The 144,179-nt window shown below is 41.7% G+C and overlaps 1 protein-coding gene and 1 long non-coding RNA gene across 6 annotated transcripts; one reads left to right on the forward strand and one right to left on the reverse strand.

Annotated features, from left to right (window-relative positions):
* Nucleotides 1–27,248: 27,248 nt before the first annotated feature.
* Nucleotides 27,249–96,515, reverse strand: elfn1a (extracellular leucine-rich repeat and fibronectin type III domain containing 1a). 4 transcript variants are annotated; one of them, XM_028987109.1, is made up of 4 exons: nt 88,753–88,780; nt 64,965–65,052; nt 60,360–60,434; nt 27,249–31,917 (listed from the first exon to the last, which is right to left on the reverse strand). In XM_028987109.1, the coding sequence occupies exon 4, from the start codon at nt 31,507–31,509 to the stop codon at nt 29,137–29,139; it is 2,373 nt and encodes a 790-aa protein (XP_028842942.1). In that variant the 5' UTR covers nt 31,510–31,917; nt 60,360–60,434; nt 64,965–65,052; nt 88,753–88,780; the 3' UTR covers nt 27,249–29,136. The 4 variants fall into 4 exon arrangements, with proteins under 4 accessions (XP_028842942.1, XP_028842941.1, XP_028842943.1 ...); XM_028987108.1 differs by lacking the exons at nt 64,965–65,052; nt 88,753–88,780 and adding an exon at nt 96,398–96,515; XM_028987110.1 differs by lacking the exons at nt 64,965–65,052; nt 88,753–88,780 and adding an exon at nt 94,366–94,394.
* Nucleotides 33,678–75,842, forward strand: LOC114794510 (uncharacterized). 2 transcript variants are annotated; one of them, XR_003750356.1, is made up of 3 exons: nt 33,678–33,754; nt 50,361–50,480; nt 75,661–75,842. It is a non-coding gene; the product is annotated as an uncharacterized LOC114794510 (long non-coding RNA). The 2 variants fall into 2 exon arrangements; XR_003750355.1 differs by lacking the exon at nt 33,678–33,754 and adding an exon at nt 42,497–42,585.
* Nucleotides 96,516–144,179: the final 47,664 nt, after the last annotated feature.

Consider the following 144,179-nt stretch of genomic DNA (forward strand, 5'->3'; position numbering starts at 1 on the left):
GATGAGATGAAATATTGTGGCATTTGTGCGAACCAGACAGACCCTGTGTGCTGCGACTTTTGTGCCTAACCCGACTGAGCATACGAAAAGACTGTGCTGCTTTGGATGTGAGGGTGACAGATTCATTATAATGCAGCCAACTAACACAGCCAATGCGAATAAGTGAGCTCTTGAAGGAAGGAAGCAGGGAGGGGGGTCATGTGCTTTGAAGCTTAGATTACTGGGTAATGATTGAGAGGGCAGATACTGTCGCTCATCACCCGGAATGGCAAAGCAACCGTAAAATGAAGTGTGCATCATGTGTCATAAGTGGATTTCAGAAAGGTAACCATGCATCATTGTTATCAACATCCCAATCAAATTCTTATTAGAGTGCTTGCTTTAAAAAGGGAATCTTGAAAGACACTCAGGTTCCAGAGCCACTGGCAGTGAAAACGCCACATCCAAGATAAGCAATTTTTTTGAAAAAAAATAAATATATATATCCCTTTATGACGCAGATAGCAGAAATTCTTTTTCTCCTCGATGATTGTCAGAGTGAAAAAGATTGTGACTGATTAGGTTTTTGCTTCTTTTTTAAATGCACATGTTTTTGTAACAGTTTGTTTGACTCAAGCACTTTGTCATTCTGTGAAATATGTCTGCAAACGTTCTAAGGTCATATTTTAAATGCTGAGAAGTATTCCCCTGTCAACTTCTCCCATAATTACAGAACAAAGGGACCTGTCAAAGCAGCAAAAGGCAGTGCCGAAGACGCTTAGTATTATTGTCAGAGTTAGTAGATAACCTCATCCCTCAATGCAGTGTTTACAGCCGAACTCCAGAGATGTATGTCTGATCTGAATGTGGAACACCGTTGGGCTGAGCTAAGGGAGCTGCAAGATTTATTCTGTGCCTCTGTGGCTGGCTCACCCACGCTAACGTGTACACAAGTCTCTGGAAACCTGACACCGAAAGACGTGAGCAACACCGCCTGTTATGAAACCCCGTGCATATCTCTCGTGTGTATTTCCAAATCTTTTAATTGCCGTTGGTGATGTGTAAGTATGTAATGCAGCTTCCATTTTAAAGTACTATTTCAACTATTTCATCTAGACAAATTTGGAAGAACAGCAAGAGAGGAAACCTGTGAAATAGCTCAGGTGAGTACAGATTTTAGTTAACACAGCAGCATAGCTCAATAGTAGCAAGCACAAAGTGGACAGTTAGTGAACATATATTAAAATTGTTTTACTGCTGTTTCTTGATATATAGCAGGTGGTATACTGATCTGTCTGTCTGTCTACCCATCTATCCATCCATCCATTCATCTATCTGTCTATTTGTCTGTTTTTCTTGTATTAGTTTACCACATTTCATTTAAACAATAAGCTGAATGAATCTATGAAGTCCATCAATTTCATTGAAGTAGCAAAAACTCCTGTCACAAATGAAATTTTGTTAATATGTACGTATAATGACTGATCACTGCTGGTTACGTATGAAGTGTATGAGACATTGTCTCAGATCACTGAGTTTAAAATCAACAGCCATCAAGTCCATCCATAGCCATGTCAGAACTGGAGACAGTCTCCTTTATGCAAGTCAGGAACAACAGACACAAGAAAGAGAACTTTCAGCCACACAACTTATGTGCGCATTGGACAGGGAATCTTGATTAACTGCTTGTTTAGTTCACAATGACACCAATTTCTCTTTCATTCTGCTGTGGTGAATAGGAACCGAGGAAATGGAGAACCCGTTGAGGCCACATGGAGCTCTCAGAAATGCAGAGAACAGAAAAAGAGGTCTCAAATTCATTCCTCAACTGTAGACAGTATTTTGGAGATGGTCCTGTCATTAGGCGTTATTGTTTCAGAGAAGTAGGTTGCAATCAACCAAAACCTCCAACTTCAACACTGCATGAATACATTCTGCAGTCAGGAGGGGGATAAAAAAGGGATGCTTACCACATAAATAGCTACTCCATCTTTTTCAGGTCTGACTTGGATTTTAAATGCAGATTCATTCATATCTTCATTCCATACCATACCATACCCATTTCAGCTCAAAGAGATTCATTCAGAGTGAATGGCAGCCATTACTTTCTATTGAGAAATCACACCCATATTATGTAGTGAGGACCCATTTCTTTAAATATTAGATCATATCAGAAATGTTAAGAAAAAACTGTCATTCTTTGGCTTTTGTTTCTGAAAAAATCAATGCTGAATACTGCTGGAGATACAAAAAAATTAACATCAAGCCCCAAATGCAGCTGCACTATTATGTCTGTTTTTCCCTTAGTAAATTAGCATAATAAAAAAGATCTATGATCCAGCAAATTTACTGACACATTTTAATGCAGAGCAAAAGACTGTATTGGATTTTTACAATTTATATATTTTATTGATGGTTAGCTTGTTATTTGCATATTTTCTAGAATGAGATTAGTTTAAGAGTTCAATGGAACACTCAATATCTGCATCCAATATGGCACTGAGTGGCATTTGCCAATATGCCATTACATGTCAATCAACTACATTAGTTAGGAAGCTCAGTTGGTCCTCATGATTTATTATTATTCAGTCCAATTATTTTTGAGTATTTGTATACTTGACATGATGCTAACAGGACCTTGACGCTTTAGAGCATGTTCAGTTATCATGATTAATGGGGTTTTGAACACCTTATGTTTCACAGTAGTTACTCGCTCACTCAATCACTCGTGCCAACAGAGCACAGGGAAAATCTGCACACAAAACCAGAACCTGGATTCAAATTCACAACAAGGCCATGTCGTTAACTGATTGTAAGTTGCTCTGGATAAGGGTGTCTGATAAATGCTGTAAATGTAAAATGTAAATGTGTTAACTGCTGCACCACCGCACGGCCCTCGTAGCAACTTTATGTTTTCGTACTACAAGAATCGTGTGAAAATCTAAATGTTTTCACGTGTTTTCATATGTTTCATGCAATGAATTGAAGTTCAGTTAATATTTCCTACCAAGAAGGTCTGTAGGATTTGTATATGTAGGTATTGTTTTGGTTTAATGTTGAGTATTGTTCTTCATACTGCTCTCACTGTATTTTTTCCCATTGCTCTATATTTTTTTCAGGCTGAGATCTGACCTGTGCTCTGGGTATGGTCATTTGAGTTGATGTGCATTTAAGTGCTTATGATATCTGGATATTTACAGTACATGTCACTAATTGACCAAGACTCATAATTTTGTCAGATATTAGTGATGTCAATCAAGCGTTATGTTTATACTTTTCTGTAGGACTTTTCAGTTGGGTGAACCAGTTTTGATGAATGTGCTCATCACATGTGCTACTGATAAAACTTCCGACCAACAAATTCTCTGAGGCCATTGCGGTATAATTCTTGAGACATCAGTGTCTCTTTTGGTTCAGGGAACAGGCATCAAAACTTGAATAAATGTATAAAGTCCAATCTTATAAGTATTTGTAACATGCCAAGAGACACCTTTATCGGGAAATGCACCCAGATTCAAGGAGACCTTAGAGACTCAGTAGTTCTGTACAAAGCACCTCCAAAACAATCCCAGTTCCTCTCAAGTCTCAGTCTCCTCTGGGCTCTCAGTCAATTTTTCATCTTCTGATGCTGTCTTTTAAACAGTAACAAAAAAACTGGATCAGAACGGGAGCCCAAAACTGGCAGAATGCTTCATTTAAGTTGTAAATATAAATAAGGTGTAACTATGGAGAAAGGTGTGGATGATTCAACTACAACTGCTATTAATCTACTACTTGAACATTGCTTTTACTTTCCATTACCACACCTCAAGAGGAAACATTAACCAAGCTAGCTAGCAAGCCAAAACATCTAAAGAAAAAAATATGCTCAAATAACATTTACTTTTGAAAGTCGTAATAGCAGACAGCATTGCACAGTGTGACAGCATAACAATGTTGGTCATACAGCTATTATTTGGCTACAATAAAATGCCACTGAACATTTCAATGCCCCACGGGTTTTGACGTAGCTACCATTTGGTAAGGCAGTATGAATGAGTATGAATGTGGCTGAGAACAGGAAAACCAAGTTTCATTGTTACTGGTTACTCAATTCCAGTTTGTAAGCATAACAACTCTGTTTCGGTGTCACTTGGCATCTGAAAAATGGAAGGTCTAATGCCTATTTCTACTTTATTACATTATCGCTTATTTTCTTTCAGAATTTCATGGAGATGCAAAGCAATGGCCTGGTTCAGAAATAAAGATCAAATCACCATTTCTCAAAAATCACTCTTTATATGCCCTGAATGACTGCCATAAGTGTACCAGAAATATGTTACATGCTGAGTAATAACACAGAGCCCTTAATATGTATGAGCTATACAAAGAATATTTCCAACAACAGCCTGAAGTAAAACATGTGGTGGTAGAAATGATAAAAATGAGTGCTGATAAAATTTTTGGTTAATATATTCGGGGTTCATTAACATTTTGTCTTGTTGGAAATATGTCTCTTGTCACATCGAGCTGTATCTCTCCGGATGCAGGAAGCAAACTTGTGCGTTCTCTAATCACTGACTGCGGTAATCAGTGGCCGCCTTTGAACACACAGCATAGTGATTGGGCCAGACCATAAGAGCAGCCTCTGGCTTTGAGCATCAGCACGGCAACCAACTGAGGGTGAATTATGCACCACAGCAATCACAAAATGACTCCTCTGGGGGCAAATCAAGATGGTGATTGCTGGGTTTGATGGATTATCACAAGACACCGGAGCGATAGCATAAACGTGCTTGTTAGACTTTGATTACTGTGTTCTCAAATCCAGGTTTTGGCCTGATAAGATAATTGAATCAATAAAGCATGGCTGTTTGCAGCCCTGTTGGTACTTGCTTCATCAATAAAACCAAGTGATTTGTTAACTGTAAGTCTAGTGACCTTTCATTTTGAACGTGCAAGTACTCAAGTTCATTTTTTTCAACTGTCAGAAATATGTGACTGAAGCACGGTGATGCGACCAAACATTCAAGAAACCACGTGGATTATTAATGTGACAATATTTCCATGTACATGAAATGCTGGAACACGCGTTTAACTATGTCACAACCATTTGGCATGGCGAGGCAGGTGATCTGGAACGATGACAAGACATGGCGAGGAAGAAGGACGCATTCGCAAGACGTCACGTAACGAGTTTAATCCATGATGAACAGGACACGGGGAGACATCCAGTAACAGTGAACATGTAACCTGTAACAATGATCCAATGGTGAACAGACACGAACAGGAAATATTACACAAAACGAACATGAATCTCCGGTCCAGATCATGACAAGCTCTAGTCAGAGTACTCTAATCAGATGGTATTCTTTCAACCGAACAATAAAGCATACTCAGAAGAGTGATACATACTAAATCATACTTTAGTGTAAGAACTGTGTAAATGCAAAGATGTTTGATGCCAATCACAATACAACAGAAGTAATCAGTCTTAAAGCTTTTGATGACCTGGGCATGTCTCCCTAAGGCACTTTAAACGTAAGTAGTCTGTTATGTGTTTCTTACAAATCATCTTAGATTTACTCAGCATTTCCCAAAAGCATTGTACTTTAAGAGCTACTTAAAAATGTGTGTAGATTTAGAGGTGCACCAGTGTAGTCGTAACTGGATAAGAGCTAATTAACACCCATTACTCAGTGGAGACACCAGGTGAACATTAAGTCACATTGCACTGTTAACAATGTTGTTGACCGAATACATGTAATGTTTTGCCGTAAATTGTTATTACGCAGATGCATAAATCTGGGTTGCAGTAACTAGTGGTAGTTGAACAAATTAAGGACAAAGTACAGGGATGCAGCGCATAAAGAGGTGGCAGAGCAACAGAAAAAAGTTCACATGAAAAAAAAACCCTGAGCAATTCCTCGTCGTGTGCCCAGTGTCCCGGGGTGGGTTCCAGCCACCGCAGCTCTGAGAAAATGGATTAAGTTGAGTTAAAGATTGAGCCCATGTAACTAACCACTACACCACTCTGCTGCTCATGCTAAGTACTAACACGAATTAACTTGCTATCAAATGCTAAAGAACATCTTTAGAATTATATAGCCCAGTGTTAGCAGCAAAATGTATATTTGCTTCATTTATCAGGCGGTCCTATCTGGAATGACTTACAATCAGGGACACAATAGTAGCCTAGTGGGTTTTGAACCTTCATGGCTCCTTCATGGTTCATGGGTGAGTGTGTTACCCACTAGGCTACTAGCACCCTACAACAGTTGTCGTTGTTGTTTCCTTTTGACTTCTTCCATTAGAGGCCGCCACAGCAGACCAGCCAGTTAGGTTGTCTGCACAAATGCCTGATGCCCTTCCTGAAGCAACCCTTCCCATTTACCGGGCCTGGGACCGGCACCAAGAAATGCACTGTCACGTCTATCCCCAGTAGCCCGGTCAAAAATGAAATAGTCAGGCCAGTATTGGATGAACTATTTCCAGAAGTTTCATGTGTTAATCGGGTCTTCCAGTTTACATCAAGTAAAACCAAACCAATCCCTCAACATAGAAGATGTTAGCCCTAGCTATAAAAGCTTCTGAAAGAACTAAATGAGCGGCAGTTGGATGCTCAGATTAGTCTTATTCAGCAGGAAAGGCAATCAGGAGCTCCCTGTGACAAAATGACAAAGCTTGCCACCTGGTCAAAAGGCTGGATTTATAGGCCATTCATGAAAATCTATTCTCTTCATTACCGAGGCATATCAAGTGCCTGTAGAAACTTGCTGCGCTAACAGGAAATGCTAAAGAGCCTCTATAGCATTTTCGTTAACACTTTGTAATAAATGCGCATTAGATTACAAATGATTAACAAATGCTTAAAAGTGTTTAGTTGTTATTGTATTGTTAATCCAGCAGTCCCCAACCACTGTGTACCAGGCCACAGAGGAGTAATACAAATATTTTATTATATAATTAATCAATAATAATTGATACAATGAAATTTACATTCATTTACATTTTATTGATTATTAAGAAATCTATCCAGATGGGGCAGTGGTAGGCCTAGCAGGTAAGGAAGGGGATACTCTGGGTCTGGAATCTGGACCAGAGTTTCACGTTAGTGCTGTGTGCTCATGATTTCTTCTGTGTATGCATGTCAAAGCTTCGCTGTTTGTGTCTGTTCTTCATCGGGTTGTTGTCTTGCTGTCACGTCATGTGCTGTGGATTAAACCCCCTGTACTGCGTGAGTGCGGGTGCGTCCTGTTTCTTTCCAACATGTCCAACCAGCGTGACACTTTTACTAAATCATCTTCTTGTCACTTCTGGTTATCTTCTGTCACAGATTTGATGCCCAATATATTAAGCCAAGCTGAGCCAGGAAGAAAACAAATATACAAATATATTTGGACAACATCACCTAATTTTTATATATATATATATTTGTTTGTTTGTTTATTATGCACTTGTCTCATCATGTTTGTGGGTGTGGTGAAAAAATACACCTAAATTAACACTGAATGCAGTGATCTTTCACATTTTTTTCCATTAACTAACATTTAAGACCTTGAGGATGAAAAAAAAGTTTTAATGTCATTGAGAAAACAAATTAAGTTTGCCATGTTTTCTAATAAGAAAAAAGGATCCCCATTTCATGTTGCATTTGCAAGGTGCACTTAAACCTCCTGCTCTCTTATAGAGTGCTGAGTGTGTCTTTCTTTAAAGAAAATTAAAAAGGGCATTTAACCATATTCTAAAGTGGTTTGTAAGGTCAAAATTACTCACCTCCTGACCAGACACACAACATAACAATATTGACCAGCCATGTTTCTAGCAAATGATTTGTTTGGATTTCTGTGAGATTGATAAAAAACCTGTTTAGATCCTCAATGATGGCACTGTTGACTTTCTTCAAATGAAAATGTTTCGTACCTTTAAAAAATAAGGGAATTGGAATCCAAAGGATGTATTAAATCTTGGCCCATTATCAGATTTTTCTTCGAGAGTAATTACCCTAGGGGGCATCAAACTTGAGGGAATGTGTCTTATACTAATAGCACTCACCACACACACACACAGTCCTTCTCTGGATATAATAACATCACAGTTGGCTGGAGACTTTGCCGCCAGTATCAGGTAGGTGTTCCAATCGAGGACTGGATAAAAACACTACATTTAAGCTCTGTATTTTCAAAGTGTCACCCTGTATAAGTGTTTAAACGTCACAGGGTTCTAGCAGTACACCCCTGTCACCATATTTCCCGGTGCTGTTGATGAGTGCTTCATTCTTCAGAGGAGAAAAAAGGGGACATTCTCTTTATTTTAAGTATTTTCAAGTAAGGCCCTTACCTCTGTCTTCAGTGGTAAGCAAATTCATAAGGCTACATGGAGGAAATCATTAAGGCCTAAAAGCTTTTTATCTTTAGAAAGAATGGAGCCATTGATTTTTTCCCTTCTCTCTGCCTCGTTTGTACTCTGCTATGATCAGAAGAGGCTTTGTTTGGTAGAAAAATAAAAAGGGGACCATGATGGGGAGAGAAGACAGGCACGCTCATTATCGCCATAAGCCAAAGTTCCTGGAACAAAAAGTCATGTGACCTGTGTGGGCAACACTCCTTATTTTTTACCGACTGCACCGCCAAGCCTCTTTGATACGTTTGCTCTTTCATTTCTTAATGAGCAATATTGTTTAATCCCACTGCAGCATGTGGCATGCTTAGCAATTCCATCTGCCTTTCTACTGCCACTTGTGCTGCGTGCCAATCGCTGTGACCTGTCACTCCTTTTGTGGTCACCGAAGGGAGCTCTGGCCTTTTCATCCTGCTCCTCTTTTGGGGTATCACACAGCAAAATCAAAAAAGGAAGTATTCATCTTTTAAAACCAGGATGGACGTGCCTCGGCTGAGAGAGATCTCTGTACTTCCATACACAGCAGGCCCAAATCTAATACTGCCAGATCATGTGGAGATGGTCCTCTGTGTAAAAATCCATCTAACAAGATATTTACAGTATGGTTTACACTGAAATTTCAGGGCTAGGAATGCAGTGCATTTCAAACTGTGTGTTCAGATATTTTTCCAAGGCACAAAACATACTTTCTGCCTATCTTTCAAATTAGACACAATATGAAAAAATCTCAACACAAATTTCTTAAGCAGTTTTGTTGGAAACCCACAAAAGACACCGAGCACAGACCATCACAGAACAACAAGAAACATATTTAATTTAAACATTTAAAATATATAATCACACCATATTCCTGTAAATCAGGGGAGCCTGGTAGATCTATGATGCTATAGGTTTTAACTGTCTTTTGAACCTAAATCCTGTAGGAAGATAGATGAGAAAGGGTTGTGCACCCCGAAACATTAATAAAACATTTTTCAATCTAATTGTAATTAATGCTTTTGCCTCACACAGTATGTGATAATAGATTAGAGTAGAGTTCAAATCTCAGTAAGAATTTCTATAGAAATCGAACGAGAATTGCTGGTGTCTTCCCATTGTAAGTCGCTTTGGATAAAAGCGTCTGCCAAATAAAGTAAAGTAAAGTAAAGTAAAGTAAAGTAAGAAGAGTTGTACATGTAATGGCCAACGCGCCTCCAGCCCACTAGAGGGCGCCTCACCAGCCTGGGAGACGACGACCCGGAAGAGGAAATGGAAGCGGGCGGTGGCAAGTATAAAAGTGAGGTAACCCCAAGGAGACACGCCCGCTCTTTGTATGAGATTACTCGCCAGAGACGCTAGCTCTCTCACCCACGGCCAAGATAATTGTGATTCATGAAATACGACCTTCGCCTGCCCACGACTTCAAGAATTGCCTGATCCCCTGGAAACCACGAAAGAACCCCAACCGGAACTTCCTGGCTACAACCTCTACCTGCCCCTGACCTTGAACCTGCCTGACCCATCGGTTAAGACGGGATTCCATGCTCCCCTACCTTCCTGCCGCCCAAGACCTACTCCCGTCCAGTCCAAGATCCCGGACCATCCTGAAACCCACCGTCTTCCGGTTCTCCTCTGCCCCGGTCCTTCCCAAAGATCCCGAACTGACTCCCTGCTGCGTTGCAGCGCGTCCATTGCGTCCTCGTTCCTCGCCGGCCAGGCGCCTCCGGTCCTCCTGCCCCGCTCGCCCAGTGTCCTCTACCGGTACGACGGCTTATGCCCACGCCCATAGTATGTCTGCAAGTGCGTCATCGGATTCCCCCTGTGACAGTACAAGTTTATTTGAAATAATGGTTTTCCTTCATAAAAACCATAATAGTATAGGAATATGTGATATTTATTTTAAAGAACCTGTTAAGAACATGGATTGTTTCTACACTTTACCAGTGTAACCAGGTGAGTTCTTCAGTTTATTGGTTGTAATATAAACAAGTCTTAACATAGACTGCTCAAAAAAATAAAGAGAACACTTAAACAACACACTGTAAGTCCATGTCAATAACACTTCTGCAAAATCAAACTGTCCAGTTAATAAGGAACAGTGATTGACAATCAAGTGGCTCAGGCAGTGCAGCTCATCCACAATGCGCATCAATGCAAGCTGTGGCAAGAAGGTTTGCTGTGTCTGTCAGCATAGTGTCCAGAGCATGGAGGCACTACTAGGAGACAGGCCAGTACATCAGGAGACGTGGAGGAGGCTGTAGGAGGGCAACAACCCAGAAGAAGGACCGCTACATACTAACCTACCTTAGTGCAAGGAGGAACAGGAGGAGCACTGCCAGAGTCCTGCAAAATGACCTTTAGCAGACCACAAATATGCATATCTCTGCTCAAACAGTCAGAAACAGATTCCATGAGGGTGGTATGAGGGCCTGACGTTCACAGGTGGGAGAACACCAGGATTGGCAAATTTGCCACTGGTGCCCTGTGCTCTTCACAGATGAAAGCAGGTTCACTGAGCACATGTGACAGATAGTCTGGAGACGCTGTGGAGAATGTTCTGCTGCCTGCAAAATCCTCCAGCATGACCGGTTTTGCAGTGGGTCAGTAGTGGTGTGGGGTGGCATTTCTTTGGGGAGCCACACAGCCCTCCATGTGCTTGCCAGAGGAAGCCTGACTGCCTAGAGGTAAGATCCTCAGACCCCTTGTGAAACCATATGCTGGCCCTGGGTTCTTCCTAAAGCAAGACTATGCTAGAGGTCATGTGGCTGGAGTGTGTCCTCAGTTCCTGCAAGACGATGGCATAGTTACTGTGAACTGCCCCTCCCGTTCCAATTGAGCACATCTGGGACTTGTGCTTGCATTTTGACTTGTTCTAATAACATTACATCAAAGTTGGATCAGCCTGTAGTGTGTTTTTCCATAGAGTGACATAGAGTTACATTTGATATAGAGGCTTGAGTGAGAGGAACTACTTTAGGAAGGTGATGGGGGATGTGACCACTAACCCGCTAAAAGAACAATGGAACACTAAATTACATAAAGATTTTTGATTGTCCCTTGAGAATATTTATTTACACTTTTAATAAAGGAAGTTTTTGAACACACTACTAAAACAGGTGCTAACAGGTTTATGCTAAATTGTAAAATTACAATAGTGCACACCAGCCATTGCATAAATTGAAAGTGATTGGCTGCAACTAAAGCATATAGCAATTTGATGTTCACTGACATTTAAATGTCTGGCTTCTGACATAATAAAGCAAGGGCTCTGTCTATTTCATGAATTTTCAAAACGCTAGACATTACTAAATCATCTGCATTATCTGCAGAGGTTTTTCTATCTTGCAAAAGGGCAGCGGAAGATTTATGGTTAAAATTTAGGTCCTGGGCATTACAGCACTACGGAGCTATTTCAGCAGCTGAGTGATGTTTTCAGCAGGACGCGATCAAATCTGTATAAAAAACCAACCAAGGCTATTCAAGGCAGCATAATTAAACTCTGCTCCCCAGAGGCAAGAACATTAGGTTTTAAGTAATGATTTAAATGGAATAATCTGTTAGTCCTTGGTGTTAACGTACAAAGGTACTGTGTATAGTGACAATCCCAAACTTCATGGGAACTTCAAATGTCTTTCAGTGAGGGTAAGTATATGTCACCCATTTGTGTTATGATACAGTAATATTTGAACAGGCAAAAATTTTGAGATGCAGCATGTTTTAAATGTTTTATTAGAAACATGCATTTAAAGTGCCTCTGCAATTAAAATGCTATGTATTGTAAAAATATATTCCTTAATGTTCTGCAGTTCAACCCTTAAAGCCAATGTAGCATGACTCAACAGTGCTGACAAAGCATCATTAGGTAAGAAGGGTAAATGGCCCTATTTGGAGTTGTTGCTTTGTCTGGTCCTCCATATACTAATGGATGTGAAATTAATGGATTATACAATGTAATAAATGTAAGATTACAGATGGCATCATACCAAGGTTGTAATTACAAAACATCATATTTAAACACAAATGTTCCCCCAATTTTCAAATATGAAAGCAAATGTAATGTTGTAAGAGTTATGATGTGTTTCATCCACAGATGCACTGCTGGTCTTGACTTGCATGCAAATGCAGCATTGCTGCTGGTTGTGTGGAGATGAGGATGCCTCTAAACTCTTAATAAGCTGAAAACAAGCCTTTATGGATTTCTTGCACGTGTTTAGCTTAACGGTTCCAAAACTGAAGCCACCCTGGTCAGCACTCCTCACTAGATCAAATCATTGCCCATTGTCTGCATCACTTTTTTCTGGTTGCAATATTTCTCTTTTATCAGCAGTAACCAGTCTTATTCTAAAAATGGACCCCCAACTCACCTTTGAATCTCACATCAACCACCTCTGCAAGACATCTTTCTATCACCTCCGGAACATCTCTAAACTATGCCCCATTTGCTTACTATCAGACGCTGAAAAGCTTCATCTGCCTTTATCTCCTCCAGGTTTGACGCCTGTAATGCACTTATCTTTGGGGTCTCTAGCAAAAGCCTGCAGAAGCTCCAAACCATTCAAGACTCTGCTGGTAGGATCCTGATGAGAGTGCGCAAACACGAGCACTTCACTCCCACCCTCCACTCATTCCACTGGCTTCCCGTCTCCGCCAGTAGTGCACATAAGGTTCCCTTCTAACTCCATGGACATACCCCACCTACATACCCTCCCCTAGATCCTGAGGGCTCCACAACCCACTGACTGTTTTAAAAACCTCTTAAGAAATTTCTTTTTTAGTAAAAACTTTGGTCGTGTGGGGAGAGAACCGAGCAAAAAACTCTCTCTATACACACAAAAGCACTGTATTCAACCACTCCAACTTGATGTTACCTGGCAGAAAGAGGCATGGCACAATAGAGGTTAAAAGGAGAAACAGTTTCTAATTTATTAACACTGGTAAATTATTATTGCAGTTACATGTGAATATTGTATGTAAAAAGGTACCAATGTTACAGAGAAAACAAAAATGAGAAGAAAGAGTAAAGAGAGAGAGAGAGAGAGAGAGAGAGAGAAAAGCCATGAGAAAAATGAGAGGATAGAGCATACTCGAAAACCAGAAAATCCGGTTTCGATGGAAAGGCAGCTGGGAAAGAAAGTGCCAGTCCCTTCCCCACATGTGAACAGATCTTTATACACCTGGCCTACAGGAAGCTGTCACAGACCAATCAGAACCTGTTGTTTCTGACATCACCGGTGCCTCCCGTCTGGGGAAGACAAACAGAGTGGGGGGTCCTGACGGCCGACACCTCACACGTTTGGCTCGGGGGAGGACCGGCAAATGTTGCAATGCGTCCGACAAAAGACATGTAAAATGGAGGTGTTGAATCTTCATGCACAACAAAGACACAGGAATGTCATGGCTCCGCGACATCTCTTCTTACAGACGGCCGCTATGCAAAACAAAAGCATAAGAAAGGCCATGGTCCTGTGACGTCCCATCTTACACCCCACAGATATTTAATTAATCTCTCTATTTTAATGTTTTTTTTAAACATGTAGCCCTTTGAGATCTTGTGATGAAGAGGCCAATATCATTAAAATGTATTATTATTATTAGTAGTGGTATTAGTTTTATTATTGACTCTGTAATATTTCCAGCACCTTTGATCCTTGTCTGAGGTCCCTGTGTGGAAAAGGAGTAGCGAGCATTCTAGCAATTTGATCACCCATATCCAATTAAACTGTCTGTTCCTGAAAAGAAAAGTTGGGGGCAAAACTTTCACTCGCCTTTTTTTTTCACTATCCCAAAAGTCTGCTACTCAGAGCTAAAGTCACGCTCTGCAGACAGTTGATTAATACTCCCCATGCCATGAGGCAGGGATAGCATGTCGGCCTGCACCTCAAAACATTGCCGTGTGAAGGAGGGGACACCTTCAGTAGGAATCTGAGGGAGAGGTTTAAGACCCGATGAAATAAAATATTTTGAATAATTGCATATGATTCATTCGCAGTTTGACAGAAGGTTGAAGTGTCACCAATTTGATTTCTGTGAACATTGCAGTTTAATCGCTCAAGTGTAGTCACAAAATATTGGCAGCTAAATATTGTGGGTACCTGCAAACAATTAGAGTGTTCTTCTTTTAATAAGTCTCCACTTAAATTCCTATCAACTGGTTGACTGGCATTTTCTATCCATGAAAAAAATAATAGCGTGTGAGTGTAGCACACTGTAATAAAAAATTCTGTATGAAATGCATCCACCCACACAGAATTGCTTTCATATCCTGTATATCCCTGTTCATTTATAATAATTTAAGGCATTTGCTGCTGGTGTAAGTAGCTGATTTTGAGTTTGAAACCCTCTTGAGAATGCAATCTCTGGTATTATCACTAATCCTGCCATCTTTTAAAAATATATATTCTTGTGTTCCTGTTCTCTATTCGCTGGTCTTTTCATCTAAATAGCAAATTATGGAGGAATAGCAGCCTGATATAAATCAGGCACTGAATGTGCTGGCAAAATACACTGAATATTTTATTTAAAACAGGAACAATTCAATGCCCATTTTAGGATGTGAGTGGTTAAATTACATTAAAAATAAATTGTCCATTTTAGGATTTCTTTTGCAAGAAATAACAGCAGTAAAGGTTTACACTCCTCAACTCTATACTTCACTGAGCATCTTTTACATTCTCCCTCAGAACCCAATGTAACATTAAAACAGGCAAATACACAGATCTACAGTATCGTTTTCAGCGTGGCTGTAGCAGAGCTAGCGCCTGTTGCCAGTAGTCTGTAAAAAGTGGACACTGGCTAAGTGGACACTGGCTAACAAATTGACATAATTTGTCACTGTCACAGCCGAGGCGGGGTCAAGGAGGATGGACACAGAAGTTGTCAAAATGAAAGTTTATTGTGGTACAAGTAAATCACAAAATAAACCACCGTGCCGTGCACTGAACAGTCTTCTCTCCCCGTCTCTGACTCAGTTCGGCACTGGTGTGTTTCAGACAGAAATGCCAGTCAATACCTCTCTTTCAGTCCCGCGCCTGCTTAGGGACCTCAGGGCTGCTGACAGGTCCCAGGTAACTGGGGAATGTCTTTGCTGGGAGGGTCTCACGAGCTCTGGGGGGAACACGGGGGAGAACAAGGGAGATCCTCCACCTCTAAAACTCAGGGAAAGGGAGAGCATTGTGGGGGGTGGAGCCAGTAAATAACTCAGGTTACAGAAGTTTGATTGATTGATTTACATTAAGTCAATTCCAAAATATCTGGTGTCATGATGGGCTGTCGGTGAGAGAAGTAAGCACAGAGGCCAGACATCATGATGGATTTATTAAAACAAAAATTGGCACGAGGGCCAAACGACATGTAAAAGGGAAGAATGAAAATAAACCCGCAGACATGTGCCGTTTGCCAGAACAGAAAACAAACTCTAGGTACGTCTCTGGGTCCGCATCAGTATAGCAGCTCAGTACTGTGGTAAAGTACAGTACCTTTTTTTTGCAGCCCTGGTCCAATAGAGCTCAGCTGTGATTGACCAAGGCTCCCTAATCAGGTGCCTCGGCACTAGCTGTGTGCACCCAGCCCCGGGGCGTCACAAGGTGTGACAGATTACTTACTTTTTAGCCAGTTTTTCAGTGTAAATACACCCTGAACACCCCTTTAAAGTGTTTACAAAAAGGTGTTTGGTCAGAGGGGATTATTGCTAACTGTGTAATATGATGTATGTCACATTTAATCAATGCGAGTTTATGTAACGTAAATAATTAGGTTATTATTTGATGAATGTGCAATAAGATTTATTATTAACTGTTTCAATGCTAATTGACTGTGTAAAGGTAATTGATTGTTGTCTGTCCTTTAAACTTGAATCTTAAATAATTTGGCCCAACTTTTGGGAGATTAGAGTTGATAGGGGATAACAGGGGATAATAGGGTTTTATGTACAGTTTATTACTTATATTGTTTTAAAGGTTATAACATTGGAATAACATTTAATAAACAATGTCTGCCTTTTTGTGTGGTACAGTTTAACCAAAGATGGCAATATAAAGCAACCATGTGCTGGAAAAGTGTAGTTATCACTCAATTCCCCACTGAGTGATGTGGTCCTTAAGTAATCAGGGGCCATTTGGAAGAAATCTGGGTGCTGGAAAAGTTTCTTTTAAAATACATGCAATAGTTTTTTGCCTTAATGGTAAAGTATCTATATAATCTTGATTGGACCCACATATCATTCAAACTTTGTTCTAGTTATCTGTGTGTGTTATTTTATTTTTTTTACTTTTTGTTTTTAGGCCAGATTTACAACTTAGTTGAGACTGAGACTGATACACAGATGCAATGAATAATGAAGTCAGCACATGAAAAAATATAAACATGGTATTGATTGTTACAGATACAAATATCACTCCCAATAATAAAAAATATGACTTGTGACATTTCAGACAGCACCTAATGTTTGTAATTAAACTGTCTCATTAGTAAAGGAAATCTGAGGACAATGGGATGTTATTTTGTGATTGCTCAATCAAGAACTAATTAAGTTGCATTGTTAAGCACATTATAGCATGGAGCATGAAACACAGGTGAAAATGGGTCTAACTGCGATCTTTTTAAAGAATCCCTTTAGTCTAATGGTGCATAATTGTCTGTTTCCCTTTACAGTAATAAACTTTTCACAAATCATGTCAATATGACTTTCTCAGAGAAGAATTTTGTGACATCTATGCTCATGTAAATTGCATTTTCAAGACCAAAAATAAGGGAGAGATTATTCAGCAAAGACTTGATAAGGGTGCCAATGCTGCCTTAGGGCTTTATGGAAAATAAGATAAAGCACAGTCCCTCTGCAAGCAGCCAAGCGTCATTTTCACGCTGTCTTTAATCTAGGCTGCTTCTTTTTTTCTGAAGCTAAATGCTCTTTGTCAGTATGAGTAAAAAACTGGCAATGGGGCAAGCACCATTTGGCCAAGAAAAAAAACATTCTGACTATTAACAGGCACAACAAATAGATAGATAGACAGATAAGCTCATATTTTAAAAATATTTATTTTAAATTACCATTTGAAATTACATATTGGGGACGTAAATACATATTGGGGAAGAATTCTCCCTAAATCTGTAGCCATCCTATTATTGATCATGAATTTTATATTAATAATAAATTAATGGCAATTGTGCACGTTCTTCAAAACATCTTCCATTTTCTGAACTGCTACACTTATACAGTTATATTATCTGTCACAGTGTATTTTCAAAATGAGAGCTTCATTACTACATTTATCAAGTACAGGAAAAAAAGTGTGCCTTTTTTATTCAAATTCCAACTTTAGCTGAGGCTTCTTTGTGATGCTTGCCAAAAGCCCTGACCTAGTTCACTGAAAAGGCCTAGAGGAGATTGAGAGTGAGACAGCTGCTCTGCTCGCAGAGGGTTGGTGCCAGATTTCCGAACATCCACCGAATGCACCAAAACCCATCCTCTGAATCTAACAAAAACTCACTGATTCATGTTTCACTGATTCATCTTAAAGAAAATGTGCTTTAGAAGTCACAATGTGTTTATGAATTAAATCACAGATGCAAAGTGTTTTGATTCAATGATACAAGGTCCTTATGTAAGAAGTGTGCATATGTGTGTGTACGTGCTTTGTTATTACACATTTCTGATCTTGTATTATTACAGCGCAGATGGTTGAGGAGCACAAGATGCATTTTTGAAAAGAAAAAAAATCATGTGACTACACTTTTTGTGAGGTCCTTATTAAAAAAATAAAATTGTTGTCCTTGTTTATGTACAATTGTAACACAAACTCTGAGCTCTGTACATAAGTAATCTTTGTGGGCCTCCTTATTCTCAATCCAGGCTTTAAGACGCCATGGAGTTCAAGGTTTAAAAAAACAGCACTTCCATTTTCTTTTTGTTCATATTCAGAAAATGTAAAGCATTCCATTTCTTAACATCTTTCAAGCTGTCCAATAAGGTCTTCATTGTAGTCCTGGCATTACAGTTCACTAGTAGGCAAATTTGTGTATTATTTGGCAGAGCAGGGAAACAAAATGCCATGTTTTTAAAAAACTGAACCCAAAGGGAGCATACCCAGTAAAAATTACAGGGCCAAGAATGCCCCATTGAGGGACCCAAAATGAGAGGCACTTAAGTGTCTTGCTCAGGGACACACAGTGAAAGTGAAAAAGATTTGTCATATGTAATACACAGCACTCGGCACTCAGTGTACAAAGTGAAATGGTCCTCTGCATTTAACCCCTCACCAATTGTAAGAACTGGGCACCCGGGGAGCAGTGTGTGAGGAAAGTATCTTGCTCAAGCATGGCACCTTGACAGTTTTTGGATTTGAACCTGTGACCTTTCGATCACAAGTTCATCTATTTATTAACCACTTGCCAATGGTAGTTAGTAGGGTTTGAAGTAGGGTTAATTAGGGATTGTCCTCTAATTCAATATGCAAATGTGTTGGCCAATAGGATAGTATTACATTACTACAACCACTTCAGTTCAAATCCATTAATTCCAACATTGTGCTCTAAACAAGAATGAAGCATCCCATGGTTAACCATTTCAAAAGCAGCTCTCAGGACTCAAAAATGGCAGAACTTCCATTTCATTTCAGTGATAGATATAAGAAGATTTTACATTTTCTTAAGTGCATTTTTGGTGCCGTGACTGTTCTAACAGTGTGGCATGTAAAATAACCTAGTTATCTACACTTCCTGATATTAATTAATATAGTCATTGTCTTAATATAGTCATTGTTATTCTGATGGCTGGCCAAGTTGTTGCATTTAATTTTGCTAATGTCTAAATGTTCTTGAAAATGTGTATAAATAGTAATAAATATTCATAACCCCATACTCATATGAGTTATTCTTGTAATACATGTATATTTGAAGTCTTGCTACCCACAACATATTCCCAACTGGCAGCAAAATACGTAAAATGTTTCCTGATCGTGTTCACCTGTGCATAATTATATAATTGTATAAAGCTATCCTGTTCGTGTCTCTTCGCTGTCAGGTCATTGTGTGGTGATGTTCCCCTGTCGTGTGCGTAATGTATTAAACCCCTGTCCTGTGACGTCGTGCGTATGCGTCCTCCTTCCTCGCCATGTCCAGACCATTGTGACAGTGGCTCAATCGATGTATCTCTCCTCATTAATAGACAAGAAAAAAAATTATCCCAGATTCCTGTTTAACACTATAGCCAAGCTAACTAGGAATAAGACAGAAAGAGATACTACGACTCAATATCTTCATAGTAGCAACGATTTTATGAATTTCTTTAATATTTTAAATTGTTATGACTAGAGATAAGATTAAAAGCATAACAAACAGCTCTGTTGATATTACTATGGAAAATAGCAGACCACCGATTAGAACCTTTTTAAAGAGCATGAATTAATTAAACTAATCTCATCGTCAAATCAATGTACTTGCGCATTGGATCCGCTTCCTACAAAGTTTCTTAAACAAGTAGCACCCGCTGTTATAAAACCTATCCTTAAAATTATTAACTCGTCTCTTCGTTCAAGGTAGCAGTCATCAGACCCCTGATTAAAAAGCCAGATCTTGATCGCAGTCTGCTTTCAAATTACAGACCGATATCCAACCTTCCGTTTATATATAAAAATTTAGAAAAATTCTTAGCCCAACAGCTGAGAGTGTACCTAAACAGCAACAATATCCATGAAGTATATCAATTGGGATTTATACCTCATCATAGCACTGAGACAGCGCTGGTTAAAGTGGTTAATGACCTGCTGTTGGCCTCTGATCAGGGCCGCATCTTGCTGCTTGCCTGAGTGCAGCGCTTGACACTATCGAACACGCTATTCTCCTTGACAGGTTAGAGAATGTTGTTGGGATTACCTTGTATGGTTCAGATCATATCTGACCGATTGGTATCAGTTTGTGGACATCAATGGTGATTCGTCTTCACATAGTAAAGTAGAGTATGGTGTTCCACAAGGTTCTGTCTTAGGTCCGTTGCTATTTTCCTTATACTTGTTACCTTTAGGTGAAGTAATTTGCAAACAAGGTATTAGCTTTCATTGCTATGCTGATGACACACAGTTGTATCTATCAATATCGGACGAGAGGCAGCAGCTCAACAAGTACTGGAGTAAAGGATCTAGGTGTTATCATTGATGCAGGTCTCTCATTCGGTTTGCATGTAGATAATATGACTAGGATAGCATTCTTTCACCTTCGAAATATTGCAAAAATAAGAAATATCATCTCAATGCATAAAGTTGGTCCAGGCCTTGATCACATCAAGGTCAGATTACTGCAACACATTACTGTCTGGATGTTCTAGTATGAGTAAACTCCAGCCAGTTCAGAATGCTGCAGCCAGAGCTCTAACTAGAACTAGGAAATTTGACCACATTACCCATCAAATTTAGGATTGACTACAAAATCCTACTTTTGACCTATAAAGCTCTAAATGGTATTGCCCTGTAGTACCTGAGTGAACTTTTAGCTATTAAGTACCTGCCACGCCCCTTGCGATCAACGGGTGTGTGGTCACTACTGGTACCCAAGGGTCACAGCTGGGAGCAGATCCTTGTCATATAGAGCTCCGGAGTTGTGGAACGGCTTGTTTGGGATTCAGGGAACAGTTGGGATTTGGGAACAGTGTTTGGGATTCAGACTCAGACTCAGACATCACACAGTCACCCTGTTAAACACAGATGGCACAAATATACCACTATAACCACATATTTCAGTCGTACATTGCCACTGTCTGCCACTGCTTCTGTTTGTTCTCTCCAAGACACTGAATCAAGTGCACAGATTACTAGCAGACTCCAGTGAAGAGAACAGCAGATAAATCCTGGTTCCTGGCAACTGCTAAATGAGGACTTAGCATGAAATGAACCAGAGGGTCACCATAGTTACCACCACTGAAACAACTAAAGCTTCAGGGATTTTCAAATGGACCAGTAGCATCTTAATGGACACGTAATGTACACCATTACACTGGACTACATTTTGAGTTTTTTTGTGTGGAGTTTTTCCTTGTGTGCAGAAGGGTCAAGTGTGGGGGGTGTCAACTGTAGGGTCTGGCAAAAACCATTGAGACATACTGTATGTGATTTTGGGCTATATAATATCAACAACAACATAATGAATGTTGATGTTGATAGTGAATATTGCAGTTGCTGGGGTGGGGGGTTCACAAAGATCACATATGTGTAGGGGGGAAATGATGACAGCAAACCGTACCCTATACTAACATTTCCAGCACAGTCACCAACCCATCAACTGAACTAGCAACCACCCAAACAGTGTGTGCCGCCGGTAACCTCCTTGTTCAATTCTTTTCCAATCAATGCACACTAATCTTCCCACAACATCACCAACTGTCATACTGAAGATGAGGTATGAAATTTACATGATGGTGGGTAAATCAGGGACGAATCTTGCTCCCTATATGGTTTCAGTTTAATGAATAAATCTTGTTATAACAATCTCAAGAAAGGTATGTAATTATTATGATCTAAATTTATTTAATTTCATTTAATTTATTTAAAATTTCACACTGCTGGAAACCTCTTGATCCAACATTTGTTGGATTAAAAATGAAAACCCTGGAGATGGTTTTTACTTTTTGGACTTGGATTACCCACCTCTGTTTGTGTCTACTAGGTTGGTAAACCCACTGGACCTGGATTACATAAACCCTCCCTGCATAGCCCTAGTAGGTGGGCACATGTAAATTTTACATTTACAGCATTTATCAGACGCCCTTATCCAGAGCGACTTACAATCAGTAGTTACAGGGACAGTCCCCCCCTGGAGCAACTTAGGGTTAAGTGTCTTGCTCAGGGACACAATGGTAGTAAGTGGGATTTGAACCTGGGTCTTCTGGTTCATAGGCGAGTGTGTTAACCACTAGGCTACTACCACCCTACTACTACCATCACCACACAATGACCTGACGGCGAAGAGACACAAACAGGATAGCTTTATAAATTAACCTGACCTGTCTGATCCAATGAGACTTCTTGGTGCCCTTTTCCATTTCTAGTGGTGCAAGCATGATTAAATCGATTTTAGGTTTTCAGTGTTTCAGTCAGTGTGAAATGTGAAAGAATCTACTGTAGTATATTTGACATTCTCGATAGTCAATTGAAATGTACTTGACTAAATCATGTTTACAAAAGAACATGAATTAACTGTATTACATTTAATAAATTTATTTTTGTAAGTTCAAAAATCCTCCATTTCCATTTGTAGTTTGTGCGTTATCAGTGCTTCATATTGCTGGGCCATAATAATAGATCTATATAAAGTAATCAAAAAAGTAATGTGGCCCATGCGCCACAAATTTGACACACCTTGAACAGTCTATAACTCATTGCGTTTGCATGAGTTTTGCCATGCTTACAGTAGTCTATTATTGGCCAATGAGGCTGTGATATCGGAATATGGGACTGGAGCTGCCCCAGAAGTGACAAATCAAAATCACCCATATTTTGGGATGTCACGGATAATTCAGGATGCTTGACACAACTTGTACAATAACACTTATACACACCCTTGCACATTGTTGTTGTTTGTTGTTGTTGTTGTTTTTCTACTCTGTACTTGAGAGATACCATCTTCCGGAATCAAATTCCTTGTATGTGCTTGCACTTACTTGGCCAATAAATACGATTCTGATTCTGATTTTGATTGACAACCTTAGGGAGAGGTCAAGAAAGGGAAAGGGAAATTCTAATCTACTGGCTTTGGCAACTGAAACAAGCTGTAATTAATCCAAACTGACCAATGAGAATGTCTTGTAATTCCACTACATAACAGCAATTTGACCACTGAAGAAGCAAATCTTCTTCAGTTCTTACCTGTTTAGGTAATTAGAATGTTTACTATGCTAAATAAGAAATAAGATTACAATGCCACATAATTATGCAACTAGGGCAGTGGCAATGGAGCCCTAGCGCCACTGAGGTACCCTTTCATGGTTGCCCACTGCTCAAGGTGATGGGTTAAATACAGAAGACACATTTCCTTGTTATGTACAATGACAAAAACAATAATAAAAAAAAATCTCCCACACAGCTGTTATAGTTGGAGGGAATATGTCAGGATTGCCTGCAGCTGGGCTCCACACCTGACTCAAATCCTGACGCCCCATAAATGCCGGATGTTTCTGCCCCTTCTAGGTCTCCGGCATTTTTGTGAACTTCAGTTGGCAACAGTGTGCATGTTGGTAATTTGAGTTCTGGCAATCGCCACACGCCTATGGGTTAGTTTGTGTTCTTTGTTTAAGTTAAATCGTTTTCGGCCACCGCGCCCATCTTTATTTGTGTTTATTGTTTATTTAATAATAGAAACCCCTTCCCAGTATGTCAGACCTCTGCGCATCCTTCCCCCGTAAGTCCGTAGTCGTGACAGAATAACTATAGTGTCATGTAAAGTGCCATAATTTGCCCAAATGGATAGTTTGAAAAGTCCACCCAGCTGTTTGTCTACTGTAAGATGGGAAATTCCATGTCCATTGTCTTTTGTGCTTTTGTGAAGAACCCCCGCTTGTATCTTTATCAATCTGCAGCCTCCCCCAAACGAGGTGTCAAATGGCTTGAGGTGTCATGACGAGAAAGTCCTTGTAAGGGGAGGATGACCACTGTCTTCCTGTGTCTGATTGGTCAAGACAGAGACATCAAAAGACAATCCTGATTGGTCTGTGGCAAATTTTTGTTGAATATAAAAGAGTTCTCTATTGTAGGCTGCCCTCTCCATCGATGACTCGAGGCCTCTCTGAAGCTTGGTTCCTGGCTTGTCTCTCTTCTTCTATCCCTCTTTCTCTTTTATTTTATTTATTTACTTATTTTATGTAACATTGGTACCACAAGTTTTTAAATACAGTGTGTGTCATGTTTTTACACTACTAATATCTTGTTTCATTTTTAATCAATAGTTTCCAAAATCCCTAATATATTGACCTTGTTTTCAAAACGGAAATCCAAATTTTTAAATCAGTAGCAGGTAATTATTCATGATTAGATAAATCAGTTATTTAAATCAGTTCTATAAAAGCATGTGATTGTGGCAGGCAGTAATTACATGCATGGAACCCTTCAATATATATGAGGTCATGGTTTTTCAGAAATCTATATACTTTAGTTAAATACACATTTAAAACAACATTAAAACACAACAGCATCATCAGGATTCTTAGCAGGATTCTTCTTTCTTACTGCTTGAATGCCTTCTTCATGAGGTTGACAGTACAATGCAAATTAAAAGTTAAGGATGATTTAAAATGACCTCCTTTTTTATATGAAACAATTGTTTAGTGCATAAAAAAGACATACAATTAGTCTTTGTTGATGTTGTAATAGACTCAGGTAGCTGGTAACGGCTGTTAAATAAGGAATATCTGCATGCATGCAGAGAGAAACTTTATCAACAACAATTAGTCTTGAGTTCCAACAGAGTGCTCTCTTCACTTATCCAAGTGTGTCAGTTCAAAAGATGCATTCATTATTATAAAACCCTTTTCAATAATCTTATTACAGCTGAAAAACCAAAAAGAAAAGGCTAAATTCACACTAGTACAGTATCTACTGCATCAACAGATGCAGGGTCATTATTTCAAACTTTGTCAATGATTATTGATTATTCTGTTTGAATAACAAAAGAAAGAAATTTCTAAATGAACCGTAGTGCATGCATATATTTGAACTTGTACTTGAATGTTCTCTCCATGTTGGCATGTACACAAGGTGGATTGATGACTTTAAATTGTCCATGGTTGTGAATGTTGTATTGAAGCATAATAGCATGATCTGAACATTTCTGAAGATATTTTAATGGAATCAGTCAGATACATATTGCTTTTTATTTACTTGTGATCTATAATGCAAGTTTGGATCTGAAGTAGAATATGAAGTGGAATATTTTATAGCTTGGGACATAGGGAAAAGATGGAATAAGAAAATACTTGTCCAGTCCAGTGCTGAACTGGAGGGAATTCTTGTACAATTGTTGCAATTTCAGCTAAGTGAATTTAATTCAATTCTGCTCCACACCGAAAGACAGCTTAATCTGACCGTAAGTAACACATGCTGCATTTTCTGATAAATGTCAGAAATGTCAAAACTTTGGCTCATGCTGATGACCCATCAGCAATTGGATGCCACAAAATAATTGAAAACATTATTAACTGAATATCACATAGCTTATAGAATGTTTTATGAATTATCTCACTAATAATAATACTTGAACGAACACCATTGCATTAAAATTCTCAGATTGACTAGCTTTGCCAGACACCTAACATATTCATTTCCACATACTGCCTAGATATCAAAAAGTGGCCAAACTTAGGTTTGAATAAATAAATCACATCAGTCTAATTAATGACAGAAGGTAATAATTCCGGTGGACATATAGTTTCTACTTTCTTTTAGAGTAAGTGTTTAATAACCAACGTCACATCATGCAGCATATCAACATTTATTCTGTGATGGAACAGGCTTGGGTCAGAGAGCTATGTAACCCATCTTATGGTAGTTAAGGGGCTCACTCATGGGCCCAGCACTGGCCACTCAATCCCATAATCACTACTCCAATGCTCATATCACTAAGCCACATGACTGCATGTATCAACATTAGAAAAGGGCTTGAGAGTCTCCTATCTTTTGATTTCCATTACATGTTGAGTCACTGCATGGAGTCAGTGGACAGGGGTGGCCATTTCCCTAATAGATAATTATTATCTTATTTATGTTAACAGGTACAGGTCCTGTAGTTTTAAGAGCATATTCTTTAGCAACCATTAGAGTTTGAACCAGATGAAGAACAGGCCAATTTCTTTGTTTAAAAATGTTTCCAACTTTCTTTAATTATCAAATTGTTTTTGGTGATAAATATTGGCTGCTGCAACTTAAGTCATCCTTCACATCTCCTTCACAATGTTCTACTTCTGCTTTCCTTATATCACAGCCTCACTCCTGGCATCGCCATTATTCCATTTAGCATCCTACTATCATTCACAAATGCAGTGCAGGCAAAAGTAAAGCTAGAAATGAATATATATAAAATATTATATAATTAAATACAGAATGTCACAAAGAGAGTGACAATCTAACCATTCCCCCAATTGTCAGCTTTGCATTTTTATTGTGTGCTAAGTTGAGTGTTATAATGACGGGCAGAAAATCTTTAGCCTTGATGAAAGGAGATGAAAGAGGGTCTCCTGGTGTTTAGATATTTTACATAGTTTTATTGAAACAGCTTTCATTTCTCTTGATATTCAGTGAAATGCTGCTGGTGACCAATTTTCTTCAAAAGCATTTTTTGAATAGATGAGACACTTTTCCTCCTGAATGTTCACAGATTTGTCAAGCGGAAACCTTTTTCATTTCAAAATCCAACAACCTGATGATCTAAAGGGAAAATGTTTTTAAGAGAAGATTTAATTTATTTGTTCTAAACTATAGGATAGAAACACTTACCTTATTTTTGTTGCAAAAGTCCAAACTTATGTGTCAAATTTGAATGAAAACGTAGTGGAGTAATATATAGCATTTGTATATGGATAAATTGATCTTTATTAAATCTGAAGAATTAGTCATTCTCAAGATCCTGTGCATTTAATGTCTCATTTGGAAGAAAAAAATATCATTGCAATGAGGAATATAATCAATTGCACTCTTATGAAAATTATATATACACAACAATATATACAATTAAAATATATACTGATATTTTCCAATATGGTTATGTTGATTGCAAACAGAGAAGGCTGTGGTCAAAATAAGAGTTTGATTCATTATAAATATATTATATTATTAATATAATATATTATCTTTATTGTTAATAATATTACAATTAATTTGACATTTTAGATTGATCCAATACAAAGTAGATATGATTAAGACTGGTGTCAAAATTATACCTCTTAAAAGGCATAGCCTCAACTCATCCAGCCTCACTTTGTGAAAGGCATCACAGAAAAGGAAGATGTTGGTGCACCTTTCCTTTATTTCACAGTACTTTGTCTGAAAGCAGGTAACATATTTTAAGAAAAAAAACAAAACACTTTATTGTGCTCTTGTTTGCTTCAGGTACTTCAGCAACAGCTGTTTGCAGTCCACAGATTTCTGAACATTTCTATGTTTAATGAGATACTGGAGTGCTACAATATGCATTATAAAAAACATGTAGGTTACTGGCTAATTTGTCTATAAATTTAACAGCTCTTGGAATCTACTGAAATGCAATTTCTTTTTTTAAAAAATGACAGTGACAGTTCAAAAACATCCACACTTAAACAAACAAAAAAAAATATACAGATATACAGATATTCCAGAATATTAAGGCGGTTGAAATAAGAAATCAGACAGCCCAGTTACCTCTTGTAACACTCGTTGAATGATGTATAAAACTTGGGGTAGACCATTCCTATTTGTGTATTGTGATGTGGCATGTTTTGACACTTTTGATCAGAAGCTTAATTTCCCCATCAGTAAGGATGTTCAACATTTACAAAAGCTTTTTTATTTAGTGTCAGCCAAATGGTAGAAAATCCTAAATGAGACCCCTAGGTGAAAAAATGTCTTTGTTCCTCTAAATGTGTTTGAGTATGGTTAACAGAGATCCGATGAAAGGAGTACTGGCAGGAAGCATGTATATCAAAACCGTACCTTGTGTTAAAAAAGAAATGAAAAATAAAGAAACACTGTGGCTCATATGGCTGTAAATAACAAAAAATGCAGCAAGTAAAGAGCTGCGTTGTATTGTTGTGTGTGTTATACATTCATCCTTAGGGCTGTAGGCTCACAAAAAGGTGGAAACATCTGTAGAAAGTGTGATGAGCTGCCACCCAAGCACTTTGGTTAAACATCAGAGAAATCCTAACCCCCCCTCCCAAGAATGTGTACAGTTATTTAATAAAAAAGAAAACATTTCATAAACAGAATGATCTAATAGATGATTCAGAATGATGTATTTACTAAGTCCAGGAATTATTCTGTATGGGTCAGTGTGGCAGATGCTGCTCTCCACTATTCTATTTCCACTTTGGTACTATAGCTACCAGTCATGCCCGATGAAGGCAGCGATTCTAAACACCCCATTCCCACTGATCTGCATGTGGTACATTGTTTATAATACATATGTTATAGTCTGACCAGCTTATTCATTAATTATTGTGCAGTTTGTTAAAATGGCATTAAAATTGGCAAAGCAGAGAAAAAAAAGAAAGTGGTAAAAAGGGAGCTGTACTATTTCATTGACTAGTGCAATGTTCATCCATCAGAGGCTAGACATTCATAGAAGAACAGATAGGAACACAGAAGCTGAAATCCATTGCCTTAACCTGATTCAGTATCAGTTTTTTTTTCTCTCTCTCTCCTTTGAATGACAAACATGGTAAATATAAAACTGTCTCTGTACATTAATGTAAATCAAATATACGAAGGTATGATATAGGAAGATAAAACTGCCATTTAGAGACAGTACAGTTTTTGTCCATGTTTGTTGATTGATTTTCTTTTTTTGTAGAACACAACAGCAAATCCACTGTCACAGGACTTGGCCATGCGATATCCAAATACTTGTTATCCATTGTAACACATATATATATATATTTCTTTGCCATTTGCAATTCGTTTTCTTGTTGCATGGTGTTTTTTCTGTTAATTTGGTACATAAACTCACAAAATTATGTTATATTGGTCTTTTCGATTCAGCCAGGTGGTGTTCTAATATAGGTCCATTAAAAGTAAACGTGTAATATGTATTAAGGTTTCTATATTGTCTCAAAAAACACTTGACGGAAACACATTAAGATTTGTGTTGAGCAGATACACCTTTCCAGTAGTCTAAAATGTCATGCAGATCCTCATCCTTGGCAAACTGCACTTTTTTGCGCAGCGCGTGTCCTGCTGCCATGTACTCCTCGTCTTTGTGACGTTTTCGGTGGAGCTTGAAGCGCTCCCAGATGCTGTGTGTCGGTTTGCAGTAGTACTCGGGACTGGACGAGTAGCTGAGGTTGTGGTACTGCGGCGAGAGCTGTGAGTAAGCCAAGTCCCTGGGCCGGGGCCTTGTGAGGGGCTCCAGGATTGAGGGCTTGCGGCTCCCCGGGTCCTCCAACTCTTCGATCTGCTGGGAGTCTGGGTAGGAATGCCGATGCTCGCTGTATTGCCGGATCTTCTCTGCCTCTGCCCTTAAAATGGCGGCAGCTGGCGTCACCGTTAAGATGGTCTCGCCGCTTGGCGAAGTCTTCTCTATGTACTTGGACTCGGACTTGTATCCCGCTTCAGACCGGTAAGGCCTGGGGCTACGCATTGGACCTCCAGTAGCGGTGCTTGGCCGTTTGGGTGAAGACTCAGATGTGTGATGTCTCTGGAGGGAATGGTGGTAGCTGTCTTTATACACAGGGGACAGGAAGCCCGATTTGCTCTGCGGCTGCTCTGAAATCAGCACAAGCTGCGGCTCGACAGTGGACACGGCCCCAGACTTGACACCTTGGAAGGAGGTGGACTCTGATTTCAGGGCATCTATGCAGTTGTTAATTATCTGGTTGACTTTGTCCACCTCCTTCGCTATTGTGGAAATCTCCGTCACTGAGCCTTGGCTGTTTCCAGGCATTGGCATCTCACACTCTCTGCGATCTAGATGCTCTCCGGTCCGTACCTCCATGTAATTTCCCTTGGCCATTTTGGGCGTTTCGCTGATGTCTTGGAGCTTGTACTGCTCCATGTCACTGCCAGATGGTAAGTATGGCATGCGTGGCATGCTCTCCCCAGCCATCATCTGCTTCTGCGACATCCGTGATATTGTCCCGCCTTCCAGCTCTGGCCCATATTTCAGTTCAATTATGTTTTTCTTCAGGCTGCCTGCCTTTTTGTGCTTTTCATCTTGCTGTCGCTTTTTGCGCAGGCAGTAATAGACCACCCCTAAAACAATTACCATGCTAAAGAGGCAGCCCAAGATTGTCATGATATAATGGGTGGCCGTGGCATTGTTAATTGACCTTTCCTTCCCAGTCGTTGGTCCTGTTGTGATTTGGAGACAAGTGTGGTTGTGCCGCAAGGAATTGCGTAAGGAAACCACACAATAATTATACACTGTGTGAGGCTTCAGATTTTTCAGTTCAATATCCTCCTTCTGGCGTTTCAGCGTCTGGATGTCAGTGTAAAAGCTATTATTGTACAGAACCAGGATGTACATCTTCTTGAAGGGGTGAGGAATCTGAACATTGATGACTGCACTCGTGTGCGTCACTTGTTTTGCCTTCATGATGGGTTTCACGTCCAGATCTATGTATGTAGGGGTAATGCTAATTTCGTACGGTCCTGTTCCTGAGAAGCAATCCTCAAGTCCACAGTGGGTGGAGTCAGAAGAAGGGGTTGGGGTGTCAGTTGAGACTGTGATGAATGGGGTCACGTAATCATCTGAGCAAACAGTGGATAGCATATGCAGTGCATTCCGGTATGTGGGGTTGCTTGGATTCTGGCTGAGGAGACTGTAGCCAGAGACGCTTTGTGGTGAATCACACACCATGCGTTCATTTGTTTTGTTCGGAAAAACTGAAAGCCACTTGATGAACCCCAACAGCTCACAAGTGCAATTGAACGGGTTGGTGTACAGCTCACAGGTGGTCAGTTTAGTTAAGCTGGTGAACGTGGACCCATCCAGTACCTGGATACGATTCATAGAGAGGTCTATATTTTCTATGTTTGGGCACTCCCAAAAGGCATTGGGTGTCACAGTCTCAATAAGGTTGGCCTGGAGGTAGAGGTACTGAAGCTTTCCCAAACCCCTGAGGATACCCTCTGTCAGGTTACGCAATTTGTTGAAACCCAGCTGGAGGACTTGTAGGTTGAACTGGGCTGAAAAGGCCCCATCCTCTATGTAATTGATCTCATTCTTGGTCAGGTTCAGGTAGGTCAAATTGGCAAAGCGGCTGAGGGCAGAGTAATGAATGCTTTTGATCTTGTTCTCATTCAGTCGGAGGTCCACAATGGTGCTGTTTATATGCTGGGGGATGGCTTCATAAGGTGGCTGGTTTTGGCTGCAAATGGCCAGCCATACAAAGCCCTTTTCCCCCTCGATGAGCCAGCAGTCTCCCCTGACTCCCCTTGTGTGTGTCAAATAAATTATGGCCACAGACCAGAAGAAGGCACTCACTGCCATGCCTCCACTGTGAGCCATTGGTGCCTCTTTTATAGTAACAAGCACAGTAGCCAGCAGATGGGGCAATGTTGGGCGCTTAGAGGCTCAGGGCTCACAGTAGTCTGACAAGGTGGGCAACAGTTTTCCTCCGATTAGCCAGCTGTCAAGTGATTTCTGGTCTCTCGTCCGGTGACGGCCTTCACACAAGTAGGATTTTGTTCGGAAGTACTAGCCCTTTTTTAACGAAAGAAGTGGAGCACGACCTGTGTGTTCATGCGACTTCCCGTCCACGGTTTGTCTTGGGTGAAATTTTGGAAGATGGGTGTTAATGCATTACCCACTCAAACTGGCTTGTGCTTATTTTCCCTGGGGCTGACATTGTGGATCGCTCGCATTTTGTTGTCTTTTTTCCTGCCTCTTCTGTCTCATCTATGGGCCAAAGGTTCACTGTAAAAAGAGAGAGAGACATAGAAAACCTCACTTACTATATAAAAAACTTAATCAATAAATTCAATAAATGTATTTATTCTGTATAATGAACACTAGGCAATAGTTATTTTCATGAAACACAAAATAGACATATAATTCCTCTAATACAAGGTGACACACACACACATTTATATCAATATGATGATTGATGACAAGTATTTAACTACACCTTTGCATGCAGCTCAAACAAGCAGAAATTATAAATTATGTCATAAAATATCTGATAGTAACAAAATATTTGCTCTAAAAATATCACATATTTTATAGCCATTCCATTTCATGTAAGAAAAAATAACATTCATGTGCAAAATAACATTCCAATTTGCTAATTTCTGATGAGTGTTTTGTGTGGGATAAAAATTGACTTATTTTAACCATCCAATTATTTGGTGCACAATTTAAGAGGTCCTCCACCGTCCTTGTTTTCTTGCCTCTGCAGTCGTCTGCTATTATCAGTTTGCCAATTACTTTGATAGGTCAGGAAAGCAAAATGGTCCTTTTTTCACATCATTAACGCTGAGTCTGTCAAACACTACCAAACAGGTCTAGTGGTTAAATGTTAGAAAATATTACATCATGCGCCTCTTAAGAGTAAAAAAAACAGATTGTTTCGAGACAAGTGTAGGAATGGGTTACATACCATATTAACTATGTGTGTCTACTATTGTAGTTAGCTAAGATCATAAAACAGTGCTTCCCTTTGTCATATCTAACCTTTCAGGAAATGTAGGTTCCCCCTAGAAAAGTGATTCATATCCGCACACACAAACACACATTGTTTGTGATTCCAAGAATCATGGAAAGTTTTCCTGTTCCAGAAATACAGGTATGGATTTAGAAAGAGGGAGAGAAAGAGAGAGAGACAGCAAAAGACAGACATCCCTGGCAGGCATTCACACCGAGACAACTGTGAACAGTGCTGGCTCCGCTGCTGCAAATCATTTTTCTAAGTATGGACACGAATGCTGGGCCAAGCAAAAACATTTCTCAGTCCAGTGCATGAGCAGACTTCCCCGGCTAGGCCAAGTCGTTTGTTTTGCAACCGTGGTGATTGAGGATAATTGGCAGATACGAAGACAAGTCATTTGATCACAGGGTGCTATTGAATACACTGTTATTGTCTGATTAACCTGAATCTCTGATAAAACCCAAAACCAAGCGAATGCTTCAATACACAATAAACCAGTTGGACAGACTCATGTGACAGTGTTGTGTAACCCAAGGAAGTGTTCTGTTTGTGTTTTCTACTTTAGTTTTGAACCATAGTTTAATAAATGAATTAAACGCATAAACCACAGATTGCATAATTATCAAGGGACAAGACGGTCTGCATTTAAAGGATTATGCCCTGAAGTAAACAACACATTTTGTTCACAGATACAGCATCTTAAGTTTTCAGCTGAGATAAATTGTATTATTTACATGTTAATGTGCACTTAATGAGCAGAATATATTTCACCAACCGTTTCCTTCAGCAGCCAGTTTTAATAACAAGTGATTGGGACCAGAGCCCTCCCTGTCACACTCAAGTGCCACACTTCAAGCTGTGTCCAGACATAACTTATTGTCTGCTGGAGTGGCCGGGATCAGGGAGTGAGTACACACCGCTGTCATCGCGATGCTAATTTACAGCTTGCACAAGCCGTCCGCCGCTGAATTATGCACACGCGCACACTCCCCCGGCGAGGCGTTTCGTAAGTGTGCCAATACTCGCAGTTCTTAAATCTCGGAGAGGTAGGCAGTGCGTCAGCCCTGGGATTTTCACTTCACCTCCCCAGCACAGGATGATCTATGGGTGAGACGAGCAGCTCCACTTTGTTGTTTGGCATTATGTAATTCCCTGCTTGTTGAAAGTTGCCAAAGAAGTGAATTGAAGTGGTTGCTTTAGTTCTGAGGTTGCAAAACTGATGAAGCAAGAGGGGGTTTTGCATTCCGTGTTGCTTTGCATTCTGTGACATCAGTTTAAATGCTAAATGGCTCGATATAGAAATACACATTATAGAAAATGAACACCGTCAAAAACAAAACAAAAACGGAAATGAAAGATTAATGACATTGCCCGCAAGCGCTACGCGTGTGGAATTTACACACGTCCTTATCTTGGGAATTCATTTTTGTTATATTTTAGCCTGGGCCCCTTTGACTGACAGAGAGGAAATGTTTCATCTGCATATTCGCTATATATGTGTGACCCCAGGGCAATTGTTTAGAAGCAGTTAACCCCCCACACACTCCCCCCCATTTTCCTTGTTGTGCACTTTCACCGAGCCACTTAACTGGCATTCAGATCAGATCCGACTCTCCCAGTTATCCGTTTTAGATCAGCTAGGGAGGAATATTCCGAGACTTGCACCAGATGAGAAATGGGCATCAGCTAAATTTGAATGGGGGATGAGAAGAGTCACCGCAATCCTGCCAAAGACCTTGGACACGTCGTGCTGTTCCTGTTAGAGTTGAACATATCGAGGGATGCGTCGCCGCTGAAGCATAAATTATCAGCAGTTGCTAAGTGGTGAAATAATGCGGGCCCACAGACTTGATGGATTTGTATGGCATGATGATGGATTCACACTTTATCCTTCTGCACACAGACAGACAGCTGAGATCATCAGTGGGTCTTCGACAGGATTGCCGGGGTCTTGGGAGGCTCTGCCGTGATTCAGGATTGATTACTTTCACCCAGCCCAAGAACTCTGAAATTAACATTAGTCCTGACAGGCCATCATTTCAGAATTACCATACGCTATCTCCCCTTGAACAGAGCCAAAAGCCTGGCATGCTCCAATGAGCAGAAGGGAATCGGCATTCAGACGGCTTCTACCCCCCCCGCAAAACTTAAACTGCCTAAAGATGCTTGAGTAAAGATGAGCACCGGGCCATCGTGGAGTACTTCTCCTGCACTTTACCACTGGCTCCCAACTCAGCTCATATCGGAATCCACTCACATGCGGTAGCAGAACCAGAATGTCTCAGTGTGGAGACATACACAAGCACAGCACCAACAAGGTCAATTCTGATGGAAGTTTATTAAAGCAAAATCCACTTTCACATGTCAGTGGGCAGTGGTGGCCTAGCGGGGCAGTGGTGGCTTAGCGGTTAAGGAAGTGGCCCCGTAATCATGAGGTTTGAATCCCGAACCGCCAAGGTGCCACTGACCAAAGTCCCCACACACTGCTCCCCGGGCGCCTGTCATGGCTGCCCTATGCTCACTAATGGTGATGGTTAAAAGCAGAGAACACATTTGTGTCACGTTGTGTCAACGTGTTCTGGGCTGCAGGGTTTCACAATGACAATCACTTCACTTTCACTTCAATAGTTCTGCTGGAGACCTGAAAGGTAATGGGGGAAATTTCATGATCACATACATTCACATCTGAAAAGTATGTTCCAGATGGGGTTGATATTAAGCAATACATCTACTAGAGGATTCTGGGTATAATTTTTTTTACTCTTTCTAGACGCTAAGTGTGGGGCTTCTTCTCTAGTGTAAGGCATTCTACCAAAACAGCTAAAGCATGATAGAACCACTTGGTGGTTATCTTGAAGAAGACCTTTTTATTGGTGTGTACTTAATTCTGTCACACCGAAACACGATCTTTTGCCTATGTTTTCATGAACAAAGTTTTAATGGGAGGACTCTCACACATGCTTCTTCATTTTGGATTTATTTAAACCCATGCCCCCTCATCATTAAAGATTGTATTTATTTTTAAAACAATTTATTTGTGTAAATCCTGAGGACGCCCATGACCTTACACTGTCGAATAAGGCTCAGGGCATAGTGCTGTGTGCACCCTTCATTTGAAAACAGTGCCCTCTGTGTTTCCAACCAGTGTGGTAGGTGTTTCTGACAACAACCAACATGGTGACGATGGTGGAGGTCTCCAATCTTCTACTACTTGCCTGGGAGAAGAGAAATCAAATAGATGTTTAGAACTTATTTACTATCTCCCATTAGTTTTCTTTGAAATGTTCTGCAATTTACATCCAACAGCTTTCCAATAACATGCAGAAATACTGATTAAATGGAGGCTGCCTCTGTATACCGTCTTTAACACTGAGCAGAAATGGACCTTAAGGTGAACATGTGCAGTAGTCTACAGCATTGGTTCTAATGCTTTGCAGTTTGCAGTGTTAATGGGTTCAGAGCAGCATTTAAAGAAAGCTTGTTTGATAATGGCTTTACAGTAAATTTGGAGCCAAATGTTAGGAGATAAGGGCCTACCACTGAGCATGTTTTGGGCTAATAGACTGTAATCCTACAGCCAAGACGTACACAAGCTGTCGGATGAGAATCATTTTGGCAGATTATGGCAAGGACAATTATATTTATATTGGGATCTTTGTGGCACAAAACTGATTAGAGGTCATCCCTCCTGACAGCTGACCTTTTGGTGAAGTTGTCTCATGCCCCTCAATTGTGAAGTCTGTTTTTCCCTCCCATTTCACAACCACTGATCTGAATGAAAAGGTAAATTTACGGTGCAAGTTCACACAGACAGTAATGAGATAAAAGTCACTCCTTAATGAGATTAGTCAGAGGCAAAAAACACTGTTGGTAGATACCAGCTGACAAGCCCTGGCACCGAGCGGTGAAATGAATCTCATCAGCGGAATCTAAGAGGCTTAGCTATTATCAAAATCCAGAAATCTATCATGAAACAGTGCGTTAATAATTCAGTTGGCACCTTTTCCGTTGGCATTTCTGATTCTAGTGATGGGAATATGAAGTTGAATCTTTAATAAAAGGATGCCATTTCCCAAAATATTTTACAGATTGAAAGTCTGCGCTCAGGGCATTAAACGTCTGCAATCATCCATCATTATGTTCGAGTGCTCAGATTATTTTGTTCCGTATGCATGCAGGTAAATTGTTCTGACTAAATGGTTGTGACAAAATATTGCTGCATTGTTGTATTTATTAGGCTTCTGGTGACATGTTGCTAGGCAGCAAACAAAATTACTTATATCCAATGAATTCATGGGATATTAAGTTGGGGGGGGGGCATACTAAAGTTCAATTATCACTCTGCAAATTGGATGCATCGTTAAGGTAAAATATAGTGGTAAATTAGATTTTTGATAAAGAAAATTCATTAAATAGGTCAGTTTATGACCTATTTTTCTCCCTACCTTGCCATCCACCTTTCACTCACCCATCTGTGATGTCTGAGTGACTGACAAGTGACTGAGGTCGCTGCTGGCTTTTAAGGAAGCCCGCAGATGGAATGAAAGAGAAACACCATCTGATGTTCAAAGATTCTTTCCTCACCTCATCTACGTTCTGCAAAGCTGTGAAGTAGATGTCTTTTAGGCATGGTTTGAATATTTTTAAAAAGGGAAGGGTAAACGGGAAGGACTGGCAAAAAAAATATTGATTTGTGCAGGGATTTTAAAAAAATGGGTTTCTTCATTCAGTTCTTCCAGCTCAAAAGCCTATTTCTCAAACTCTTTAGTAATTCATATAAGATGGGAAAGGTAAAGACAGCAAATGTAGATAATCCATCTTGACACTAACATTTTCAGTAGTGACAGGCATCTTACACAAAATCTGATAACCCTTTTTAATTTATTAATACAAGCATGCGTTATAGTTCATTTAAAACGTATATTTGCCTTAGCTAAAAATATTTGTCATTATCATTAGGCTCAAAATGATATTAGCCAGGAAAAAACATAATTGTAGTGATGAAATATAAAATTCACACAAACACTCTATTTATATATTAATGATGCCATATTGCAATACATATCTGGAAGAACAATCAGGGGAAGGTTTCGTAAAAATCACAGTTAGCAGCACTCATGTTTTAGGAAGCACGCCCCGGTTTGGAAATGAATTTCCAATGCAAAACAACAATACACGACCAGACCTTTCGTCTAACAGAATATTAGGAGCCATGCACACATCTCTTTAGAACTAGGGCAAAATCTTCTGGGCAGTGCTGTTCCTCATTTTTCTGCCATCTCATCACTCCCTCCTAGTGTTTTTTGCTATCCATATTAATGACCCTCTTTTAGAATATGCCATTTGTGGCTGCCTCTGGGCAGGTTTTCTGAAATGAACTTTGTTTCCAGAGCGCCTTGGGGAGAAAGCAAGGCAACCATATGCTGAGAGCCGCTTGCTGTAAACCTTTGGGTAGATGGCTGGGGCTGACAGGCTTCAGCGGACATGGCCAGGCCTGTTCACATCGCAAATCCCGCTGTTCTGTCACAGTCACAGGCTGAAGGCTCTGTTTCATGTCCATTCCAATGAATTCAGTACAGAGGTCCTACTGCTAGAAACCCTCATTTCTGACCCACTAAGTAACACGTCCACTTTGGTTCCATAGCATGACATGAGACATCACTCAAAAAATGTGTCCTTTTATGGTGTCCATATACTGCACAAGTGTAAACATGAGCCCGATGCCTTTTTTTTCACAGCCTTCTCCTCAAAATGATATTTGAGCACTTAGTGTATTTAACAAAAGCCATATGGATGGATATTGCATGTGATTTAATTATGCACATGAGCAAAAACAGGACAATGCATCAGTGCCTTTTCAGAGGTCCATTTCCAGCGGGAGCTATTAATGCAGCTCCTTGATTGCTTGTGGAAAAACCAGTACAGTGCTTCAAATGTCAAAAGGCAGCCCCACAAAACACTGCAATTCCAGTGACATTTATTCAAATGCTCCTAGCAGTGATGGTTAAATTGTAATGAACTAATATCAGACTGGAATGTTGTTTTCATCTTCAGTCACATGCACTCATTTTTTTTAAGGTAATCATAATGATTAAAGAAATATAATGGAAGGGTGCAGTGGGATTACTTTGGGACACTGTGTATGTCAAGAGAGAAATCTGCCCGTTGAGCACAACCATGACAAGACTTTAAAATAATACTGCTACTGTCTCCCTTTGCATAAACTCACAAGGAGCCCAGCTCAAATGTCCATGAAATGAGTATATGGGTCCAATGGGGAAAAATGTGCATTGAGGCAACAGATTGATTTAAGAAACAGAGAGAGGGTGTAAGAAAAAACTTCTCTTATTTCCTTATTCCACAGCCCGTGACCTTTAAAATAAACAAGCTAGCTAAGGATAAAAGCACGATCTCTGATCCCCCAAAGCGTGGCGTGGGCACAAAGTTTCCTTTGTGTATAAACTGGATGAAGTTCTGAAAATCTGAAAATCGTTTGGTTTATTAATACTACATGCATGTTATATTCAAGTACTCCTTTTAGTGCATAGGGGGGTTGTACAAATATGCTTTGTACAGAGTGAACAGAGTTTGCATGTCTGGCAAGGTTAAATGCACTTCGGCATCTCATGGGATGCTTTTTAATCAAACGTTTTTGCTGTCTATTGCGTCGCTTACTGCTGCCCTACAGCAACGTTTATCCGCTAGGCCTTTTAGTACTAATGGCGCGAACGCTAATAGGAAATGATGAAAAGATACATTCCCCTTCGTTGCTAACTGATCGAGCTTGTAACACATAAACCTGTGGTCTTGTAGGCAGGAGACAGCGTGGCGCATCTGTTCACCAAGCCGTGGGACGTTCCGGCGCGGCCGCATGCCGAGCAGCGATGGCTGTCTTTTTCTTCATCGGCAAAAAAGCTAATGATGCTCAGCTCCGCACACTGAGCTGCGCTTTCCCTGCTACAGCAGTGGTAAAATGAAGTAATTTTATTTCGGTCTGTGTTGAATTCTGATCTGTGGAGGGTCGATGTTGGGGTGGAGGACCACTCAATATAGCCAATAGTGGCTGAACTAAAAGAAATAAAGGCCTCATGTGCCATATAGAATATGAAGTCATGTCATGATCCGGCCCGGAAGGGGTTACTCCGGGCCGTGACAAGTCATGTATGGGTATCAGATAGATTTACAAAGGGGGAAATGTTAAGTCGATTTGGTTATTATTAGCATTTGTAGCTGTGAAAATGCTGTTGAGCTTGTTAAATGTTGTGTAGGTAGATTTTTTTTGCTGAGCAGACAACAGGGCCAACTGTCATGTATCTGGCAAGAGAGTTGCACGTGTCGCTGATCTCTAGACTCTGAACAGAGAATATTATCACTAAGGTACAGGGAAGTTGCTCAGATCGTAGACGTGCACATACTAGACCCACTGCATTGACTCAGTTTGGTAAAATGGGCACAAAGCTCAGCCTTGTGCCCATTATGCCAGTTGTGTGTGGGAAGTTGAGAGATGTTCTGTAACATGTTGCTACATTGGGCACTTTCCCAGACCTTCATAATTTGTGTCCTCTGAAGGAGTTGGCCTTGAATTGAGACAATATCCATGATGTCTCAAATGGAAATCTCACTCCAGGCACTCCATTGTACTAAAAAAATAAAAAACACCAAATAGTTTGAACGTTTGTGGCTAAACCATGTGTAACTACAGACTATACAATTCTGGCCTAGAACTTGTTTCTGAAGATTATCAGACCAACGTTTTGCAGCCAGAGAGGCAAGAAACGAAACATCAAGCATCACCATTGTTGCAAGGGGCCGTGGTGATGAATGGGTGCTGGTGTGGGATTGCTTGGAAGGAACATCTTTCAGCTGTGGAGACTCTTTTTCTGCCAGCATGTTCTGGGGGAGGTTTGGAAGCAAATCTCTTCCGCCGTGCCGTGGGGAGTGTCAGTGCAGAGAACTTAACGCTTCAATGTTCTGACGGAAGAATCGTTCCTCTCAGGCTCGTGGATGAAACGGTTACGCTGACTGCTGTGGCTCTCTCGCTCCACAGTGTGAGCTAAAATGTCATTCCGTGCCTTCCTGCGCTCTACACTACTCTCTTTTTACTGCACTTTACCTCCACCTTAGTGCTACCGGACTCAGTTTTTCCTTCTTCTCTGATCTCTATCTGCGCACCTTCTCCCCATCACTACCTCCCCAGCTGGATGCTGAAGGTTGCAGCTCGCCCACCCCCCTCATGAGACCTCATTTCTACAACACCGGTCTGCTGTTTATTTGATGTCATTGAGAATCCATATGTGTGTTCCCGGGAACGATAAAAGATGGGGGCCAGAGGTGGAGAAACAATCGAGTTGTAATGAAACTGCATCTCTCGGGGGAGAGGAACACATTCTTGCTTATTGGACTCCTGAATCACCTTGTGGTGCTGCCGAATTACGAGGCGGCTGGAAGCGTGCTTCATTTGTATCAGATGGCATTAGCGTAACGCGTTAATTAAGTCTGGGCTGAAATGAAATGACAGTTGTTTCACTGCGTCCCGAACCCTCCTCGACGAGCGGCGTCTGCTTTGTGACATCGCCGATGCCGTTCGCGTGGCTCGACAGGAGCCCGTCACTGATGGGGCATCACGCCGGGGCCGGGACAGGCGTGAAGCGTGGTGTGCTAATTAGCTTCATCTAACCTTACTTCCCTTATAAATCAAACGCAGGGCTGCTCCATTGCACGTTGGATGCTTAGGTTTCTGGGACAAAGCCTTTGTTACCCTTGCAACAGTTCTCATCGCCTCTTCATAAGAAGAGGGTCTTAAACAGATGTGTCTCTGTCCCTTGGCATGTCTCAATGTGACCTTGCGAAAGTTGCTTGAATCGCTTCAGTCTTTTTTTTTTTTTGTACGCCAACTCGCTGGGGAACAGGCAGCGAATTACCGAGCACTGCTCGCCTCCTCTCACTTCTGTTTTGTTATTTTTTGAAGAGTTAATGATATTCCCTGGCATAAATTAAAGCGCAAAGTGGCTAATTTTAGGCACCGGAGTGGCGGTCAAGGACAGATATTGCTGGATGAGAATTCGCTGCTCTGCCGTGGCGCACAAAAGATGTTCACGTTTAATAATTTTCATCATTTTAGCATGTCATTTTTTTCCCCCCTAAATGATCTTTTGGAGTGAGAAGGTGAAAGCTGCAGCGTTCCGCTACACCATTAAACGGTCTCATTAGACCTTACATCTCTTACTCTTTAATTATTCACAATCCCACGGTATAAAAATAACTAATAACACGGGTTGTCGAGCTGTCATGCATATATCATGGTAAATTATTAATGCTTGAAATTATAAATGTCAAACAGTTAATTATTGAGCTAATTAAAGCTTTTATTTTGTCTAAAATAGACACATACGGATTTTTCTTTTTTTTTTTTGGTGGTGGTGATTTTCTGCAGAACAGAAATATTAATTTATTTATTTGTACAGCAAATCTGCTGTATTTGTTAGCATCTGTTGGTAAACATCTGTCTGTAAATTATGTAATCAGTCTCCAGGACGTCCAGGAAGCGAACTAATTAGAAAAAAAGCGGAGCGACTTGTTAATCATCTTCATGAGAATGGACTCTGGTATGTGGACTGAGGTGTGGATATGATGACACCATTTTCTGTCAGCTTCCTACCCCTTTAAATAAATCCTGCACACCGCAGCATCTAATCCTGGTGCTGGATTACAATAATTGATTTGCACTTCACTTCACAACATTTTTTTTTATTTAATGTTTTCTGGGTAGCTTTTCCTTGGCTTCTTGCGGAGGCAAAATCCGTCAATTAATTCAACCCATCGTCCATGCAAAATTCACACCAGGAGCACCCACAGAATCAAGAGAGCTCTCTATTCTTATTCTTCTGTTCACGTGTGCCTGAGTCCATGACAGCAGAAATGAAGCTCAGCAAATGCAGGTCAGTACATGTGTCCGGAGTTCACACATGTGCATGCTGGCTGAATTCCCAGTCTTACGCGCTTATTATATATCTGACAGTTCACCTGCAAATGAGACAGTGTTGTATGACAGTACTGAGGTATTACAGCATAACAGGAGCCATAAAGAAGGTGGCTCTAGACTTCATCTAAGATTATTTAATCAGCAAAGGTCAAGTAAAAAAAAAAAGTAGTTTCCCCTAGCCGTAACAGGACAAAGGGGTTATGGATAGTGAGTGAGACTGTGGGACTAAAGTGAGACTTTAAAGTGAGACTTAAAATGACAATTCATCCTATTTCTGGGAGGGTTGATTTATTTTATTTATTTTACTTACAGGTTATCTGTATTGTTTAATGTCCATTCATTCATTCACAGTTGGGCAGATTATGTCCTGGAGACTTGCCAGCTCTGCTTAGTAAGAACATGACCTTTACCTGAAAACCGAACTTGAGCTCTTCGACTCACTTAGTGATATAATGAAAAGGGGTGTGGCTTAAGGAGGGCTGTGGAAAAAAAGGCTTTCAAAGGTTCCACCTTAACTTCCCTAACTAATTCCTATTAGTATTCAGGTTATTTGCTCTTGATGACCATTAAAAAATCAGCCATCACTTCCTTAAAGATGTGCAAAAACATATTCAGTGTATTTTAAACTCTTAGTTTAAGGGTTCCAATTAGAAGTCATTGACTCAGCGTACGCTAAATGGTTCCGCACGTGTTGAATGTTTTTGCTAAAATGATGACCAATATGCTCCAGGTTCAGGGTTTTGTTACTGGTGTTATGCTTGCAAATGCGTAACTGCAAGTTGCTGAAATGCAATCATTTTTCCTACTCTGCGTTACTATAATATGAACATTAATAAAAACCATAACATCTCGGGATGTACTTGGGATTTACTGCTACCTGCATTTAATGTATCAAAACTGACAGGACAGAAAAGGAGTAGGGTATAAAGTAACTGTGCTCATGCCTCATTAGAAACCAGGTAGCTCTTCTGACATACTCACCAATACATACATCTTCATTATTCTCAATAAATATCACAGCTGCTGAAACATCTATGAGAGGAAAGCAGTTCATTTCAAATCAGAATGAAAGAAAGGGACAAATTGGGCTGTACTTCCGTTTGTCATATTAAGAGTGGCAGATTGAGAGTTTGGTGTAATTTAATTCTATACATGCAAGAGTGAGAGAGAACCAAGAATAAGAGCCGCAGGTTTTAATGCAATTTTCCAGACCACCAGTCCAGGACTCTCTCCTTTGGCCTTTTGAGCAGAACAGCTGCCGGCCAGGAAGAGACTAGCTGACACTCAGGAGACTTGGGACTAGGCAGACTAGTATTTCCAGAATATTCTGCCAAAAGCAGGGCTGTGATTGAGCTGAGCAGAGTGCGGCCTTGACGTGTCTGGGTGGCTAAACAAGGCCCTGTGCCAACAGGTAGACCAACAGGCAACCTGCAGCATGATGCATCACAGTGACAACGAGAAACTCTGATTAATTAAAGAAATGTGTATCTTGTGCAGTATTGTGATGATGAAAAAAATTCAAAGAAAGATAGGTGGATAAATCAACTTGAATGAATGTGGGTGAATGATGAAGAGATATTTAAGCCCAAACCTCTACTGTCCTGTCTGAAAGTTCTTGTTTTATCATAACAATTCAAAGCACAAATGAGCCTCAATGGGCTGACCTTAAAACTGCAATATCATGCTGTACCACGCTGGTAGGTACCCAAGAGACTTGCTGATTTATTCAGGACAAAAGCTGTTTCTCATACACATTGGCACAGATTCTCTGGGATTTGTTGTGTGGGGGAGTTCTATGTTATGCAGATATATGTTGACTAGATACATGATGACTAGAATCTTTTTATTTTTCATATAGCAGTTTTGTACAGTCAGGTTCATAAATATTGGGATATTGACACAATTCTAATCTCTTTGGTGCTATACACCACCACAATGGATCTGAAATTAAATGAAAAAGTGGGAGCCTCACTGTTGTACACAAACTGTTGCAATTCCTATACAGGTCACCTGATTAAAGCCTCAAATTAAAGCTGAAATTCTGCAGTTAAAGCACATCATGTTTGGCGTGGGGAGAGGGAGTGACTGGTTCAGGAGGGGCAATGGGAACAGTGGGGAAGGAGGAACGGTGTGGGTTTACCGGGGTGGAGAGAATACAAAGGTGGCAGGCCTAATAAGTGTTTGAGGGTGTGGGACGAATCCGGGGGGCGTCTGCTGTGTCAGAGACTCAGGCGGTAGAATTGTCAGTGTAATAAGAGGAAGTTAGCAGCATTCGTGGTAGTGTTAAGATGGGCCGTTTAAGACTTGAGGGCAAGAGTCCTTGGTTGTTCATGCGCCCCCTGGGGACCCGGTGGATGGTCGATTGTGACAAAGGAATATCTGCTTACATGTAGCTCCAATGGAATGAAACATGTTTGCTAAAACACATGTTTGTCTCACTTTAGCACTTTTGTTGATTATTAAAAATTGCAATGATCACATCTGAAAAAAGGCACTGATTAAATAAACAATAAGACTGGCCAAATTCAGGCTAGACAAGTGACTTTTTAGAGTGAAAGTGATTGTTTTTGTCATTGTTATGCACTGCAGCACAGCATACAGGCATACTCTGCATTTAACCCATCGCACTTAGCGAGCAGTGGGCAGCATAGAAAGGAACTCAGACATTAACCCCCAACCATACGAGTAAGCTTCCTTAGCTGCTAGGCCAATACTGCCTGTAACTGTAACAATGTCTGTTTCTTATTCATTATATTTCCAATTCATACTAATTTAGAGTGGACCCTAAACTGAGCTGTGACAAATAAGTAAAAAAATGTTACATGCAAATGCTACTATTCTAGACCACATTACATAGAAAGAACACAAATCAGACAGAACACATATGATGGGTGGTTGTTTAAATTGAAGCTAATTTTAATCTTTTTTGTCTCATAAACATCTGTCATTAAATTATGATTATAGAGTGATGACCTTTGGAATTTTGGACTTTCACTCTAATAAAATCCCATTTAGTGATCTCCACTGAGAGCCATTTATCCTCTTTGACCATACCACCATACACAATTCTATTATAGATCTATTATAACCCATGATCTATTGTCAGCAAGCTGAACATTTTTCATAATTGGTCTGGTATTTTAATTTCTAATTATATTAATTTATTCGTTGCAAGAAAAGAACAGCAACATTATCAAACATAACTTGTTAAAATCACGGGCAATTGCCTTGTCAACATTTTCCACCCTCTGTTTGCCACAAAGTCATGTATGAAGATTCCCCAAGCAATAGCCAAAACTAAATGATCACCCAGGAGAGTAGAAAACGGGACCGAATTAGACCCAGGGACCTGATTTTAAACATCTACAAAATGGACAACATGAAAGGGATTCATATTTGGAGCATAGCATATAGCCAGTATGTCCAAAGAACAAAGACCGAATGATCTATAAGGGCTCTTATTAATAGCAGACAGGTGTCGCTTTAACCTTTAGCAGTTGTGTCTGACAAATAATTAAACCCTTTTCAGGTTCTCAGAATAGGTGTGTGACGTCAGAGCCAAACCGGAGTATTTCAGCGCCGCTTAACAATTGCAATAAAATGTCAGTGCTGATCCTGTCTCACTTATACAGAAAAGGAGTTATTAGAATGACTTACTATTGTAAGCCAGTAACAATATACTGGTGCTCATGCCAAGTGATGAGAACCAGAGGGGTGTGTGACATTTTGAGGCAGGGGTGATATCAGCGCCGTTTTGAATTCGATTTGGCCTCCCTGCCCCCCAGCTAAACCCATCACCGACAACCCAGTTCAGCATCGCCAGAGGCCAGCAATTTTGAGCTTTCACAGACAAAATGTGTACTCTGAGGGGAAAGCCCCTGGACCGAACTCCAGCCCGCCCTCACTGTTGGTTATTTTGGTTATTTCTTATCCACAGGCTTAGTACTGCTGCATGTAGAGACAGTCACAGTAGATAGCAGAGCTAAGGATGGTAATTATCTGCATAAAGACATAAATCTCATGAATTTACTTTTTTGTGGTACAAAAATTTTATACATTTGACACAAATTTGGAAGAATATTATTTGTAACTGAGCTTTCATACAAAATATCCTAGCTAGTATGCAGTATTTGCGTATTAAGTATTTGAACATTTGAGTATTATTTAAACATCATAAATAATCTTCATATTTCCTAAAACTCATATTTGAAATAGCAATAGACACAGAATGTTTATTTTGCAGGCTAATGTACAATTTATCTCTCTAACTAACTACCTACCAGCTGACTTTAGCATGATGTGTCTCGATTGAACTGAAAGCTCATTTGGCAGTTCTAACATCTGTTTTAGTGTATGATTATGAAATCATGGAAATTATGTTTTTGTACCTTCTGTGCTTTGAGTCTTTTTTTGGGATGGTATACATGAGGGTCACAAGTGCAATGACCCCTTAACACCACCATACCAAACCACACCATTAACATATTAATCAAAATATTTGATTTAAAAAAAATACATAATTCATATGTTTTCATATGTATCTATTTGTGTATCTCTTTTTGTTCTGTAAGGTAAAGATGCTGGTGTATACCGTGTCAAAACTACCTCCCTGTGCAAGCTTTGATAGGTGCTCCAGCGTGGTGTAAGATCGCCTCATCTCCTGCAGCAAAGCGCTGGAGGATGACAGAGAGAAGCACAGTGTAAAGCGTGCGCATCCGCGGGTCTGTGCACATGCACCGAGGTGGTGACTGGATCACCTGTCAAGCGTGGCACTTGTGCTTAATGAGACAGTCAGGTGTGATGCATGTAGGCTCCCTGCCTTTCCTGTCAGTGCGACTTCTGGCCACAGATCTGTCGCGAGCAAAGGCGTCTCACACACAGCCGGCGTATTTTCACAGGCTAAGTCACGTTCATGCATTCTGCCAGATTCTCTTTGTCTATGAGAGTAGGGCACGATCCAGGGGGTGCAGGCAGTGAGGCGGACGGTGAACCCATCACTCAACCAGCTCACCCAGAAAGTCACAAGTTTGACCCCTTGACTCACAGATCCTGTTGCATCCCTTTGCAACACACTTAACCCTATGTCCCTCCAGAGGGAATGTCCGTGTAAATAGTGTATTGCAGTCACTCTAGATAAGGGCATGTGAACAATTGAACTGTCAACAGGAATGTAGAGGAATACCTCACTCCCCTGAGGTTAAATGAAGGTTAAAATGACCACTCCACTTGCCACTCCACAAACAGCTGGATTCATGAAGCAAGATGTAATCAGGATGAAGACATCCTGATCCACACACATTACAGTTTTGTAATGTGACAAGCATAATTTTTTTTCTCTTATGGGAATGTCTTGGGGTTAAAATGAATGTTCACGTCAATGTTCATGTTTTACTTTTCTTTGAAGCAGTTTCAGTGTTCAGTGCTCTTTTAAATTAATAAATATATTAACCCTTGTACATTAACAACTTGCATCCCTGTTCCTTCGCTATTGTTTGACCTTGATGATGCTGACCGCCTGTTCTGTTCCTGTTTCTGATTATGTCATTTCCTCTGACACCGCCTCCACTCCTAGCCCAACCCACGCCCATCCGACATGATTATGTCCTGCTGCCTTCTCCTACCAGTTCCGTACATGTCTGTCTCCCACTCCCGAACGCCCTTTTCTACTCCAGCACCAGTCGAAGTTGTGGCCCAGGCCGTAGCTGGTAATAGGACGAGTTCACCACCTCCATCACCAACTGTCGGCACGCCAGTGGAAACACAGCCATCTTCCTATGATGTCCTCAGCAGTTAAACTTAGACGACTCACCATGCCATGCTCATCCAACCACGCTAGAGGAACCCATGCAACTCAGGAAGGAAGATCAAGGTCTATGTTATTACTGTGGAGGCAATAATATTTTAAGTTAAACTGCCCGAATCAATTACCAAAACCCCTCGCTCCACCACCAATTGCATTATTCCCATCACCCTGAGTTGGACAACATCATCCCCTGTCCTCCACTGGCCTTCACTGGGAGTGCACTGGTGGATTCTGGGGCAGCCATGAATCTGATGGACGTTGACTTAGCCACCCGACTCTGCCTTCCTACCACCCGTTCTGACCATCCACGCACCGTCATGGGCCTAGACAAATGTCTGCTGGGCTCAGGACATGCCCTGTTTCAATCCAAGCCCATTCAAGTGCACAGCAAACCCTCACATGAAGAGACCATTGTATTCTTCCTAACATCCCCATAGTTCTTTGTTATCCAGCTGCAAAGACCACTGCCCCGATAACAAGTCTCATGAGATTTCCATAGTCATATTGGGCCATGCCACCCAAGCTGATGCCCTGCTCAGCGCCCCCGAGCCAAGCCACGCCCATGCCACACCAAACCAATCCCATGTTACACCAAGCCACACCCTTGCCAAGTCAAGCCATGCCCACAAAACCACTCCCGGGGTTCTACTCTGTTACTATGACCTAGCGGCCATTTTTGACAAGTACCGGGCAGCAGAATTACCCTTAATCAGCTGTACAACCTCACCCTTGATCTTCTTCCTGGTTCCATGCCACCCCAAACTTATCTATACTCACTCTCACTTACTGAATGTAAAGCCATGGATGAGTATATATAAGTATGAGTAAACGTTACCCCCTCCTGCTGCTCAAAACGGGCTTTGAACTCCTCAAGGGACCCGAGATTTACACCAAGCCCCCCGATGTGGGTGTGGCTTCGAGTACCTTGTCGACTGGGAGGGGTAAGGGACCAAGGAGCGGTCCTGGGTGCTCCAGGAGTTTCACATTGCCAACTGGGCGGCTCCAGGCCCAACCGACGGCTCTGGGCCGATCTGGCCCATCCACATGATTACGTCCTGCTGCTTGCTCCTACCAGTACTGCCCGGTACGTCCTATTCATTCCCTGTCAGTCTCCCACTCCCGAGCTACCTCTCCCACTACAGCGGCAGCAGCACATGCGCCAAGGCCTTAGCTGGTGATAGTCAATCATCCTAAAGTCCTATTTCAGTGATCTGATTCATGGGCATGTTTATTTGACGTTGTTCAGTGGTGGGTTTTGGGCATATCATATCAAAATCCATGTCACCTCAACTGTAACACTGGGAAAGAAGATCAGTTTACAGCCAAGGGGATGGACCACTATTTTTCCTAATTATACCACGCATAAAATTCATGTAAATTAGGGTATAAAAAAGGATATAAACAATTCAATTTTTTGCAGTAGTATTTGCAAAAATAAAAAAATGCTATATGTTTTAATTGCTTTAATTATTTCTTGTTGGTCAAAAGCATGTATGTCCATTTTATTAAAATACATTTGCAGACACAACCTCATAGGAAGAAAACAGACAAGCAGAAACTTGGACGGCGGTGGAAAGTGGGGTTTGTAACACACCTTAGTTCACCCTCAGGGTTATTTTCTTAATTAAACAAGTGCATGTCTGGCTGGGCTCCCCTGCAAATCTTACGTCCTCTCAGGATTTCTTCCCTCACTACAGTCACGTTGAGGTCCACAGCTGCATCCCGGAGCTCTGGGACTCGCTCTAGCTGAATATGTAGCTACAGAAGGCTTTTTGTGTTTGTTTTAAGAAATGCGGAACACACATTGACTAGTCAAGGTGTTGAATGTTTTCATAAAAAAATCTGCCTTTAATCTTCCTTGAAGTAATCCATACTGACTGACTGTAGGCTTCTTCTGTCTTTAATATAGTTTTTTTGTGGTTGTTTAGAGTAAGATGCTCTGCGCTCCCTGCACACCCAGCAGCCATGTCAAGGATAAAGAGCGATGCTGATCTGAGAGCTGAGACACGGAGAAAGTCGAGAGACTGCATTAACATAAGAGCCCTCAGGTAAACTCCATCCCGCTCTCTTCATTTCCAATTCTGCCGCGCTCATCTCTTTTCTGGGTGTTTACATTCCATCCAATCTTAAATGATTCTTTGAGCTTTCTTCTTGTCCTACGACCCCCTTTACCTCGTATTCCATGTCCTTTTTTTCTTAAGGTAAAACCAACCTAAACCTGGTGGCATATAAATGCATCGCTCCTGAGGTATACATCCTCTGGGGCTTTAGATAAAAGCGGATCTTGCCAGCAGAAATGAACATAGTTGTAAATAATTCTTCATTCCGGCTCTCTTAAAGATGCATGTCGAGGTCTTCTCATTCATTCACAACCATTTCAAATTCGATTTTTCTGGACAGGAAGATATGGATACCTCCTTTGGAAGGGGGTTGAGAGGCACACATAAAGAAATGTATTTTATCCTGAGACAAAAGGAACTGCATCCAACTTTCCATTTTCTTCCAGAAAAATACATAAATATCAAATAAAGGTAGTCGGCACAAAGCACTGAAGCAAAGATTAGGTCGGGAGGGAAAATAAAAAAAGAAACAGGAAAAGGAATCAATCACATGGAGAACACGGTGGCGGTGAGGACATTGGGCCTGTCAGGATATTCTGGTGGCTGGGAGACAGACACCGCAAAGTGAAGACAGAGAGACAAGGAAATTGGACAGAGGTGAATGGAAACATTCGGGCCTGTCTGGCAAGAGGCTGTTTGGGTGGTGGTTGAAATAAAATTGTTTCCACCCTCCCCCCCCCGTTCATGATTAAATCATTCGACGAGGCATATTCCTGAGGGTTCAAGGAAGAGCGGGCAAAGCCCTGCAATGACCAAGGTTTTTTTTTTTTTTTTTTTTTTTTTGCAAAGAGCACTTAAACCGGGTGGAGAGACAAATGCTGTGGCTAATTTATATATTGTAATGTGCCCGGAGCTGGAGGGCGATGGATGCTCTGGTCCGCCGGCTGGGGAAACTGCACCAGTAAAGATGGAACGATGCACTCCAGAGGAATTATGGCCGTGGAAAGTGCTGAGCACAGAGAGGGGCTTTAGCAGAAACAACGCACTCGGATAGAATCTCGCGGCACGAATCCGGCCCATTTGCATTTTTATTGCCATTGTCCATTTTAAGAGTGCTGTCACAAACATGGCGTAATGGAACAAGTAAGAGGTATTTGCAAAAACATTGCCAGGTAGGGGGAAAAAAACAACTAAATCTACCGAATGAGGCACCGTCCGGATTAAAGCAAATTCTTATGGTGGGTACAAGGATTCTTCTGGAAAAATGTGACCAAGCTGGCGCTAACGCAACCGTGCTAGCCCTGTCTAATGTTCGCCCACCACCGGACCCCCTCCCCTGCCACAAACACCCTTGTTAATTTACATCACCAAGCCCCAACCTGCGGATCCGGCAGCCCTCCATCCCCCGCCCGCTGGGAACCCCTCATGCGCCTCCCTGTCGAGGCGTGAGTCAGCCTCCCCCCGCAGACTGCAGCTGTTCCACTGCCTCAATGCCTCCTCGAGAGACCTCAGCCCACGTCCACGGCCGTCCGCTCCATGCCACTACCTCGACAAGCACTGCTGCAAAAAAAAAACAGCCCCGTATATATCACGCTCTCAAACAACAAGCTACGGACACATTTACATACGTACATTTCTTGCCAATCATACATCAGAATGAACCCTTTTATGAAATTTGGGTAATTAGTTAGTTTTGGGTAATTAGTTAGTGTCTTGTTTTTGTCATAGCTTGTTTCAATGGAAAACAGAGCACCGAAAAGAGAACCACTATGACAATCACATGGTCCAAGCATTAGAAAGAGCACCTTTCACATATAAGAACACCCAAAAAATAAATGTACAAAATGGAGATGCTATCGAACGACCTTGTCTAATTGCATCCATCGCTCTCACTGTTCTAAAGCCAAGTCTTAGCCTTCCCATGGGCTTGTGGCTCTACCATTCTCACAGAATTGATTGCATCTTATTAATTAACCCTAACCCTGCTGTCATCTGCAGCCTTTTAATAGACAAAACTGAACAAAACAGAGTTTTTTACCAAACTGTTATATTACCAAAGGAACGTAAGACATTTAGAATATTGAGAGGTGGAGACAGAATATTCTATTCCAGTGATGGGAAAAGAAAAATGAAAAGGGGTTCACGTGTTGGAAAGTATTAACAAATATCTGCAGGGCCTTGCTGTTCACAATGCTTCATACCTGGTGTGTATGTGATAAAAGTAAAGGGGCATCACCAGACACCAGGAGAAAATGTTAGATCCAATCTTTCAACAGGGCCTTGTGGCAAAACCACTGTGCTGAGGAAAGGACTGGGGGACTTCTCTTGTTTCACTATAGTAAATGGATACTCCACCTACAATGGACGCATCACCAACTCTGCTCCATGAGGGCATGTGTCCTGAACATTTTTGTGTTCAGCTTTATTTAGCCCTCCTGATTCAACTTCTGTACTCGTTATCACCCAGTTCTTGAGCTGATGAGGTGCGGTGGAACATGAAAAGATCTAAGCTGTACAGGACTGGTGCACTCTAGAACCAGGGATGGTGACACCTGCTCTACATCATCCTGAATGAAATTGATTAAGATGCATAAGTATGGTTATTGACGAGATCATTTGGGATACAGAGAGGCAGCTCATAACATCATTGATATGATATTAATATTCAATAAGGAAATAAGTAAAATTTAACTGAATAAAAATTGAATAATCAACTTAAAAATAACAGTAGTCAAAACCACCTCACTACATTTAAGCAGATACTCCTTTCAGATATTCTTAACAGCCATTTCCAGATACCAGAGTTACATGTCTGGGAGGAATGGAATATGGGCAATTTGATAAATGTTATGTTATCGTCTATCAAAAACAAGGATATTGTCATGATCCGGACCGGCAGGGGTTACTCCGGAGACTGACCGGAGTGACTGTGCCTGCGGACGGCGGACAGGACGCCGGTCCCCCACGGACGAGCCATGCTTTGGGCCAGGCCTGACGCCGCCGGTGCAGGACTGCCGCCACTCGTCCTTATGGACTTCTCCCCCCTTTTTATGGACCGTTTTGTGGGCACTCCCAGGTGGTAGTGCCTTTGAGGGGGGAGTACCGTCAGGATCCGGACCGGCAGGGGTTGACTCCGGAGTCCGGACCGGAGTTTCATGTTAGTCTCGTGTAATGTTCCCTGATCGTGTTCACCTGCTGTCTATTTATATAATTGTATAAAACTATCCTGTTCGCCGCCGGGTCATTGTGCGTGTAGATGTTCCCCTGTCTCGTGAAGTTTGTATTAAACCCCTGTCCTGTGATCGTGCGAATGCGTCCTCCTTCATGCCATGTCCAGCCCACCCGTGACAGATATATCTAAACGACCCTAAACGTTTGAAAGGTATTGCTCTGCCATTCTATCATTAATTCTATAAAAATTGACAAATACAAAAAAAAAATTAAGACATGCTGTGCTTTCGTAGGTTTACATTTGGCCTCTGACCAAATCTGTATTGTTAATACCACAGTCAATTGGTAAGTGTGCCAGAGATGTTACCTGCCACCCCGAGGATTATGGGAGATTATGGTGTGAATGGTTTAAGTCTCCTTCACTCCAGCGTGGGCTTAAGTCTTAACATGAAATGCCTGGCCTACATTGCTGTCTAGACATGCTGGGCATTACAGGCTTGAGGAATATGATTGGTCACTGCAATTGATCACTATATATGAAGTAGCATATGCTCATGTTCTTGGTAACTGGTGCTTCAAGAGTCTAATTTGGCATTGTACACTTTGCCCATTTCTTGTAGGATTTTTCCGATTACATTAAATACTGTATATACATAAACATTACAAAGACCAGCTCCATTTGGTGCCGATTCCTAAAAGAAAGGTTACATTAAGGTCTTAGATTTAAGAGCCCTATTTTTAAGAATTATTCTAATATTTTTCATCTGTACCTCTGCTGTCATCTGAAGAGCTGGCAAAGCAAATGTGAAATAATGGTGTGGAGAACCTGGCTGAGCTTCTTATCTCGGGCATTGCTCAACCTTGCTCAACATGCTTAGCGTGACGGATTTCTGACAGCTGCCTCTCAAGGCAGCGCCTTCCCTGACACTTTCAGCCCTGATTTGCCTTTTCATGGTTAATGCGGGGGGCCGTTTGGGTTTTCATTTGAAAGACCTTTTAAACTTGTGACGCTAATTGAGCTCATTTTTTAAAACGATCACAAAATGAAGACCAAAGAGTTCATCCATCTTGTCACAAACAGAAAGAGTGAGAAACAATAGGCAGCTATGGGGCAAATGATGTTCCCCAGCACTGCATTTAAGCTTCCCCCACTGTGATAGCACCATCATTAATAATGTCAGCATGGAGAACAAGTGAATTTCGAGCCACATCTCAGTTTCTCCCCGCAGAGCTTGGCACTCTCTCCGTTTTGCAAATAGTTTTGCCATGGTGCGGGATCTCATGGCTCTAGGGGATTCTGAGACGGACCCATCCGGCTCGTCGGGCAAAAGTACATTATTTATTTTTTCGCACTTCACCGGAATATATCACCCAGCAATAACAGGGCTGGAATGCGGGCGCCACTGTTTTGAGTGCATCACCCATCCGGCCGAGATCCTGCTCGGTCCCAGACGCTCTTAAAAGCAAGCCATTCAAATAACTCTTAGACGCAAATTAATCAAGAGTCCAGACGGGATGGAGGCCGGGATTGTGACGTGCTGCTGCTGTCTGGTCGAAGTCGGCATAATATCACTCCTTTAATTAAACCAAGGCTGAACCTTTCCCTTCCCCAAGGTTCCATGCATGGAAAGTCTGTCTGGTCATTAATAGCAGCTTTCTGGTACAATGTAATGTGTTTTTCTTGCTTTACGCGTCAGTGTATTTTGTAAAAACACCGTGTGCTGATTTCAGCACCACGTCCTCCACAGATGAAAGGGATTACGCCGAGTAAAGGATACACACGCTGGCCAGGCAACAGATAATGCGAAGGTGCCTGAACCCTGTAAACACACCCTCCCTCTGCCGCGCCTCACCGGGGCTCCTGTGCCAGAGACGGTGCTTACGGAGGCACGTCGCGTGGTGGAAATGTTTCCCATAATGCATCATTAATCAGAAAGCATGAGAGGGAGTTCGAAGCAGCAATACCAATGCAATCTCTCTCTTTAGTTTCAACCCTGTATGAACACGTTCCCATGGGTCGTTGTATCTTTGAAAAATACACATTCGGAACTAAATGCTTCCTTTTCTGTGTTGTTATTGTATTTTGTGTGAAGTCTGTTCTGTTCATATTTTTGAGGTTCTTTATATATGCACTCTGCACTTCAAACAAAGTGTTGCCAATAAAAACTCCTTGATAAACCATCATCTTTCATTTAGTCCCTTCTGTTTTTCTCTTTTTAAATGAACAATTCGCTTTAAGCTGATGCTGCAGGTTGCACCTCTTTCTCAGATAGATAAGATCACTGTACAAGAAAGGAGCTAATGGCTGTGGGTGGGGCTTCCTACTCCATCAGCAGACAGAAAAGAGGATGTTAAGCAAATGCAGTCGGGTGATTTGTGGCGTAACAGAACATTAGGTGCTGTGAAGGGTATATGCACTGCTATAAAAAAGGGAACACAAAAAGAAGATCGGAATGAATGAAATGTTCTTTTTAAATGCTTTGTTTTTTACATAGCTGAATGTGCTGACAACAAAATCACACAAAAAATGAACTCAATGAACATCAAATTTATCAACCCATGGAGGTTTGGATTTGGAGTCACACTCAAAATTAAAGTGGAAAAACACACTACAGGCTGATCCAACTTTGAATGCCATTAAAACAATTCAAAATCGTCTCAATAGTGTGTGTGGTCTCCCTGGACATGCTCCTGATGAGGTTGCTCCTGAGGGATCTCCTCCCAGACCTGGACTAAAGCATCCGCCAACTCCTGAACAGTCTGTGTTGTTTAAGTGTTCCTTTAATGTTTTTAACAGTGTATTTACCTATAGCTCTTGGCCTGTTGGGAATCTTGCCTTTGCCCCCTGCACAGCTTTCTAACAGGCTACTGATTAAAACACCGGATTGGCTAATAAATAAATATGGTTTTGAGGGTTAATTGCAGCTCTGGTATATTCAGACTGTGGCCTGTTTAAAGGGCTCCCTGACCCATGGGGGCATCGATCGGGGATACTGCTGTCTTTCAGCTGCTCTGCTCATGGTGGATGTCAGCTGTCATCCCCTGATGTCCTGCAGACAAAATGCTACCAGGGCTTCGCTTTAAATCCACCTTTTAAACCACGTTAGGTCATTTTCAGGTTTCTGATTGGCCACTCGCACTGTGTGATCAATGCAGTGAGTGAACGGGGGAAAGTGGGATTTCATGAAAACCCCGCTCCGCAGAGCCTTTAAATCAGTTTCTGACAGAGCGGGGCTAAGTCTGAGCTCTGCTGTCACGTTCGCCTGGCGTGAAAATGCTGTTCTGCAACACACCGGATCATTTAGTTAAATTGATTTATTTACAGTTCCTCAGGTGATAAGGAGCTTGTAAATAAAACACTAAACTCCCATTGATTTAGTTCTCCAGTGGGACTTTGGTGTCCCAGTGTTATAAATAAACAATCTGCCTTCACTTCTGAATTTAGATAAAACCTCTGTTGCCTGTGCTTGGAAATTTAGATGAAGGAAAGGCTGTCTTGACAAAATTATGATGTATTCTTAAAATATTTTATTTTGATGGTGATCATTTGTTTAATCAGCATGAATTTAGCAAAGTTATGGGTTGCTCTAATACATTATACCGGTGTCATGATCTGCAACGGTTGCATAGAAGAGTAGAATAATCAGTTCCCAACTTTTACATTTTGCCCAATCAGTGTCTATATATTTGGTAACAGGTTATGTTTACAAGAATGACCACCTTATCCAGAATGACTTACAACATGATTTCATGTTACTATCAATGAGGTAATGAGTTCTGCTTCTCTAGAACTCAAACCATGACTACAATCATTTTATTTCACGTTTGTAGTTTTTCTTAGACTATAAGAAAGTTACAAGGTTGTCTAAGCATTCTCTATGATGAGGTTTTGCTGATCTGGCTTCTCAGAAAAAGCCAGAAGGGCCACCTCAGTAGAATGGCCTGCTCTGAAGAGTAGACTGGTTGGGATCTCTAAGGTTGTTCTGAGAGGGATGAAGTGATAGCTGATTGTACAGAACTCAAGTAAATGAGTGAAGAGAAGCTGGTCGGTAGTTGTTGATGTCTGCAGGATCAGCTTTCCGCAGGAGATTCTGATAATGCAGCAGGTCTGAGTCAAGCTGTGAGTTCTTAAATTTCCTTTCCGTTGCTCTTAGTTATCTTTGACTGCTCTGCAATATGTCAGGTAGCCAGGGAGCTGAGAAGTTCTTTTGGGTTTAGAAGATAGTGGACAGAGATGATCCATAGAAATGGAAAGAGAGGAGAGGAGAGTGTTAGTAGCTGTTTCCAGCAGTAAGGAGAAGAATGAGTCAGAGGTTACAAGATGTGAAAGATGTGAAAGAGGAAGATAAAGATGAAGGTGAGACAGAGTGAAGGATATGTTGAATGTATGATAGATGGTGGTCAGTCTTGGATCCAACAGGTAGAGGGGGAAGGACATAAAGTGGTGGTCAGAGATGTGGAGTGGAAGAAAGGTCAGTAGGTGGAGAGGGATGAATGAAGACCAAGTCCACGACATTCCCTCCTTTTTTGTGTGGACAAGCTGCTGCTGTTGGCCAAAGAGAAAGAGTGGAGAAGGGGAAGATGATTGGAGTTTGTTTAGCGGAAGGTTGAAGTCACCTAGGACAGTTAAAGGGATGTCTATGGGAAGATCGCTGAGCAGAGTGTCCAATTTATCAATAAAGATTTCAAGTGACCCAGGAGGGCGATATATGACGATGAGCAGGATGTACACAGAAGAAGAAACTGAGACTGCATGTAACTCAAAGCAACACATTTTAAGATGCGTGAGAGGCAGTGGTGTGAAGGCATAAAAAGACATAAAAACTCAAAAACACCTTTTAATCATAATTTACCATTTCCTACAGATTAATTTTGGATTTTAGGATAACTGTCAATATCATACATTTTTTAAGATCATATCCTGCGAGTTGGCTGCACCATTTTAATTTTTCCAACTTCCCAATTTTCATGACACCTGCTGTTATCAAACACCTATTTCACTTTCACTTTCAGATATAATGTATAAAATCATAATACATCATAACGGAAAAGATGTGAGGTTTGTGTAGTGAAAAATAATTGTATGAATATGCATAATATGTAGAAATATGTCTGTGTTGTTTGTTTATTTGCTCATTACATTACATTTCCAAATCATCCTGCTGTGATATCCAGTGAAGGCCTACCCACTAGACTGTAGTAGTAAGAGTAGAATCCTGTTATTTTTTTAATTGTAACTGTGCCTTAGACTTTAAGACAGTGAAAGACACCGCAATTTGAGCTAAAGCTTTTCAAATGCACATGAATAAAACCATGCATAACATTTTAGAAATCTTATAGACTCTTATTACATTTCAAAAGTACGACCAAGGGCATTCTTAAAGATTTTTTTTGTCGGACTAGCTTAGTTAGTCTTGTCACAGAGGATGTTACTGTTTGCAAATATACTTCAACAAGGTTAAGCATCCAAGCCTGTACTTAAGAGTAGAGACAGTTTCTCTTGTTGAAGCTGTGTTTTGTAGTTTATTGTAAGCTATCACAGCAAATTCCTATTGGGATTTAACAGAAAAAAAATATTTTGCACATGGCAGATTTCCCCTCTAACGGCAAAACACCATGACAAAATGATGCACCATTACAGCTAAAAGACAGTATTGTTCCTCTCACTGTAAACTTACATAAAAGTGTAAGTTACAGTAAATGGGAGCCTTTCCGGACCCTGCTAGTTGCTCCATTGGCGTGCACGATTGCATCAGCCAGTGGGAAACCGTACGAGTGCACAGAGACCCATCAGAACAGATGTGGGCAGGAAATCAGCCCATGTGGATGCTGCATACTTAATGTGTCCTGAGAGGCAAACTCAATGCAGAGAAATAAATAAATAAATACATTGCCTGGAATGATGCTAGAGGATTCAAATCATTTTAAATTAAACGAATAAAACAAAAACCTGTGGCGGCCTTCCCAGCTGATGTGCAGTAACATGATCAATAATTAAAGTCACCCCCCCACCCGTACCACTTCTTTTTGATAGTTTCTGGTGAGCATCAAAAGACTTTATTAGTTATGTGGAAATTGTAATAATGGTTTCTGTGGACACTTGCCGTGTCGCAGCAGATGCTCCTTTTGGATGTTGAGTGGCAATGGCGTCAATTAGTTTTACTCCAGCTTGAGATCATAATTAGAGTCTGACAGGTAGCAATGATTAAAACATGAAAGAAAACTGATCTGAGAGTGCCCATTCCCACTTCTGTGGGAATTCTGAATAATATATATATATTTTTTTATCATTCATAATAAATTTCATAAAATATAACAGTTCCACTTCACTTTTATCATTGCCAAGTCAAAGGTTTTGTTCTCTATTGGCTGGATTATATGTAAATGAAGCAGTAAGCGGTATGCCATATAAAGTGCTTATTTAAAATAATGCTGATTGCAGTTATTTGCTATTTGATAAGCTAAAACACATGACCAAGCCTTGAAATATTATAAATATTATAATCTAAATGGCTGCTAAACTGCAAAAAGTGTCTACCCCATTTCCTCAGAGGTAATAAATCCCCTTCACCTTGTTATATAAAGGTCTGCATTGCTTGCATATTCCTGTTTGGGAATATGAGGGATAAATCATTGGATTTTGCAGGCGACAAGTGCATTTGCAAAGAGTGGAGCCACACCCGGGGGGCTACTTACCCCTGATCCACAGGTTAAAATCTCCTGCGAGAACACACATCTCTGAGATGCTCCATCAGCGTCTGGTCACACCCCCTGGTGAAACACAAGGTAAAAATATACTGTTGATGGGTGGGTCGCATAGCCCTGATCAGTGCAGCTGGGCAAATTAAATCCATAAATCCACGCTTTGAAATCTCAGCACCGCTGTGGCCTTTAGTGGTGCTTTGAGTTTCGAGTCTTAATGTAGGACGCGACAGTAGACATAAAAGCCAAGCTCAGTCCGTGACGTTGAAAGCCTCACGTTACCCTACCCTTCACTCACCATCTTTTGGTGAGTGAATCTACCGCCGCTTCACCCTGCTGGCAAACTTGAACTGTTGCAATTACTCATGCCCCCGTGGTAATTCTGTCTGTAAGATGGCGCTCGTGACAGATCATCGATTTCGCTGTGTCTGAAATGGGTGGCCCCTCAAACATCCTGTGTCACTTCCTGGGCACTCTGCGGTATGAGTTTTATTGACGAGTTTCCTTTCTTGCATGATTGATTCAATGCGACTGCTCCATACGAGACTTAATTAATTGGAGTTGCTTCGGGAAGTGATCAGCAAACTAATTATGTGGTAAATAATGCCAACCTCTAAGAGTGGTCAGCAACTCTGCTAAAGCAACTCGGGAATACGATACCCACCATCCAGGCCAACGGTCAAGATGATTCTACTCTACAAGCAAAAAATGCATTCATTTCTAGAAAGAATTTTAAATCAAGTTCGTCAGGTTGACCTAATGAGTGAATAACTGACAATATTATAAACAAGTATGTAAGCATCAGCTGATCAGCAATACTTTATAGTTATTATACTTTTTAAGTGGTAAATCCATATAAGCCTCATATACATAACTGAAAATAATTCATTTTCTTGATTGTATTAGGATAAGTAATTTGGTGCCATCATGGTGTAAATATTTGCATATCTCTTTCAATATAGTCTACATATTGATCACTCATAATTAATCACTATTTTCAAACTGTCTCAAAGCATAGCATTATGTATTAAATGTGCGTATGGTCAAAGGCATGCATGACAGTGGTCAATCATCACTAGGCAAAGAAATAATAGATATATCTAGACATATATTAGCATCATCTGAATATATGCATTTTCGTATCTATACTATCATTAATATTTTTCAATGAACATAAAAAGTTGCAATATATAAATAACTCAATATGCATACTTTTACAGGATTCAAAATGTATCTGCAGCTCATGGTTGTTCTCATATGATTTTTGACTTGTATCTAAAAGTTCTCCAAAGAGCGTCAACCAAATCAAAACAATTTTTGTTTCCCATCAAGATCTCAAAACGGCAGTAGAATTTCAATTAAAGCAAGGAACTATAGATAATGTGGCTTAATTTGATGGCACGCCTGCAATTTGCATTCTGCTGAAAGAGGTGATAGTTATAGCGCCTCAGGCAGCTGCCATACAGCAAAGGCCTGTGAGAACCCCAAAAAGCGACGGAACCCGGAGCTAAGGAGCGGTTCGGAGTGTTGGACGCTATTCTTTTAATTACTCATCATAATGACTCCATTTAGCCGTTCAATGACCCATTTAATGGCTCTGGGTGAGCCTGGGAAGCACTGCGTCCTTGGCAGGGTCGATCCTGCAGCTGTCCCGGCCCACGCTACCTTTAACCAAAAGGGCTGGAGAGACCTCCTCCTTGTGAGCTGGAAGGCGCAGAAGATGCTCAAAACTGCCTCCAGTAAACACGTACAATGAAACCGTATAACTGGGATCAGCAGCAGACTGGAACTATTGTGTTTCACTTCCTGTGAGAAAGTAAAGTGGTGAATAGGACTGTAATTAAATGAAAGGCGTCCTCAGGAGGTTTTGAATAAAAGCAATTATGTGGTGCTATTCATGTTTGCCAAATGAAAGGTGTATGGAAAGCAAAAAAAAAAAAAAAACTTCTCACAGTTATCCACTGCACCTCGGCCGCATCTCTTTTGATAGGACCAGGCCCACCTTGTGACTAGAATCTGACCTACATGTGATGTAACCGTGCTGTGGGAGAGATGATAATAAAGCCCAGGAGGCACTGCGGGCCCCATATGGTCTGGAGGAGCGCATGGCCGGCGTGCTGACCGCGAGCGCTGCAGCCCTCGGCCGGGGCTCGGCGCCCCTGATTGACTGAGTCCACTCAGCTGCTGACAAGTGAGGAGAGACACACATGCGCATGGGGACCAAAATAAAACCCATCGGGATCCACGCATGTGGTTTTATGCCCTAAATCCAAAGTTCCTCAGCAATGAAATCATGCATTGATTAATATTGATAAGCGGAATGTAAATTGGTTGTGGATGATAGTGTTCTTGTTGACTCTGTTCTCACATTGATGGTGATATGCCGGTTAAACTGTACAGTATAGACTGGGGTGTCTTGAATTTTCAGCTAAATCATTTACTTTACTTTACTTTACTTTACTTGGCAGACGCTTTCATCCAAAGCGACTAACAAGGAGACAAAAAAGTTAACTTTTCTTGTTTATCATATTTAATTAGTCATAAAGCATGAAGTATGTGAAAGTGATGTGAGAGCTTGAATGCAAATGATTGTCAATAATAAATAGACATATTTATGTAGTCATCATCTAATTCATGTAGATGATCAAATGAGAAAACACCACAGTTGCTTTACATATTTCAAAAATGTTTTCTCAAAATATTTTGATTACATACATATTTATGTACTGTAACAGAGTATGTTGCTGAATACATGTATTCAGCCTTCCCTACATTTTCAACGTATATTCCCCAACTCTGCTGACAGTCATTTTAACGAAGACGCCCCATTCCCCTGTTCCCTCTAAACAAATGTAAAATGAAGTGGACATGAACGTTAAACAACGAGCGGGGGGAAATTGGCTTTGTTTAGTCATGTGGCTTTGTATGCAGTTCAGCATATGGTAGAGTATGTAACTACAGGGAGCAACGCTGCGGGTGCCATCCCCACCACGCTGTCGTTGTGGCCCATGGCGTGTGCTCACCGTGAACTGATTTGGCACTACAACTCTCTCTCTCTCTCTCTCTCTCTCTCTGCCAGCAGACCTAAAGTTCATTGTTTCCATTTGTGACGATGGCAGCGACTGAACGTGATTTCCCAGTTCGACTCATATTGCTGGAGATTGCACTGTCTGAACTGGCTCTGTGGTACGTTGGGAGGCTGGTGCAAATGAGAGAAAGGGAAAAAAGAAAGGCTTTGATGCGTTCAACCGGCCTGATCTGTGGCAAGATGGTAAGGCTGTCGGGTGCGGGAGATATCAATGGACACATCTTCACATTTGTTTTAAGTATAAGAGTCGTCTTCAGACGAGCGGGCCTTGTATCCACTCATTTGTCCACTGAGATGCCCAATACTGTCAAGGTTCCTTTATTCTTCAGAAAAACCAGACAATCTTCAACGGCGGGAAAAAAAAAAAGGAAAAGAAAAAGAAAAATCATCAGGGTTTTACTGGCATGTACAATTACTCAGCAGCCATTCAGAAATTCTGCCTTTTCCCAATTTACGGCCTTTGCATGTCCTGCCTTTAATGTGTTAGACCTCAAAAGGGCAAAACATAAAGCTGGGCTTTGCTAATTACTAAATTGTAAAGAGTGCGTGGAGGCCTTCGTACGAGCTCTTATGCGTTTGATAAAGCCTTCGTGTCTATGCATACAAAGGGAACAAGTACATCTGCATGGAGACTGAGCAAATGAGTTCCTTGTAGAGATGTATGGGCAAAGTGACACACCAATAAATACATAAATAAATAAAACGAGAGAATGACATTCAACCTTTGCATTTGCCATTCAGCTGAAATAGTTAAGCTTTTAAATCTTACATAATATGCAAAAAAAACAAAAAAAAAAACATGGTTGATTCAAAAATTATAATAATCTCTGGGATATGTTAAAAAGGCCCAGGGCTTTCATAAGCCTGGTAAGTGTAAAAAAAAAAAAAAAGAAAGAGAGAGCGACAGAGCAAGGATGCCTGTGCTCAAACATCTCTAGCTATGGGAGCATAATGATGAAGAGAAAATTCCCCCCCTTTGAAGTCTGGTGTGCAACCGTGGGAGTGAGGGAGCGATGTGCCCGTCTGGTTTCAGAGAAGACTCCAGGCAGGGCCCTCCAGTGGGTGCACCTGGTGCAGCCGGGTTGTTGCAATATGTGAGGATTCAGGATTTAATGGCCCTCGGTGATGGCCCTCGGCTGCCTTGCCAGTAAACACGCAAGGCGCCTCGGTGGAGGACAAACCTCTGATGACAGGTGGATAAAGAAAGCTATTTGTATGTGACAAAGTGATTAAGTGCCTTTGAAGAATATTAGAAGCACATGATTAATCTTAACTTAAATTACAAAGAGGGTGAGGGACACGTTTGTGATTCACTGTCACTCAGTGCGATGGACTATTCTACTGAGCAAATTGGGGAACACAGACTGATAGTAAAAACATGATTTTTTTTTTTTAGCTCTTTTCCACTGTTCTGTGGTATGTCGAAAACGGGAGACAAACCAAAACAGAAGGTCTTCTCTGTAAACAGGCAGATCTTACAGTAAACTGTGTTTCACATCCGAGTGACTCACTTTTCTTCCGGACCTAGAGGTAGAGAGGAGACGAGCCACACTGCTACATTTCCCGAGAGACCGAGCGCGAGCATTCGCATGGCTGGGTCTGCAAAAACCAAAACAACACAAAAGCCCATTCCTGACTAAATATAGCAAGTGCACTAGCTTACAGATGACACAGTGAACCCGGAAACCCCTCATTTTTAAGCAGTGGGGTACTGGGTGGATGATGTAATGGGCGCATACATACATTTTGCATGCACAGTAAATGTTATAATTATTACATTTTATATAGCAACCTTGTAAGACTTAAATTCTAGAAATATTTGATCCATAATTTGTTTTATATCTTTAAGGCTTTTTGACACCTATTTAAACTGAAAAACTGTCCTTAATTTTCTGATGTAGAGATAATGTATTGTTGGCTAAACTAGAGCTGACTTCCATACTATCAAACTGGACAGACTGACGCTGTAACATCTCGTACCAAACTGAAAGGGGCTTATTATGCTGTGCCCACATTACCAGGCTGAAGTGACTCAAATCTGATTTTACTGGCTTAATGTGACACATATCTGAGGTTTCAAATCTAATTTGAGTCAGTGTCATATGCAGCCTTGGATTGGACATGCAACATGAATGAGAAAGGTCAGATTTTGTTTTTCTCACTATACATATAGGCTGAACAGTGTTACTGACAGCCAGTACAAGTAAAGCATCAAAGATGTATCAGTGTGGGCAGGCAGGCTGACAGAAAAAAAATAACATTGAAGTCAAAAACTACTTACTTGTAATTATGAATGTCATTCATCAAGACAAACACGATCTGAGCAAAACATCTGCATTAAACAATTAGGCCTGTAATGTGAATGTAGCAATAAGAATACGTCCTCTGAAAAGCATTTTATATAGATCTACTTTTTTGCTCTTAATGCGGTTTTGGCACCACAGACAGAACCCTTTTAAAAAGTAAAGATCATTGAATGCAAGGGTCTCTTACTAAACCCATTAGCAACCATTATTGTAAGAGCGTAATGGGGTTTCTTGGGTGTAATTTTAATGTTACATTTAACCAACGTGGAAGGACTGAATGGTTTGCAAATAATTTTTGTGTGTTGTCCCCGAAATCCACAATTTACAACAGGTAACCATAAACCAGTTAACAGTACTACACGCATACAAATCATCCATTGCACTACACAAAATTTTGTACTGTGTGATTGTCATTGTGAAACACTGCAGCACAGCACATGGTGCACACAACAAAATGTCCTCTGCATTTAACCCATCACCTTGGTGAGTTGTGGGCAGTCATGAAAGGCACCCAGGGAGCAGTGTGTAAGGACGGAAATTTGATCAGTGGCACCTCAGTAGTACTTTGGCAGTTCGGAATTTGAACAGATTATGGGTCTGCTTCCTTACCCATTTAGCGACTACTACCACCACTGAGCCAGATGTGCCAGTTTACACTGAAACAAAACTGCCACAGTTCATACAACTGAAAATGAACTAGTTCACAAAGACGATTTGTTCACAGTTAAAAAAAATGAACTAGTTCACATGAATTAATTTTTCATATAAATAGGTCACCTCCTACTTTTGTCACTCCCGATAAAATTTACATAACATTGAGGAATCAAAGCAGGGATGGCTGAAGTCTGAACAACCCCTCTGGTGCCAGATAAACATGTATGTGGCTTTTGAACTTTGATCTCTTCTTGACCATCTTCCATCAATGTTCAACAACCATCTCCCGACCCAAGGACCACCACCATGTAAACTAATACAGGGAGTGCAGAATTATTAGGCAAATTAGTATTTTGTCCACATCATCCTCTTCATGCATGTTGTCTTACTCCAAGCTGTATAGGCTCGAAAGCCTACTACAAATTAAGCATATTAGGTTATGTGCATCTCTGTAATGAGAAGGGGTGTGGTCTAATGACATCAACACCCTATATCAGGTGTGCATAATTATTAGGCAACTTCCTTTCCTTTGGCAAAATGGGTCAAAAAAAGGACTTGACAGGCTCAGAAATGTCAAAAATAGTGAGATCCCTTGCAGAGGGATGCAGCACTCTTAAAATTGCAAAGCTTCTGAAGCGTGATCATCGAACAATCAAGCGTTTCATTCAAAATAGTCAACAGGGTCGCAAGAAGCGTGTGGAAAAACCAAGGCACAAAATAACTGCCCATGAACTGAGAAAAGTCAAGCGTGCAGCTGCCAAGATGCCACTTGCCACTAGTTTGGCCATATTTCAGAGCTGCAACATCACTGGAGTGCCCAAAAGCACAAGGTGTGCAATACTCAGAGACATGGCCAAGGTAAGAAAGGCTGAAAGACGACCACCACTGAACAAGACACACAAGCTGAAACGTCAAGACTGGGCCAAGAAATATCCAAGACTGATTTTTCTAAGGTTTTATGGACTGATGAAATGAGAGTGAGTCTTGATGGGCCAGATGGATGGGCCCGTGGCTGGATTGGTAAAGGGCAGAGAGCTCCAGTCCGACTCAGACGCCAGCAAGGTGGAGGTGGAGTACTGGTTTGGGCTGGTATCATCAAAGATGAGCTTGTGGGGTCTTTTAGGGTTGAGGATGGAGTCAAGCTCAACTCCCAGTCCTACTGCCAGTTTCTGGAAGACACCTTCTTCAAGCAGTGGTACAGGAAGAAGTCTGCATCCTTCAATAAAAACATGATTTTCATGCAGGACAATGCTCCATCACACACGCCCAAGTACTCCACAGCGTGGCTGGCAAGAAAGGGTATAAAAGAAGAAAAACTAATGACATGGCCTCCTTGTTCACCTGATCTGAACCCCATTGAGAACCTGTGGTCCATCATCAAATGTGAGATTTACAAGGAGGGAAAACAGTACACCTCTCTGAACAGTGTCTGGGAGGCTGTGGTTGCTGCTGCACGCAATGTTGATGATGAAAAGATCAAAACACTGACAGAATCCATGGATGGCAGGCTTTTGAGTGTCCTTGCAAAGAAAGGTCGCTGATTTGTTTTTGTTTTGTTTTTGAATGTCAGAAATGTATATTTGTGAATGTGGAGATGTTATATTGGTTTCACTGGTAAAAATAAATAATTGAAATGGGTATATATTTGCCTAAAAATTATGCACAGTAATAGTCACCTGCACACAGATATCCCCCTAAAATAGCTAAAAATAAAAACAAACTAAAAACTACTTCCAAAAACATTCAGCTTTTTATATTAATGAGTTTTTTGGGTTCATTGAGAACATGGTTGTTGTTCAATAATAAAATTATTCCTCAAAAATACAACTTGCCTAATAATTCTGCACTCCCTGTAGACACATAATAGGCGCTTGGACTGATAATATTATGAATGAAATCTGCTTTATTTGGAAGTTATCTTTTATTCCCTGTATGCCAGATATATCTACACATAGTTGATTATCAGATGTTTGACTCAGTAACCTTTTGCCAGCTATTAAGTGATATTAAAAAAAACAGTCCTGAGATTGTATTCTCCGTGGTCACATATACTCAAACAATATTATCTTATGTTCATAAAATGGCTTCAAAGGCTAAAACAAATGGCTTCAGCAGCTGCAACTGTCAACTGTCGAATGTTCATCAATTGAATGAAGGCTCATTATATTCAGCATTCCCAGAAAATATGCAAGTGATCAATAACCGTCACTTATTCACACCAATGAAGGTATGAAGTTTGTTTGTTCAATAAGATGACTCAATTATTTCTTCAGTCAATGAAACCTTCAGTGTAGAAGGTTTGGCACTAAATTTACTGAAGTGTACAGAACCCATTCATAACACTAAAAAAGAGACCAAGGAGGCAGACAGAAAACATAAAACCCTTCCAGAGCACAGCGAGCCCTATTTAATCAAAAAACACAATGAACATGTTAGCCTTGGTTCTAAGGCCCACACTCCAGAACCCAAGTCCACTTCCTCGATGACAGTCACACATTTAATGTGAAAAGTGCCAGCACTACCTTGAGATGGCTTTGCCTTCCTTAAGGCTTTTGCAAGTCTCACACATTCTTTCCTCAGCAGGTACAATGGAGATTTGCACTCATGTTAGCTTCATCAAAAAGGCATTAGTGTGAAAGTAACATCTCTACCCGCCTGCTTTGCTCTGCGCTATTCCAAAGTGATATTCCATTATGCACAGTTCATGTCAACTGTCTGTCAACATTATAAATGCCAAGTCTGGATGGTGCAGCACATGCAAGCGATGCACTTAACTTTTACCCCTGTAAAAAATAGCACGCTGCTTTCGTTTCTGCCTCTTCAGCAGAGTGTCGTGCCCAGCCGTGCACACGACTGTGCTTCAATAGACATGTAGGGCTAAGAACACAAATATATAGAGTGAAGGGACAATGAGATGAATGCAATCCCATCTGATAAATGCACTCAAGGATTGTACAGAATTCGAACCCTTGTGTAGGTTTCTAAAGGGCTGCGGTTCTAGGTAGCTGGCTGAGGATCTCTTGAGTGACGCGTGCAATAATTAGGTATTATACTAAACATGTAGAGTGGAAAGATGAACTGCCTTCTGTTATCGCCTCCAGCATGTTCTCTCCAGGACGTATGGGGGTTGTGGAATCTATCGCTAATGCGTAATCTAGGATTGTTTCTGAAGCCCTGCAGCAAGGTTCCTTCAAGCACTTTCATGGATAATGGCATTTGAGTGAAGAGCATCTCCATTCTGCATAACAAGGAAGGGGGGTGGGAGAGGCTTTGGAATCCTGGATTCAGCATTGCTATTTTCAAACCGACACTATGGCTTGTTTGCTATTGTATGGTCAAAGGCGTCCTCAGCATTTACAAGAATATTTCAAATAAGAAAGAGGCACTTGGTATCTACACTTTCTGTTGATGTGTAATCATTTGTGTCACTCAAAATGGGAGGAGGCTGATGACTGACAGCTTTCATTCATGCTACTTCCTTATTCTGGATGATTTAAATCCATAACTTTCAATACGTCACATTCCCAAGCATCAGTGAAATAAACATCTATTTATTTATGTAAATGCTGAGCCCCATTTCAGTTTTCACTTGCAAACAATCAACATGCTTGGTATGTAGCATTGAGCTTAGCCACAGGAAAATAGGGCCCTGTGAGTGTTTCAGACAGTGGCGAAACCGCTCTGTCACCAACTGTGTCCCTAACTGTGAAACAAGAAGTTGTCCATTTGCCAACTGACCCAGTTTACTGAGTTCAGATTTATGGCCATTTGCTTCGGTATTAATTAAACATGGGTGCTTCTCATAGTATTTATTTATTGCTGCTCGCTTCTTCCCCCAATGTCCTAAAAAGAAATGCAATGGTTTGAAAGTTAAGCTAATCATGGGTGTTGTTCCTATTAGAGCTTGTGCCACTGAAATTCCAGGCACACTGGGGCATTGTCTTACTAGCCAAACTTCATAAAATGCACTAGGAAGCCAATACATTAAAACATTTTGTTGGCTTCTGTAGCCACTACAGTTTTGCAATCTTGCTTTGGCCAGAGACGTCTTCCAATCTGTTCTGTCTAGACCGGTGTTGGATGCCGAGCTGTAAATTCTGCTGTATTGACTCCATGCATTATGTATAAATATCTCCCTGCTGAGAGTGAGGAGAAGAATGAAAGAGAAAAGGGCAAAAGGTTACTGAGGCAAACATCTGATAATCAACAGGTCATACTGTGTGTATATATAGCTAGCCGTACAGGGAATAAAAGAAAAGTCATGATAAATGAATGCAGTTTGCTCACCCCCACCATGTGAAGGGTCAAATCATCGCAAATTGATTGTGAATGATGGGTTTTATCATTTGATTAAGCAGTTCTATACTGGTGCCCCTATCCAAAAGGGTATGTAAGTGAATATCATGACATGACATCCACCAAATCTCAAACAACATGCTTTCTATAATCGTGGACAATTAAAAACTGGCCTCTGTCACTTATGCATATGTAGCATAGTACTCATTTTCTGCTCAGTTTTGTTGTTTTTCTTAGCTTGTGTCCCTTGTAACCTGGCCATCTGTGAAGATCAAAAATTCTCTAAAAGTCACCAAACACATGCGGGGTTGTGTGTTTGGTATCATGTGTCCCTTGTGTTCTTACTATTTACTTTTCATTGACTTTGGTTTTGTTCATTATTGTACAGCCTAGATTCAGGTTTATGTGTATTTGTTTGAAATGTGATAGTCAGCCTGTCTGGGGCCAGAACCGTCTTTTAACATACAATATTCCAGTCCTCCAGCAGAACAAAAGAATTTGGCAAATTTTAGACAAATGCAGCTTTTCCTTGAACTCTTTTGCTTGTCATTCATCTCAGTATTACATTGTACTGCTACATCCCTCATACAGAATTTATTTCTCCCAACGGCACAACAGCTGATATTGAGCTGAGCTGAATATATATATATATATATATATATATACACACACACACACACACACACACACACACACATATGTGTGTGTGTGTGTGTGTGTGTGTGTATTAACCATCTATATACATTCAGAATGACTTGAGAACATACTGAGCCATTAATGTGAAATAATGAGTAAGGTACTTTTTGTCACCTCTGTCTACAGTATCAAAGCAACTTCTTTAGGGCTAGAAAATGAGTCAGTGGATGATTCTTTTCAGATTTGTGCACTGTGGATCAATCAGGATGATAACCTCTGGCCGGATATAAAAATGAAGATCCACAGCCAGCGATCCAATCATCTAGCGAAGCTTGGCAGGAAAAGATGGGCTTGAAGTATTGTCATCAGGACCATTAGTGAGACTGGTCTCAGCTTCAGCAGGGGTAATTCAGCAGACAATGACTGAGACCACCAAAGACCCGGTGAATAATGGTGCTGAGTCACCTGCTTTCTGGCCTTTTAATAAGATCTCTACATTTTTATTCAACACACCTTTTGGAGTGCTGGGAGTGCTCACATCAGCAGCCAGTTAAAGACATTTTAAAAGCCTAAATGAATTAGCTGAGGCATTTTTTCAGTTTAATGTCTATACCTAACAAAAGAGCCGTGCTCCGAACGCAGGCTGAAATGACATCCATTACACTTATGCAGCCACAAAATGTAAAACCCCAACAGTCTTGAAAGCCTGCTGCCTTTCATATATTATTCATATTGTGCTGATAAATATTAATTAATAATTTATTCATTTCAATCAGTTTAGATAAAAACAAATTGCAGCTGGAGCCCTCCACACCAAATGAGTAATAAGAACTGCCGTGGGAGTGCTGTGACAAATATTTCTAGTGTCAGAAGGGGAGCCCGCGGTGACTTTGAAAGGCTTCCATTAAGAGCAGCACTACTCTCCCAGTCTGAGCTGAGTTGAGCTGAGCTTACATGCTGATGCCCTCGAAAAGTTTACCCATACAAATTATGACCACTGAGTACATTGATCACGTGAATTGTTGTACTGTGGGCATGTATCAGTTATGGCACCAGTCTTTATTTGTATGTACTGCACCATGTACAGCTTTTCTGCATATACCTTTAAACTGCTGTTGACTTGTGCCCTTATGTATTAGCAGGGCCAAAGGTGGCACTCCAGCCCCAGCCCTCCACCTTAATCTCAACCCAACTATGTTACTGTTGGGATTGTAGGGTCCTGAGTGCACAGGTCAAATCTGAGTTTAACTGCTACCTTTTCTGCTTTCAGATTCCTCTTCGGGATCGCAAATACATTTCAGCTTGTGTAGTAGGCACGTAGCAGTTTCTCACATCAGCGGCTCAAGAATAGCATTGATATGATCGCAACGCATTTCCCTGTGCTCTACTTGCTCAGCGGAACAGCAGCTCATACCGTAGCATGAGGAACCAGTGGCAAAACACCAGGAAAGACATTTGTAATTTCGCCTCAGTGATGCACTAAACCGTAGTGAGGGAACTGAAAAGAAATGTTCCAAGGTAGTTATTAACGGACGAAGCTGACAAGACTCACCTTTCATAATTCAGAACCTGCCTTCGGGCTTTCCCTTTACTTTAACAAATGCTTGCTTTCAATCTGTTTTTGATATTCGACTCGTTGAGCAACATGTGCAGCTTCACAGCGGTCTGTCATAGTTCCACCTTGTTTAAACACTGGCCGCTAATAAACATGGGAAATCAATTTCCAGTAGGTGGTATTGGTTCTGTTGCCTGCTCATTAAGCCCCTAGTGAGCATGTATCAGTCAGAGCGCATTGCGTCTCAGCGGCTAAATGGCCTGCTGAAACTCACATAATGACTCAGACCGTACAGGATCCACTGATGGCGAGAGCACTTTTGTTTTCTCTGATTCTGTGCACTTCCAGACATGAGTGCGGTGAGAAGGATGGAAAGAGAGAGATGGAGAGAGATTGTTTGTAACATAGGTTGTGCATAAAATTATGAGTCATTAATCAATACTAATTCATCTTACACTACATATACTATGCATTTTTCAACCTGGGGCAGTGGTGGCCTAGCGGTTAAGGAAGTGGCCCCGTAATGGGAAGGTTGCCAGTTCGAATCCCTGCCAAGGTGCCACTGAGGTGCCACTGAGCAAAGCACCGTCCCCACACACTGCTGCCCCTCAGAGTGATGGGTTAAATGCAGAGGGCAAATTTAACTGTGTGCACCGTGTGCTGTGCTGCTGGGTATCACATGTGACAATCACTTTACTTTCTTCTTCTTCTTCACTCAAATCGCATCCTACACATTTTATATGTTACTATTTGGGCAAATTTCATTAAAAGATAAACAGTCCTCTCTGTCTAACTGTAATGTTAGCTAATAAGCTACATCAATAGTATATTAAAATTTATAAATTATAAAATCTATAGAAAACACATCTGGAATAGTGTCATTACGGACGCATACACTACAATATAAATTTTAATGTTATTGAAGCATGACGGTACTATTATCTATTATACACCAGTGCTTTGTAAATTGACAATAACAGTGTGGCCTCTTCCTCCAGAGAACAGCACTAAATCCACATGTACGTTTCCATGTTAATTGTCTGTAAGACGGTCCATGTCTAGACATTTAGAGGTAGGTGTGTGTGTATGTGTGTGTGTGTGTGTGTAATATTCTTATAGAATAATCTATGTTTATGTAGAGAAACATTATTTTTATTATATTTGTTTGTTTGCTTGTGTGTGTGTGTGTGTTTTGAATGGTTTGTTTCTTTACAGTCCAGCTGAAAAATGGCAAAAATGGTTTTCGTGTTGCATTTGTGGGCTCCAAAACAAGGACTTAATTCTGGAGGGAACGCGTGACTTCTCTTTAAAAAGCAGAAAGGAAAACAAATCTGCTAAAAATCGTAAATCTATAACAATTGCTCGCCCGCAGCGCTAATGCCGATGATTTTTACTGTTTACTTCAGAAATACTCAATACAGGAAAAGCTTCCCTGGCACAGCGATGGCGCAAGAGGCATTAGTCAACGTCTACGTATTGATGGCCCATGCCACTGCGGATTCATTAAGGGGACTTGGAGAAACTAGTAATGCACTTGCGGGCCTGATAAAGCCAGTGTGCCGACACGCGGCCGAACATCCGGCACCAGAAATATCCGTATCAGCCGGGGGAACCCGGTGGTCTGTCAGTACAGCCCTACACATGAGCACGCAAGCGCTGCTGTGCCTCACCTGGCAGTTAGATTGTTCTTTTGAAGGCGTGCAGGCCGAGGCTGGTGTTGTGTTGCGTACGCCTGATGTACTTCCACCATCTGACACAATAAATAATAATTGCTGGAAGCAGCCTGGCCCATTATGCTACTTGTTCTCATTTGAGGGTTTGAATGGCTTGAAATGGATTAGTGAATTGAGTCACAACGGATATTCATTTTCCCCCCATCGTTTTGCAGAAGAAGCCGGGCAATTAGCACCTGTTGATTGAGCCAATGTCATGGCCGGTGTTTCTCAAAAGCAATTTCATTAGATAAATAAAAGTTCCACTGCCGAGATATTTGAAAATAAATCGAAGAAAGTCTTACATGATTTGGTGCCATCAATTAAAGATTTTTTTTTTTTTTTTTCTTAAGTACATAAAGCAATTTCATGCAAATTTCTGGGAGAGGTAATTACTGTAAACAGTTCCAATAAGGAAGGAAACGTCTCTTCCTAAGTCATTATCCCTGTCATTAGTACATATTAGGCGATAGGAATCATAAGAGCTCTCTCGCTCTCTCTCTCTCTCTCTCTCTCTTGCTCTCTCTCTTCTTTACCTGTTATCAGCAACAACTTCTCTCCCTGGGAGCAAAGTACAGGACAAATCTTCATCCGGCGGCCCGGTATTGCAGGGAATATGAGACTCTCTTTCAGGGAACAGCAGGACGTGCCGCCCTGCGAGCCACCCAATTCTTTGCTTGCTTGTTGATGGCACACTTCCCCCGACCCTGGTGGCCCGCGCCCTCCCCACTCTGGATGGCGCGCGTGCGTGCACACCCTGTTCTTTTCATTACAGCCGCAGCGGCTGCTTTGACTGAGGCATTGCCCGAGCGCCGAGTCCTACTGTGTCAATCAGAGCGAGCACTTCAGCCTAATGCAACGAAATGCCAATCAATAGGCAAAGGGAAGCAGACGTGTTCTCCTTAAGGGCCGAGATACTCCTGCTGTCAGATGCCAAGGGGACCTGATACAGTAAAAACAGGGTCACTGTTTCTTCACTACCCAGAAGTGTCTTTGTTCAGGATTCCTTTTTCTTATCTTTTCTTTTTTCTTTTTTTTGCAATGCCAGCATCTCCTGAGAAGAGTCTCTGCAGGTCTACTGGAAGAACAAAATAACCGAAGAAGAGCACTCACCAACCCACCCACCCACCCAAAGGGCTCCAGTTACTGTACCACTCTTAAAATTTTATGATTTCTAAAAATGATTCCTCGTTTTGTCTCCACCATCGGTAGTTGAACAAAACCTCTGAGCTCCACCTTCTTCTCTCTTCTTTTGTCTCTCTTATTTCTAGTGAATAATTCATCAGTATCTTGTGGGTTAGTGGACTCTGTGTGCTGTTGTAGTCACATGGTGTTCTTGAGTGAACTTCTAAAAAAATGTAATGAGACATTGAGGCCCACTCATGTGTGACTTTGCATGTCTTTTGTGGACATCATCAGAAGGTTCATCAAAAGGATGAGGAAAGTACAACTTATACAAGGGTTTTTGTTTATTCATGTGGTACAATGAGTACATGACCATGCAGTTACATCCTTATTTCTAAAGGGCATGCAATCATAATCTTGAATCATTTATATCTGATTGCATAACATGCAATTGAACTGAAGTGATATTTTCTTTGCTCCAGGGCTCTCCAAATTGCTGCATTGTTCATGAAAACCTTGGTAGAGAGTTTAAGCACCTGAATTTAAAACTTAAAATTCTGCCGCATGAAGAGGCAACCTGGCGGGACTTCACTGGGTGATGGTTTCTTATCACCCCAAACCTCTCAATCACCACGCCAACAGACTCATTGTAGATTTGCTCTACCGAGTAATGGCAGCTTAGCTGCTCTCACAGCTAACAGAGATGGTGGGAGACATATGTCCATTTAAACCGGGGTTTATGATCTCAAGAGACTGCTTCAGATGCTGCATGCACTTTTCCCCAACTCATCCCTGATCATTTAATGCCCTCATTGATTTTCGGCCTTAATTAAACTCTTCAAAGGTTCCCAGCAAATGAATGAACTTCATCTCTCAATATAACTGTGTATACTGAGGCTAATATGAGAGCTCCTTGTTTTTATTGAACGCTCCGGCAGATCAAAGAGGGGGGAAAGCATCAGAAATAATGCATCACAGTTCACTTTCTGTCGATTTGTGCCTTTGTGCAGTTGATAAAACAAATTCCAGGCCATCATTTAGCATCAACCTACGTTATAACAGATGCTAGTAATCCTGTTTATAACATGGTGTCCCTGACAAAGACACTTAAACCAGTAGTCCTCAAGAGAGTCTGAATGTGTCATTGCAATGTCATTCTGGATAAAAGTGTATATTTTCTGAATATAATGAAGTCTAATAAAAATAAAAATAGATATTAATAAAAATGAACTAGGCCACATCACATTATAAGTTGTAAGAAAGAGGTAAAGTTTATTTTAGCACACAGGCCACTATTCCATTTGCTCATAACAATTATACAATATGCTTTTACCACTCCCCATGATGGGCATCTGTACCCAATCTGCAAAAATCTGCACATAATCCATTCTCATTCAGCCCACATGGCTGATCTGTTCCAGACTGGGCAAATAGGAACAGTGGCCTTAAGGGGTCCATATATTAAAAATAATAATTAATTTCTTTTTTTTTCTTATTTCGTTAATTTCTTATATATTTGTAGCCTTTATTCTGCATTACAGCAGTCTATAGAGAAAAGCTTGAATGAACATGCATGCCTCCCTACCATGTCCACCAGTTGTCCTTTCACTCACCACAATTGGTAGATTCTAACCGCTGCATACTAGGAACACCCCATTAGGCATCCAGATTTGGAGATATTCTGACACTATCGACAAGCATCACCAAGAAAATCAATTCACTTCACCTGTCAGTTGTGGCTGATATATACCCCTAATGTTTTGAGGTAAGGGTTAAAATTTCTTAACCTGGTCACAAGTGTGATGAAACCAAGTGGAATGCCTTTAAGACCCAGGCATAATCAAAGCTTTGATGAACCTGAAAAGGTCATTTTGAATGAATTTCTGTACTCCGCCTGCACTCTTCTCCTCTGCACCACAACCTCTGCCAAATGCGTGCAAGCTATTTCCTGACTGTTTGTTCTGTAATGAATGTGCCATGCATCTTAGTGTTTGCCTTGAAAATGCCTTACTTAGTTGAAGCTTGGCCCGTGCCAACCTCATTAGAACAATGAATCCACAAGTGTACTATTCCTACAGGAGCCAGCAGCATGCACACACACACAAACACACACACACACACACACACACACATAGGAAAAAGCTGGCTTGTCAAATATGAACCATTTTCTGCCTCTCATTTAATTATTTCTTAGAATTAGCAAATTTGCCTTATATGTATCATCTCAAGTAATGATTCTCCTTGGGGATTCTCATTCAAGTTTGTGGTACACTTGTATCCATAATAAGCACATGAGAACTTACATTTTGTCAATGGTATAAAGCAAACATTTATCCTCCACTCCAGGCAGTGGTGGCCTAGCTGGTAAGGAAGCAGACTAATAATCGAAGAGGTGTGGATTCAAATCCCGGACGCCACTGAGGTCCCCTTAAGAAAGGTACCGTCTCCACACACATGTTTGTCTTCATGGCTGCCCACTGCTCACCAATGGTGATGGTTAAATGCAGAGGACACATTTTGTTGTGTCACCATGTGCTGTGCTGTGCTTCACAATGACAATCACTTCACTTTCAAATAGTGGAGAAGTGGTTGGAGGCATTGTGGAAAATTTATGGGGGACTTCATGCAGCAGGCTGATTCAGACACAGCAACATAAAATACAGCAGGATTTGAATTTTTTTACATTTACATTTATAGCATTTATCAGACGCCCTTATCCAGAGCGACTTACAATCAGTAGTTACAGGGACAGTCCCCCCTGGAGCAATTTAGGGTTAAGTGTCTTGCTCAGGGACACAATGGTAGTAAGTGGGATTCGAACCCGGGTCTTCTGGTTCATAGGCGAGTGTGTTACCCACTAGGCTACTACCACCCTTTTTTTTTACTTTGTATAGTTGAAGTTGAAGTTGAACTTTCCCCCCATTTGGGGAAAGAAAATGAATTGGATGTTTTACAGGAGAAACAACAAACTGTCATTGCTGGATGAAAAGAATTTGATTAGCCTATTGTGAAGTGATTGTCATTGTGATACAAGGCAGACGGTGGCCCAACGAAATGCGTCCTCTGCTTTTAACCATCACCCTTGGTGAGCAGTGGGCAGCCATGACAGGCGCCCGGGCAGCAGTGTGTGGGGACGGTGCCTTGCTCAGTGGCACTTCGGTTGCACCTTGGCGGATCGGGATTCCAACCGGCAACCTTCTGATTACGGGGCCGCTTCCTTAACCGCTAGTCCACCACAGCCCACCACTGTGAACTTTAAGGTACCCTCTCAGCGAATCAGAAAGGCCAGTTGGAACTAGCAATGGTATGAACATGCATATTGAGTTCTCAGCAAGAGCAGTCAATGTGTCTACTGTCTTTCTGAGGAATATGAACCACTCCCTCTCTCATTATGGGTAGGCTTTTCCCAACTGATTTTGTTTTCCTTCCATTAGGTCAGCTCTATTTATCTGTGTTAAGGAGAGCGGCTTCATTCATTTATAGGACTTTTTCAGCGTGAGTGATCTGACTTGGGAGACGACTTTCAGCCCAGACATTTTTCATCTCCCATGAAGGAGAAAGCATGCTTTCTTCTAAGAGTGAGTTTGGCCAAATCAAAATCAACCAAACCATACCTTGGCCTCATTTTACTGTAATTGCTTTTGCTAAAAGCCTGAAACTCTTTTTCAAAAATTATGTGCCAGAGGATGTGTGCATGTGTGGGCAGAGCAGTGCAATTAGAGAGAATACATACAGGGCACTGCATTTCAAACTGGCACTAAGCGCGGCACAGTGCTCTGAGCATGGGTATTGTTCAAATGTGCCAAGTCAAAGGCATTGCCACAATTTGCATAAATAATTAAAACAAGAAAGAACTGCTAGGAAATAATGTGCGACTGTTTGACAGGATCTATTTAATCTAAATTCTGAGGATGGCTTTGAACCAAATGTGGTGAGCAAGCCCCACAGATTTTAAAAATAGTGTCCACAGACAGACAGACAGACAGCCTGGCATCCCACCATGTACCAATATCAGTGAAAGGGATGGCACTTTCCTTGTCCCTTTCCATGACAAGCAAACAACGGGCAGTACCAAAAACAAGCTGGACCAATCAGCACAACCTCTCTCGCCTGCTCCTCTACAACAGGACACCCTGCTTTTAAATCCATCACGTTGGATGTGAGTGACAGCAAATTACACCTATTTATCAACGTTCCTGTCCCCACTTCCTGACAGACGTCCATCACAAGATAAGCGCGAGCCTGTATTCCAGCTCGCCGGGGACCATTACGTCTCCACCTGACAGCGTCCTGTAATTCCTAAGAACGTGCTGTAACAGCTATTCTTATCACAGACCGTATGATTGGCCCTTGTGCTCCACAGTTCTATTACCAAAGCTTATCACATCCAGTAGATTTCACATGGTAACGAATGCCCCTCTCCGGCCGAGAGCGACTGTCCCCGGCCTGCGTCGGGTGAATCCTGTGCCGCGGGGGACAGAATGCCGCATGAGTATAATGGTTCCGGACACAGAAAGCGTTCAATCAGGAGGGTACAGGACACTCTGGGGTTACATTCACCAAACGCGTGTAGGAAACACATGTCACTCTGGACTCCAGCGATTAACTCGCATCTGACACCAAGCCAGAGGCGGCCTTCCCATAATAACTGATGACTGGCATTAGACCTTTTGGAGGGAGTGTTTAAAATATTAAAATCAATATCTCATTTCGAGGGATTGATGCTATAACACAGGTGTAATTTCCCCAGCTATTGACATCTGTAAGGCATCACATGACCTGCCTGGAGCCAATAGAGCAGCAGCGGTCAATGGCACAAGAGGCAAATAACGATGTGGGGAGGGGGTTTGTGGGCTCCGCTGGAGATGTTTAAGGGTCACGAAAGTGAAGAGGGGTGTTTTGAAGGGGTGCGCCAATGTACAAACTCACACTTTAAGGGGAGATTTTGGGATCAATGAAAGCTTTGGGGAAAAGGTGTCGGTTGTGAAGAGGGCTTCGTGGAGAGCAGCACTCAGATCAGATGGTGTCACTCGCACAGGCTGCTGGTGCCTGTCCCAGGGCCCCTAATGATCCTCTTTTCTTTCTGAACTTGAAATACTTACAGTGCGCTCTGTGCGCAGGGAATAACGGATTACCTGGATTAGTAGCAGGCAAACATGAAAAGAGCCATATGTTTTGAACCTCCTCCTGACCTAGATGTATGTACGTGCCAGAAGAAGATAAGCCCCGGTGCTGGCACAAGTGTGTGTGTGTGTGTGTGTGTGTGTGTGTGTGTGTGTGTGTGTGTGTGTGTGTGATGACTAAAAGAAAAAAATACTTGCAATACAATGCATACCCATCTTCTTTTTTTTTTTTTTTTTAAAGTCTACTACTATTAAAGTCCAGTCTAGTACAATTTGTTTTTCTCTGTAGAATTCACACAATATTGTATCAGTACGGTGTGGTTAGCACAAACTATATCATTTTTTATTGCTATTTTTAATGAGGAAAATATTAAAATATATGAAAAATTATGTCATGGCGACCCTGCAATAGAATGTGTGTCTGTGTGTGTGTGTTTAGTGTGTGAGAGTGGGAGACACACTGGTCACTGCATTCATGCTTGTCGCCGATGTGTGTGCGTCAGACCTGAATTCATTTACAAAAGATAATTGTACATTTCCAGAAGGAAGGGAGGAGTCAATGAAAGGCAATGAAAGAATGAGTGTTCATCACTGCACACAAATGGTGCTAATGAGGACAATGATCGCCTCCAAATGAATCCAATTAAGGGCCTGTTATTCTCAGAGCTGCGCAATCTTAACACTTCCCTTAGGGATGTTTCTGTCACCGAGGAAAAAGGGAGCTGTTGGGAATTGTTGATGTTACTTTTATGTAGTTTTGGAAGTCTGAGTCCATGGGAATCACCAAGGACATCCAAGAATTGTCCGAGTGGCGCGCTGTGGTGCCATAGTGAGGACGATGGATTACACAGGGATTAGGAAGCGATAAGCGCAGGAGCGAAAGCGTTCAAGGAGGACACTTTAATTTTACAGCGCTGTCTTGGAAAGCCGCCCTCAGTTTACACCATGCGGAGCCTGAGTGAACGATTCAGTCCAGGACGGCGAGTGCAGCATGAGTGAGGAGTCGCTGCAGGTCAACAATTATTGGCACATGATGGAACTTCAGATTCGTCATCTGCACAACAACACGGCCAGATTCAGTTCATGACAAAGGATTGGAATGATTGTAAGATGAACCGAAGCTCTTATCACTTAAAAAAATGTAATAACAGTTGACCAACCAACAAACAACTACAAAGCTGTCAAACAGGACTTTCCACTCAGATGTATCTGGCACAAAATATACTTCTATTGGCAACCAAAAAAGCCGAGAACTGGACAAAGTCAAAAATGTGGTCAAAGCAAGGACTAAAAGTAACACACAAATACTGAGCGCATTATCAATACAGGTGCCTAGTACCCATCCAGAGCAACTTCCGGTCACTAATTACAGGAACAGACACTGGTTAAGTGGGATTTGAACCCGAGGGCTTCCAGGTCATGTGGTTGATAGGCACGCTACCCACTAAGCTACATGCACCAAGGACTGGGTGACAAAGCACACCAACTGGTCACAGGCTCAGGGGCTTCAGGGCTCAGTGGCCCCTGAAGCTGGAGCCTTTGGGTTTGAAGTAAATGCCAATATCAGAGCCCCTGCTGAGTAAATCTGGTTGAGAATGAGGTCAATTTAGTTATTGAGTGAGGTTGGCTGGACGTCGGGCCCTGTCAGGGTGGGAGAGAGTATGGACTATGCATCCTTGTCCAGGCTTTCATAATTGGTTTATGCCTTCACATGCAACTCTGATTGCATGTGTTTGCATATAGAAATGTCTAACTAGGCTTAATTTAAACATTAAAGTAACTGTCCCTCACAGTGGGATAAGGGCATTGTTGCAAAACGTGTCTTTTCCTCCTGAAAAGTCCTGAGTCTAAATTACCAGTGCATGTAATATGGATATTTTCAGCTGTAATTAAAAGAAAAGTGTGAAACAGGATTAATTTTTTTTTTTTTTATCCAAATGGCAAATTAGATTACCCTCCATTTTTACCATTTCTAATTCCAAAGGACTTGCACACTATTCTTCTTGCACACTATTTTTCACACCCCATTACCATGATATACTTCATCTGAGCTCCTCTCTGCTGTTGATTGCTCTTCTTTTGAGAAAAAGGCACAGAGAGGGAAGAGTGAGGATAGGTGAGGAGTGATAAAAAGAGACAGCAGAGGTGGCCGAGTACCAGGAAGTAGGTGGCCGATTGCGAGGTGGAGGAGAGACGTGTTGCTAAGCAGAGTTGCTCCTCGAATAAGCCCGTGGCGACGAGGCCCACCAACGGATCCCGCGTTGCATTTTCAAAGTGGGTGGCAAACAAGGGGACCGTCACAAGTGGCGGTGGCGGCTCATCTTCATTTTGAAGGCGCGAGGAGACAGCATCTCTTTCTGGCCAATCCGTTATAATCAATACAGACGGGTAATTCAGAGCACCGCGAAAGGGGGAGCTTACGGTTACCGCATGGCAACAGCTCCAATCACACACACACACACACACACACACACACACATACACACATACAGCTGCCTCCACAGCAATTTAATCAAAGGCACTCGTGGAACCTAATACATAGCTGTATCAGAGGGAATTACGTAATATGTAACGACCCCTGAGAGCTGGGTTAGAAGACCTGGGTTAGAGAGTAATGATATCATGTAATCATCCATTTTGTGTTTATCAATGCACACTCGTGCTCTCAAATCCAGATATGCATTTTGCTATACCGGTTAATGTGGACTACATAAATACATATATCTGCACCCACACATGCAGCTGACCGCGTACGTAATGGTATAATATGAAACGTAGCCCAGGTAAAATGTTTTATTTGCATATCAGCCTGGTTGTTGTATCTTTTTATGTTGGGCCATATTGCAGTTTGAACATTAAAGAAAAAACGAGACCGGAGCTGCGCAGCAGAATGATTATACGCTCGTAACCATCCGCAGGCACAGCCTCACGATCGCATTTCACTACTGCCGCTGGCAAGCCTCCAGGAAGGGGTATTATGTAATTCCACATTGTCTCCTTTTCTCATATTTCACATACCTCGCCACGGCAGCACCTCGCGAAAAAATTTGAGTGCTATGGAGTCGGCCGGCGGGAGACTGTTTGCTCTTATGAAAATTGCTCTTAGGAGATTTGTCCGGGTTCGCAGCAGTGAGAAGGAGTCCGATGGAAATTGTGTGAAGTGTAGCATCCAAAAACACATAGGAACAGCGGAACTTTTAACGCGGTGCATGACACCGTGGGTACCGCCTCGCTCTCGTGAATCACAACAGACTGTAAGGGACAGATTTTAGCAGCCACACGTGTCCTAACTTCAATAAATCCGACAGTGGGAACATAAGGTTGCATGCAAAAGTAGTCTAGATCATGAATAATATAGGAACGGCTTCAGAGCCACTCTTCCTAAAGGCAAATGGGTCCTCCTGGAGAGATACAACCAGGGGTCCAGGCAGGACATCTGTTCTCTGGAAGATTCAGAGAAAAATCGCGTTTTGTTGTAACCAATTATGATATATTTGTACACGGCGTCCGGCACCATGCTGTGAAAGTGGGCATCTCGTTTTGTGAAAGAGCAAAGTTTTTGTATTATTATTGTTTGTTTCTTTATTTACTGCATGGAACGAACCCTGAAAAAGCCCCGCTTTCATCCGTGTCCTTCTAAGGCATTATTGTTCCACGGCAAACAACGCGTGGTTTCGTGCGGATGAGGAGGCCGGGGAGCAGATGAGGTGCGGGGATGGTGCGGTTCTGAAGCTTCACCCTGAGTGTGGAGGTGTGAGCGCTGAGAAGCAGCCTACTGCCAGCACGCAGCTGCCGGAGGGCAGGCTGGCCTGGGCGTGTAACGGTGCCAAACTGACTGCAGTAGCTTACCTCATCAGGACATGTCCATACAACACCATGAGAAACTATAGACATGGGGAACTGAGTAACACTTGACTTTTTTGATGTGTAACTGTGCAACTACGTATTGTGCAACGTGCCATGAGACAAAATGTGGTGTATTGGAGATGCTGTACACCATGCCCCCTTTATTAAGAGTACACTGTCAGTCAAAGGTTTGGATGCACCTACTCTGCAGCAGTTATAGAGGCTAAGATGAAGGCTATTTTGAAGAATACAAGAAACATATTTAGTATTTTTTGCATCAGGAGAAAGTGAAGTATGTTTAATAAAGTAACCTCTTTTTACATACTTGGCTGCTTTGTTCACTTTTGTCATCATCAAAAGCTGCTTTGGAGAAGCTTGTTAACATGAGTGAATGACAAGGAAGTAAGAAAGCATAAATCTTCAGTACTGTTGTCCCTGTCGTCTAACTGGTAGAGAGAAGCCAAGAGTGTGAAATGCTGCCATTGCAGCAAAAGCTCCCTGATTTGGAGAGCCCTTTGCTTTTTTGAACAATTGCGTTATTTCATAGTCCTGTGTTTTCAGTTTTGTTCTATAATGTAAAAAATGCAAGATCCAAAAATTAAATATTCTGCATATATGGAAGAACACTAACTATGTTAAAATAAAAAAAATGCCTACAAATAGTGAAATCTGCATGTATAAAACAGCAAACAAAAAAATAAAATAAACTGGAATTATGCTTTGGATGCATTGTGCATATATGAAATGAAATGGTATTACATTCATAAGACTCAGTAGTCATCTACTAAATATACTCCAGTGACATGACTGATGGATGCTATTCAGACTGCTGACTCAGTCATAATCAGTCATTATGTTCTGGTGAATGGCATATAAAGGCAGTTAGTCTCATCATCCTCTTTCATCATCTGCACTTTTATCATCTGTAAGCTCGTATTCTGCACATCGTGGTGCATCCTCCTGATAACATCAAAGTACCAGCTCAGGTCTTTAAAAAATAGATAGAAATCTCAAACCATGAGCGAGGCCATGAAACTTTCATGTGTCACGTGACCTGCCAATGCTAATTTCCACCTGCTACACTCTGAGAAATTATGATGGCAATGGCCCATGATGGAAATGCAAAGGCACCTACATGGACACATAGTCACTCAGGAGGCGGCCCTGCGTCCTCAGGGACCATCTGGAAGTGGCGTGCTGTACATATTTAACTAGTTGCATGCTCCACGGTAGGGACGAGTTGCCCTGTGCCAGAGCAGCATGATGAATGTGCTGTACTGTATGCGGTGGCGTGGTAAACTCTCCCCATAGACAAGAAAGCTATGTATGTATTTACAATCACATGGGGCCAAGGCGCTGGTGCACAGCTAAATGTTCTGAATGATTCTTGAACAGACAAGAGTCTAGTCAAGTGGGAGCCCAAGCACTTCTAATTAAAAGTACACAACAAATAGCCCAGTACAGATGGGAAAAGCTCATTTGACACTACAGGATACAGTTATTTGTGTTCATTTTTGGAAAATATGACAGTGCAGTGCATTTTCCTCCCTCTTTCCTCCTCCTTCTCTCACGAAATATCAGGAAGCTCTGTCTGGAATCTGGATAATATGGATTTATGTGGCGGTCAGAAGAGATTAGAGTTTTTAATCAGACCCAGATCTCATTGGAATATCAAAGAGAATTAATTGGATTTTCAGCCTTTTATGGTGTGATTAATGTGTCCAGTTTCATCTTTTTTCTCCTCCACTGCTTCCTGTTTTAAAAGCCCGCATTCCCAAAAAGGGGCTTGTGTGTTTCTCTGAGTGCTTTCTCCCATCCCTACATTAGCAGAGTAATAAAGGTCACATTCATGGCAAATAATAGAAGCCAAAAATAAAATGTAAATAAACCTCAGTTTCCATCGCATCTCAAAATGAATGGACGGCACTGCAAAGCACGACGCCATCCCAGAAGGAACCGACAAAGTTATTAAAAAAGATCAGACCATGTCAAGTTGCACAAAATGGAAAGGGCACATTTCTTTTGTAAGATTAGCACCTCAAAGAAAAATAAGTTTGAAAATTAAATATTATATATATTATATATATATATATTTAGCAAAGCTGAAGAGGACAGGAAAAATGCTGGAATTTCAGTTGCTATGAACTGGTGTGAACTAAGGTGTGACATCATTAACAGATGCAAGTTCAGATTTGGACCGCGGAAAATGAAACAAAAAGATGAATGAAGAGAGAAGGTAAATCTGCCACAGGTTACCTTGCTCACTTATATGAGATCAATAATAATTTACCGAGTCTGTTGGAGTATTCCGGCTCCATGCTCCAGTCCAGAGTTTCCTGATTGTCCTTACGTTCCATGTACAAACGTAGCCTCATTCTGTCTAGTCCACGTTGGATCATTTAAAGTCTGTATGAGCTTGTACCCTTTCCGTTCTGATGTGAACTGTGATGAGCAAATCTGTGAAGTCGTACTCCTGCGTCCTTTTTCTCCTGCCCTGTACTGCTCCCGTGACAATATGGTTTGGTTTGTATATCTATATTAATCAGAAAGTTTTCTGATTTTCTGTATTGATGCATGAAAAAATCAAGCTTGATACTTAAACATGACAGAAATTGTGCAATGCAAATTTTTTCCGTTGTCCTATATCTTGTGGACTGGAATATACATTCTTGTGGAATGTATTTTCCGATTGTCTAATTACTTTGAGATTTAAAAATTCCAATTGCCCATGTCTAACATTATTCTAATGGCTTTTATCTTAAAACATTGATCAATGTACTCATGAAAATGTCTTTTAATGTTATGTGATATACCATGGACCATAACCTTCATAGGCTGGGTCCTTACCCTTCTAATAACAGCTACTAACTGTAAACTAACAGTATGCTGTCCTCACTTTCATTGCGACAGGCAAGAGGCAAGACATGGGATTCAGTAATTGACATTCAGGGTTTCCATGGAAAACCATATTTATCCCGAGGATAACACCTCACAGACTCCACAATCTGACACCTCTTTCTCTCTCTCTCTCTCTCTCTCTCTCTCTCTCTCTCTTTCCCTCTCTCTGTCTATCTATCTCTCGTTCTGCCATACATCTCTCCCCTTTCATTTACCCCCTCCATCACTTCTCCCTGATTCTGACCTCCCCTCTACCCTCGCTCTGTTCTCGTGGTGGGTGAGCCGCCGGCTGGGCTGATCGGACAGGAGAGGCCGCGCTGTTTAATGAGCTGCAGAGGGCATGTGGGAGAGCAGACAACAGGCGGAGCTGCAGCTGGGGAAACACCACACTTCCTGCCAGCTGTCTTGTCCAAAAGTTCCCCCTTATTCCTCCCCCTCACCTTCGGAAGATGATCCGGTCTACTTGTAGGCTTGGAAAAGGGGGTGTGCAAGACTAATTCCGAACTCTATGGAACCCGATTGGAGACGTTGTAGTAGCTGTAGGGTTCCCAGCCCCATATGTAAATACGGAACCTCCACAGAGCCGATAAAAGGTGTGATCCTTGCACGCCGAAGTGCTATCTGAATCGGCCAGCGAGCGGCTTTTCACACACCACCTCGTAAAATACTTGGCACAGTGGGAGATCGGCTCCATTGCTAAGGGCACACAAATATAGTGAGTAAAATTGATTTCATTCAGTCGGGGTGGCTGTGTGAAGTTGTTGCCCTGAAAGCCTGGTGGCGTGTCCACCTTCATTACCTAGCAATCGATCATCATCGCTGAGGCCAGCTCTCTGGAAATGACTAGGCACTGGTCTTCATGTTTGTAACAATCTGGGCCAAAACAATAAGTGACACCCACAAAGGTTTCATAAGGAGTCCAGGATGGAAACAAAATGAATTTTTGCTCTCAAAAGTTTTTTAACTTCTAGCAAAAGTCGGGCAAAAGGAAGAAATAAGAAACAACCCTGCGGCTCCAGCGGTGTCCTTGGATGGGAGCTAATTTGCCCTGTTTACAATGCTCCCCAGTCATTTAAGCTTTTAAAACTGTCCATTTGTACTTGCATATGGTGGAGAAAAAGATACTGTTCCTTAATGAGATTTCTTACCTCGTAAGCGTTGATTTCATCCCCGTTTTTTGCAATCTTATTTGGGTCAGGGAGAAAAGCATTAACCCCCGCATGCCTGCGCAGCTCCGCTGTGTGCTGCTCAGTCCGTAGTGTAAATAATGCTACAGGTGTGGCATGGTGTGATTATGCGGTTTAGTCATTCGTTCTACATCGTCAAGCCCTTCATAAGCGGTTTAGCGCGCTGCAATGAGTCGGTCTAATTAGAGAGCTCCTGCACGCCATGGCCAGCGCGTGAATATTGGCACATTTTTAATAAGTAGATGCAACTTGTTTATTTAATTGTTTTGAGTTTAGAGACGGTTTCTATGGTTACAGTGCTCCTGGCACTCTCCGACCAGCTTTTTTGGACGAAGAGCGGAGCGAGCGCGGAGCGTTCAGTCATTGAGACTCTCAAGCAGACTCAGCGTGAATGATTTAAAACAATCAGCGATCTTTAATTATGCCATCATGCTTGGGCTGAGGCAGGTATGGGCTGCGGCCAGCCACGACTAAATTTACAGCCCGGGGACCCTAAAACAAACCTGAGATGTGATGAAGCCATCTTGGCACCTGCCTCCATTTGCATTGAACAGGACCTGAAAAACATTTCCGTCTAATTGCGTCATGGCCTATGAAACGATGTCCATGGGTCCACGGGTCCACGGGCATGAATGCAAGGCACTAGCAACCGAGATTAAACAACGTCGGCCTTACTTTGGTTTCCTTTGACCCACAAAACCGTTTCGACTCTCTGTCCGCAAACAATAACCAACAGCTGTCAATCTTCAAATGGGGAGATTGTTCTTTTCTCCGCTTACTTTCTCGGGGCCAACACGTACACAGCACGCGTAGGTTCCCTGGTCCCTTTGAGGTCTATCTGAAAGTGGAGGGTCTCGCACCGGCCTCAAACCGATCTTGTGGTCAACTCTTCAGTAACTGCCCTCGGCTGCAGACGTCACAGATGTAATCTATGCAGCACTTCTGCCACCTGTCTCTCTTTAACAGCCCTATTTGTGGCCCGTCGGCGGAGTCAAGAGAAACAGTTTGCCACTAACAGCCTTTCACAATCAGTGGAGTGTGCTGGAACTCTCCAGTATGAAAGCGCGCCGCATTCCGCTGCATAAAAAGCCTTATTCGCAGCCATTCCCGAAAATGCAAGGCCTCCATTTGTAATCAGCAACACTGACTGACTAATATTTAAATTGCAGGCTCTCATACGCACTGAAGCTGAGCAAAAAATAAAACAGTCCCACTTGCCACCACTGTGGCGAAAACACATTCTTTGATGTACCTGCAACATCCTTGACTTCTCTGCTGGGATTTGAATGAAGAGGCCATTGAATTTTTTTTTTTTTTTTTTTTTGCGCTCTTCAGTCTCACCTAGAGGAAGAACATCCCTTCCTCACAAAAATAAACCTGTCAGGCATTCCTTTTAAAAGCTGTGACCTCAGAAATCCCATCTGTGATGTCCGTTCGCTTGCCTCCAATGGGACAAAAGTAGGTTGAAAGAGCAGACTTTTGAGAGTTTGTCATGAGGGAGGGATGAATCATTCGTATTGCAACGAGGCCTGGGAAACAACACACCAAAGAAAGAGAACCTGATCCGCACGATCCATCCCATTGGGATCCAAAGCCATGGGAGGGGCATTTATTACTGACCTACACTCACCCTGGGCCACCGAGGAATGTGTTAATAAATGTTAAATTGTGCAGACCCATATTCACAACACAAACAATTATTTCCAGATTGTGCGTTTAATTTAAAAACAGAAGATGACAAAGAAAAGATTCCTGTGGGACATCACATGTAACAGACTACTGTTCAAAAGTTTAGGGTCATTTAAAAATGTCTTTCGACAGGAAAAATACTGTACAGTACAGTACAGTACAGTAACATATGAGGGTTCAATTACCTCTTTATTTCAATCTTGGTCTGAACGGCCATTTATGAATGAACTTTTGAAGAGTAGTTATATCTATTATAGTTTTATATCTATTATCTGATGCTTTGTTTTCCTAAGAATTTGTGTGCTAGCGAAGCATTCGTAACATGCAGAAAACTGCAACTGACTAGGCAGGTAGTAGCCTAGCGGTTAACACCCTCACCTATGAACCAGAACACCCAGGTTCAAACCCCACGTACTATCATCGTGTCCCTGAGCAAGGTAATCAGAAGGTTGCCGGTTCGAATCCCGGTCCGCCAAGGTGCCACTGAGGTGCCACCGAGCAAAGCACCGTCCCCACACACTGCTCCCCGGGTGTCTGTCATGGCAGCGTGCTGCTCACCAAGGGTGATGGGTTAAATGCAGAGGACAAATTTCACTGTGTGCACCATGACAATCACTTCACTTTAAATAAAAAAAAATTGATGACATGTAATAATATGTGAAGCTATTGAAGGAAAATCAGTCTCTTGCACTTCATTTCTTTCTGTGTCACATTAAAATACCTGTAACCTATTTTGCACAAATATCCAAAAAACTTTTGCCAGACCTTATGCTCAGTTTAAAACATTGCATTGTACAGAAGATGTGTAACAGTTACATTTACATTTTTTTTACATTTACAGCATTTATCAGACGCCCTTATCCAGAGCGACTTACAATCAGTAGTGACAGGGACAGTCTCCCTGGAGCAATTTAGGGTTAAGTGTCTTGCTCAGGGACACATTGGTAGTAAGTGGGATTCGAACCCGGGTCTTCTGGTTCATAGGCGAGTGTGTTACCCACTAGGCTACTACCACCCGGTTAAAAGCCTTTGTCTCATTTCCCTTGTCAGCAATTATTTGGGATAATTGTGTCTATAAAAATGCCAGAGGAATTGTGTTATTCAGAGCTTTTCCATTAATTTCTTTTATGGCACTGTCTCTAAAATGGGCAATGATATGATTTTCAAAGATTTGCTCCAGCTTGAGTGTGTTGTGAGACTATAAAAATCATGCATTATTTAATGCATTATTAAAGTCATCAACAACATCAATGCCTACAGGAAGTGGTTAACCATGTAGCATAAGACGAGAGCGGCTACTCAGTGGCTAAAACCCTAACAGGGTGGTAGTAGCCTAGTGGGTAACACACTTGCCTATGAACCAGAAGACCCGGGTTCGAATCCCACTTACTGCCATTGTGTCCCTGAGCAAGACACTTAACCCTGAGTGTCTCCAGGGGGGGGGACTGTCCCTGTAACTACTGATTGTAAGTCGCTCTGGATAAGGGCGTCTGATAAATGCTGTAAGTGTAATGTAAAACTCCAAGAGGCCTTTAATGTTTCAGTTACTAATTCCCAGTAATATATAATAAAACAGGACACGGTGCCTCGTAATTATCAGAACACAAACGTGTGCAACTGTCTGCATAGTAGAGCTAATCAAATAATCAAATATTCCTCTTACACAAAGGTGCTCTTTGTAAGCGGCTTCAGCGCAATATCCTGTATGAATCCCAATGTGTGTTATTGTCTTGTAATGAAACCGTTACCTACCTGTGAACTTTTTTAATTACATTTCAACACCGTCTACGGCATAATGGGGTATTATTGCATATGAAACAAAAAAAAACAATAATAGTGTTTTATTCAGATTTGAGCACAGCACTTGAACTGCTGCATTTTCTCAGAATCATTAAATGCATTCAGGTGTTCGAAGCACAGAAAGCCATTCTGACCTGGTTCTAAACAGGAAGTTTCTTTTCCCACCTCATTAAATTTCTTTTAACAGGCGCACAAAGCACTCGGGTCTCCAGCAGCACACACCGCATGATGCTGGCGACCCTGTAACCTCCACAGCAATGTAACCTCTGCTGTCTGTGACGAGGGAGGGAGTACTGCCATGCTGCGTCGGGTAGACAGAGCCATTTTGCTTATACCCCTCTCTCTCTCTCTATCTCTCTCTCTCTCTCTCTCTAAAAAAAAAATAAAATCAATCAATAAGTGAACCTCTGAAGTGAGCATTGACAAAGCCGTTATGTATCGGCAGCTTTAATGGATTCTCATGCAGGGCATATTCATCATACTGCGGCCGAGGCCCGCGCCGCCGCGGCGATCCCTCCGCTGCCCGCCATCTAATTACTTTCGCGGGGAAGGGCTGCACTCGATACGTGCCACGGTGGCGGATGTATGGCGCTTGTTTGCCTAAGGATTTTGTCCGTCAGGAGGCAGTTGTCAATGGCAGTCCACCCAAACACGCCTCGCATGAGGTCATTAGTGAGGGGCCGAGGAATTCATTAAGAGGCAACTTAGAACCAGATGAATGGTTGGCGCCTCCTGATGGGCCGTCCCACTGAACTGGAGAATTACGGCCTTTTTCTGGCTCTGGCCCGGTTCGCGCATCGCAATATTTCAAAATTTGAGATATAATTGTCCTCTCGGACAATTAAGGGAGGGTTTCTGTGGCTACCCATGGTGCTATGGGGTTCTTTGCCATTTTTTTGCCATTGTGAAGAGGATGGACGACCGCAGCCCAGCAATCACAACAGGTAATTACTGCGTCGCAAAGGCAGGCCGCTGATTGAAGGTGAAATTGTTGAGGCTTTTTGAGCACAAAGACACGCCATCTCATCAACTGTTCTGTGCACTGAAGTGTGGCACACAATTCCCGCAATTCCCACAATTCCCACAATTGTTTTTTTTCCCAGACGTGATGTAGCGCATAAGCAGTTGTCGCTACACCCTGACACTACATGAGCTGGCTTTAACGTTCATTTCCAGGTGAACGAATGGTAAACGCTGCCTACACACTGGAGCTGTGAGGGGCTGAGAGCGTTATTAGGCACTTCGTAAGGCCCAGCCGACGAGAACAGCGGTTCGATCCGTGCCAAGCGAAGCAGCCAGAGAGGAACCTGCATCAAGAGCTCACGCGCTTCACGCCCCAATGCGATAGCAGGAAGAAGGGTGTGGGGAAGTAAATGCGCCCCAATCTCACCAAGTCTCTGGGCCCGTCAGGACCGCGGACAGCTCCTTAATTCCTTCGCGTTGCACAACGGCGCCTTGTGGCGCAGCGGTGCCGCCGATTTTCGCAACGCAATTCTTTATTACGCACAGTTATCCAGCTGTCACACGCAACAGTGGGTTGTCATTTCTGTCACATATACATGCCCCTGGCCTCATGTAATCCACAGCCAATTTACAAAAGCACGACTACCCGTTCAAATCCACTGGCCACTTTATTAATGTGCGCCGAGCCAATTTGCATCATGTGCAGATATCCGTGCTGAAGGAGACTACACTTCAAGTGAGATTTCGGCACAAAAGCCAAGTGGGCATTTCGTGGTTTCGTTCTCTCGAACGCAGACGTCCTGCGGACTACGCAGCTGGACAGGAACATGGACAACATCGCGAGGGGTGAGAACCAGAAAGGAAAGAACAGGCGTAGACGTCTGTTCCGCTGAATGAATTATTCAGCACTTTTGAGTTACTGAGTGATTGAGATGAGCGCACCAATTCAGATTAATCTGTTCTTCATGTTTTGGTCCTCCTGTAAAGGTGCTGAGATGCCTTTTGGATTCTCATCCTCCCGTAGATCAACACACGTACAGATATCATCTCCTGCACCCTGACCCACTCACACCCCATGTGAGGTTACAAGCCGTAGATAACTGTATTTCCAGACGTCCTAACCTGCGTAAGACCTGAGGCAGCCTGCTGGAACTTCAGAGCGCCGTCCCCGGATCCCTTTATTCCGGCACAGAGCAGCCAGGAGTGACACAGTCTGTCCTCAAACTCACGATTACCGGGACCGACGCGCAACTGAGGACGTTCGAAGCCCGCGGACGCCAGCATCAGTCTCCCGATGCCACGTCCTCCTCCATCCCGCCGGGAATTCACTAAACTGGAATACGTCAACAGCTCCGTCTCTCACTCTCTCTCTCTCTCTGTACCCGCAGCACGACCACATGGTCATGCTCCCATCCATCCATAACACGGCCACGACCACGCACCCCTCCACACAAAACCCAGCCACGGTCACGCTCCCATCCACCCAGAACCCAGCCAAAACCACGTTCTCCTCCACACAGAACCCGGCCACAGTCATGCTCCCATCCATCCATAACACGGCCACGACCACGCACCCCTCCACACAAAACCCAGCCACAGTCATGCTCCCCTCCACCCAGAACCCAGCCACGACCACGCTCCCATCCACCCAGAACCCAGCCACGGTCACGCTCCCATCCACACAGAACCCGACCACGACCACGCTCCTCTCCCCCCAGAACCCGGCCAAAACCACGTTCTCCTCCACACAGACCCCAGTCACAGCCAGGCGCATGCAAAACAGCTGAGTCAATCTCCGGGCTGCATAATCGTGATAAGGGCCGAGCGACGTGGAGGGGGGATGAAGAGACAGAAAAAAAAAAAAAGAAAAGAAAAGAAAAAAAACTCTTAGTTCATAACCCAGCCAAAAAAAAATTATTTTAATTCTCCAAATCAAGCGAACAGCTCATTTTTCAGATTCACCCCAAAAAGTTTTCACATCACCCGGTCCAGCCTGCACGTCCATCACGCATCAAACGTAACTGCGGAGTAAAAGCCTGTCCCGGGATTACTGCCAAACGATGGCACAAAAAGAAAGTCTTGTGCGTGTGTGCGTTTCACGCCGTCCAGACCTCCAAACATCACAGGAGCCTCCAGAGATGTTCCCTCGCAGCTTTAAGATTTAGTTCCATACATTATTCCGCCTGATGCAACTCCTGGTAAACAGTCCCTCTCTCTCTCTCTCTCTCTCTCTCTCTCTCTCTCTCTCTCTCACCCACGTACCACGTACTTGGTTTTTTTAGGTAATTAAGATCATGGCAGCAGACCCTTTGGTTACGAACCGTGTTCATGCTGTGCTGATGATGGTGATGATGATGATGATGATGATTGTTGTTATGCCACCTTCCAGATTTGATTTGATTTGATGGACGGATTTCAGCCCGATCCACTCGAGACGCGCGCCGGCGGCGATACGCAAACTTTCCTCGGAGACCAGGACCCGCCAACGACGCGCTGCTGCACTCACCGAATCCACGCGCCGGGACGGCGGGCGTGAGAAAAACACGCTCCGTGACCGACGCCCGAGAAGAGGAGCGCGGTCGCTGCCGCTGTCCAGGGTCCTGACGCGTTAAACGACCCACGGGGACGCGCGTCCTGCGTGGGCTTTCGATCCTATTGCGTTTTACAGTATGGGGGGGGGGACACAACGTCTGAGCGAGACAAAAGGAGAGAGAGAGAAGGGGGGGGTCAAACCCAACCTTCCGCCTGGACAGCCCATCATAATTCAAATTTTAATATCAAAATGGACTTTTCCTGTGGTCAACTTTCATTTTGAGACGCCACGTCCGTCATGCCGCTCTGTGGCGTTTTATGTTTCGGACTGTCGGACTGTCGGAAACTACTGAGCACGTCAGATAAACGCGGTGATTCTTTTAATAAAACGCAGATAAAACGCACGGTATTATCGTTTTATTTCGTTTCTGCACGGGTGCGGAGCAACTCTACAGCTACAATTTGTTGCCGCCACTTTCAGAACATGCGCATACGCGAAATCAAATGACATGAAATTAAAAACCCTAAATGTTAATGCTGGAAACGGAAAAGCGCGTAACAGCCCGCCGTTCCTTCACTCCGCCTGGAAGAAGAAGAAGAAGAAGAAGAGAAGCCGCGTTACCTGCTGATAGAGAAGGACGGAGCATCCAGCCGCCGCGGCTCCCCGGACGCGAAGTGCTGCAGCTCCTCACCGCGGGCGCGCGCCCGCGCGGCTCCCGGTTCCGGTGAAGCGCGCGAGCGATGGACGCCGCCGGCGGCGGGGCGCGGGCGCCGGTTTATTCTGCCGGGACGGACAGCGCTTCTCATCTAATGGGGGTTTTATTTTTTAAAAATTATAAAAAAAAAAACCGGTTTTGTTCACATTCCTTTAGAAATAACACCGACGCGGAGAGGCGCAGCAGAACCGCTCCGCGGGAGCGCGTGGACGCAGAGGTCCGGTTGGGGCGAAGTTAAAGCTCATAATAAGATTGTCTGTCGCCGCGAGTCTATAAATGGCGCGGGGTTTGAACGCAGACGGCCAGAGGGTAAACGGTAAATCCCGCTATAGGAGCGCGCCACGTGAGACGGATCCATAAATTACCCGGAACGAGGTCGGGGAGATAGGGGGGGGGGGGTCCTTACCCCCCAAAGTCAATCTTCTTTTTTTCCAAAGCAATATGGGTCATAAAATAAAGTTCGCAATGTTTTCCATTTGAAAACAGTGTATCTATGCTAATACATATGGGGTGGTAGTAGCCTAGTGGGTAACACACTCGTCTATGAACCAGAAGACCCGGGTTCAAATCCTGCTTACTGCCATTGCGTCCCTGAGCAAGCAAGACACTTAACCCTGAGTGTCTCCAGGGGGGGACTGTCCCTGTCACTACTGATTGTAGGTCGCTCTGGATAAGGGCGTCTGGTAAATGCTGTAAATGTAAATCTGATGAGGCTGAGGGGGGCTGATATGACCGGCTGGTTAATGTAACAAGGCGCCGCTAGGACAGTCACCCTGAAGAACCCAGAGAAGGATCTCACTGCGCTTTGTCACAGTGAGGCACTGCAGAACTTTTTTTTTTTTTTTTCCGGTGGAGAGACAGTATCAGCATATCGGCGACCCCTCCTGTGAGGTGGTTCGCGTGATGGGCCAGGTGGTGCCAGGCGGCACATTTCGAGGGACCCCTCTGTCACCCCGACTAATATCTGTGCGCTTCCTGCTGCGGTTCCCTGGCCCCACACAGTGCCTGGCCTGCTCCTCGCTGCCAAGCAGGAGGCCTTGCAAAACGGAGACCTGTCAATCACGCTCGCAACAGATCTCCAGCGTAGGGGACCGAGCTGTCCGTCGTTTGGTGTAACGCATGTCTGTAATTATCACTCCGTTATTAGTTCGTTGCTACTCCATTATTATTTTATTTGGCCCCTTAATAGATTAGATATCGGACGCGATCGTTTCCAATCTCGAGTGAACGAACGGGCTTAATCAGTCACAAATTGGCCGTCAGCCTTCACCTTTTTTTTTTTTTCTGCACTAAATGCTCTGACGCGTGGAAATGGGGAACCACAGAGGCTGACGTGCAGCATTGTGCTCACGAGTGGAGTCATTAGTTTAATGAAAACGGCGATACATTGATTTCTGATCCCTGGCCTCGGGAGTTTGGGCTGCAGTGACCCCGGTATGAAGCATTTCCTGATGGACCATGTGGGATTTTACACCATTTGTGTTAATCGCTCAAAGTCTTCAGAAGGAAAGAGAGTGTCTGCATACGGAGTTTGGAGAGAGATTGGTTTTGGGGGGGGGGGGTCTGGGCCAATAGGTGAAATGTTGTGATTTATTCAAATCCTCTATTTATTTGCTAAGCCTATTAGGCGCTGAGGAGGTTGGGGGGGGGGCTAGTTAGGATTCTGTGGCGCACACCGTGAGTGACAGACACTATAATGGAGCATCTGCTGACACCGGGTGCCCAAGATCCATCTTAACATCTGGGCGGCGGGACAGACGCCTACAGCGGCTGTTGTATTGATGGGGTGGTGTCAGGGAAATGAGATTCCATCGGGTCCGGGGTTGTCGGTGGGGGAAGGGTTGTTTGTTTAAGGCAATCCAGTATCACATTGTCTTATCGTCTTGTCTTAAAAAAAAAAAAAACATGAATCTTGTGTAAGAGATTTTACGGTGCGTGATCAGTACGTGCCGACAGGGCCTTGTGACATTTTAGGGCCGGTGTGATTTATTTTGAATTGGAAGCTGCATGAAATAAGAGCTGCATGTTCAATTATCACAATAACTGCAACTGGGGTTGTTATTGCATATTTTTATGGTTTTGTCAAAACTGGATTGTGAGAAAACTGGATTGGAGGGGGGTGATCTGTTCAGAATTGTTCAGTGCTTTATTTGCATGGTATAAATAGGAAGAGTCACTCAGATTTAGGTCTGTGCTCATTTCTTTACATTTTAGGTTTTGGCATAATACATTGAATCTTATAAGTGTGCATTGATAGCCAATGTTGCTTTAAGACTTTGTAGACATGGTTTGCACGTTAGAAAGGATCTATTTTTATAGCGCCCAACCCCCAGACCTGGGTCGAAGTAACAACTTGTCTCACATGTAAGGATGTGGAAGGTGGGCTTTTGATGCAGCACAGATCAGTTTAATGTTGGTTGAATGAAGCAAAAGGTTTTTTTTATTTGTGGTCTGGTCAGAACTGAGGATCAGCCTCTGGATCAGCCAGGTGGGATTCCAGCCCCCTTCTCTCCTTCTTCTTCCAGCCCCAGTGTAAGCCATACTGCTCCAGTTGATTAGAGGGCTGAGAAGTTTCAACAAATGCAGGGTCTAATGGCATCAACAGACAAGTGAACTTGGGGTGGCCTAGCAGTTAAGGAAGCGGCCCCGTAGTCAGAAGATTGCCGGTTCGAATCCCAATCCACCAAGATGCCACTGAGGTGCCACTGAGCAAAGCACCATCCCCACACACTGCTCCCCTGTCATGGCTGCCCACTGCTCACCAAGGGTGATGGGTTAAAAACAGAGGACACATTTTGTTAGCAAGGGGAGCTCTATGGACTCTTCTCATGCATATTCATTCATAGTATAAGCACAGCAAAAGTCCTGATCAACCAGCCATCTCAAGTTCTTATCAAGCCCTGTTTCATTTCAAAACAATGATCAAGACATTTCTGAATAACCTGCTGGTAGCCTAGCAAAACTGGACAGAAATGGAAGATGACAGTCAGCCAGAAGCACCATGTACTTTGCACTTTGCCGCTTTCAAAACCAATATTGTCAAATGGTGGTCATAGAACAGTGGGTAACAATGGTAGTAAGTGGGGTTTGAACCTATGACTTTGAGGTCTTCTGCTTCAACGATGAGTGTCTTACCCACTTGGCTACGATTACCCACTTAGTACTGTCACGGTGGTGCCAGTAAAGGACACAATCGCACTACACAAAGTAAGGGTTTAATAACAAGACAGCGAATAAAACAGGGCAAATGCAGACACAAAGACTACACACAATCTCGATCTATTTAAACTAACAACACAGGAGAAAACACTCAGTGATCATTAGGTACACGATAGACACAAAAACATGGAGTGCCGGGACCCGTTTGGTTTGTGACAACTACGTTTGTGTCCCTAAGCAAGACACTTAACCTTGAGTGTCTCCAGGGAAACTGTCCCTGTAACTACTGGTTGTAAGTTGCTCTGGATAATAGCCTCTGATGAAGTCATAAATGTAAATTGGAGTTTAAATGTCAAAGTAGTTCCATCAAGGTGGACACATTCATTTTGTGCTGGATTGCGGATTACCCGATGGGCTGTAAACAGTTTGTGAAACTCCATGGTGATGTCTCAGTCATGGCTTTGAGCTGCAAAAAAACTAAGAAGGGGCCAAAAAGGGAAGCTTAAATCTGCAGCAATACAAGTAAACACAATTAGGACTGACCAGGTTTAGATATAGAGAATTTAAAAGTTCTGATGGTGCTTAGATATGAGAACAGGTGCATAACAAGGTACTGGGATCTTTATATTTGTACTTTAAATCCAATTCCAGGCCAAAAAAAACAAATATTTACTAATCACACATTTATATGGACAGATGACCATGCCTATTAAGCAATGTTTAACCCGGTAGGAATCATGTTTTCCTTGAATATTACATTATTTTGTAATACCACAAATGCATTACCGTTTAATGACCAAATGCATATTTTTTGATGCCTTTACCAACTCAGAGGCATATACAAATATAAGCATCTCTACAGAACCATAGTTTGTAGTATTGTATTGTTTTATCCACAACTTCACAAACTACCTGACTCCTAAATACAAACCCCTGAATTGGAAATGACCTCTGCATCCAACTGTGCTAAAACAAAGGATCAGCACACTCACACAACCCCGCTCTTCAAGTGATTGATATCTGAGGTCATTGCACCCAGCTGCCTTAAGATTCTATTAAGAGTCTCTGCTTTGACCCTCACCTGTCAGTAGCCAACTATGTAGCCATTCTGTGACACGAATTTGCAGCTAATTTACTGTCTAACAATATGTTAATATTTCAATGTCAATAATGGTTGAAACACTGGTTGTGCAAGATAGTTGGTCACCAATAATCCCTAAAGTGGTTGCGTTTGTTCAACAGGCGAGCTAACATCCTGAAACCGTCTCCCACAGCCTGGATTCATAATTTACATAAATACATGCTAGAGCTTTGCTGTGATTGGGGTGTGGGTTCACATTCACGACAACAGGCATCTTTTTGTAGGTGTGTCATTTGCATAAATTTAAATATGCAGTGACACTGGTGAGGCATATTTAAACCATACTTTTGTTTGAGACAATGAAACATTTCTTTATTTTGAAAATGACAGAAGAGCTTTCCTGAAATGTACAATTATTGCAAGTAATTTAAAAATTAAAATTGCTTCAGTTCTAAACTGATGTTGTTTTAATCAAATATCTTGTTTTACAAAGAGACAAAAGGAGTGAGATATTGTACTTTTTACGTTAAAGAAGAAAAAATGGGCGCAGGAAGTATTATATTATTTATTATTATGCAACTGTAAGGAACCTTGATCAAACTGATGGGTGAGAATCTCTTTATTATTAAAAAAAGGAAGCTCCTCCCTCTGTGATGATTCAAGAGCCACAGCGAAACAGAAAAGACTACTGACACACACACACACACACACACATGTAAGTGTGCATGAATTGTGGTCCCACAGTGATTTAACACACCACCTCCAGTAAAAGCCTGACAAAAGAGAAGGCTTCAGCTCTTACATCTACAGCAGGCAGCCGTCCCCCCGCAAAAACACTCTCCACCCCCCCGCGCCGCTGAATGAACAGTTTTTATTCGTGGCCTGTACAGAAAAGACCGAATGGAATGGCCTGATGTGTGCACTTTTAGCCAACGCGGGGCGTTCCGCACGACCACGGCGAAGGGCCACGGGTTGGCTCCCCGAGGGCACCGGCTGGCTGGCCGTAAATAGTGCTTGTCTCAGATTGATACACTTGCGAGGAGCACGCGGAGGGGTTATTTTGACAGCAAGCGGAAGTCATGAATAATTAAAATTGGCTAAGTGCCTATGCGCCGGCCTTGGTCATTTTTACCAACCACTTGTTTCCTCTCCATCAGTTGAGGAGGCAAAGTATATAAAGATAAAAAAAAACATTCAAAATGCAGGTAACAGGGTGGTATGTGCGTCGTGACGTTCCAGCAACCACGAGTGTTTTACGTCTCAGTCTGCTCAGAAGCTGCGGTGGAGATTCTTCTGAAGGGGGGGAGTAAGTGCCTCCGTGCCGTCCTCTGAATCCGGCAGCGCGGTGAGGAGAGGCTGGGTTGTCGCCCAGGTGACGGACCGTCTTTCATCGCCGCCGGCCTTCGCTCTGCATTTAGCCGTACGCCGCGCCGCCGTGAAAAATGTAAAGGAGGAGAACAAAGGCGGCGAGGACGAGACATACGAGAGGCTCTCCGACAACCCATCCGATGTGTGTGTGTGTGTGTGTGTGTGTGTGCGCCGAAGGCGGCACGAAGCCCGAGAAGGAAGCATTCATTTGCCAGGCTGGCAGCAGGCCTGCAGAGCCGCGGGAGCTCCTTGCGCCCTGCCAGAGCTGTCGTTTATGCAGTCAACAATCCCCTCACCTGCCTGCATGTGGACAGACTCCCTGCCCGGATCGGGCGGAGGGGAAGAGATTCATTTTTTTTTAGCGACGAGTGGTGATATTGCAACTCATTACGGCCCAAGGTCTCAAGACCCATGAATATGAATAAACAGAGGCGGCCGTGAACGGTCACTAGGTATTATGTCCTCTTACGTGGCCATATGTCTGATCGTAATGACCCGATTTCACCGTCCATTAAACATCTTCTGCACAGGTGTGGCATTCAATTAACGCTCTCCAGCTAATGAAGGCTCCATGTGAACATCGACTGGGCGTGAGGGTGCGGATGAGGAGGCTTCGTCCACGAGGCTCCGCATGAAACATTAATGTCCACTTCAATATCCCATGTTATCACTTACCCCGAGGTGCAGCAAGGCTACATTGTGCTTTTGTTTCTTGGAGGGAAGGGAAAGAAAAATTCTCATTTGTATCTGAATGGGTTTTTTTTTGCTCAGCGTCTGAAAGAAATAAAAAGTCAGAGCGAGCTCCAGCAGGGTATGCTGGCGAGAGTTCAGGCCGAGTCCTGCTGGTGCGCCCACCAGTCTACAGCTGTCTGAGTGCAGCCTGCCAGCCCCACACACCGTGGCCCCTCCTCCGCACCTTCCACCGAGCCGTGAGGCGGATTCCGGAACCCTCTGTGACACGGCACCGGTTCCGCGAGAGCAAACACAGACACCTCCGCCCACACTGGAGTGCCAAAGTGATTCCCAACTCACAACACCGAGGGGAAAACAGATTGAAAAAAGAACTGTGTTTGTGTGGGGCGGAATATAAAGGGGAAAAAATGAGTGCAAAACACCTGACTCATTGCCTGAATCATGTATATGAATATATGAATATCATTCTCTTTCATCTTTGTTTTGTTTTTATGGTATATTCAGCTATTGTTATTCTCTGCATTGATCATTATTTTTGTTTTCTGTTTGTTTTATCTGTTGCTTCTCTAACTCGAGATTACCTTTTACTATCAAGGGAACTATTAAATATTGTATTGCTCTCTGCCATTAATATGCATTAATACTCGTTAATATTGTAAAAAAGACCATGTGGTGTGGAGAGAACTGAGTGTAGAAAAACTCTTTCTCCCTCCACACAAAGCACTGTATTCACTCCAACCTGGCAGAAAGAGGCATGGCACAATAGAGGTTCAAAATGAACAGTTTCTAATTTATTAACACCGGTAAATAATTGTTGTAGATACATGTGAATATTGAATGTAAAAAGGTACCAATGTTACAGAGAAAACAGAAATAAGAAGAAAGAGTAAAGAGGGAGAGAGAAAGAGAGAGAGGGAGAAGGAGAGGGAGAGAAAAAGCCATGAGAAAAAATGGGAGAAGAGAAAAAGACTCAGAAGCCTTCCGGCTTCCGATGGAAAAACCCCTGAGCAAGAAAGCTCAGTGCCTTTTCCACATGTGAGCAGACCTTTATACCCCTGGCCTACAGGAAGTTTGTCACTGGCCTACAGGAAGTTGTCACTGACCAATCAGAACCTGCTGTTTCTGATGTCACGCCCCCCGGTGCCTCCCATCTGGGGAAGACAAAGAGAGTGGGCGGTCCTGACGGCCGACACTTCACACGTTGCCGTCAGACAAAAGGCATGTAAAACAGAGGTGTTGCACAACAATTGGCACAGGAATGTCACATATCTTCTTGTAGACGGTCGCTATGCAAAACAAAGGCATGATCCTGCGACAGCCGCTATGCAAAACAAAAGCATGCTCCTGTGATGTCCAATCTTACAATATGAAATAAAAATCACTCATCTGTTTCTTTCTTGTGTGCTGAATTAAAGAGAACAACAAATATGCACACACAAATCTGTGCAAAATTTTGAATCTGTACAGTAAATTACCCAGGATCCACATCCATATCACCTCAACCACATCTGAAGCCCATAACCAGCTACAGATTATTTTTTTATTATTTTTCTCCCTCGCAAACTGCACATTACAAACTGAACATCATATCACTACCATTACCATTATTGTCATAGCATATCACATACCACATACACTCATTGCTGCTACTTGTCTGCCTAGTTTGTCTAGTTTGTCTCGACCTGTGCTGTTTTATGGGTCAGCGCACAGTGTCCACAATGTCCACAATGTCCCTTGTCATGGTTTTGTGTTGTGTGTTATTCCATTTGCACTATGTATTTTTATTTACACTATGTTTTTTTTGCACACTGTGAATCTCCAGAGCTTAGCAGTCTCGTCTCTCTGTGTACATGTATATAGTGAGATGACAATAAAGTGGACTTTGAATTAATCCACAGCACTTAGTTAATTGTAATATAGGGCACATTACCAACCCTCTTTAGTTAAACATCTTGGGAGAGGGCATCCTACAGAGGCCTATAGGAAGTTCTTACAACGTCTTGGATTGACAGTTTGTGGATTTTGCACAGACTTGACATTACAGATTTTTCTCATCCGTTGAAAGAGTACTGTAAAAAACACAGCAACTTGAATACAACTCATCATGAGAGATTCTCATCTGATGTTAACTGGACATACAGAGGCATAGCACATTAAATAGTTACAGAAAGGAACAGTTTCTGATTTATTAACACAGGTAGATTACTATTGCAATTATATGTAAATACTGGTACCAATGTTAATGGTATGTAAAATGGTACCAATGTTACAGAAAATTAAAAGAAAGGAGAAAGCGATAGTGGGAAAGAGAGAGAGACCAGGAAGCTAAGCTCCAGAAAGGGAGCAGGGAAGATAAGAAGACCAGAGCCCACAAGCTAGGGAAGAAGAAGCCCCAGCAGCTGAGGGGGGGGTCTGAAAATGTCCTTCAATCTAGACATGTGGATCCCAAAAAGGTTGCCACAGACCAGATTGTCCTTTGATGTTTGTGCTTTGTCCAGAGAGGACCCCCAATACAGGAATACAGTGGTCATCCACCCCAAACAAGACTTTTCACTAGTTTAGTGCTGTCTGTCTCCTTGTTGTCTACATGTTTTGTTTGCTCAAATGATATTCTTGCACTGTCTGTGTCCCATGTTTGCACTTTATGTAGCCCAGTTTGTCGATGCACTTTATGTCAGTACATAATTGTTTAAATGTTACATGTAGCACCAGTCTTAGATGTATATAGCTGAAATTACAATAAAGCTCACTTGAACTTGAACTTGAACGTGAACTTTCCTGTTCATCCAGCCATTTGCTGGCCTTTTGGCCCTCTGATACCGTAACACCTTAAAGTAAAATATCTTTCACCCTACAGAGACTGCCATTGATTGGTCAACTTTAGAGCATACCAAGTGTTTTCAGTGGTACCTGGCTAAAAGGACAACCTCTTGTGTCTATGAATTAATATAAACTACTAATTTGTGGAAAATTAGTATTTGGTCACAAACAAACAAGCAATATTTCTGACTCTCACACACCTACAACTTCTTCTACAAAAGACTCCTCTGTCCTGCACTCATTACCTGTATTAATGGCACCTGTTCGAACTCATTATCAGTATAAAAGACACCCGTCCACAACCTCACAGTCACACTCCAAACTCCACTATGGCCAAGACCAAAGACCTGTGTAAGGACACCAGAAATAAAATTGTAGACAGGCCTCTCTCATCTTTTTAAGTGGGAGAACTTGCACAATTGGTGGCTGTTTTTTTGCCCCACTGTATGTATGTATGTGTGTGTGTGTGTGTGTGTGTGTGTGTGTGTGTGTATACATGTGACCACTTTTTCAGTCTATTTTTGGTGGGGTAGCGGAAAATCAAATGAAAAACTTCACCTTCATCAAATATGCCTTGCCTTGCAATAGCAGGTGTATAGAACTGCTAGAGACATTGACTTTTTTGAATACTTTTGGCATTTAGAAGCATGGACTTTTTTTTCCCTGTTCCATTTGCATTATACCACAGCAACCACAGAGAGCCCCTTTCTCCAGCGCTGAATGCTTTTAAAATTTTCACTTCCATTTTCTTTGCATCAATTGTTTTGAAGGGAAGTGCCGCTAAGTGTTTTTCCACCCCAACTTTTCCGCAAGTGAATCATGCAAGCTTGATGGCGCCTAATTATGTTCCATGGACCTTGAACTCGACTCCAATCTGAAGTAACAGCTGTGAATACACTCACCTCAGAGTCCCTTAAACAACCCTGTAATGATGGAAGTGACGGCTGGTCAGAGGTAAGGCAGCCGCCCGTGAGAGGGGCCGGAGCTCGTTGTTCAAAGAAATGCCTGGTTCCCCTTGAACACACCTACTGCCTGCTACAGCCATAATTACTGCCCCCAGCCCCCACCCTGCACCTCTATTACCCACTGTAATACCATTAGGCCCACAGTGCTATCCACATGCACACACACACACATGTACACAAACCCTGATGGCTCAACACACACACACACACACACAGGTGGTGGCCATTGTTGTGTCTCTCCCTGCACCATTAACAGCTCCAAAGGCTCTCTCCACCTTTTCTATGTGCATCAACACTCAGGCACACACAGCTAGAGTCAAAATAGCTGGATGAATAATTGTCTGAAGGTACAGCTCCCAACTGTGCTGGAAGTTTTAATCAAGATCCGATGTGTCCATTAACCTCGATCAGTAAATTCTTTGTGAGCAGATTAGCTTGACGTGATAATCATGGCTCATTAGGAGATGAATTCATTCATGAACTCCTGTTGGGCTTTGGGCTTTCAAATTATTTCTCTTTCACAGAGAAATCAAGACAAATGCTAATAGTGCAGAGTTGTTTACACTAAAATTACACCTTTTCTTTGTCAAGTTGCTGTCCTTGATTTAGTTGAATTTAAATAAGCGGGATGGCACTGCTTAACATCAAAACCTCTCAGGTAAGCCCAACCTGCTGTATGCAGACAGTGACAATGCCTGCTGGTAACTGGTCCTGTTCCACTGCAGCCCTGGCAGACCCTGGCACGGTTTGGAAAAACGTCCGAATGCACATCTGCCCCTTCCAAATCCTTGATGGAGTGCCAGTGAGCCAGGGGACATGGCATCGCCAATCCCATAAAAGTCCACCACACTTGTATAAGTTCAGTTGCACAAATTGCATGCATTCATTAGATCCATTAAATTAGTACCCTGGTTTGCAGTGTACATTCCACCATCATCGTATCTGTGAGTTTGGCCACTCCCTAAGATGTCAAGTGAAATGCATCCTTATGTCTTGCCAATTTTACAACAGGTTCATTAGGAACCTCAACATAGTGGGAACTCCCCTCTGTATTTTGCTGTCCCTCTTGTTAAACTGGACTCCGGCTAGACAAGGAGCATTTGAGGACCAGAAAATCTAGTTCACCTCAGCCCACATTCTGCTGGTATCTCTGTGCCGTCCTTCAAGGAAACTGCTCAGTGAACAGCAGCACTACAACAAAACGTCTGTATTTACGTGTGTTCCATTTCTTACAAAAAAGGCGATACAATTGGTTCTTTTGGTCATTTCCTTCAGCACTGATTAAATATGGGGTACATGTAGTATTATGTAATATTACATCATAATGCATTATGTCCTGAATCATGGGGTGTCTACCTGTGAATCCTGACTCTCAAAGGCATTGATTCCAGCACTAAATAGGTGGTATGCTGTGGTTTTGGGTGGTGTCTGTTTTACAGATGAAAACATCTTTTCCCCACAGTTCATATTAGTGTCACATGTTCTTAGTAGTCTTGAAGCCCATGACGATGCTGCCACACCTTTTGCTTGTATGGAACGCTTTAATTGGTTCCTGAACACTGCAGAAGAGCAACATCTCTGAAGCTGTCCTACCCATCCGACCCACTGCCAGATGACATTTTAACAAGACCTTTGATGTTTTTTTAATTTCTCATGTCATACTGTTATGGCTGATTAGTTTGAATTATATTTACATTTACAGCATTTATCAGACGCCCTTATCCAGAGCGACTTACAATCAGTAGTTACAGGGACAGTCTCCCTGGAGCAATTTTAGGGTCAAGTGTCTTGCTCAGGGACACAGTGTCCCTAAGTGTGATTTGAACCCAGGTCTTCTGGTTCATAGGCGAGTGTGTTACCCACTAGGCTACTACCACCCAATTATATCAAAAAATTGTAGTAAATGTATTTTTTTCTGTCTATAAAAATACTATACATTTTTTAGATTTCAACTGGAAAATCATTGACCCGTGGACCCAAGATGGAATAAATGAAGAATGATGTGAATGATTGAATAAAAAACCTTTGTTGACAAGACAGATTTTTTTCTGTAAAATACAGCAGATCAGTTGAAGACTCAGTTCGAAGTATTATTAAAATCAGTGCCTTTAAGATCCATTTATTGAACACAGTGAAATGGGGAAAAAAATCCCTTGATCGGCAGTGGGTATTTTTAAAAGGTTTTTTTAAAAGATAGGTGAGCTTTGATGAGATCTCCTCTCACATTATTACAGGAAAGTGACTGTTCATTTTTCAGGCTGCTCTCGATCAAATATACTGGGGGTTTTAGCCTGTGGAAGCTTCTCCGTGGCTGGGCTGAATTCATTCCACTCCCATTAGCACTGAAACCGAACCTCTGTGTTCCTCCTCAGAGCCGCACAGAGGCCAGTGTTCACCCCTTTCAAATTGTCATTCCAGAGATGTACAGTATCTCCGAGATCCAGTCCAGGCGGCATGTCTAAGAGAGATGTGAAGTGACGTAAATGCTTCAGCAGCCGCTGCATGAATGCATGAGCTATTTCCCACCCAACATGTCACAGCTTAACACGTTCTCAGGCCCTACAGATATCACACATTTCGTTTCAATAGGGGCTGGCCCCTGGCTGATTCCTGACGTCTCCTCATATTCTTTATGGCCTGATCTTATGAATGTTAATTGCGCACAGCTAAGGGATCATTATTACCTCCATGTAACACAAGGTTTGAGAAAAGCTTTGCATGGCAATGGAAAAAAATGAAAAAAAAAGATTCCACATAGACCTTCAGTGGATTAGCCTGCACCATGTGACAACATTTTGTCAGCATAGGTTCAAGCCGTAACAAGCGCTCATTATTTAGCAAGTAATTTGATGCAATCCCCAACATGGCCCAAAACTACAGCAGAGAAACAAAGGCCCGCAAAAAAAAAAAAAAGAGTGATGTTTTTTTCTTTCTTGTATTATCCAAAGAGAGCGTCATGGTGAAGACTGTCACAAAAAACAAAGGAGAAGGCATCTCCACTCACGCCCTTCTGCCGCCTCTGCATGGCGCGTTTTTAAAGGGTCCCAAATGGAGCAAACAGTGTTGGGCCTGCCAAAAGCGGGCCTGCCACCCTCCCGTGTCTGCACCAGTGTTGTTGACACCTCCGTGGTGGGCGTTGATGGCCTTTCCATAGATGTGCTCTGATCACATGACCCTGAGAAAAATGCAGTGAAAGGTGTACCTGCTAGGTTATATATTTAGATCAGCATCTGTTCCTGCTCGCACCTTAACATTTCAGCGGCACAACACACATTTGATATTTGTCATGCTCATTCCCGTTCTCTGTGTTTCGTACTGCATGTTTTAACTCTTGCACGACTGCGAGAGCGACGTTGAACAAAACTTGCCAACGTCAATATTTGCATCCACTTTCTTCAGGGAAGCGTCTGATGATTTGAGTTTGAGGAAATACAGCAACGCACTGCAAATTTTATTAGAACTCTCTGGCTGGACGACTAAAACGTTGCAGCGACGCATGACCCAGAAAAGGAAAAAAAAAAGCATGTAGTTTGCTCGAGTGTGCTGAAAATATTACCCACATACAAATGCAATATTTACAGCATAGCTTTCAAAGAGCTAAGTGATTGAACAGCTTTGAATTCTTCATGCTGTAGCAAAATCAAATTCCCAGAAACATTAATGATATTTACGTCGTAAATAGGTTAACTGACAAATTGCATTGGAAAAATGGAAAAGTGCCCGTGCCCCTAAAAAAAAAAAAAGTGTTATAAATAATTCATCTCTTGCTGGGGAAAAGGTCATGTCTGGTTTTAAAAATACAAGCAGAACTAAACGAATTCTTAAACATACTATAATACAGCGTGCAAATGCAAAGTCCCTCGACAGCAGTAAGCCCGGCTGAAGCTGGGAACTATTCAGCCAATTTCCTCCTCTTTGTTTCCAGCTGCTATCATTATTTCTCTGTTTCAAGGTGCGATTCGAAGGAATATGCTGACTGCGTATCCCAGTCATGTTTTTCGGGCTCAATCTATTGTTTCCCCTCACAAAAGCAGGGAAGAGATGATTACATGCTTGCGTCACAGTCGGCATTTTGGTTCCTTCAAAGAACCCGTGCCAGTTATGATTTCCGGCTTTCACAATGCAGGACTGGATCGCCATGCTGATGCCTTTTTTTTTTTTATTGCATGGCATGGTGAAAGGCCCTTTATCATGCAGGTGCCTCACCTGCCTAGACAGAAAAAAAAGAACACGGCAATAATCTATAAGTGTCATGTTGTGCAGGTGAAGGATTGAGGAGGTGCAAATGCTCGACATTTGGAATAATAAAATAATAAAACAGAAATTAAAACAGCACAATGGCAAAAAAAAACAAAACAAACTCAGAAGATCCAGTAACATGAGACTATATTTGGCGACACATCAGAGGAACATGACCACATTAATGCAGGAACAACTCCTGTAAAGAGTCCTCCAGCATAATAAGCGGGAGCTGGGGGTGACCAGGACCCGATAATCAGTCAAACCGACTGGGTGTCTAGCAGCGCCAGGGCGTGACAGTAAGAGTGCAGCGTAAATATTTAAGGGGGCTGTGTCAAGGCTGAGCAGACACTGATGGAGAACCGTAAGGCAGCCCACTGCTCACCAAGGGGGATTGGTTAAAAGCAGAGGACACATTTCGTTGTGTCACCGTGTGCTGTGTTCACAATCACTCCACTTTCACTAGTGTGTTGCTTAAAATAATTTTGAAACTAGTTCCCTTAAAAGTACAGTTCCAGTGCTAAATGACGTTTGGAGTTTTCAGGTCTGTTCAGGTTATCACAATGAAAGTCCCACCAACAAATGATGCCAACATTAATGGATCTTAACTAGCACTGTATGGTGGTTCATGGCTGCCTGTTGTAGCATAGCAATTATATGTAATATAATATAAATCTACGTCTGGGGCATTTCGTGGGCATATCTGAATTCTATAGGGGTGTCATCCCCCAGTATACATATAATTACATGAACGGAACATTTGGTTGAGTTACATCCTGGCCACAAGCATCCAACATCTTTTACCATGTCATTTCTCTACTGATTTGGGTTTGGAACCTGAATTTTTTTTACCTTACTTATGCAAGACTGACCTCTGTCCCTCTGTCCCCACAATAAAAGTGTTCTTTCACAGTTATTGGTTTGTCACCTTTTTGCTTTTGAAACTTGCCTGTATTTATGTTCATTTTGATTTATAATGAACATAGATTTTTTGCACTTGTGTCCGCTTCCGCCTTCACAACTGGTTCATGTCCGAATGTTCCTTAGCAGCACCGATTCGTCTAATACCGTAATTATCCATGAAGAGCAACAAACACTTGAACACTCATCTATCTGCTCCTGGAGACATTTTGCATTCATGGTAGCATTTTTTCTGACAAACATATTTTATAGCTTAGAGGGAAATTTGACAATCTATATTCCAAAAAAGAGATGCAATCTATGCTGTGTTACACACCCAGTGACTGCTAATGTTTTCTCAATGGCTTCAGGAGAGACTTTTTTTGCTGTAATGGTACAGTCTCATAGAAAACACCAACTGCAGTAACCTTCACACCACAGGGTTTCATGGTTTAAAACACATTCACTAGCCATGCAGCCAATTACTAATTGTCCTAAAGTTAAATTGAATGGCATTTTGGCCTAGTAGATTTCAGGGATTGGCAGTATTTTCAGATTGCATTGAAGTTTTCAGATAAAATAATTCAGGGAATCCCATATTTTATCTGTTTTGTGTTTACAGATTACTGACTGCTGCCCGTCTGCTGCTGTTCACACTTTATCAGGCACACACAGTTTGCAACCAATGGCCCACTGCTGAGCAAATACTATTTAGATGGTTGACCAATCTCTGCATAGAAATAATTGGTGTTGGTGGAATAAAAAAATGCAAGCAGTCGCATTTGCCTTGTGATGGACTCGACAAAGATCGAGAAGATCTTAGCTGGGCTGCAGCCGCCTTCTCTACATTTACAAGGCGTAGCTGTAGGGCCGATGCTTATAATAAAGTGTGAAGTGAGTGCATTTTAAAATAGACAACAGACTGATAAAAAAAGGAAAGCGTGATGACGTCAGCAACAGCTGTCAGAAGAAAAGAAACCAGAATAACCTGGAGCTCAGATGTGTCTGTAAACAGGATTGTGAGCTGAAGAGGCTCTGAACACGTCTGCAATAAAAGCAGCACACCAATTGGAAAGCCAGTATTTGAATTATGAATTGATGCTCATAATATCATACAGAATAAGAAAAGTAAAGTATAATTTTTATCTTTTTATGGCCTTTTCTTAATAAATCCATCCATAAATTGAGATGCACTAACTAGCATATCTAATAACAGGTACATTTATTTTAATTCTATTATTCATACAGATGGGATATTTTGGACATGTTTGGGGCACCTCAGTCCTGGGCAGAGACAAGGTTTCGGATTAACCCAACAGGTTGTCCATGTGGAAAAAAAATCAACTTTTTTTGGGAGAGCTCAAGGTGTGAACATGTGCGATAACTTGTGCTGTGTCATTCCAGTTTATCTCCAGCAAAGTGAAGTGACATAAGCTTCACTGGGAGATTTACCGAGACTTTTTTTTTTTTTTTCAGTTGAGTGTTAATCTTGCCTTATCCCCACACAGGAGAGCCTGGGGGGTTCACACACTTCACATCAATACACCATAAAGATGATTCAGTTACAGTACCATTCAGTCGGCAGTGTGAACACATGTTGCCTCGGGCCATTTTGGTTTTGCTCAGTCTAATCCTCAGTCATAAACAGTTGCAGCGCATTATGCACCCATGGCTATGACATCTTAGATCAGTAAAACTTTGTGTATTGGATGCTGTGGTAGTTGTGGCGTGTTGGTTTTGGGTGGGTGGCCTTCTCTGAGAGTCGACGGTAATTCGGTGCCAAGTTTTTATGTGCTAATTGCTCGGGACAGCCTCCACCAATATAAATAATATCGCACTGTGTTACGTACAGTCCCCCACCCCTCGCAACAGTTAACATGATTGTATCTGCGTTCTGAATTTCATTATCACTGTAATGAATGCAGTTTGATAGACTTACAACAAGCCTTGTGGGGGTGGGGACGAAAAAAAACATGTCCATTCCGCACCAGCGGCACGATGGTCCAGTGCCATTATTTAAATTGCATTTTGCCAGGGAAACACTGTACATCTGATCTTGGATGAACATACAATAGATTTTGGCCAGGGGTCTGTGATCGCTGTCAGGTCTTGTGTGGTAAAATCAAACCGGGAGCGTATTTTAGTAACACCTCCATACAATGAAGGCTATGAGCCAAAACCTCTCATTATTAAAGCATCAGACCATAAATTCTTACTACAAGAGAGTAAGAGAATGGAGACCTCCAACAAGGATGACAGTCAACTTCACCACAGCGTAAAAGCAACTGTTTGTGTCTGAACGTCGCATCAAAACTTGACTAAAATGTAAGACCGGTGTTCTGTCGACTTTATTAAGTTAGGCTGTCGTAGTGTGAATCGATCACCTAACCTAAATCCAAACCGTAATCCCAACACTAACCATACACCAGCATATGTAAACTAAGGTAAATTAAGGTGTAGGTGTTTAGGTGAAGGTAAACCTTAAAAATCCCAGCCATGTGGAACGGCACATGCGCAGAAAGGCTAGCATGATTCAACAGTACACCAGCCTGTGACATAAGCAATATAGGCAAATGAAAGAAGGGAAAAAATGTCCTAGTTTTAATTAATGTTCCTTAATTTGAATATTTTGCATAGCAAAGCATATAAAAGTAGTAGTAGTAATGACAATGCATTCATTTCTTATGAGGCCATCATGGCGCACCCCCTTCCCTCTTCTCCCTCCACTATGGCAAGTCAACAGGGCCAATAAAACAGGTTCACGATGCGTTTTTAAAGGGTTAGTAGGCTAGACTACAATCTGTATGCAGCACACACACTAGTATATGACTGAAAATTCTAAACCTGACTGCTTTTTTTTACTTTTTACTTCGAAAGAACAGGGAATGTGATTTCCATCAAATATAAAAAAAAATTGGACAGGTGTGATGTTAAACTAGCTTGTTGGCTTTTGAATCACAGGCTGGAAATTTTGGATGGAAATCTGCTGACTAGAATAACATCCCATCGCTGATTCTGAGAAACTGATTGTCTAGGACTACAGTGAAATGGCACTTTAATGCATTTTGAGATCCTGTCTTCTTTTTTCCCCCACTTTCTGTCTCCAGCACCCAAGTTTCAGCTTTATGCCCCAAGTAACTAGACAATTTCCCGAGCCACAGACAATCAAAGACAAATGTTAATTTTAACATTGACAAATAATCCATGCCTTCTGCAAAATAAATTGGTTGGATGACCATGACACAAATTATCTCCAATAGGTTTCCCTACAACAAAATAATGAAACATCACACTGTAATTAACACCGTCTGGAAAGCAAAAAAAAGGCCGCCACAGACTCCCATTACAGCCAGGTTCTCAGCTACAGTCCAAATTAAAGTGTACCTCTAGGCTGAGAAAACGTGTTTAAGGATGACACCATCTTTGCCAGGTCTTGCGAATGAATGCCCCAAGACCAGCCCTCAGCCACCATCCTTGCATGCTGATTATGGAACTTCTGCAGAGGGCAAAATTCAGACCTGCATTTTTAAAATAATCACCCCTTTTTTATCAACTTAATTTTTTTTCTACCAGTGTGTTAAGAAGCCTGACACACAAAAATGATTTCACAGGCTAAGCAAACAACGCGGACCACAGCTTTTCAGCAATACAGAGCACAAAACTGGACAAACTACCTGCATTGCCCTATGTGGTTTGTGTTTAAAAAAAAAACGTTGCACCCACCTTTATGGTTCTGATGTGATGTGTCTGTTTTAGCATGTGGGGCTGGGGAATAAGTGAAGTTTTCAATGTATTCACGGTGGATTAAGCCAATGTTCTTTTTCAGTGGAACATACAGAGAACTGTGAAATCTGCCATCCCACTGGGACAATGAAGAGTCAGTGTTACAATTCAGGTTTTGGGCCACCATGAGCACCCAGAATATTTCCTGCATGGAATTCCACCAAATGCCATTCTTTCATTTAGTGCTTTGATGGTGTCGGGGGATATACTGTCTAAAACCAAATTTTGGGTTAGATTTGAAGCTTAAAGTCCTTTGCTCAGTGGCATATTGACAGTACAGGATTCGAACCAAGAACTTTCCGATTGCAAGTTCATTTCCAAACCGGGCAGGCCACCACTGGCCCACTCCTCCTGATGTGGCATGGACACTATGGGGATTGGCAACTCAGATTTGTCCATAGGTGTGAGTGTAACCCTGAGTAACAGGACTAAATAATACCACGTGTCCCAACTACCCTTTTTATTGGTGTGTAATTGTTTCTGTCACCCAGAACAAGAACTTTAAAGAGGTTTACACAAACAGTGCTTTAAAGGTCCCCCAACATGAAAATTTCACTTTGTGAGAATATTTAACATTAACATGAGTTCCCCTAGCCTGTCTATGGTCCTGCAGTGGCTAGAAATAGTGATGTGTATAAAGAGGGCTTTGGCCAATCTGCTTTGCCATTCAGAGAGCGGCAGCTCAGACAGCCAGATCTGGAATTTCTCCTCTTATGTCCTAATAAGAAGAAAGGTTCCACAACTTCATGTCTGGACCAAACATTATGGTTGGTGAATGGTGTTGATGATGAAATTTCTGCGAATGCCCCCTCAACTACTATAGGCTGCTCTCTCTATAGTCCTGCCTCTCTCCTCCTCATTTGCATTTAAAGCTACACAAACCGAAAGGACCATTCTGAGGAAATCTCATTATGGGGCTCATTAAAAGTGGCTGTAATTCTGCACCACGGCTGAATTTCAGAAAGAGACTTCAGTTTTACGGGACCACTGAGACCTGAATAAAAGGGGGGAAAATTGTCAGGGGACCTCTAAATTGAAAAGCCCACATCGCTAGTACCTGAATTTTTTTACTTTCTTTCTTGCTTTTCACTTATTTTCATTTATGAAGACATTAGTCTAGCAAATAAGTACCACACATAGCCTTTAGTTCTGCACCTAGTGGCACATCTATGCATGTCACTCTATCTTGTGTAAGTATATTTTAAAAAATTGACCTTCCACTAAATTTTGCATAACCTGCTGATTCCCATTTTAGGAAACTTTGCTTTGTGGTTTTTGAGGCGTGACACATTTCCGGCACTGCAAGTGAATTTCGGTTCACATATGTGCAAGCAGGAGCCCCAGAGGTTGAGGGGGAGCAGTGTGGGAGACGGTCCCACCGCTCTGTCTCCGGCCCTCAGCTCTCATGTGTAAAGAATGCAGCGTATGGACGCAGTGGACTGAAAAAGCCTATCGGGCACTTGAGCGGATATGACACATTGAGTACAACTCTGTCTGCACCTCCGAACACAAGGAGCTGTATCACTTCCTCGTCCTCTGTTTTTTGAGTCTTTCCACGGTCCCATTTATTTATTTTGGCACGCAACTAGCTTCTTATAGCACACCCGGATATTCAGACTGAGATGAAGGGACGTGTGAAGAGAGGCTTGGCAGATAGTGTCATCTTGAGAACAGAACCGTCTTAGGTATTTAACAGAACAGACTTTCAGGCAAACAGCAATTACACAGAAATGTCTGTCGGGGGTAATGTTCCTCGGTGGTAACTGGAGAAGGTGGCTGCTTGGGCAGACAGACGTCAGTGCTGGTGAGGTGAAAACTATTCGAGCTAGAAACATCTGAGCACGAAAGCCCTGTTATCATCCCAAGGCGGTGATTCCAACAAGTGCCGGGTCCTGAGTACCACCACGACTGTGCGAGAAAGGAGATGAAGATTTGATCACATGATTATTGTCTAATTCTTCACTTTAATCTAAACAGCAAAACCAGACATGAACTTTATCCGCATGGTGTTGGGATTATTTGGCAATTAGAAGTCCATTTGGTGGGGTCAATATCAGGGGCCAATACATATGATGCTACTCCCCAGTTTTATGGCATTGATCAGATTGTAGAAATTGTTGGAGCAAGGATACTCATTGCTCATGACGATGATGGTGATGAGAAGGGAGAATTTTGGAGGAAAACAACCCCAATGGGAAAAAAAATAGTCGAGTTGCCCAAAGTAATGGAAGCCACTTGGCCTTCTTAATAAAGTAGGACAATGTGGAGTGACCCCTTATCCACCCCCTCCAGTGAATATTTTATAATTTCAACGAATAGAGACAGTCTAGACAAAGGCAGCAGCATTGTGATTTTGACATATTATGAAGGGATTGCGGTCGATGCACCGTGGGCAAGTTGTTTGCCGGTTGGCCTCTTCTTCTCTGGAAATAGACAGATAACAGTGTCTTTTCGTTTTGTTTCATTCATTCCAACAAACGTGATCAGACACCTTAGCCATGATTAGACTGAGATTAAACCGACTGGAGAAAACGCAACGGTGTACTTCTCTGAGGTTGTGTTCCTACTCCTTTTGTGTAGCACACTTTTAATGCGGTCATGTTAACAAGCCAATTCCAGCTGCATTAAGACTTTATGAGACTTTAAATGAGACTTTAAAGGATTATGTGTTCATGTGAATTGAGTACAGAAGAGGGTTAAGCACAGTAGAGGGCTTTTTGTTTTGTTTCATTTTTTTTTTATTAATTCTCTTTGTCGCTCCAGTCAGCGTACTGTTCTTTACGCGGCAAAGCGAGGTGCAGGCTCTTTGTGTTTCAACGCGTGTGTTTAAAACACAGCACACAGAGGCATGAAACGCAAAATATTAATTAGCATGCTAATGAATGAGAATCTCTTCTTTCTGGTAGGGACGTTGTATGCCTGTGGTCTCACTGCCGGCTGCATGATCCTCACAATGAACAAAGTCCCCTGTGACCCAACGTAGAGGTTGCCGGAGTTCAGAGAGCCACTGTATTGAGCTAAAGCTTTCGCATCATTAAAATGGTAAATAAACACATAAATAAATGCCAACAATGTACTGAATGCATTTGCACCGCAACTCTCTATATTCTGAGTTCCTTAATTAAATGAACACGCGGCCTCCTGAAAGACTCCAGGGTGTTGTAATTAAAACGATTCTTTTTTTTTTTTTTTTTTTTTTTTAACAGTTGCATGGATCTGCATGACAAATTTCTTGCAGACTCCACAGAAGTTTGGTTATTTTGCAAACAATGACTCAATTGCCGTCTTATGAATCACAAAGTAGCTTGGCACTTCCAACTATCTTCACTGAAAAGTGCTTGACTTATTATGATTGTTAATTAAATGCAAACAAGGCCTTAATTTGAGACAGCGGGTATTTGCACTTCATTTAAATTACAGTACGAGCTCATAATTATTATTAATAGTTCTCCATTAAGTATTACATTTACTAATGAAGACGTATTCCAAGAGATAAAATGCAGATACAACTTGCCGCTGTTATCAGACAGCTGTCAGTCATTATCAGAGTGGATGAACCTTGATGTCTCTTGGCATCAGGCTTGATGTCTCTGAGTGCATGAAGGTAAGGAGCCCGTTTCCCACAGATCATTAATAAGTAGTTCTCAAGAGGCGAAGTCGAAACCCCGCAGTTATATGTGCACACATAATGACTTCATCAGCGCTCATCTGCATACAATCAAACTGTGCAGCCAGCCATTAAAAAGGTGGGAGGGAGGGGCCGAGGACAGACTGTCGCACCGATGAAGAGACTCCGAGATCTGAACAAGCAGCCGAGAAATGAGTCAGTCCGTCAGCGAGACTTGGCCCTTCACTGTCCCTCACACGACCGTCCCGTCTGCCCGTACCCTCGAACGTCTTCGGTTCCCACTGCCTCAGAAAGGGAGTTTGATGAATTAAATAAATGTCTTTCTCAGACTGTTATATTTCCCTCAAAAAGCAAACACAATCGCGCTTGTTATTTTGCCCGTAAAACAGATGGTGCAATGCTAATTAGGCACAGAATTTAGATTATTATAAATTGAAAATTTGCTGCTGGCTTCCAGACTGAGCGTTAACTTTTTTTTCATTATATGTTCTCATCAAGGTTTGCCATTAATCTTTTCTACATTACAGGGGAGCCACATGCTGCTGTAGTGGTTCTTCTTCTACCCCCCCCCCCCCCCAAAAAAAAAAGTGAAAACTACTTATTGGTAGTCGGCATTTGAGAAATGTTCTTTAATTTGTCTGTTTTCTGTATGTGCTGAGAAATGGATTCTTTTTTCCATGTCCATTCCAGGTGTTTGTGATGATGAGAGAATTCAGAACACCTTGTTCTGCTTCAGAAGCTAACAGAAAAAAACACCCACACCAATAGGAAGAAAACACACACACACACACACACAATTACCAAATTAAACTGAGCATCTGTTCCTGTGTAGAAGTACAGCTATTTTCAGTGTGGCGTTCATTTCTGAGTAAATCCAAAGGGTTTTTGGGTTCAGGTAAAACTTTTTGCTGCTCTGCGCCTATTTTCGTCTTTGGTGCAATAGGGGGTGAAAAGCAGAAAGTCACGGCATTGTGGGAGTTGTGATTTAATGAAAGGTGACAGATCCAGTAACCTGGAACATGGTCTTTCCCTCAAGACATTTGTTTGTTCTGCAACAGACACCTTTCCAATAATAGAGAAATAATGTCTGACCGTTATTTTTTTTTGTGTGTGTCCAACAGCACAGCTTAGAGAACGTCAATACAATGCGTTTATTGGTGCAGTGAGCTGAAAGTTGGAAAATTATTGTGGCTTTTCATTGAAATGCAAACTTCCTTCACCCCATACACATTATATTTCAAAACTTGTCAGATACTTTTTTTGCATACTCCAGGAACCAATGAATTAAAACATCAAATTAAGTGGATGATATCAATTAAGATTGTGAACTGATCAGAGATCTGTTTAATTGATATTAGGCACACAAGGCTCAGACCTTGGGTGTGCAGAGTTTGCATTTGCTTCAAACCCCACTTACTACCATTGTGTCCCTGAACAGGACGGTTAACCCTAAGGGTTATGCTTTCCAGGATCGTCATACCCTCTGCTTTTATTGGCCGACTAACATCGCTGATCTTGTTTACATGAAGAGGATATGAGGATGTGAAAAGGACGAGAATGGAACTTCCTACACTGTCTAGCGTTGTTCAGCGTCTAGTGCATGTGTCCATGGTTTTATGTTACAACTTACAGAAGGTTTGGAATTGTATGCCATGCCAGCGAATGGGATACTGCAACATAAGTACTTGACTGCAATTTCATTACAATCAAGAAAATAATAAGGTTTTTCATAATGGTCAATAAGTGAGTAACTGTTCAGCACTTCTCTTATCAAATAATAAAATGTGTGATAATCTGTGGTACAATATGTCTGTTCTAGACTGAATTACATTATATTATATAATTTTTCTAACAAATGGAGATGCATAAAGTGAGTTTGTCAGTAATTACACAGTCATCTATCATTAGTGATATGATTACTGGTTGCCACAATGGCTAAATTAAGATAAAGACCTCCTAACCTCTTCACAAAAGACTTTTATTATTGGCGCTTTAAATTCAGAGGACATTTACACTGTGTTGAGAGGGTCAGAGGGGTGATGGTGTCTGTGAATAGGAAGACATTTAAATGATAATTTTATGAGAGCAACTGATTTTTTGCCATTGAAATGTATGACCATGATAAGAAGTCAAGATCCTCAGGTGAGTGAGTGATGAGCATATCGTTTCTTCATTGCCAAACAGTGTTTTTTTTTTTAGTATTACTGGTACATGTGCTTAAAATACTATGGTGTAACATGTACTATTTGTAATAACATTTTAAACGTTAATGTGCCATAAATGTTTAAAAATGTTAAACTCATAAATGTTAAAGTCTAACATGCTGTTTAATCCAAATGCCTAAGTCTTGTTATGAACATAAATATGCATCTTGTTCCATCCTTCAGTTCGACAAGGGAACCTGCGGCTGCAACTGGACAGTGTGAAATTCTAACCATAAACTAACAACAGTGTACGAGTGCTAAATATCAACTCTGTGCCATTTATTATGCCATTAATTATTAAAATCACTCTTCCTGTTGCTGAAAACAGGACCAGGACTAATGAACTGATTCCACTTCTCTGCTAATTGTTGAGTTAGTTGATTCAGAAAAGACAGAGAGGAAGGGCTGGTGCCCTCAAGAACATTTAGATGTCTTCCATGGGCGAGGCTTTGGTGGGGAGGATAAGCAGCTTCAGGTATCTGAGTGTTCTCATAACTAAATATCTGACGTACACCTACCATGTTCAAGCCAAGTCTAAAAAGGCAATGCAAAGCAGCGTCAGCATCTGTCCAGTGATCCTGAGCACCTGCTGTTCAAAGTGTCCTGACCCAGAATGTCACCTCATTGTAATTAACCACGTCAGTTCTACCATCTCTGCAGGACAATTACACAAGGAGATGCATGGCCAGAGCGACTAGGATTTATGGCTAAAACGCATCATCCCACTACTGCTTAAATTTAGTTTTAATGCTCAAGTGTCTTTTCCTGTGTGGTTATGATTTTATTTTCTATCTGTGCTTAGCCTCTTAATTTACTTTAAATGACTTAATTCAGGGCACATTTTAACAACATGTTGTGCTATAACAACTATGTAACTATGTTAAGAATCTTGCATCTTGAATCCAGGTTGTGATACGGGACAACATGTTTTGTAGGGCAGTTGTGACCCAGAGGTCATGGAGGCCAAGATGTGACAAGAAGGTTGTGGGTTGAACACAACCAAACAATGTGACCATGAGTAAGCAATGTGCCACACAATGCTCCCCGAGCACCAATTGAGCGAATTGTTCCTTAACAGGATGGGTTAAATGCAGAGTTCATATTTGGTTACATGTGCTGTGCTGTATTCAAAATAACAAATAATCACTTTCACTTTCTAGCATTGCAGCATTTTAAATGTCCTACACCACCTTGAGGAAAGTGCAAGGATGAGGGGGAAAAATTAAACCAACTGGAATCATATGTTTAATTTAAATTTAGTTGTATTTAACATTTTTAGACAAGAGGACCAAGATTATTCTAAACTCCAACTCCGTTTATATCCCACTCATGCTGGCGCAGACGGAATGAAACTCATGCTTAGATACCAATCATCTCAGTTCATCCAGATGAGGAGGACAATGGCCCATACACAGCTGTAGCACAGTCTGAGGCCAACTGAACACTATCAGTGAAAGCCATGCTGGCTAATTCTTCCTTGTAAATGAGTCCAGCCTGCTTTGCTTCTGGTAATAGAATCAGGTAATGGAAATTTGGTTTGGTTTATGGTCATTTCCGACAGCACCTGCCTCTAATCTCAAAATTTCTAAATAATTGGCAAATGTAATTTTGAAAGCGCTTAGCTTCTGCATTGTTGGCAGTGTTGCTGGGCAGCACAATGGCCTCTGTTGAAATTTACAGAGGCCATTAAAATACGAAACTAGAAATGCTAAGACCTACGGAGCGTTACAGCACAAAGGTATGCGCTAAAATTTAAAGATTTGGATTCCCACATACCCTCTGGCAAGCTACTCCAAAGGCAGCAACTACAAGAATATTTTGGACGTGGTGTTTCAACATGTTCAGAAATGTTGGATTTTTTAAGTTCACAGGTCACAATTATTGAATAATGTGCATTAGGTTTGGTAGTGAACAAGGTTCCAAGGTGTTTATATGCTGTTTGTAATGGTGTCATTGGTGAGTTTCATGATAAAGACAGAAACCAGAGGTGGTAGTGGCCTAGAAGGTAATACAATTGGCTTTGTCCCCGAAGACCACAAGTTTAAAAACCATTGACCCTGAGTTGCTCCAGGGGCACTGTCCCTGTATCTACTGATTCTAAGTTGTTCTAAGCCCTAAATACCATTCATTGTTTGCATCATAGGAATAATTAGGAGGAGAACCAGTGAAACTTTGATTTTGGTCAACGCTTCCAGTGTTTTGAATGACCTGTTGACTCAGAACAGGTTTTCTGTAAATTCAAAAGCAACTATTTACAGTAGCTAGTCTGTGTCTGGATATAACAACATGTTTATCATGAGTACTGAGGTGCTACTGAGGTGTGAGGAAAAGTCTTCAGCTTTCTGAAGGTCACCATGCAAACTCATGAATTTTGAGCTGTTAAACAAAGGAAATGTTGTTAATGGTCTACAAAATTGTATAAAGCAGGGGTGACCTCCTCCACAGGAGAATGACCACATTCTGTCCCTTTTCCCACTCTCTCGCGCTCTCTCGGGGTATATGGACATCAGAGAGCTGACGCTGAACATCGGAGTACAAACATTGTTCATCAAAACCCTACTGTACATGAGGCATTTTGCTGGACTTTGATTTAGACTGGGACCCTTGACAGAGCTAATTTAATTTACACTGCAAGCATTAAATCCCTACTTTGAACCGCATGCTGCTTTGAGATTAGAGACACCCTTTGGAATTTTGAGGGACCATCACAAAAAATGCTATGTGTGTCTGCCACTGATGATTATGTTCTATAGCAGTCAAGTGAGGAGCTAAGCCGCTTTACCAAGAGTTATCAAAATTGTGATTTACAAATAGTCAGATTTGGGGACAGCATTTCATGAGGAATTTGAAAAAAAGATCTGTAAAGGTAAATGAAATCTATTTAAAATGTATATATAATAACATAAACCTAATTGCTACAGTTAAAACCGAATAGTGATGATATTAAATGGGTTGCATTGTGCAGCACTGCTTACTGCAACTGTCTGAAGATCAACAGGACCTACGTTGGGCTGTTTCAGATCCCTTCCAAAGTATAAAACATACAGCTACCTGTTCATTAGAAGACCTTTGGAAAGACTTTTAACTAACATGGCCACTTCTTGAATTTAAAGACAAGTCATAAACTACAATTGCAAAGATTGTCCTGTATACGCTTGTTGAGACCCTGTTTGCGAGACCGTGACAATAGGTTCTTTCTGAGATTCATTCGCCTGTTTGAAGATAAATGGAAGAGTAAGAAGCAGTTTTTGATCCGAGTTGCTCTTCACTGCAAACCAGGCCTTCAAACAACAAACATTGTTCTGCACTCTATGAAAAAAAAAATTGCAACAATAGCACCTGCTTATTTTGTCTGACACTCCATTTGATGAGAGAATAAACAGGAAGAAATGTAAAATTCGCCGTGTCCTTTTTCAACAAACGTGCACCGCAGTTCTGATGTCCCCGCTGGCTTGATTTTGCATCCAATTAAAGCGAAGCAGAGCTTTTGTTTTTCACACTGAAAGAAGCGTGCATTAGCAAGCAGCTGCCCTCTGCATGAGTGTACAAACATCTTACTCGGATTCATTCATTTTCGTCTCTGAACTCTGAGCTTCTCGTAATGCACTTTGGACGTATCCCATTTGTCAATATTTGCACACTGAAGTAAATGCAGTAAATCTTTATTTAATTGTACAATTAACATCTGTCCTTCGATGGGCTAATTAGGATTAGTGCATAAAAAGAAACATGGCCATAACAGAAGAACGTTATTATGTAACAGTAAAAGCAATGATGAAGATGACAGGGGTGAAAAACAAAAAAAAAAAGGTTGTGCTTCAGTCGAAATAAATACCAAGATTAAACAAAGATTGCATTTTAATTGTTTATGAGCTGCAACAAAAATGGTAATGTTTAAATAAGCAGCCAAATGTGCGTTTGGCAATTTAACAAATCTGCAGAAGACTACATTGGGATTCGATTACGATTGTTATGTCAAAGCTATTCAAAGGTCAGAGTGTGAGAAAAAAACAATGCAACTTGGCTCTTTCACATCTGCACAGACGACCAGTTTGCGATTCCAAGCCGAGTGCCAGCAAAGCTCTTATGAAGTTAGAGGCCAAAACCGCTGCTGGATTATCGTTCCAGAGCAAACACCTTACAACACCTCACAGACCTCAAACCCACTACATGGGCATGATATCAAATAAGCCGGTGGAGGCAGCTGAAGATGAGCCACACCTACAAATCCAGTTCCTCAAGGGACACTTTCATGTTTTTTTAAGTAGTCGTACTGTTAAGCAACCAACCAAAGTAGGAGCAACACATTGCATCTGATTCTCAAACACAAGAGCCACACTTTGTGACACTTTCAGCTCGGATCATTTCGTACTACAAGGACAATTTTCCACAGTGTCCCTCTCCATGACAGAGTGCATCACTAGGGGAAACAGCCAAACTCCTCCACAGTGACTTCAAAGGCAGCCGAGCTGCAATCCACCATAGATTTGTTGAGGAGAAAAGGAGAATTCATTTGCATACATGCTGCGTTTATAGCAGGTGCGTGGGAGAAAATAATAATCACGGGGAGGGAGAAAAATCTATTAAAGGAGGCCTCCATTATATTCCCTGCACCTTTCAACCAAACATGGCTTTCAACTCTTCAGCACATGAAAATTCACCTACAAGCATCGATTTTTTATCTAAAACACCATAAGAAAAATTATATTGTGGAGGAGGAGGGTTATATTGTGCGTGTGTCGGAATTGCAGGGAGCTTGAATGACGCACAGCAGAAATTCAAATATGGGCATTATTTCATAAAACAGAAACTATTGTGTTTCAAGGCAACAGCACATGGCATTTTGCATTCCATACGTGAAAACCAATCAAACACAAGCCCAAAAATGTCCGCATCAGTGCCATTTCTGAGATAATTAGATGATCACGCCGTCTGTGAAAACTACCATTTACAAAGGTTACATATCAGGGGAGGCTGCTGGTTATTGATTGAGCTCGTCTGCACAGAGCCAGGGGCAAAAACGCTGGCAGGTAGGGCCAGGCACCATTGATCAGATCGTTTTATATGTATTATATGTGGGTCATACCGTATTTGAAGGGTGAATGCTTGACACACTCCTGAAACCTTACATAACAGTTCTGTAATACGTTCAGGTATGTGAGAGTCAACTTTCATACAGACTGAATTCAAACATTGAATTAAAGTCCTCATTCCTTTGTGAGCCACTGCCAATATTAGGTTGAAAATCATCAAATTTTACTGTTAACACTGTCTGTCTTCTTTGTTGTCTACATGTTTTATTTGACGTTACTCTTGCACTGCCTTTGTCCCCTATTTGCACTTTATGTACACATGTATTTTATGTCAGCATGTAAATTTGTTTAAATGTAGTACCTGATTCTGTACTGTCTAACATGGCTCAACTTGAACGTTAATAAAAAGTACGCTCACATAGTTAACATTGCTATCCTGTGAAGACTTTATTCTTCAGCGTGATATATTTTCTGTCACGCTGGTTTGTCATGGTGAGGCACTTGATCTTAAATGATGGCTGGACATGACGATGAAGAAGGACGCATACGCACAACATCATGAATCAGGGGTTTAATACATGATTAAGAGGATAGGGAAGACATCCAGTAACAATGACCCAATGGCGAACAGACACGAACTGGGCAGCTTTATACAATCTTTCATGATCCGCGAAACATTATATTGAGCATAAATCATGATTTTTCTATTATTAATGAATTCACACATTTTGTCAGAATTGCAAAACTGCTATGCAAACAACTGTTGACAAAATAGTAAATTTTCCAGCTACAAGAGTAATTTACATACATTTGATGTCTTTTTAATGCACCAAATAATTGTTTCATATAAAAAAAGAGTAATTGTTAAATGACCATAAAAGGTAGTGTGAAGGAATTTACCAACATATTTAAATTCTAAAACATTTGAATGTTTGAAATCAATACATCCTCGCATCCGATCTTTAATTTTCACTATGATGCCCCATATAGTGAATACTTTTTCATATAGAGCTAGTTTAATCAATAATGGAAAATATGATTCTGATTCTGACAATCTCATGACGTAATACTACTCAAGAATTATTACTTGAGGCATGCCTTATGACATATTAATGCATGTGTTATGAAACCTTTATGTATTGCTTTGAAATGAACTCTCACACCAAATTACTATGCTTACTATACCTTACTATCTCATCAGAATATGTTAACAGGTTGCGGACTCTGGTCAGTCTAAAGAAAATAGTTGAATCAATAGGAATTATTCAAGGGGAGCTATGAGCTTTTCGTTGTTAAAAAATTATCTCCGAGCCACCCCGATTCTCTCCTGTCAGCTGGAGAGCTGCGCCTCCCTTTCTCTTTAATAACATGTTACTTCAGCCCTTCACCGACGGAGCGGCTATGTTGACAACTTAATGTGCTTCCAATATTTCTCTCAAATGGTGCTGCTGGATTACAGCCCAAGAAATCTACAGAAACACATTAATGCAGGAACTAGATTAAAGCCAAGCTTTAACCCTTTGGCACCGCTGGGGTTATGTAATGGCTAATCATTCTGAGTGCTGGGGAGTTCATGTGGGACACGTCTGCTCTTGAAATCACAGATGCTTCACCCTAGCAAACAAACAGGGCTGATGCTGTGCAATTTAATATTATCCAGGCTTCTTATTATATAAATAACAACAGGTTGAAAATATTTTCTAACTCATGGCTTCTACCTCATATAACACATTACACAAAATGCCAAAAAGACATTAGACAATCCCGCCCTTCGCTTTTCTAAAACCATTGTTTTTTGTCAGGGTCTTGGGGAAGCTGGAGCTCATCCCAGCAACCTTCTGTTGTGAGGCAGGAAGAAACCCATGGACAGGGTGCCAGTGCATTGTAGGTTGTGTAAACATACATACACACATTGAAACACCCCCTCACTAGTATTGTAGTCAAGGCCGCCTAAACCAAGTCCAAAATTGCCGTGTTCGGAGGGTACCAAGACACAGCCGAGACTTGAGGGACCAAGACCAATATAGAGATGGAGACCAAGACATACTAAGGCAAGACCAAGACCAAGGCTGGTCGAGGCCAAGACCAAGACCAAGACCGAAAACAGACTGGAGCTGGAATCAGCATTACTCAGAGAGGGAGGGGTTGCCGTTATGTGTTATTACACAATGATATTGTCCATATGTCTCTCATTTAAAATCTCCCAGATTTGTCATAATTTCAAGGCCTGATGGAAAATATATTGTCAGCAATCTTCTCATACAACCATTTTATCAGACCTTGTCAGGGGAAAGAGATTGGATATAACAGTAAGATGTTCATATTAAGTCTTTTATACCAGGGACAGAGAACTCAGGCAAGCTATGCTGAAATGAAGACAATGGACACTTGTTTCTGACACTCTTAAATACATTTTCTTCTTCTTCTTCAGACAATGCAGGATCACTGATCTGCAGACTTAACGAGTAGTGTATGGAGCCCCTAAAGTACCATGAACTGCCCACAAGTTATTTTTAAAAAAAGAACTCTAAATTCTTTACATATCTAAAAAAGATACATACCTCATGATGGAGAGGACTTGGCTAATCAGGTTTTATTTTCATTTTGGAATGTCATACAATGGAATTATTGCTGCTCTTAAGTCAGACTCATTTCCTGCATTTACTGAAAGATATCAGCCTCAGCCGATTTGTGACGCCCAGGGCCTGGGCTCACACAACTGCCGTGTACACATCGCCTTACTGCACTGCCCTGCAGGTGGATTATCGGTCCTTGGGTGGTCTGGGACAGGGCCTGCGGTATGGTGAACCTCCCTGGGGATGGCAGGGAGGGACGCGGCATGCGTCCATGGGGAAGTGCAGTGTCAGAGACTGCACGTGCCCAGAAAGTTTGACCCGCTTTTGTGTGTGGGTACCATGAGGGGCCAGAGCTGCCATTGTGCCAGACGACGTGTGGCTCCCACGGTGCCAAGGAGGACCACCAGCGACAGCAGTGTTGGAGCCCTGTGGTTTGCTACATTGACGTGGATCTGTCCCTACCTTATGTGTAGTTATCAGTTACCTGGCAATCACCACATTAATTCAGGTTATTTTCAGTTATTTCCTTGGTTTCACCTGTTTTTGGTCATTGTGCCGAGTTTTATGTTTTTTATTTTCAATAAATCCACTTTTTGTGCCACAATGTCCTTCGTCAGCTCTTCCTTCCCTGTTCAGCCTCTGGTCAATTTGTCTAAGAGGCATTCAAGGGTCCTGCCAATTTGTCAATAATTCTACAAGTTTTGCATTGATACCTGCCCTAATCAATACCTGCCCTACATGTATATTTCACCTCAAATGAAAAATGACAACCTGTCTACGGCCTGCACCCTTTTTTTCAGCTTGTCACAGTTATTGACACTGATTAGGTGATTATGTAGTATCTCACAAAAGTAAGTGCACCCTTCACATTTTTGTAAATATTGTATTATCTTTCCTTGTGACAACATCTTTTCCTTGTGACAACACTGAGTTGTGTCCCTGAGCAAGACACTTAACCCTAAGTTGCTCCAGGGGGGGTACTGTCCCTGTAACTACTGATTGTAAGTCACTCAGTCGGCAGTGGTGGCCTAGCGGTTAAGGAAGCGGTCCTGTAATCAGAAGGTTGCAGGTTCGATTCCCGATCCGCCAAGGTGCCACTGAGGTGCCACTGAGCAAAGCACCGTCTCCACACACTGCTCCCCGGGCGCTTGTCATGGCTGCCCACTGCTCACTCAGGGTGATAGGTTAAATGCAGAGGACAAATTTCACTCTGTGCATCGTGTGCTGTGTATCACATGTGACAATCACTTCACATTGTACTCTGTATAAGGGTGTCTGGTAAATGCTGTAAATGTAAATGTAAATGTACTTAGCCATTAATGTCTAATCCACTGAATTCAACAAAAGTGAGTGAAAATTTTCAAATTGTGCCCAGTATGTGACAATGTGACAAGCAGACTAAAGTCATGGATGCATGCCACCACTGGGAAGCTACAGTTCATTGAGGGAACATGAATGAACCATGAATGCAATGAATGCAGAGCATGATCCTCTCCCTTGCAGGGCAGTATTACAATATGATAATGACCACCTATGTCCTGCTAAAGAAACTGAGGATGAAGGTACTGGACCCTATTAAGCATCTGTGGTGGACTTCCACAGCTCTGTGATGTCATTGTGCAGGAATGGAGGACAATTCCAGTGGCAACCTATGATGCCCTACTAAACTCCATGCCCAAGACAGTCAAGGCAGTGATGGAAAATAATGTTGGGCAGTGCTATACAGCTGTGGTTAATAGTTTTCAGAATGACACAAATACAAGTTTGCTGCTTCAGTTTTTATTCAGTTTTATTTTATTGTTTATTAGAACAGCAGACTGGATGCTTTAAAAGGGGGTGATGCTTATTCTTAAATTTTCTTTGTTCTTCCTCTGTTCACCATGGTTACCTGCAAGGAGGTCATCATTGTGTTGCATAAAAAGGGCTTCACAGGCAAGGATATTCCTAATATTGAAGATGGCAACTAACTCAACCATTTATTGGATCATCAAAAAAGGTTTCAGGGTCTAAAATGGACCAATCAAAAACCCACAAATTCTGACAAACTCCAATCACTGATTATGAAGTTGCATCAGTCAGTGTTTGGCCCAGAAGTTGATTGACAGCATGCCAGTGCGAATTGCAGTGGTCTTGAAAAAAAAGGTCAACGCTGCAAATATTGACTTTTTGTATAAACCTGATTTAATTGTCAATAAATGCCTTATAAAATGCTCAGAATTATACTTCAATACACCACAGAAACCACTGACAAAAAGATCTAAAACACTGAAGCAGCAAACTTTGTGAAAACCAGTATTTGTGTGATTCTCAAAACCTTTGGCCACGACTATAGACATTAATGGCTTTGTAAGCATTAATGGCTTTATTATTTTGAGGGGACAGCATTTTTACATTGTTATACAAGCTGTATACAAGCTACAGCTTGTACAGCTTAGAGGTGTGTACTCACTTTTGTGAGAACCTGTATATCCCACTCCATGTCAGAGGTCATTGTCACATATCCTCTTCATGCCACTTTCACCATGGATGGTGCCTTTCACTGCAGCATCTCATCCACCAGCCTGCTAGGCTGATTGTTTGAGCAGCACCAGTGTTCCACAGAGACCCCCGTGTTGTCTGCTTGCTTTGAGAAGAACAGCACCATGTCAAACCCCCGTCTCTCTTGTAAGAGCATCTATCTCCACGAAGACAGCAACACCTTGTCTTCCGCACGCCAATCCTGTCACATTCATGATTTGTAGACTAATAATAGTAGACATGTTAGACAAAGTAACATACCTCTACCCTTACCTCGAGGAGGCCTACACAACAGTTTTTACTTTGTGTGTACTTTCTGATAAAAATTGTATTAACACACTGATCATATGGGATCATAACAGGTTGCAAGTTGCCTAGGGGAGCACTTGAAAAGTTTGAACCCAATTGAAATTCTTGCCTTAAATCCTTAACCTGAAATCCCCCTGAACAAAAAGAATTGCCAGTTTTGTCTTGCAGTTGCCTCTGATGTATGTTTTGTGTCAGTGTTGAAAGATGCAGGATAAATGCTTTCCACCCAACATAACTGAAGTCTGTTTATATTGATATGTCATCAAATAGGTCCAGAGGAGCGATACGTTCATATATACCATTAATAAATCAATAATGACCCTACAGTTTTTTTCCTTGATTGTTAGAACACCAGAATACTGTATTGATTTACTGTTAAAATACTCAAAGCTCTGAGAACATCGGTGAGGGGAGTTTTAGCACACATCCGAGTGGTCTGGCTGAGCTCTTGCAAAATTTATTCTCACCCCGTACGAGTTTATGCCCTGTCCTCATGTCCTCCAATGGAGAGGAGTGGAGTACAGTGTGAAGAGTGCATGAGCATGATGGCCTTGCATGATATTTGAACAATGCTTTGTAACAAGTGAATGCATAAAACCTACCTGACAAGCCTTCCTTACAAATTTGAAGTGCATTTTGGAAAATACGCCTTGAATGATTTAAGGTCTGGAATCAAATTTGCTGGAGAATGAATTGCATTGGAACCTAGATAAAACAATCAGCTGAAGCAGGCATAAATAGAAGACAATTTTTGAAGTTGGCTGATATGAAAGCTGCATTTCCTAAAATAATGCAGCGTTGGTGACTGACCAGGGTCGGGTTTTATCTTGGTATAGAAAGGTTGCATCTGATGAAAGGGAATATGCAAAAGGGATAAGCTAAGGCTGCTTGCTGAAAAATAAAAAGCCACGCGACACATTTTAGCATAAGTACCATGTTAACCTTTGGGTAAAGGCTCCATGTGCTGAATATTAACAGCACACATTTGCTTAATGGACGTACTTGGTGTCAGCCCAGACGATGAACATTATATGGTCATAACCATTTTGCTAGAGCAAACTGTTATTATTATTATGGCTTTTAACACCGCTGCACACGTTTCAAAAATAAATTGAACAAAGTCGTCAACCCTGTGTTTTCCTTTTAATTGGGTTTGATGATTATTGCACAGCCTGTATAACCCTTGAAAGATTGATGTCTACCTTGTCCTGCAGATTCATAATCCAGAGAACTGAATCAGCAAGACTCAAAACTCAAAACCCAGAGAAAAGATTTCATACCAAATGTTTTTTATTGTCACCAACTTGTGCTCTGGTGGAGAGTTGAGGGTTGAACTCCAGTTCATATCTCAATACAGACATAGATTACCCAGGGGTATGTTTCCCAAAAGCATAGTTGCTAACTATGTAGGCAGCTTAAATTATTGGATCTTGTGCCCATGGCCACCAGTGCCGACCCCAACACAGGACTTCTGAGGGGAATAGTTTCGTGTTTTTATAGTCCTTCACATGAAGTCTGCTCTTTTCCCTCTCATTTCATTATCCATGTGTACATCCATTGTCTGTACCCTTTTTTTTTTACCTTTGCTTATCTGGTCAAATCATTTTAACGTTTTTTGCTAAATCGGCCAAATCCTGATCCCACATTATAATGGGCCATCAAAAAATCTTGCCAAATCGTTTTCCTGCTTCCCCACTGTGGTGGACCGGAGTCCTGGCCTGGGGTTGCTTCTGTTTCTGCACTCGTAGATTACTGGGATGGACTCCAGCCCCCCTGTGACTCGTAAACTGGACAAGGTTGGCTATAGAAAAAATTATGGAGGCAATATTTCAGCCTTATCGATTAATTTTGTGTGGGTACGTTGCCTTTGAAAATGTTCTGGCTTTCAGGATGCCAAAGTTTCCCTCACAATGTGGCCCGGGATAGTTAACATGCAGCTGGGGGCAGTTTTGTGATGAGACACCCAATAATTTATTTTCAAGCCTTTCATATAATAGCGTTTGCGATTCATCAAATAATGGCGGGGAAAAGGAATGCAGAACAAATCTCATGATTATTAAAAATGGGCCTGGATTTGCTTCAGTGCGCAAGTTGTGACTTGTCTCAGTGATTTGCAATGACAAGACTCTCCAAACTAAAGTATTAGTCTCTGGAGCCGTCTGTAGGGAAACTAATCCATTACAGAAAGACAGGTTTTATTAGGGGGTGGGAAGCAGAAGGTGACACGCAAAGACTTTTAAGTATAATAAACATGACTGTAGCGTTCCCCCAAAATGACAGCAGAGGGCCAGCAGAATTATTAATGAGGCCGGCTTGATCATTTCGACGCCATCATTAAAAATTAAGGGTTAAGGTATAAACTTCACGTTCCATCCACACTTCCTACAAACTAAACAGTGACCTTGCCTTCCGGAACCCTTGTGTTGCTTTCAGTCTGGTATGAATGTAATTGACATTTTTAATGATTAACTATTTTTGTACAGTGTGAATGTAAAAGTAATTAAAATATAATTGACAAGAGAGTATGCTATTCTTTGCTGCTATCATAATGCTTGTGTACCAGTATTCTATTATTACATTGTATTTATGTACATGTGTTTATTTATTTGTGTTTATAAGTTTTTTTTCCCAGATTTGACTAAGAGGCTTTAGATTTAAACTCCACAACAGAATCTATTACATTGGTGAACTTGCTGTTCCTGAGCAGTGACTTTCAGGCACTAGCCTGTCACATGATGTTGTGGACATAAAGGTAATGGTGCTAATATAATGTTCAGTAATTTCAGGTTGGGCGCAGTTTAAATTTATCACATACTTCCAATTGTGAAACCAAAAAGCAGACATGTTGTCAGATCAAAGATTTATTATAAAACAACATGATCCATTCCAAGGTCACTACATCATCAGATCACATCAGATCATCAGCTCCCATCAAAGGACTGTTCTGATGTGGAACTAGAACGTTATTGAATTCTACCCATTTTGACATTTTCAAGAATGCATTTGTGTTTCTTTGGTGTTCATAACACCTGTGATCCTATGTATGCATGCAAGGCCGGGGCATTTTTAAAGACGCAGATCTGCATACAAAAAGCCTTGACTCCACCCAGTCCTGAGGTCACAGTGTATATAAAGAGGATGAAAGGACTCAAAAGATACTCGAGACTGTTGAAGCTGATAGTGGAGCTGACCTGCACTCCTCCTCCTCCCCCTTTAGTGTGTGATTTCTGGTTGTTGATCTTGGTGGGTTGGTAAATTGACTCTGTTCTAGGATTTAGGTCTTGTGTTTTGGGCCTTTTGTTTGATCTTGTGTTTAACCTTGTGTTAGTGTTAGTGTATTGGTTTTAGGCTTTGTGTTTGGCCTTGAGATTTGGAGCTTGAGTTATGGGGATTTGTATTTAATTATTATGTATTTTGGGTGTTTATTGGCAATGCTGTGAATAAAGAATATTCCTCTGTTTATACCATCATTCTGTGTCATTTACTACCCTGGTCCTACTCGCCAAACTTTCATACGCCGAGACTTTCAACAACTCATCACCCCAGCAAATGACAAATTTCACCCATTTTTGTCACATCCACGAGGCAGAGGCAGGACATATTGGGAACAGGATTTTATTCACAATACAAATCAAAATGGCGTAAGGGCCAAAAACAGGGGAAATAAAGGGAAGAACATAAACAAACTCGCATTCGTGTGCCGATTGCCAGAACTGAAAACTACACACAACAGTTGCAGGGTTCACAAAGAATGTCGCAGCCCCGACCGGCTGCTCCACAGAGCCTTTTAACCGCTGTCGTGGTTGGACCCAAGTGTGTCCAGGGGCAGCCAATCCTGACCATTTTTTCTTAAAATGTTGAGTTTTGTGCCTCTTTTGCACCGTCAGGGCATTTCAGTAATGTTATTTGAGGTTTTTTTATATAGATAATTTTCTTCTCTATGGGAAATGAGTGGGTGGAATTGTAGGGATGTTGGAAAGTTCACCCTCCTCAAGGTTGGAAAAAAGAAATCCAAATCACAGACACAGCTTTTTTTTTCTTAATCATAAAGGCATAGACTTCGGTTTTTCATTAAAACCCTCATTCATTCTGTAATGATATACAAATATAACTGTTATAATCACTGAGTGATGAGTTCACAGATATCATTTATGCTGTACCTAATATGCAAAAACAGTTCTCCATATAATATTTATTGTTCAATTGCTTGAATGAAGTACAGACCCCAGATTTGGACTTGCGGGTGTGTGCCTCTTTGAAATCAGTCAGTGCTTAGTCAGCATGCATTTATGCATCACACGATATGCACATGTCATAGTGCCGTCTGACTAAGAATAAGGTCTGAAGAATAATGATCAAATATGGCAACAAAACAAAATGTCTTATTACGTCATGTTTTTTTTTTATGTGGTTCAAAAAGAAGGACAAAGACTGACAGCTCTGAAAGTTACCTGGAATGGAAGAACAATATCTTTAAATTACTTTTTTGTTGTTGTTTGTTTTATTTTTATCTGTTTTCTAATGCAATCAGAATATCTCAGGCTCTTAGCCAGGAGCTACAGAGGTTGGCAGTGTACAGAGAATTCAGTAAACAGAGATAATGAAACTCTCGAAAAAACGTATTGTCAGGCTGCCACAATCCATTATTGAGGATCTGGGTGCCACAGGGGTTTTTAGATGATGCCTTCAAGGTGTGGTGACAATTAGCATATCTTCTGATAACCCTTCGTTTTTATATTTTCCTGCCCGTGTACATTTCTAAGCAATTCAAGGCCTACTTTGTGTCTCTGCTTTTCAATGATTTAAGTGGTAAATCTGTGGAGGAAAAAATAAACAGAAATTAAATGTTAAAAAGAGAAAAAAAAAAGCTACGGTAAGAAGAGGTGAAGCCAAATGTAATGTTTCTGTTCAGTGGCCATATTAAACTGGCAGGTTTATGTCACCTCCATCAGAGAAGCCCCGACTTCTGAGGGCGACCCCAGAAATCTACGGTCCTGGACGTGTGCAGCTTAGAAGGGAATCTTCTCAAAACAGACCCAGACTGAAGGAAAACACCAGAGAGTCATCAGACAGCTCTCTGAATCCCACATTCTGCACAAATACACACACACACACACACACACACACACACACACATACACACACACACTGATGTCCTGATGCCTTTGTGGCCGATGACAGTCTCTGCTTTCCCCGCACCAAATTGCTGCGGCCGCATTGTTAATTTACCAGGGTGCCGGGGAAGAATTCAAATCAGACTTGTGGAGCCGCTTGACTCGCAGAGCAACATAAATTTACGGCGCTCGAGGAAGACTGTATCCGGAATACAGGGATTTGCAGTAAGTAATTTCTCTGTTAGATAAAGATTCCGGACGACCAGTTCAGGTTGTAATGTGTAGGTATAACACAATGAAAAAAATTATATACGTGTAATGTTCCTGTCATGAAATTCCCTTCCAGTGATAAAGCGCCTTCTGGGGAGCACCCGGCCAAGCCCTGATGCACAAACATTTATTTGGATGTTTCATTTCAGGTTTTCTCATGGATGCTGGAGTCAGGGCCTAATTCTGCCCCTGACTGAATTTGTGTTGGTTTGAAATTAATTTTTGTTCCAACCCCCTCCTGGTTATTAAGATCCCACCGTCCCGCTTTGTGGGCAATCTCGTAATGCCAGTTTGGTCCCAGCAAGGTGCCGCCTTGCTGGATAATGGTGTGGTGTAATGGTAGTTCAGCATGTGACATTGCCACTGGTCAGAGCTCCTGTAGCAGTGTCACGGGGCAGCGGTATGGACCACTAACCTTCAGCACAAATGAGAAAGGGGGCTATTTATCTTTGGAATTACATGCCTAAGTAAAACATTCCCTGCAGTTTATTTCAATGAGAAGACAGGGACTGAAAAGCACAGCCATACAAAGCTGAGGAGATTAAATCACATATACTCTCTGGAGAAACACGTGTTGAAGACATAAGTGTGTGAAGATTTGATGAAAAGCCCCACTGTTGGCACCACTGTCATCATGGAACCTCGTCGATATCACTAGAACAATCTTTTTACATTTACAGCATTTATCATATGCCCTTATCCAGAGCGACTTAAAATCTGTAGTTCGAGAGACAGTCCCCCAGGAGACATTCAGAGTTAAGTATGTTGTTCAGGGTCACAATGGTATTAGGTGGGGTTTGAACCTGTGACATTGTGATCTTCTGGTTTATAGGCAAGTGTGATACACACTAGGCCACTAACAGCCATTTCCCATGAAGGGTACTAACAGTGGCCAGTCGCTGGCAACACTGCACTATATACAATAACTCACTCATTCACATTCCATAAGCACTTAAGCCCAATCAGGGTGCAGGGTGGGGTCTCACCACAGGGCATACACACAATTTACACACCTTTCAGTCTTACACAGTCACACTCACTTCATCTTTTAAACTTTTTTTGCATAACAAATGTTTTTCTTTTTTCATAATTTATATGATCCTGCCACCAGAGCGAACAAGCCTTTGAATTCAGCCTTTCCTCCATGCATGTTCTCCCCCTACTTCTTCCCCTGGTGGGGTCGTACCGCACAGTTTGAGAGCTACTGCCCTGTTGGGTGTAGCTTTTAATCCACCACAATGTGACGAGTATCGTGAAACAATGTCAACTGCACAGCAGGTGCATGGCTCATATTTGCATAATAAGGGCATATGGATAACTAGGCCTTTGTGTTGCATGTGGTTTATTGACTGGAAGTCATAAACAGCAACACCCTGTTACAAATTGGTTTAAAAGGTGGGCTAGTAAATAAACAGGATGAAGCATGTTGAAAGATGAACAGGCTGAAAGAACGTTAAATCCACCCTGAAGGTGGATTAGACCTCTCAATAATTCTGATTAATGAAGTCTCCTGCAGCACTTGATTCAGGTTTTCAGTCAGAACCAGGCCTCACCATGTGCCAGTGTGACTGTCTTGGCCACATGAAAATGCTGATAAGGGGACAGAGAGGGAAATTACTGTGGCCCTCCATCTTTCCCCATGCCCTTTTCCCAGACGTGTGTAATGCATGTGCATGTCCTCAGCCGTTGTAAATAATGCCAAGGCAGAATCCAGGACCTGGCGCCTCACCTGTGCTCCTCGCCCAACTCATACCGCCCAATCATGCAGCAGCTAGGTGGAGATTGATGTTGAAATTGAGCTCGGTCCGCCCTCAAAATCACCACGAGCGCTGCGGTGGGAAAAATACAGCCCATCCGTTTCTTCAAATAACCAGATATTCCTGCAGACTTGCTGTTTGTTCATCGGGTAATGATGGATGGCATTTTGCCAGGTGGGATAGAATTGCATTATAATGGAGATCACTGTTTCTGGGATTTAAAGCAGTGGCCTGCGCTGCAGAGGATGCTATGCTTTCAGAATTCTGATGACTCCTGGCTTTTTTCTATTAAACGAGTTCAAAAATAATGATCTCTGTAATTTATTTTCAAAGTTTTAGTAATCAGCTCCTCTTTAATATTCTTTAACTAGATTCATGAGCAATGCAGAATAAAATTTATGATATGTATGATATTGTGTCACCGTAGCATGCTAATAGCATGCTTAAACATGCAGAAAAGATTAAATTCAAATATATCTCATAACACAAATATCCCTTCTAATTTGAATGATGCATATAACTGCTGAAACTGTAAAAAACAGAAATATTTCATGCTGTTCATGTTGTAATATTGACAATGCAATATTTGGGGAATTAAATCATCTTTGGTTTGACATAATAATGCAAAATATCATCTCTTCCTTTTATTCTCCTCCCATTTCTGTTCCTTTTCTTGTGTTTGATATTCAGCTCAATAAATAAAACTGATATTGTAGATGTGGTGTAGGCATCCAAATGAATTGATGAGTTCTACGTGTCATAAAGGGTTACAATCCGTGATTTCTTGTGGAGCTCACAGCTTCTAGTCAAAATGTCCTTTTAGGAGGTAATTTAACATTGTAAGTGGGTGTTTTCTGGGTGATTGAAGGATCAAGCGAATTGTGCTGCTTTTTATGATTTTCACAGTTCTTATCTCACCTGCCGGATGGCTCACCAGCCCTTACCGCCTCACAAGATCAGAGCAGCACCTTCCTCACTGGGGGAAAGCGTGGGTTCCTTGTCCAAACCGTTAATTTGTCCAACCCATTCTGGGATCTGTCCTCTCCGCTTTTATCTTGTACGAATATCAGAGCCGGGAGATGAGGAGCTGCAGCTGTTCCTCCGAAATCTCATTTACCTGCTGTCGCGTCCCCGCTTTGGGACCACATCGGTAATTAATAGGCTTTTTTTTTTTTTCTGGTCAAAGACATCTTCTGAAGAAACCCCTTCGGCCTCTTCCCACCGGGCAGCGGCACAGGCGAGACAGACAACAGTTGTTCTCGGGAGACCCACCCGCTAAGTATTAACTCTGAGGCAGGCCTGAAAAATTGAGGTGAGCTCTGGGCAGAAAATTAAAAGCAGCCATCCGCACAGATGCTGCCGGTGTTGTTTTATTCATTGATTGATTCCAAACCCCCTCTTTTGCGTTGGCCATGGCATCCAATTGCGTGCCGCCACTCAAACCCTGTGAATGCACTGCAGCTATCCGTAATGGTGTCTGGATGAAATGCACCCTTCATGGGGCATAATCAGATGTGGATCTCTGTTTAATAGCAGCATGAGACGTGTCGAGACTCGAAACTCCGAGTTGTGTAAAAATGCGCGCATGCTATTTGATGTGTGTTTTGAGCTCAGTGCTCCCAAGAAATGTGAACGCCCACTCAAATGTGTGAAATATCAAGCTGTCTTTTTCTCACACTTTCACTGGGGGGAATTCTTTGCCTCTCCTCGCACCCAGGAAATTGGCGTGTGGAGAAATGAAGTTTGTTCTAATTGTGACGAATGCATGGAATCACAGATTTTGTTCAGATTCCCCTCATGTCTTGCCTTTTGGGGCTGCAGGGATGTCTCAGTGCGCACAATTAAAAAACGCAAAGTCATTAAATATGTATCCACCTTGCAGCCGCAGAGTAGCAGGACATCGTGGGATTTGTGCTTTGATTATGAAAGCATTATAATTCGATTGTGTGCTTGTGAAACTGGGTGTGTAAGTCAACTCGAATTCATGTAGTACATCGTCCATGTGAGCCATTAGTATTGTTAAGAACAGCAAATCAAGAGTAGACATGTTTAATGCATGTACAACGTCTTTCGTAAAAAAAAAAGTCTAATGCAAAATGAATATGCAAATTTTGTCAGAAGGAACGTTACAGAAAATTGCAATAATGAGAAATAAAAGAACTGGATGGTGGGCTATTTTGCTCGGCCTATGGCCTTGTGTCTTAGACAACAGCACAACAACACTGATTTCTCACATTATGGCAGGACCACAAATTGAATCATAGCAATTTTGCATTTAATTTTTCTTAATAGCTATTACTCATGCAGGCAGTCATTTGACACGTAGGGGTGTAGTTTTGGATGGGATGTGTGCTGAAATGTCATATTCACTAATTTGACCGACAAAATTCTGATAATCTATCTCCATATTTGGAGGACATGGATCTGAGATGATTACAACAGAGATCCCATTTGTGTTGGCGCCTTGAACAAGTTTTATTTATTAACAAGTAAACAAATGAGGAGGGAGGTGACAGACTGGGTGCTCAGTGGCGCCAGATTGGGCGGTTTTTGTATTTGGTATTTTGGGAAAAAATAGCTTGTGGAGAATACGTGTTGGGAGACATCTGCCTACACTGCTTTTGCACATGTGACATATTGATGGACGCAGAATTAAATTGTCCAGAATGAGGACGTAGGGTGTGTGAGGGCTCCCCTCTTATTGTACAACATAAAGGATTGTGTTCTACAATAAATAAATATTACACAGCAACAGAAAAAAGGTTGTTTCACTCTTTAAGATACAGATCAATTGTATGCACTTTTTTATGTCAAGGCTGATGTAGCATTTTGAAAGTAGAGCTTATAGTGCAGCGTTAGTAAATAATATAATAATGGGGTGATATTTAAATAGATGCATCCAATTGCTGGCATTTTTTTTTTTTTATGTGTTTCAATATATTTCAGTTGTGTAAACCAGCTGCAACATGGTTATCATATTTAAAGCTAATTAATTGTAAACTCATATCAAAGTTGACAAATCTAAGTTTAAAACTTTAAAACTTTAATTTCAATAAATTAAATGAACCTGTCGTTTTAGTGGAACAATTTCAAGGATCTTTGATTTTCTTTTTCAGCCTGAGTCGGAACCCCATCAAACACCGCCGTATGAAATGTGACGGCCAACCTTACCCTCAGACTAAATGAAACCAGTCATTATGTGAATAATTTAAGCACCTGTAGCTTATTAATACTGCATCAAAAAGGCTAAAAAGAATTATGCAAAAAAACACGATATATGACTTAATATTTCATAGTTGCTCTCTTAAGGAAAAAATAAATAAAAGCCTTGAGCCAACGACAGCAGATCCCTGAACATTATACATTATATTGTCCGTCTTTGCATGCCACATACAGAAGACATTATGAATAATGCACCATAGTTGCATTGAAGGCCTTCAGCCTTCAAACTGGCCAAAGCAATTCTGTTGCTGTTGGTTTAAAAAATAAATTGATTTTAATCTCAGACTTATTGACAAGGATGCATTACTCAAAATTGGACCCAAAGGCCCAAAAGAATTAGCCGAAGGCTATTTTTTTATGCAAAGGCAGCAAGAAAAATCTCCGAACCCAAACTCAAAGAGAAGCTCATGCCAGTCCTTGTAATGAGGTTTTTCAGATGTATGTAACACAAAGTTCAGTAATAGTGCAGTAGCTGGTCAAAATTGAGCAGGGAGTCTCCTGAATGTGTCTTCCGATAGATGCCGAAAGTTATTGCTATTGATAGGTGGTCTGGATCAAGGATCGCATCACACAGTCAGGTCCCGTCATCTGGTAAGGTCGGTTTGAGTGCTGAGGGACAGATGGGGATAGGTGGGCAGGTCAAACAACTGACACATCTGAGAACCACCAGCCAGGCCTGACAATGGAAGTGCCAAAAGGATAAAGAACAAATGGGTTGATTTTAATTGGTTGTAGGGTTTTAAGGTCTTACTGATAATCTAAGCCACCTGATGCCATTTCTCAAAACAGAAGCGCTTGTGTGACTGGGGTTGAACATAAAACTTGAGGATTAGCCCCTTCAAACTATACATTGCTGTTAGGGCTGTCAATCTATCTATGTAAAATATAATCTAGCTAATTAATCACATATTTTTTAATGATTTAATCATGACTAATAATAATTTCTTCCAACCCAGAACCAGTGTGAACTGTATATCACATTGTCCTGTGCAAGTTTAGATTTTCATGTTTGTGCCAAATTTCCATTGTATGAAGGCCTGAAAAGTGTGTAGATTGGCAGGTACAAGATAAATATTTTAATATTGTCATCCTTTTTCCTGTTTATTTTAAATTAACCTCACAAAGTGTATGCACACTCAATAGTTTTTTTATAGAATACCAAATATTCTCTGCCACTTAAAAAACATTGAATATGGATCTGTCTCCGAAATTATGTCAGGCCGCATGGAGCCAAAAGGGACACGGGTGCAAAATTAAGTATTATAATATAAACATAATCAAAAGGGGTCATGGTCCAAAGTCAGCAGTAAGTAGGTGGAATATAACAGCTCAGGAACAAGCTACACAAAGCAGCAAACAAGGAAACGGGACTGAAGGGGAGGACAGGAAAGAAAAAACAGGTGGGGGAAAACCAGGTGTGACAGGGCAACCAGAACAAGAGGAGGACACATCCATTTGTCCAAAATGGCAACAAGATGTGCATATGCAGCTGATCACACTTTTTTTAGTAATTTAACTGAATATACAAACAGTAGAGAGTCGGTATCTGGTGCCACTAACTGGCCCTTTTAAAACCATGGTGTTGAAGTAAGGAGAACTGTTTTACCATCAGACTCGTGTTTATGCCAAAGAGACTGGAGCAGAACTAAGCAACAGTGATATAACATACGGAAACTGTCAGGCTCCTGTTAGGATAGCGCTGGAGGAGGTTGCTCTGTTTTGGCCAATTTGATCTCCTATAGAGGTTCTAGTTCAACTGAATCTAGCACAGAATATTAATACGGATACCCTTTATAGTTCTACAAACTATTCAGCCCAATGAATATCACAATCTATTGAGAAAAAAATTATATATATATATATATATATATATATATATATATATATATATATATATGCAAATGAGCATCCATTATATATATATATTTTATATTATTCTATTTTTTTTATTATTATTCTATCTATTTTTTCTTTTTTTTTCAGAACCACAGCCTTGACACATTTGCACAAACCATAATATTGACATAATCATTCCTATTGACATAATAAT

The sequence above is a fragment of the Denticeps clupeoides genome, chromosome 7 (assembly GCF_900700375.1).
Source record: "Denticeps clupeoides chromosome 7, fDenClu1.1, whole genome shotgun sequence".
In the NCBI taxonomy this organism is placed as follows: Eukaryota; Metazoa; Chordata; class Actinopteri; order Clupeiformes; family Denticipitidae; genus Denticeps; species Denticeps clupeoides.

Bases quoted from the DNA above. Each gene is read 5' to 3' on its own strand.
- elfn1a (XM_028987108.1), bottom strand. From the start codon at position 31,509: ATGGCTCACAGTGGAGGCATGGCAGTGAGTGCCTTCTTCTGGTCTGTG.